At 35.5% G+C, this 144,179-nt stretch overlaps 9 protein-coding genes, 2 long non-coding RNA genes and 1 pseudogene across 22 annotated transcripts; 6 read left to right on the top strand and 6 right to left on the bottom strand.

Annotated features, from left to right (window-relative positions):
- Window positions 1–628: 628 nt before the first annotated feature.
- Window positions 629–38,546, bottom strand: LOC126700429 (uncharacterized). 4 transcript variants are annotated; one of them, XM_050398589.1, is made up of 7 exons: window positions 38,154–38,481; window positions 37,841–37,970; window positions 4,602–5,194; window positions 2,810–3,002; window positions 2,194–2,258; window positions 1,805–2,015; window positions 629–1,266 (listed from the first exon to the last, which is right to left on the bottom strand). In XM_050398589.1, the coding sequence occupies exons 2-7, from the start codon at window positions 37,940–37,942 to the stop codon at window positions 904–906; spliced, it is 1,527 nt and encodes a 508-aa protein (XP_050254546.1). In that variant the 5' UTR covers window positions 37,943–37,970; window positions 38,154–38,481; the 3' UTR covers window positions 629–903. The 4 variants fall into 4 exon arrangements, with proteins under 4 accessions (XP_050254546.1, XP_050254544.1, XP_050254543.1 ...); XM_050398587.1 differs by having other exon boundaries at window positions 37,841–38,481; XM_050398586.1 differs by lacking the exons at window positions 37,841–37,970; window positions 38,154–38,481 and adding an exon at window positions 7,629–8,364.
- A 13,421-nt stretch (window positions 38,547–51,967) lies between these two features.
- Window positions 51,968–53,361, top strand: LOC126700023 (heavy metal-associated isoprenylated plant protein 31). Of its 2 annotated transcripts, XM_050398005.1 has the most exons (3): window positions 51,968–52,250; window positions 52,378–52,456; window positions 52,853–53,361. In XM_050398005.1, exons 1-3 carry the CDS (start codon window positions 52,242–52,244, stop codon window positions 53,179–53,181), a joined length of 417 nt encoding a protein of 138 aa, XP_050253962.1. In that variant the 5' UTR covers window positions 51,968–52,241; the 3' UTR covers window positions 53,182–53,361. The 2 variants fall into 2 exon arrangements, with proteins under 2 accessions (XP_050253962.1, XP_050253961.1); XM_050398004.1 differs by lacking the exon at window positions 51,968–52,250 and having other exon boundaries at window positions 52,348–52,456.
- A 3,393-nt stretch (window positions 53,362–56,754) lies between these two features.
- Window positions 56,755–59,418, top strand: LOC126700755 (receptor-like protein EIX2). Its single transcript, XM_050398944.1, has one exon. The coding sequence runs from the start codon at window positions 56,755–56,757 to the stop codon at window positions 59,416–59,418; it is 2,664 nt and encodes an 887-aa protein (XP_050254901.1).
- Window positions 59,419–65,704: 6,286 nt separating this feature from the next.
- On the top strand, window positions 65,705–68,710 carry LOC126699926 (uncharacterized). Its single transcript, XR_007646929.1, has 3 exons — window positions 65,705–65,757; window positions 67,620–67,685; window positions 68,465–68,710. It is a non-coding gene; the product is annotated as an uncharacterized LOC126699926 (long non-coding RNA).
- An 8,153-nt stretch (window positions 68,711–76,863) lies between these two features.
- Window positions 76,864–77,649, bottom strand: LOC126699318 (actin-depolymerizing factor 7-like). Its single transcript, XM_050397066.1, has 2 exons — window positions 77,394–77,649; window positions 76,864–76,994 (listed from the first exon to the last, which is right to left on the bottom strand). Exons 1-2 carry the CDS (start codon window positions 77,635–77,637, stop codon window positions 76,864–76,866), a joined length of 375 nt encoding a protein of 124 aa, XP_050253023.1. The 5' UTR covers window positions 77,638–77,649.
- A 3,877-nt stretch (window positions 77,650–81,526) lies between these two features.
- Window positions 81,527–82,573, top strand: LOC126700756 (LRR receptor-like serine/threonine-protein kinase RGI5). The gene has a single exon (XM_050398945.1). It carries the CDS (start codon window positions 81,527–81,529, stop codon window positions 82,571–82,573), a length of 1,047 nt encoding a protein of 348 aa, XP_050254902.1.
- Window positions 82,574–83,581: 1,008 nt separating this feature from the next.
- On the top strand, window positions 83,582–86,409 carry LOC126700021 (uncharacterized). Its single transcript, XR_007646971.1, has 2 exons — window positions 83,582–83,886; window positions 86,087–86,409. It is a non-coding gene; the product is annotated as an uncharacterized LOC126700021 (long non-coding RNA).
- Window positions 86,410–87,327: 918 nt separating this feature from the next.
- LOC126700757 (uncharacterized) lies at window positions 87,328–89,963 on the bottom strand. Its single transcript, XM_050398946.1, has 9 exons — window positions 89,933–89,963; window positions 89,292–89,388; window positions 89,086–89,210; window positions 88,943–89,024; window positions 88,671–88,803; window positions 88,417–88,571; window positions 88,186–88,306; window positions 87,926–88,105; window positions 87,328–87,609 (listed from the first exon to the last, which is right to left on the bottom strand). The coding sequence occupies exons 1-9, from the start codon at window positions 89,961–89,963 to the stop codon at window positions 87,328–87,330; spliced, it is 1,206 nt and encodes a 401-aa protein (XP_050254903.1).
- A 3,264-nt stretch (window positions 89,964–93,227) lies between these two features.
- On the bottom strand, window positions 93,228–94,017 carry LOC126699238 (actin-depolymerizing factor 7-like; annotated as a pseudogene).
- A 4,591-nt stretch (window positions 94,018–98,608) lies between these two features.
- Window positions 98,609–99,779, top strand: LOC126699671 (heavy metal-associated isoprenylated plant protein 39). Of its 2 annotated transcripts, none has more exons than XM_050397626.1 (3): window positions 98,609–98,812; window positions 98,943–99,018; window positions 99,343–99,779. In XM_050397626.1, the coding sequence occupies exons 1-3, from the start codon at window positions 98,804–98,806 to the stop codon at window positions 99,558–99,560; spliced, it is 303 nt and encodes a 100-aa protein (XP_050253583.1). In that variant the 5' UTR covers window positions 98,609–98,803; the 3' UTR covers window positions 99,561–99,779. The 2 variants fall into 2 exon arrangements, with proteins under 2 accessions (XP_050253583.1, XP_050253582.1); XM_050397625.1 differs by having other exon boundaries at window positions 98,611–98,812; window positions 98,940–99,018.
- A 2,782-nt stretch (window positions 99,780–102,561) lies between these two features.
- On the bottom strand, window positions 102,562–112,314 carry LOC126698910 (pentatricopeptide repeat-containing protein At3g60050-like). Of its 7 annotated transcripts, XM_050396415.1 has the most exons (5): window positions 110,343–112,314; window positions 108,812–108,926; window positions 104,941–105,199; window positions 104,343–104,436; window positions 102,562–103,433 (listed from the first exon to the last, which is right to left on the bottom strand). In XM_050396415.1, exon 1 carries the CDS (start codon window positions 111,922–111,924, stop codon window positions 110,461–110,463), a length of 1,464 nt encoding a protein of 487 aa, XP_050252372.1. In that variant the 5' UTR covers window positions 111,925–112,314; the 3' UTR covers window positions 102,562–103,433; window positions 104,343–104,436; window positions 104,941–105,199; window positions 108,812–108,926; window positions 110,343–110,460. The 7 variants fall into 7 exon arrangements, with proteins under 7 accessions (XP_050252372.1, XP_050252378.1, XP_050252376.1 ...); XM_050396421.1 differs by lacking the exon at window positions 108,812–108,926 and having other exon boundaries at window positions 102,562–103,429; window positions 104,343–104,409; XM_050396419.1 differs by lacking the exon at window positions 108,812–108,926 and having other exon boundaries at window positions 104,343–104,409.
- A 13,045-nt stretch (window positions 112,315–125,359) lies between these two features.
- LOC126700150 (low-temperature-induced 65 kDa protein-like) lies at window positions 125,360–129,361 on the bottom strand. The gene is made up of 5 exons (XM_050398165.1): window positions 129,242–129,361; window positions 128,917–129,159; window positions 128,042–128,503; window positions 126,278–127,240; window positions 125,360–125,812 (listed from the first exon to the last, which is right to left on the bottom strand). The coding sequence occupies exons 1-5, from the start codon at window positions 129,318–129,320 to the stop codon at window positions 125,718–125,720; spliced, it is 1,842 nt and encodes a 613-aa protein (XP_050254122.1). The 5' UTR covers window positions 129,321–129,361; the 3' UTR covers window positions 125,360–125,717.
- Window positions 129,362–144,179: the final 14,818 nt, after the last annotated feature.

A 144,179-nucleotide genomic window follows, 5' to 3' on the forward strand; every position in this document is an offset into this window, starting at 1 on the left:
ACAAAAAGATTTAAGTAACTCTTATCAAATAATCAATTTGAGTAATATTTAACATATATACAAAGTGTTCATACGGTTTTTGAATAGTTATCTCTTACGACAAAAATAGAGAATCAGAATATTTCCTAATAGTCAAGTCTCAGTTTCCAAAAGTATCCTTGCCATGCCATTATGTTGTTAAGCATGAAAAGTCTGCAGAATCTTGCAGAATTCTCAGCACAGTTCACACAAGAAAAGAAAAAGAAAATAAATAGTGAATACAAGTTGAGAATGAAATCTATATTTAACTGTAAGTAAGTGAGAGTACTACTGTCTCAGCAAAATAAAAATAAAAATAAAAAGTGAGAGTACTACTGTGGTAATTATACAGAGATATTGAGCTCACGTAGCACATGTAATCAAGCTGAATTTAGCATGTGGAAATATTAAATAACAGAATTCTACATCTAGTGAATTAATTGAACTGATTGAATTTTACGCGTGAGTGTTTCCCTTAACAAAGCATGCAACTCAAAAGCTTAAACTAGTAAATGGAAATACCCAATAAATACACAAGCCTATAACCAAGCACGTACCCAATTGAAGCTATAAATGATAACCCATTTGCAGCTTACCGTTGCTAGGTCAATTTCTTCCTAACCTTGAAATCTTATATTCATAATACACTTTGAACCAAACAACACAATAAGACTGTTATCAAGATTATAAGAGGAGGTAAATTATGACTTTCCTCAGTAATCAAATAGTGATACATTTATTTTGTGGACCTTTTTTTTTTTTTTTTTTTTTTTTCTGTAAACACCATCCAAAATGGGACATATATGAGTAAATAATTGAGCTGTGACTTACTCCTAAATAAAATATACATTAATTTGTATACATAAGAATAGAAAAAGAAACCTTCTATATCTGCTTATTTTGATTTTCCCAAAAATTCTTCTCCCACAATTCCACTTGTTTTATTGAATTTTCCTTTCTCTGCAGAAATGCATGAAGAGATGGAGGATCATATGGATGAGGCATAGTGCATGGGCTAGTGTACGTGGGACCATTTTCCATGGATTCCATAAAAAATTTCTTCTGCACTCCTGCTGCTGGACAAGCCATTGTCTCTGCACAGAGTTCAACAGCTTTTCTGGGTCTAATGGGCTTGAATGTTAAGAGCTTAGCATACTCATTTAAAAGATGAAACATGTAATCATATACATATTCCATCTTCAAGTCTTCTTGAATGAATTCACTTGCTGCCTTCCCCATTCCTTGTGCCTGAGTAATCAAATAAAAATAAGGAAACAAGAAAAGGGAAAGGGAAATATGAAAATCAAAGTCAATTCAAAAATGTGTTTGAAATTTTAATTTTGTTAATGTATCCTTCATATGTCCCATGAATTTTGTGTACTTGAGGTATGAATAGAAAGATAGCAACAAAACAAGCATGGGTTTCGCTTTAAAGAAATTAAACATTGCAAAAAAACTGAAATGATCAGATAGTTTGACATATGAAAGCCTTTAAGCTTTTAAGTAGTTGCTTATTGGCTTCTTATAAGTTATATCAGGCCTGTTTAAGTTTCAAAACTCATTGTTTGAAATCATCCCCCTATGAATATTTTTGGCACTGACAATACTTATTTGGTCATCTACTTGTAGACACCAATGGTCCAATGTACATACACCAGACACCTAATCTAAACACTTTAAGAACCAACATTACACTTTTTACTTTTCAAAATTTTGATGAATAATGACAAAGTTGGATGCAATTACACCAATGACATCTTCTCAACAAGCCTAAGTATGATATTACCTTTTGCTTATGGCTGTTGCCCCAGTCAACTGCGAACTTAATAGATTTGCACTTGTCATCATTCCTTATAGGCCAGTAGTGGTGCACTGGCATCAAACCTCTTGTGAAGAAATCATAGTAGTGGGGCTTCACAAGTAAGCTAACAGAATCACAAGCAAGAATGTATTTTTCACTGACAGACCAGGCAGAGCCTTCAATATAAATCTTATACCTGTGTTTGTAGTGAAAGGAAGAAACCATATTACTAATTGATAATGCACAGTCAACAAAAAGAGATGAAAAAGTACACATGGAATTAGTAATAATAAAAAAAAATCATAAAAACTGAAAACTAAAGACAAGCATATCATGCAAAAAAAGCAGAAAGAGATTGAAATTTTTTGCCTCACCTATAATTGCATTGGCTAGCCAAGTCTGATTGTTTGTATCCTTCCTGTGATTCTCGGATCCAATTCTGCAAATGAACATCCATTATTGTACCAGTTGCTGTACATAACAAATTTGCTCATCTTCATATGCTCATGAAGCATCCATTACTTTATCAATCACCATTAAACTCCTATTAACATGTTACTGGCATGCGAGAAAAGATCTACTTTTCTCTATGTAAATAGAAAAAGAGGACCCTCATGTTCTTTAAAGCGTATACTTTTAGGTTTGGCTTACAAGTTTGGCTCCCACCTACACCAAAAAGTTGCTAGTGGACTCCATAGGCTTCATTGTGGGATACGCCTAAAGAAGAGACAGCTAGTTGCTTTCTATTCTTCAATATGTATTTCTTCTTTCCAATAAGAACTTCATTTTAATTATACATTGGAGTAGAAGGGACATATGGCCTAGTTATAGGAGTGGCTAGGGTAATTGTTTTTATTCATCAATGCAACCATATAGTTGAAATTAATTGGAGAACCTACGGTACAGCACATAAGAAATTGTATCTAAGTTTTATCTATTTAATGATATACAAATAAAATAAATTTGAAAGAAAGAAATTCAGAATGTTACCTGAGCATATACACGAGCATTCCAGTCTTGATTGTCAGAGACATTACATTTCATGAGTTCTTGCCTGATTAGAGCAACTGATGGATTACCCTTCCAGTAAGCATAAGGTTCCCTTGCCATCCATCTCATCCTCTTGTTGCCTTCTTTTAGATCATTCAACAAATGTTTCCAAGGCTTTATATTGATCTCAGCCCTACACAAGTACATGTCATGTTAGGACTTAGGAGGGAAGTTATAGAAAAGAGAAACTGTTTATTAAGAAACGATCCCTTCCTTGGATAGTTAAGAACATCAAATAGTTGTGCACAAGCATGCATGCAAACTCACACACACAACATATATGCATATATGTACCTATGGTTTTATTTTAAAAATGTCATTGAAAAAAAATGTGCTTTATGAGAAAGGAATAAAGTATCACCACTTGAATGTTCTTGATTCAATTTCTCTTTTGAACTTTTAGTATTTTAGTTATAATAAGATATCATCTTTCATATAAGATTATATGAATCTCAATGAGAAATTGTCATTCAATATTGAGAATTTTAAATACTTGAATGTTATACCCAAAAAAAAGAAAGTAAGTTAAACATATGTACTTGACACATTTTAAGTAAAGGAGGGGGCATTCAAACACTAGACGTCTTTGTGGGAAATATAAAAAATAGATCCTTAAAAGTTCAAATCTCTTATATATTTGAATTTAAAAGACCTTTTAATGTTTTTCTATTTTTTATTTTTATTAATTTTTGTAAAGCAGTTTATTTTTATTTTTTTTCAAAGTCATAACATCCCCAACCCAATAGATAGCTCCACTCCTGCTCAAATGGACTCTAGGGTGTATTCCAAGATTTGTTCATAATTAAGGAAGTGATGAAAAGCTTTATAGTTTAGAAAAATTATTAACTATTGTGGGAGTAAATTTTTTATTTTATATGGGATCTTACTATGTGAATTTATAGTAAAATCTATCATTCAAGCAACAAGATAAAGTATTTATCCCATAATATTAAATAAAGACATAGTTTTTCTCTAAACTAGTTTGAAGGAATCTCCTACAACCTCCTATGTAGAGTTTTATAAGACTATTCTCACACACACACACATATATATAGTTGAAAAACATTCATATATATTATTTAAATAATTCACATGACTCATTTAAAAATGTCATGTGATTAAAAACACACGTATATGATCCTTTTAACCGCCCAATAGTGCATTAAGAGCAAAATTTCTTGAAATAGGTTTAGAGATAATCATTTTTAAGTTGAGTAATAGCTCCTTAATAGTTTTAAGGGGTAAAAGGCAAGCATGACATAGATCGATTTATAATATTATAATAAGCAGTGATTTAAAAATACACGTATATGATCCCTTTAACCACCCAATAGTGCATTAGAGCAAAATTTCTCCATACAAGTTTAGAAGTAAACTTTTTTAAGTCGAGTAATAACTTCTTAATAGTTTGAGATGGTAAAATGCAAGTATGACATAAATCGATTTATAATATTATAATAAATAGTGGTTTAATTGTGCTAAACTAATTATTACTAAAATGAATAAAGTTACCGATATAACATTTTTACAATAAATTCTAAGTGGCAAGTAATAATAGTAATAGAATAAAACAAGAATAAAACGAGAAGTAGTAACAAATTACTACATAGAATTTATTGTAAAAGTGTTGTTATTTCACCAAAGCTATGGAGAAGAGTGAGCCGTTGGATTGCGAGTGAGTGAAACAAGCACAAAGTGGAGATTGTGAGTAAGAGAGTAAAAAAAGTCTTACCATCCCCAAAAGGACCAATCAGGGAAAACAATATCCAGTGTATCATCATCCCCACAGTACCGAAACAGAGGAGGTGGGCCCGTGGAATTGGGCCCTTGATAGTCCTTTGTTTTGATGACTGGCCAGTCAACGCAATCAAACATCAGCTCCAAGTCAGGAATTTTCCCAGGGTACCTCCGCAGTAACTGTAGGATCCCCCACAGCGTAAAAACGTCTCTAGTCTGAAACGCCCTCTGAAATCTCTCCACGTAAGCCTTGCCCTTCACTATCACCAGCCTGAAATTTGCTGTCGCTTTAGCCCTTTCCAACATGTCTCTGGTGATCCCAGTGTGGGCCCAGGGCCGTAGATCTTCGTGGATCCAACGGAAGTACTCGGGACACGTGGGTGGTGATGGACGGTCAGGATCTTCTTCTGTGTTGAACGTGGTTGGGTAGTTTGAAGGGCAGGTTCGTGTGAGGCTGTAAGCTGTACAGTTTAGTGGGATCGCAATTGGCTCTAAGGGCTTTTTAGGAATTTTGGGGATTCTTTGAGGGTATACGTGGGATGTTATAGTAGTTAGTTTTGATTTTGGTGCCGAATTGTCAGCTATACCCTGAGACACGTAGCACAACGCATAATAGTCAATAACACAAGAATAATTTAATTCTTACGCATGGTAAAAAAATACTTCTTTAATTTTCTCAAGAAAACCTATGGGTAAATAAAAATGAATTACCTCAATAAAATAATAAGATAGAATATAATCAATCATTATCTTATAGACTTCTTGAACTCATGCCTTAGTTTCACAATCCAAATGCAGTCGAATTTGACTTGGAGAAATGCGAAATTCGATAATAACTCCACATATTTTTGAATGTATTCATTGTTTTCAGAATTGTTTTTTTTTTTTTTTTTCTAACAATGAAGCTAATTGTCAAAATTTGCATATACTTCCTTTGGTTTGTTATTATGCAAAAGTTGAACTTATAAACTCTAACTAAACAGATACTAAAGTCTAAATATAAATATATAATCACTTAGATATTTCAAATGGCTTCGAAATAAGAAAAAAGTGCAGCAAAAAATAGTATATAAAAGAATTATGCGCTTGATTTTACTTTTCTTCAATGGTAAGTACATAATTTACACACTCATTCTTTAAATGTGTCATTAGAGGACTCTTTTAAAATAAATAATAAAAGTAAACTAAAAAAGGCAATTGCAAATGGGAAATGTAGGGGAAAATTACAATCAAGGCACAAAAAAGTGTTGGCAACTGGATTTGTAAAATATCAGAATTGCAAATTTTTTTGCAATTGTGCTCCAATATCATCCTGAATGTATGATGGCACTGTAGCACAATTGTAAAAATTATAATATATTTTAATTAATAAAATAGAAGAGAAAAGTGAGAGAGAGTTGTATTAAAATATATTATATTATTTTAGTGGGTAATATATATTATTTTAATGAATAAAATAGAAAAATTAAAATTAAAATGTTAAATATAGTGTAAAATAATATAGTATGATTGATAAAATAATTTTTTAAAATGATAAAATAAAATAGAATACAATTTTCTGAGCACTTGTTAAAATAGAGCCCGTGAGAGTAATAAAATAATTTTGGCTAACGACAATTATTTAAAATGAGAGTGAAAAGAGAAAGCTGTCCACAACTACCGGAAATCTAGTAAATTACCATATTTCTTCAAACAGTATTCAACCTAGGAATAATTTTACTACCGACAAAGACAACGCGCAATTTGTCAGTTGTCAGTTGTCACTGATCAAAAACGGCACAAGTTGTTTGATCGCTAAACCAACAGCTTCTAGACACGTTTTATGACTTCATTCACTTTGTTTGTACTTAACCCACCCAAAAGTTTTTTTTTTTTTTTTTTAAATACCCAAAAGCCAACTCAATATTTTTAATGGAGATGTTCAGCTCTTCAGGGTTCTCTTCTTCCCCCCGTACGTTGTGTAATTATGGAAATCATCAAAAAAAAAAAAAAAAAAAAAACAATACAATGTTAAAGAGATAATTTTTTTTTTCTACAAGCTATATATCACAATTTATTAATAAGATTTATATTTTTTTTCTACAACCTTTATCACAATCTATTAAAATGATAAGTTAGTATCACTTCTATCTATTTATATTATTACAATTTTTATCAATCATAATATATTAAAATGATAAGTTATGATTAAAATAATACAACTTTCACATATATCTATTACTACTATTTTGATATATTATTACTATTTTATGATGAATAATACGGTAATACCTCTCTCACATATATCTATTGCTCCTATTTTTATTTCACAACACTAAAACTACTCCGCACGAAATTATGAAAAAAATTTGATCCTCACTAGTTCTTCAAAACAAAATGATACTACTATACTAGAGGCACAACCTACAAAAGTTGACATCACTACAAGTTCATAATCATAGTCGGCTCAATAACAAGTAACTTTATTGCCATAACTATTACCACACTTTACCTACATGACAAGTTGAAATTGTCTATTCACATATACTCATTATTTTTGTTTGACCATTTGCAAGTTGCAACTCAACACTTCGGTGAATTGTGGCTACAATTGCGAAAATTATTGTGAGAGCAGACTTAATCGTCACTAATAGAGGTCCCACGTGGTGATGAGTGTCCCCCCTTAATGACTACTTCCTTTGTGGAAGTCTAAGACCGAGTGAGATTGAGTGGTTTAACAGCCGAACTTAACCGACACTCAACCCGCGAGTTTAGGCCTAAAAAATATATCTTGCTCCATAATAACACCCCGCCACGTGTAGTGTATGCATTTACAGACACCAAAGTGTCGTTTTATGAACTCTGAAAGTCGTCGTTTCCAGTGCGATTCGGCTCCATATGGTGGTGGAACCTCACCACCTCAAGTGCCGTTTAAATCGCGGAAGATAACGACGTGTCGTATAAAATTTCTTTCACGAATAAAGTAAAACACACCATCATTGATAGTAGTAGAGTATTATTATAATAAGACATTAATACTTACAGTGGTGTAGAGCACGCGCGTGAAGACAAACGCGCCGGCGATCAGGAAGAAGAGGAAGATGAAGAAAGCAGAGGATCGGGCAGGAGCCTTCGTAAATGGCCGCCAGATCATGTCTGCGAAGTGACGATAAAGCCCCGACCTTGGCAAGAAATAACACCACTCAAGCCTCTGATGCATATTGTGATTGTAATTGTACTCTCTCATGCTACGTTTCGAGTTTCAACTATACACTTTCTGACAACAACTTCACTCAAACTTTTGTTTTCTCAACTGGGTTTCTCAAACTTAGCTGATGGGAGATTTTGATATGATGGGTTTTTGTTAAGTGACATGATATGATCTACCCAACATTTCAGTTACTGTTGTTGTTGTGCTGGAAAAATGGACCTGATGTGTTGGGTTGTGTTGGTAAGTGCAATTGAATTTGTTTAGATCAGAGATAAAAGCTTTGGGTACACTGACAAAACAAGGGAAAGGGAAATGCAAAGAGAGAGATATTTTGGGTGCTCGAAAAAGTAAAGTATGGAAATGATGAAAGAAAGAGGTGGACGATGTGAGAAGTGAGAACTGAACTCACAGGAAGTGAGAGGGTTTATTTTATTTTAATAAGGAAACTTTTAGAGGTAGATAGAATCTCGTGAGCTAATGTGACTTTCTATCCCAAACTCTTTTCTTCATTCACTGGAACAGAGTATGAAAAAGGACAACAGAGTTTCACTAATTTTAGATCTAGGATGTGAGTGACAAAGAGGCAATAGGGCCATATGTGTAAGCCCCCACGTTTATACAGAACAGCATGTGAGGATACAAGGAATATCTAATTTAGTTAGAGAAATATAAAAAAGTTGCTACCAAGAGTTCCCCTTATGATTTAAAAGAAATTTCTAAAAATTGATTCTAATTAAGGTGTCAAAAAAAAAAAATTTAGATGTAATAAGGAAATGAAGAAGAATTCAATTTATAATTTAAGTCTATAAATCGAAAGAACAATATGATACTCAAAGCATTCACATGATCACATCTATTTTTGAACTTTGATGTAAAAAAAATCACTTCTTTATATTTTAGCTACCTAATATTAACACATCACTTTTCATTTTGGTATACATCCAATTAAAATATTTATCATAAATTTTTTTTTGGGGGGGGGGGGGGGGGTAGGGAATAGAGAAAAAGGAGAGAGGATTTGTTTGAATAAAAAAAGAGAACAAAGTTTTACAAAATATTCCATGTGATACTGTAGCATTTTGCAAAAGATAAAATATTTGAAGTGTGTAACAAAAACTGAACATGTAACAATTTTTAGGTGGAGTTTGGATAGCGTCTATGTTGCGCGTTTGCGTGTTTTTGATGTTTTTCTATGGGTCTCATATACTGTTCACGGAACTTACAAGTACTTTATTTAGAAAAACAATTTTAAAACTGAGTCTCACGATGTTATTCACACATTTAAAAATTATTTTACTACAGTGTTTTAGTTTTTAGTAATAATCAGTATCCGAACCGCCCTTTAGTATTTTTAAAAGCATTCTTCTTTTTGCTTTTTTTTGGAGTAAAGGATAAAAACTTTATTTGTTAGAAGAAAGTGTACAGATACAGAAGAATAACAAAGAGAGCATACATATTCACTTTTGTAAAGTTTGGACAACTTTTGCAATTAAAAGTCTTTTTTTTTTCTTTTTCTTTTTTTTTTGTTGAAGAACCAATTTTGTGAATAAAATTTGACTAAAATAGATTATATGAACTATGAAAAATGGGACATGAATGCTTTCAATTATGATGCTTTTCAATTTCAATTTGAGTAATTAAAAAAAAAAAAAGGTTTTGAAGGGTCAGATCCTAAAAACAACCTTGCATCATAAGTAAATTAAGAGAGATTATTACCTTCATGGAACGACTTGTTTGCTTGCCCTCCCTATAACAATAGGGCCCAGCCTCATGTGAAAGGAGGAGACCACCAAACTTTTAATCCACCGACTAATACTTTTTAGTATATTAAAGATCATATTTTATTTTACTAGGTGATAGGAAGAATCTTAGGAGGTGATGTATTAATAAGGGTGATATTTTCCGGTATCTTCCCCCACCTTTTTCACTGGCTCTCTCTTAAAAAATCATTTAAGATCCCTCTTGGTACGTGGCTAGTTTTTATTTAATTTTATTATTTAAGTTTTTATTTTTGTTATTAGGAGTTGGTAATCAAATAATGAATAGGATAAATTGTTAGCTTAATATTTGAATAAATCTTATCTATTTATTGTAGATAAAAATTAGGTTTCTTTTGAATTTAAATGTTAGCTTTATCTTGTAAAATCATCTAAATAAATGACTTGATGTTAATTTATAAAGAAAGTTGAAAAATATTATTGATGTGATTTTAAGTTTTAATAATATAACTTGGGTTGAAATAGATTCCAGTTAAATTAACGGGTAAAGTTTCTTTTTTTCTATAAAATAAAAGATCTGACATTCGAATTATGCCTGCATAAAAAACCAGTTGATATTTTGACTTAATGATAAAGCCATAAAAAGTAATAATAATCATAGACAGTACAGTGGACACCGGCACAAATTGATAACTAAGGTTGAAAGATAAGAACTATTAGACACTTCAAAATTGTGGTGACGTTCTATATTTTAACATTAATGGTGAATTTGGTCATGAAGAAGGATATATTCTTTAATAAATATGGCTGGAAAAGTGGTAAATCTAGTTAAATTCTACTCACTTGAATTTCAAGCTTTTATACCATAACATTTATGCCCCGTGTTGAAGTGGATGTCTTTTGTACGAAATTTCTTTTGCATACCTGCGCTCTTTATGTTAGGCATGGGGTAGTTGTAACAATCAAATTAAATTTGCAAAGAAATTAGTTGTACTAGGGAGAGATTTTCTCCACTTCTACTTGAAAGGTTCTCACTTCTCATTTAATTTTTCGATCAACTTTTTTCTCCATTATAGTATTGGACATTGAGTAATGGAAAATTCGGTGAAACTAGTAAAGAATACGGTAGAGAAATTCTTTATCATGATCTTTCAATTTATATTTACAGTGTGCTTTATATGACTTTTTCTTTTTTTTATTGACTTATTTTGTTTAAAAAATAATAACCTATAAAAAAAAAAGTTATCTCAACAGAAAACAAAAATTTTATATACAAAATTACAATTACACCTGAAGAAAAAAAAAGTAAAAACTTAAAAATTGTACACGTTACATAAACCGAACGTAGAAATAAACTTAAATTTAAGCTAAAATAAACATTTCCCAGGTCTAAAAGATAAAAGATCATCTCTGAAAAGCCTTTCCTCTATTGTTTTCTTTCCATCAAATTTTTCTCTTTTCTAGATATATAAAATTAGATTTTCTTTTGTTCAATTTGCATAATAATAGATGTAGTGACACAATCTATTTGTCCGCTTTGGGGATTTTCACCTCACCTCAAGCCAAGGGCTTGCCTTGTAGCCGATATTGGATTTTGGCTTGACACCCGCACGGCTTTGTCCTCTTAGCGAGTGTGGGCATGCTCATTGGGCAAGCTTATAAGGCATAGGGGGGGGAGGGGTGGGGGGTGCTTCTCTAAGCGATGTGGGACTCTTGCACAATGAGCATGCCCACACTCACTAAGAGGACAAAGCCGTGTGGGTGTCAAGCCAAAATCCAATATCGGCTACAAGGCAAGCCCTTAGCCTGAGGTGAGGTGAAAATCCCCAAAGCGGACAAATAGATTGTGTCACTACAATAGGAATTAAAGAAGTTAAACAAAAGGGGACTCTTTATGTTAATAAGAAATTTTCACAGAAGATTTTTCTTATAAGAGTTGAAATTCTCCATTTCCACTTAGGAGAAACAAAACAAAACCATGGACTATCCGAATTGGATTGATACACAATACTGGTAAATCTTATCAATCTCATCTTTATAAATATAGTATAATTGATGAACTAAACTTCTCTAAAAAAAAATGATCATGAACTAGAATTTCCAGCAATTTGAGAGGAGTTAGGTTACATGTATATGGTATTCCATTAGTAATAATTCTTTATTAATTAAGTAGTAATATTGCTAACCTTTTTTTTTTTTTTTTAAGAAAAATCCCCTCTGGGGTAGAGATCTTATTATTGCATCCGTAATAAATCGAGTTGACACACCTCAAAAACGTCTGGTGGAACAGACTCCATCCAAACCAAAAAAAGAACACTGGCAACTTGTCTAGCAAGCTTGTGAGCCACACAATTTCCTTCTCTATTAATATGCTGAATTGAAATAAAAGAAAAACAAGAAATTAAACTTTTGATGTTTAACAGAACATGTCCCATAGCCGAAAGGTCCATTGCTAACCTTTTCAGCTTATTTTTCTCTTCTTTATTTTATTTTTTGGGGAGTACGCTGTACTGTCTGTACAGTACCAGGCCCATGCTTAGTGCAACAGCACATATATGGGCGATGCACAAGGGCACGACAACCCCAAAGCAAGCTACTATGCTGGACTCTACCCTTTGAAATATATAATTTATTTATTTATTTATTGATTCGTTGAAATATATAAATTTAATATTGTATATATATCAGCCTGTATATATATCAGTCCACATGTCTAAATATGAAATATTAAACACATACTTAAATAAACCAATGTTAGTGCAAGTGCAACAACACATGTTCTGTGAGGTGCCTTTGTATTAAAAATCATTTAGGTCAATCTGTTTGTAAAGGTTATTATTTATGGCACTCTTACAATGATGAGAACAACTATTTATCTATAATTAGAGAAGCATTATATGAGGCATGGAAGCACGGTTTCAAGAAGATAATCTTTTTTCTAAGATCAAATCAAGGGGTGAAGCTAATTTAGACACATCGCCTAACTAACTTGGAGAACATTCTCGTCATAGATGATATTGCAACATTAAAGAAGATGATTTAAGCACATTCATATCCAATTTGATCCTCAACCGGTATTCCAAGAAGTTCAAGGACAACAAGTTTTACAAGTCTCTCCTAGATGTGATTTTATTTGGCGGTAACAAAAAAAAAAAAAAACAACACGTGTCCTATTAATAGGTGAGCAATTGTTAACAAACCATTTTAGGAAAATTTTGATATTCTTTTCATAAGAAATATAAAAAACTGTCAAATTTTTTTTTCTCATAAAAAGTTTTTTTTAAATATTTTCTAAATCATTACTCTTAGGACATTCGTTTACTTTTCTCTACAAATAAAAGGCAAATTTTCAAGCATTAGTCTCCTAAACCAGGTTTTCTTAAGAATGTAGAAATGCTCTAGCTCTAGAATTCACCTTTTGTGTTCTAAGAAAAGAACACCTTAAGACTATTGCAATAATCCAAGTTGAATGGAAGAAACCACTTGAGGGTTGGTTTAAACTTATTCTGATGGTTCATCACTTGGAAATCTAGGTCCTGCAAGGAGTGGAGGTCTTATTAGAAACACTTATGGAGATTGGATTAAGGGTTATCCTTGAAGAATTGGATGTACACCATTGTATCAGCTGAGTTTTGGGATCTTAGAGATGGTTTTTTTTTTTTTTTTTTTTTTTTTTTTTTTTTTTTTTTTTTTTTTTGAGGAAGTAGAGATGGGTTAATTTTGGGTTTACAACCGAATATCCAAAACTTAGAAGTAAAACTTAATGCTAGTCTAGTCTCTTTCATGCACATTAATGCAATAATTAACTTTAGATCATCCTCCATCTTTTGTACTACGTTTGAAGTTTTTAGATCATTACAATATTTTCATATTTTAAAGAGGCAAACTTTTTTTTTTTTTTTTTTGATAGGTAAAGAGGCAAACTTGAGTGTGAATGTGTGATGGAAGAAGAGAGCGTGACCAGTTATGATATTTAGGTTATTTTGTATATGTCTTTATGATATTTTTTAATGGGTATTCTTTTTTTAATATGGAAATTTATAATGGGTTTTCTAAGTGATTCTCTTTGTCCTCTTTAAATATGGTTTTGGGGACAAGTTTGAAAATAACATAAAAGTAGTAAAAGAGGATGGCCAACATGTATGGGCAGTATCCTCTCATTCGGCAATATATGGATTTGACAACCATTTTCTCAAAAAATAAAAATAAAAAAAGGATTTGACAACCCACCTACTCTTTGGATAAGAATGATATAGTGGTTCATCAAAAAAAAAAAAAAAAAAAAAAAAGAATGATATAGTGGGGGGAAGTTTAATTCATGTCTTCAGGAAAAAAATCATTTGGTCTTCCTTTTCAAAGAGTATAAACTTTCTGATTGTTGAAGAAGTGTATTCATACTCTGTTTGTTTAGCGGAAATACATTTTCAAATACAAAATAATTTTAGTAAAACATTATTAGGTGTTTGGTATGATATATAAAATATTTCCAGCACAAACTACTAAAATTAGTGCCTCAGTTATCAGAATCGTTAGAGCATTCCCATCAACTCTCTCATAAAAAATGTCATTTTAACACATCAAAAACTCACATTATCATTTTAGCACATCATTTTACAACATACCATTTTTCAAATGTTCTATACTTCAATTCTATACATTAAAATAATATTTACTATACATTAAAATAATATATTCCTCCTCCTTATCCCTATCACTATCATCATCATCATCACCAACGGCCACCACCGGCACAAACACCGACGGCCACCACCGGCAACAACACCAACGGCCACCAACGCTGCCTCAAAAAAAAAAAAAAAAAAAACACAACCAGAGCGACAATCAAATCAGGACAAACCCACCGGCACTATCATCATCATCATCACCAACGACCACCACTGACACTAACCCACATCCACCAACGGCACCTTAAAAAAAAATTAAAAAAAAAAAAAAAAAACACAACCAGGAAAAAAGAAATCCTAAATCAAACAAACCCACAGCTCAGGCGGCGAGGTCCGCTTCAGGCGGGAGACATCGGCAGCGAGATTAGATTCAGGCGAGATCGATTTCAGCGGCTTGAGGTGGCTTTAGGTGAGATCGGCTTCAGGCGGCTTGAGGATGAGAGATGAAGAGAATGAGAGTGAAGAGGGAGCTGTGGAGGACGACTATGGCTCCGGCGAGATCAGCGGCGAGATTGGCGGCTTTGGTGAGATCGGCAAGAGAGAAGAACAAAGATGCAGAGAGAAAAGAACGAAACGCAAATGAGAGTAGAGAGAGAGAAAGTCTGAGTGAATAATGAGAGAGAAAGGCTGAGGGAATAAACAAATAATAAAAAAAAATGGCATGGATGTCCGTACCGTCTCATATTTGAGACGGTACTGTAGCTGTGTGCCAAAATTTTTGGCATTTAGAACATCTCATGAGGCTCATGTTTTGGGGTTTGGTGTGCCAAGTACCAAATATTTGACATTTGGCACACCTGATGAGGGTGCTCTTAGTGCTGAAAGTCTAATGATCAAATCACTAGCGCTTAAGGTGGTTGTTTAAAGTAATCGCATTTAATCCTTAAAAAACTTTTTTTTTTTTTTTTTAAGAAATAATCCCTAAACAACTTAAAGCAATTAATTTTAGTCTCTAAAAACCTTGAAGTAATCGATTTTAATTCATAACAAACTTAAGGTTGTCACTTCTAGTCTTTATTGAATGATGACATACTAGTTTTTAGTTTGGTCACGATATACAAAGAACTAAAAATAATTGTTTTATACTTTAGGGTAGTGTTTGTTATACACACCCTGCTACATACTATTATAGTTCAATATAGTTCAAAAATGTGTGTAACAGTTTTTTTTTTTTTTTTTTTTTCGTAAACGTTTGGGCCCAAAATGGCTCAGATACTAAACCCGAGGAACTAATGGGATATTATTTGAGCCTTTCTTTATGTCTTGTGGAGGAGAGAGGGTTATTGGTGAGTTGGCAAGTCTGGTTTCTTTTTTACCTTGGGTCCCACGTGTTTGCATGAGTTGAGGCTTTTGTCTTATAATGAGTTGGGCTGCTCTTTGTTTCAAATAAAGCATTTTTACCAATAAAAGCTTCGGCTTTCAAAAAGTTTGTTTAGACTCCAGGACTTTGTGATTTAATTAAGCCCAAATAATTTAGCCTAAGACCCACTCTTTTTACTTGTAAAACGTGCTAATATGGAAAGAGCTGCCCAATAAAATTGGGCCAAAAGATAGGAGAAGAAGGTAAACTAAAAAATATATTTTCCAAAAACTTAGGTTGCATCATGCCAATTTTTATTTATTTAATTTTTATATAAATAGATCTTTTCTTAGAAACTAAGATTTTTTTTTTCTGCATAGAACTTAGGTTGCATGCCAATTTATTGATATAGGTTTTTATTATTTTATTATTTACGTTTCAAGTAAATAAATGAGGATTTAAATTTTGTACGTTTCTGTTTAAAACATAAGAAGATGCAAATCATCCTAAAAGTTGGTTAATATGAATAGGTATTATATACATAAAATTATATATATATATATATATATATATATATATTTGGGTTAGGTTCAAGTTACACCTGGTGTAATTTTAAGCAATGTTACATCACTCAATATTTCTAAGTTGAATGTGAATTTTGACAAATTCACCGTTAAATTACATTCTCTTCATATATTCTCTATGCTTACAAATTTTAAAGATAATTAAATATCAATAGCCATGTCATCAATCAATTATTTAAATTCAAGTTTTTGTAGTTTAAAATAATGCATAAAAGATAAGTTTATGAATCAAATGGTAAATTATATCCGATTGGCATGAAAATTAGCATATATGTTAAGAACATATAATTCAACGGTTGAATTTTCAAAATATGAATTCAATAACAAGTTATTAGGTGCCATAATATTGCTTAGAGTTACATTAAGTGTAACTTGAATCCATCTCTCTCTCTCTCTCTCTCTCTCTCTCTCTCTCTCTCTCTCTCTCTCTCTCTCTCTCTATATATATATATATATATATATATATATATATATATGAAACACTAAATGATGGCAAAGCAGGCCCGAAGGTTTGTGAGGGGACAATTTTTCGAGATTTATGTCAATGATGAAAGTTTTTTGAGATTGTGCTTTTCTTTAAAAAAATTATGCAGCTGAATTTCATATTTTATTTATACAATTAAGCGACACAGACCTTTTAATTGTTTGATCAATTAGCACAAACCCTTCTCCAGAATGTGTTGGAGTTAACCAAAACTTGGATGGGATCTTATGCTCAAACCCTATACAGTATTTTCACGCAAGAAAATCAATTCCTTCAAAAAATTAAAAGGAAAAAAAAAACCAACTAGTTAAACTGAAGAAAGCCAGAAATTATTGAAGCCCATTAAGCAAAATTATATTTACAACTTGTTAGTTTAGAGATATTTGGAAAAGTTCCATCCAACATAAAAGTACTGTGTGTCTTGACTCTTCAATCGCATTACACAGAAACTTTATTATAAAATGAATTCAAAACTAGGTGCAACAAACAAAGCAACAGAAAACATCAAAAAATAGATGATGATATTTGTTTTACATAGTAATGTGGTGTAGAGTGTCATTGTATGCAGCATGAAAACTTCCCCTCTAATAAAAAACCATTATTATAACTATGATCATTATGCTCCCCCAAGAAACATTTCTAATTATGACCATATTCCTTAACCCAAATTTCATAAAAAACAAGTATGATGATAACAGTTCTTAGCACCCATTTGTGTGTGACCATAGAAATTATTTGATCGAAGGTTGAGAACCATTAAGCTTGAACACCTATGTCCTATCCATGAAGGCATGCTTCCTTCAAACTTATTTTCAGCAACATCAATAATCACCAACCCTTCACAATTTTTCAAAAAAGATGGTAATTTTCTAGAGAACTTGTTGTATCGGTGCAAAGACCTAAGAAGAGTCAAGGATCCAATCAAAGCGGGAATGTTGCCAGTGAAATTGTTGTTTTCCAAATTCAAGACCACCAAACTATTCCACTTCATCCAACAATCGGGTATTTTTCCTGATAAAAGATTTTTGCCTAGATTTAGAAGTTCTATTTGTTTGGACTCATTCATCTTGTAACACAAAAGGTGAGAAATTGATCCAACAAATAAATTATTAGAAAGATCTAGCATGGTCACGTTAGAAGATATATAAGGTAACGGAACTTTGAAATGGTTTGATCTTAAATCAATTACTGAAAAAGTAGACAAAATCATTTGACTATTTGGGATCTCTCCATAGATTTGATTGTGGGAGAGATTTAGAAATTTGAAATTAGAAGACAAGTTCCAAAATGAAGACGGAACCATATCTGAAATCCCTGTGTTGGATATGTCCAAAACCCAAAGATGACTTTGTGAACAAAGCCAAGAGGGAAATTTTGGCCCTAAATTCCATGATAGCAAGCTTAAATCCTGAATCTGAAAAGGAAGAATCCAATTGTGACTTAAATCTAAAGTCAGTTGGTTTTCAAATGCATAAAATATGTACAATCTTGTTAAATTGGAAAAATGAACTTCAGACACAACACCATTTAACATATTTGATTCAATAAATAAATTTGTTAGTTTAGAAAGCTGTCCAAAATTTTGAGGGAAAGTTCCGTTAAATCAATTATATGAAAGATTCAAAAATCTCAATGATGTAAGATTTCTTATAGACTCTAGAATTGGACCCAAAATTGAATTATTCCGAAAAGAAAGTATCAATAGATTTTTAAATTGCCCAAATTCATTATTCAAATGACCAAAAATTTGAACATTACTCAATTTTAAGAACTCTAGGCTATACGAAAGACACCCTAATAAACTTTTCAGGATTTCAAATATCTCTTGACTCCAATGGTTGGATGACAATATGATTTCCCTTAAGTTATAGAAATTACCCAACGATCTTCGCAACTTTCCTCCAAGTTCATTGTATGATAGATCAATACTAATGATAGATGTTAAGTTTCCAACAGCATTAGAGATTGAACCCTGCAACTTATTGGAGCCAAGGTTGAGAGACTCAAGATGAATAAAGATAGACAACCAATAGGGAATTGAAGAGTTGAAATAGTTGCTAGATAGATCCAAATGTGTAAGAAAAGTCATGTTCTGGAGATCAACAGGGATTGGACCTTGAAAGTCATTGTCAGATAGATCAAGAGAAAGCATATTACGAAGACCAAAGATCCATGATGGAATTAAAGTGTTTTCAAAATGGTTGGATGAAAGATCAAGGGTGGTGAGAGATGAAAAGTTAACACTTGGTGTTAATGGAATGTATGGAAGTGCACAATCTGACAACTGCAACTCTAACAAGGAAGAAAGTTTGTTTATATCATGTAACCAATCAAAGGCTATGCGGAGATTTACATAACTCATATCAAGATGTTGTAGCAAAGGAAGACCAGAAAGCCCTTGAAGATTATTAACATATGAATCATTACCTTCAAGATTGAGATAATGCAAATTTGAGAGATTTCCAAGATGATAAGGTATCACTCCCCCATATCCCGCATTAGAGAGATTAAGAAATCTTAAACTCCCTATTGAACTGAGGAATCTGGGAATTTGAGTACCATTGAAATTGTTATATATAGCTCAGGTCCAAGTAATTCAAATGCTTCAAATATAAATCTTTGACCGCTCATAAGCTTCAACTTCAGCATCATATATGTCAACATCACCTGAATAATCATATGGAGGAGGAGGAAAGCTTCTGAGGGTCTGTTTGGATACTGCTTATTACTGAAAATTGAAAACTGAAGACACTATAGTAAAATAATTTTTAAATGTGTGAATAGTGCCGTGGGACCCAATTTTAAAATTGTTTTTGCTAAAAAAGGTACTTGCAAGTCCAATAAACAATACATGAGACCCATTTAAAAAAAGCACCCGTTGAGAAACGCACAAAACGCGCTTCCCAAACTCACACTAAGATGGAGTTCACGGACATGACTAGTAACGTCGTGGCAGACAACTCCCACCCATTGGCAACAATCCTCATCACCAGCCCAAGAGGCGAGTTGGTTTAATGGATCGTTAAGATGTTGCTTGAACTTGAGAAGGGCTTATTGCTCGCTTTCAATGCAATGAACCTCTGACTCTCCGCTGCATAAGAAGTTGGCATGAATACTTGCAATAATGAGCAAGCCAAAGAAAAGGAATGTATTCATGATAATGCTATCTGATTTTGTTTAAATAACAACAAGGATAGCTCAAGATAATGATACTAATTGCATGGTAATTTATAGGAGAGAGCAGAGTTTTTTTTTTTTTTGAAGCTTTCTTTCATATTTGGCAACCATTATAAATGGGTTTTGGATTTTGACTTTTGAGTTTGGACTTGATACAGTCGCAAAACAACCCATCCAAAGTTCAGAGCATCACTCTTCAGCAAAAGTCAGCCTCAGCAGCAAAACAACCCCTCTAATTTTTCAAAGTGAGTGGAGTTGGTGAGGTGAAAAAGAATTTGATGATGCATATTCAAGCTGAATTTTTCAACTAAAAACAAAATTGAAGCTGAATTTTGGGAAATCCAAGTATAAATTCAAAATTTTCTGTGGGTGCCACGATTTGGTATTGATTTAGCATTTAAGCAATGTTACACTACCTAAGAATCTTTTATGATTTAACATTTCAAAAATCTATTTATTAAATTACATAGTTTTTATGCTTTTAAAACTCATGTCAATTTCGTACTATTATGATGTTATTTATTATTTGATTTATAAACTTATTTTTTATACATAATTTAAAATGGTTTATTAACAAATGCTCTTAGGGCATTTGTTAATAAACTATTACAATATGTGAATCAATACTATTAAAAACTCTCTTTCAATAGTAATTTCTATCTTTTTGCCTCCTCTCTCTAGCTCTCTACCTTGATACTTGAATGTTGTTAACTGTCCGTTGACCAACCATTGGCTAACAATTAATTTTTCCCAAATGACATTTTCTTTTTTGCTCAAATTAATTACTTTCCAACTTAATTTTTTGTGTAAATTCCAAATTTGAGATCTATTTTCCAATTTGAGACTCTAAATTGCGAGAAATTATTAGGTCTACCAAGAGGATTGTTGAGGTGGTCCTCATGATCCTTCTAACCAATAAAACACTACCATTTATACAAATGTGACACCTAATGGTTTTTAATTTTTAATTTTTATGCTAATTAGGAATCTTACTCACATATTTGTATAAGTAGCATCATTTCATTGGTTTGGAGGACCACCTCAGCAATCCTCCTAGTGAATCTATTAATTCCTCCTAAATTGCCCCCAAAAAAAATTATTTTCCCATTTAGGGTTTATTTCCTTGAATGAAAGATTTTGTCCATACAAGTATTAAGAATTACTCAATTACAACAAACATTAATGACTCATTTTCAATATGGCAATGTAACACAGGAACATGAATTAATTTTTCTAAAATTGATTTTCATAAAACGATTTCCATCAAAGCAAAATAGAGTGCCAACTTCTCAAGCTGGGCAAAACTTCTCAATTTAGACCAAAAAAAAAAATTGTTTTCTATTACCTATTTTTCTTCCTCCCTTTCCCATTAATGTTTACACTTAATAGCATTTTTCTCAGTCTAGTTTTTTCAAGTGTCATTGAAATTCAATCATGTTAAGCAAAGCTGTTGGGAGCCGATAATCTTTGACAAACAAACAATATTTGTGCGAAGAATTCAATTTTCATTTACCGCACACCTTGAATTAATACCGTATACACTAGGTTTTCTTTGCTCATAGTGGGATCATTTTATGGTGGGGTACTGAAAGTTTAGTTACGTGAAGGAGTAGCTAGTATAGGACCATAGCCCGAGGTATCGACGTATTGTTGGTGTTTATTTACATCAGCTTTTTTGGTTTAAATTGATTTTATTTTGTTTAATTGATTTCTTTAATTTATAATTTAATAGTTACAATAGAAAAGAAAATGGTAGATTTGAACTCTAAATGTTGCATTAAAAGTACCCAGAGGTGCCAAAGAATTGGGTTACAAAGCTTTTGGCATGTAATCTCTTAAAAGAAGAAGGGCTCCACTAAATCCAATAGCAACTAATAAGTTTTTCTGAAAAATTAGGAGGATTTGGCAGCAAAATCATTAAACTAAATAATTGTATGAACAAAGTTTTTATTAAATAAAACAAACTAGGAAAGGATTTCTATTTTGAGTAATTTAAGTCCCTTGAATTCGATGACATATTCTAATTAACAGTCGGAAAATTATAGTGTACTTCTAGAGTACCATAAATGCGTATTCCCTCCTCTCACATGAATGGTGGGTCTCATTAATTAAATTCATGGTAGGACCCACCATTCATGTGAGAGGGAGGAGTATGCATTTAAGATACTCTAGGAGTATCTAATAATTTTCCTTAACAGTCAAGCAATGGCAAATCAACGGTCACATATGGAGAGAGAGAGAGACAGAGAGACAGAGAGAGGAGCTTACTTTAGGAGAGTTTTTATTGTGTGAAATTTATTTGTGATAGTTTGTTGAGTAGCAAACGTTTCAAGAAAACATTTTCATGAGCTCTTTAAAGGGGAAAATGTTTTTCACTATGTTGGACTTGTTTTCCATTACAAAAACCACTTCTTTTAATTTTGTTTTCTGAAGTACCAAACACTAGAAAACATTTTCTGGTGAAACAAACGTAAGGAAAAGAGAAAAACCAGTTTGTTTGGAAAATGAGTGTTGTTTCTCTAATTTAGTAGGATGAAATGCTTAGGTTAAATCTTCTTAATCCTAGAATTAGGAAGATTTACTTTGAAAGTCTATTAGGAAAAAAAAAATTGTCTTTGAGGTGTTCTCACACAGGTCAAAACTTTAAAATATAGAAACAAGTACCTATTTGAGAAATGTGAAATGAGTTTCAATAATATGTTGGTTGTACAACATACACAAAAAAGTGCCATTCAACAATCCAATGTTTGGGTGGGTGGTTGAGCTGTTATCCCTCAGAAGCAAATTAGTAAGCAATTTGCTCACCAACACTCGAACATAGTCTTCTACATCCAAAGTAAAATGTCAACCTTATCACTCATAACAAAAGCTTATTTTCTTCAATTGTTCCCTCAGTGTCTCTAAAAATAATTCCACTAGCAACACTACTTGCAAGTCAAATGCAATCAAAAGCAATTGTCGAATTTTTTTTAGTAGTAGAAAAATGTATGCTGAAGCCTAAAGGGTTATTTGACCGTTCTTGCAGTCCTCCTCAAGCTAGAAGCACAATGAACTGTGTCAAATCATAAAAGAATTGTGTGCATAAAATGAATATTGAGAGACCTCAAAACCATCAGAAATTTATCTAGGATGCTTGAGAATGATTTTTGAGATGCAGAGATCTGTAGGGAAATAAAACTAAAATTTGGTTAGATGCTTGGAATTGCCTACCTCTTAAGTCCTGAATTTCACTAACTCATATATTATGGTCCAATTCCAACATCATATTTGTGACTCTAGGCCTTTGAGAACAAAGAAATTTCTTACTATCAGTTTAATGAGACTTCTCTGGAGTCTGGATAAAGAGATCAAGAAAAACACCTTTGAATCTGCGAGGTGAGATATTATGATTAAAAAAATACCAATAGGTGAAGATTGATAGGCTATATTGTATTTTGTTACTTTTCAATGGCTTAAAACAAAAAGATTTAAGTAACTCTTATCAAATAATCAATTTGAGTAATATTTAACATATATACAACGTGTTCATACGGTTTTTGAATAGTTATCTCTTAAGACAAGAATAGAGAATCAGAATATTTCCCAATAGTCAAGTCTTGGTTTCCAAAAGTATCCTTACCATGCCCATTATGTTGCTAAGTATGAAAAGTCTGCAGAATCTTGCAGAATTCTCAGCACAGTTCACACAAGAAAAGAAGAAGAAAGTGAATAGTGAAAACAAGTTGAGAATGAAATCTATATCTGACTGTATGTAAGTGAGAGTACTACTGTCTCAGCAAAAATAAAGAAAAAAGTAAGGGTACTACCGTGGTAATTATACAAAGATATTGAGCTCAAGTAGCACATGTAATCAAGCTGAGTTTAGCATGTGGAAATACTAAATAACAGAATTCTGCATCTAGTTAATTAATTGAACTGGTTGAATTTTACGCACGAGTGTTTCCCTTAACAAAGCATGCAACTCAAAAGCTTAAAATAGTAAATCGAAATACCCAATAAATACATAAGCCTATAACCAAGTACGTACCCAATTGAAGCTATAAATGATAACCTATTTGCAGCTTACCATTGCTAGGTCAATTTTTTCCTAACCTTGAAATCTTATATTCATAATACACTTTAAACCAAACAACACAATAAAACTGTTATCAAGATCATAAGAGGAGGTAAATTATGACTATCCTCAGTAATCAAATAACGATACATTTATTTTGTGGACTTTTTTCCTTTTTTCCTGTAGACACCATCCAAAATGGGACATATATGAGTAAATAATTGAGCTATGACTTACTCCTAAATAAAATATACATTAATCTGTATACATAAGAATAGAAAAAAAAAAAAAAAAAAAAAAAAAAAAAAAAAAAAAAAAAAAAAAAAAAACCTTCTATATCTGCTTATTTTGATTTTCCCAAAAATTCTTCTCCCACAATTCCACTTGTTTTATTGAATTTTCCTTTCTCTGCAGAAATGCATGAAGAGATGGAGGATCATATGGCTGAGGCATAGTGCATGGGCTAGTGTACGTGGGACCATTTTCCATGGATTCCATAAAAAATTTCTTCTGCACTCCTTCTGCTGGACAAGCCATTGTCTCTGCACAGAGTTCAACAGCTTCTCTGGGTCTAATGGGTTTGAATGTTAAGCGCTTAGCATACTCATTTAAAAGATGAAACATGTAATCATATACATATTCCATCTTCAAGTCTTCTTGAATGAATTCACTTGCTGCCTTCCCCATTCCTTGTGCCTGAGTAATCAAATAAAAATAAGTAATCAAGAAAAGGGAAAGGGAAATCTGAAAATCAAAGTCAATTCAAAACTGTGCTTGAAATTTTAATTCTGGTAATGTATCCTTCATATGTCCCATGAATTTTGTGTACTTGAGGTTTGAATAGAAAGATAGCAACAAGACAAGCATGGGTTTTGCTCTAAAGAAATTAAACATTGCAAAAAAACTGAAATGATCAGATAGTATGACATATGAGACCCTTTAAGCTTTTAAGTAGTTGCTTATTGGCTTCTTATAAGTTATATCAGGCCTGTTTAAGTTCAAAACTCATTGTTTGAAATCATCCCCCTATGAAAATTTTTGGCACTGACAATACTTATTTGGTCATCTACTTGTGGAGACCAATGTACATACACCAAACACCTAATCTCAACACTTTAAGAACCAACATTACACTTTTTACTTTTCAAAATTTTGATGAATAATGACAAAGTTGGATACAATTACACCAATGACATCTTCTCAACAAGCCTAAGTATGATATTATTACCTTTTGCTTATGGTTGTTGCCCCAGTCAACTGCGAACTTAATAGATTTGCATTTGTCATCATTCCTTACAGGCCAGTAGTGGTGCACTGGCATCAAACCTCTTGTGAAGAAATCATAGTAGTGGGGCTTCACAAGTAAGCTAACAGAATCACAAGCAAGAATGTATTTTTCACTGACAGACCAGGCAGAGCCTTCGATATAAATCTTATACCTGCGTTTGTTGTGAAAGGAAGAAACCATATTACTAATTGATAATGCACATGGTCAACAAAAAGAGATGATAAAGTGAACATGGAATTAGTAAACAAAAAAAAAAAAAAAATCATAAAAACTGAAAACTAAAGACAAGCATGTCATGCAAAAAAAGCAGAAAGAGATTGAAACTTTTTGTCTCACCTATAATTGCAATGGCTAGCCAAGTCTGACTGTTTGTATCCTTCCTGTGATTCGCGGACCCAATCCTGCAAATGAACATCCACTATTGTACCAGTTGCGATACTTTTTTTACATGTGACATAACAAATTTGCTCATCTTCATATGCTCATGAAGCATCCATTCCTCTATCATTCACCATTAAATCCCTATTAACATGTTACTGGCATGCGAGAAAAGATCTACTTTTCTCTATGTAAATAGAAAAAGAGGACCCTCATCTTCTTTAAAGCGTATACTTTAAGGTTTGGCTTAAAAGTTTGGTTTCCACCTACACCATAAAGTTGCTAGTGGACTCCAAAAGCTTCACTGTGGGGTACGCCTAAAGAAGAGACAGCTTAATTGCTTTCTATTCTTCAGTATGTATTTCTTCTTTTCAATAAGAACTTCATTTTAATTATACATTGGAGTAGAAGGGACATATGGCCTAGTTATAAGAGTGGCTAGGATAATTGCTTTTGTTCATCAATGCAACCATATGGTTGAAATTAATTGGAGAACTTAAGGTACAGCACATAAGAAATTGTATCTAAATTTTATCTATTCAATGATATACAAATAAAAGAAATTCAGAATGTTACCAGAGCATATACACGAGCATTCCAGTCTTGATTGTCAGAGACATTACATTTCATGAGTTCTTGCCTGATTAGAGCAACCGATGGATTACCCTTCCAGTACGCATAAGGTTCCCTTGCCATCCATCCCATCCTCTTGTTGCCTTCTTTTAGATCATTCAACAAATGTTTCCAAGGCTTTATATTGATCTCAGCCCTACACAAGTACATGTCATGTTGGACTTAGGAGGGAAGTTATAGAAAAGAGAAATTGTTTATTAAGAAACAATCCCTTCCTTGGATAGTTAAGAACATCAAATAGTTGTGCACAAGCATGCACGCAAACTCACATACACAACATATATGCATATATGTACCTATGGTTTTATTTTTAAAATGTCATTGAAAAAAAATGTGCTTTATGAGAAAGGAATAAATTGAATGTTCTTGATTCAATTTCTCTTTTGAACTTTTAGTATTTTAGTTATAATAAGATATCATCTTTCATATAAGATTATATGAATCTCAATGAGAAATTTTCATTCAATATTGAGAATTTTAAATACTTGAATTTTATACCCAAAAAAAAAGAAAGTAAGTTAAATATGTGTACTTGACACATTTTAAGTAAAGGAGGGGGCATTCAAACATTAGACATCTTTGTGGGAAATATCAAAAAATGGATCCTTAAAAGTTCAAACCTCTTATATATTTAAACTTAAAAGACCTTTTAATATATTTTTTTTTCTTCTTTTGAGTATGAGCTCATAATTTTAAGGGGGCAAAGTCTAAAATTTTAGTTTTTTTTTTTTTTTATTAATTTTTGTAAAGCAGTTAATTTATTTATTTTTTTTCAAAGTCATAGCATCCCCAACCCAATAGATAGCTCCACTCCTGCTCAAGTGGACTCTAGGGTGTATTCCAAGGTTTGTTTATAATTAAGGAAGTGATGACAAGCTTTATAGTTTATAATAATTATTAAATATTGTGGGAGTAAATTTTTTTATTTTTTTATTTTATATGGGATCTTACTATGTGAGTTTATAGTAAAATCTATCATTCAAGCAAGAAGATAAAGTATTAATTCCATAATATTGAATAAAGACATAGTTTTTCTCTAAACTAGTTTGAAAAAATCTCCTACAACCTTCTATGTAGAGGTTTATAAGACTATTTACACACACACATATATGTATATATATTGTTGAAAATATTCACATATATTATTTAAATAATTCACATGACTTATTTAAAACTGTCATGTGATTAAAAATACACCTATATGATCCTTTTAAGTTTTAACCACCCAATAGTGCATTAGAGCAAAATTTCTTGAAATAGGGTTAGAGATAAACTTTTTTAAGTTGAGTAATCAAAATTTCTCCAAACAAGTTTAGAGGTAAACTTTTTTAAGTTGAGTAATAACTTCTTAATAGTTTGAGAAATTAAAGTGCAAGTATGACATGGATCAATTTATAATATTATAATAAATAGTGGTTTAATTGTGCTAAACTGATTATTACTAAAATGAATAAAGTTACCAATACAACATTTTTATAACAAATCCTAAATAACAAAAGTAATGAAATTAGACGAGAAGCATAAACAAATTCCTGTATAGAATTTGTTGTAAAATTGTTATTTCACCTAAGCTATGGAGAGGAGTGAGCCGTTGGATTGTGAGTGAGTGAAACAAGCACAAGTGGAGATTGTAAGTAAGAGAGTAAAAAAAGTCTTACCATCCCCAAAAGGACCAATCAGGGAAAACAATATCCAGTGTATCATCATCCCCACAGTACCGAAACAGCGGAGGTGGGCCCGTGGAATTGGGCCCTTGATAGTCCTTTGTTTTGATGACTGGCCAGTCAACGCAATCGAACATCAGCTCCAAGTCAGGAATTTTCCCAGGGTACCTCCGCAGTAACTGTAGGATCCCCCACAGCGTAAAAACGTCTCTTGTCTGAAACGCATTCTGAAATCTCTCCACGTAAGCCTTGCCCTTCACTATCACCAGCCTGAAATTCGCTGTCGCTTTAGCCCTTTCCAACATGTCCCTCGTGATCCCAGTGTGGGCCCAGGGCCGTAGATCTTCGTGGATCCAACGGAAGTAGTCCGGACACGTGGGTGGTGATGGACGGTCAGGATCTTCTTCTGGGTTGAACGTGGGTGGGTAGTTTGAAGGGCAGGTTCTTGTGAGGTTGTAAGCTGTACAGTCTAGTGGGATCGCAATTGGCTCTAAGGGCTTTTTAGGAATTTTGGGGATTCCCTGAGACACGTAGCACAATGCTTAATAGTCAATAACACAAGAATAATTTAATTCTTACGCATGGTAAAAAATACTTCTTTAACTTTCTCAAGAAAACCTAGGGGTAAAAAAAAAATCAATTACCTCAATAAAATAATAAGATAGAACATAATCAATCATTATCTTATTGACTTCTTGAACTTATGCCTTAGTTTCACAATCCAAATGCAGCCGAATTTGACTTGAGAAATGATAAATTCGATAATAACTCCACATATTTTGAATGTATTCATTGTTTTCAGAATTGTTTTAATTCTAACAAGAAAGCTAATTGTCTTTTCTTTTCTTTTTTTGGTCAGAAAGGGGTATTTATATCTTAGACGCAACAAGTCTATTACAAAATGTGTTAGCTTTGTCACTAGCTAACAGAAACTCCACCATAGGCGGTGGTTCTACAAAAACTACAAAAGAAAAATTACGTCTAACCCCTATTCTAGCTAAAGCATCTGCGCAATGATTTGCTTCGCAATAGATGTGCTCAAACCGTTTGTTGGGGATGACTTTCAGAAAGGTCCTGCAGTAAGTTAAAAGTGGCTCCATTAGCATATTGGAAGAATCACTATTCATTAGTTGAACAACACTCTTAGCATCCAATTCCACAATAAGGCTATTAAGATTGAGATCCTTGGCCAAAATAAGACCATCTCTTAAGGCCCACAGCTCTGCCATAAAGCTATTAGTGCATCCAAGACTTCTAGAAAAACCAACAACCCAATCTCCATTGTGATTCCTGATCAGTTCGCCTCCTCCAGCCTTACCAAGAGACCCCAATGCCGAACCATCAGTGTTGAGTTTAGCCCAACCCACTAGTGGTTTCCTCCAAGTCACATGGATAATGGACTTAGTGTTGGGGAAATAAACACCTTGGGGAGCTTCTTTGAGTAATTAATATAACATATAGAGACACACTTTAACCCAAAAGGCCTAAGCCCAATAGGTATGTGCTCAATTATGTTATATTAACCACTCATTCTTCTCATCTTTATTCAATGTGGGACTTCATTCACACATGTAACCCAACAATCTCCCCCTCACGAGTGAGTCTGCCTCTCTATGGGTTTCAAGACCTCTCTTTGGACCATGAACAAGTCCTACTTGCTCCCCCTTGCCTAATGGGCTTTTCACTTCATCAGCGTGTCATCCATGGGTCTCTCGTACGCCATCCATGGGAACCACGTGTCAGCCCCGCACGCACATCCATAGGAACCCCGTACGTCTATGTCCATGGGAACCTCGCACCACACCATTATTTAGCACCATTAACAATATTCCTTTGTTGGGCTTTTTCTTTTTTTCTTCTCCAGGATCTTTATGTGTTGGCCGTTTAGGCTTTCTCTGTCCCCGCTGGGTAGGGACCATGAACATCTCACCACTTTCGCCGCACACCACCATGGGCTCTGATACCACTTGTTGGGAGGATAAACACCTTGGGGAGCTTCCTTGAGTAATTAATATAACATATAGAGGCACACTTTAACCCAAAAGGTCTAGGCCCAATGGGTATGTGCTCAATTATGTTATATTAACCACTCATTCTTCTCATCTTTATTCAATGTGGGATTTCACTCACACGTGTAACCCAACACTTAGAGATAGAGATTTTAGCTCTCATTCCTATAGCAAAAAATTCAGCAACACTTTGTTTGCATTTCTCAACAACCTTAACATCAAGAATACCAATCCTAAACACACAAGCATTACGTTGCAACCAAAGGTGCCAGATTCCCATAGGAAATACAATACCCCATGGGATTCCCATACATTCAGAGACAATTTTTGTATTACAGTTAACTTCCAACCATTCCTTAATGGGTTTGTTGAATGATTCCCTGAGCATATGGGGGAAATTTAGCTTCAGCCAAAAATCTTGAGCAAACTCACATGAACGCAGCAAGTGATCAAGTGATTCAGTCTCTTTAAGGCACAGAGGGCATGTAGTATTGAGGTTTAAACCTCTTGAACCTAGTACTTCACCAGTGGGAAGGCTATTATGCATGCACAACCATAGGAAAAACTGAACCCGAGGTGGTGCAACAGTCTTCCAAACCCATGACATAGTTATAATATCCAGGTTCAAGGGGTTTAAGCCTCTTGCCAATAAATAAGCTGAAGAAAAAGAGAAATAACCATTTTTGGAGTAGGCCCACATGAGTGAGTCTTCAGCATTGGTGTCACATGAGAAAGGGGTTGCTTTCATGCTCTCCAGAATTTGATCAGGCAGTACAAAGGAGCTGTTTTGCAAATTCCAACCAGTGCCAATGTCAAAGCATTGGTGTAACATCACTTTGTCTTCATCTGTTGAAAGTGATCCTTCAATAAGACTTCGAAGGGTGCCATTTGGGAGCCAAAAGTTAACATGGAGGCCATTTTTCACTGCCCATCTTAGACCTTTGATATAAATAGCTCCTCCTTTCTTGCAAGCTGTCCAGATTCTTGAGCATGGGAGATTTCTGCCCTTCTCAGACAGCCTCTTAGGAGTGAGATATTTCTTAGCCAACATCTTTACCCAAGGGGCTTCATTTTCATTAGCTAATCTCCAGCATAATTTAGCCAAAATGGCTTGATTCCTGTACTGCATTTGGTATAGACCGAGATCACCTCTGTCCTTAGGGAGAGTAACAGTGTTCCAGTTTACCATGTGCATTCTTCTATTCTCAGCAGTTGAACCCCACAGAAAGTCTCTTAATAATTTGTCAATTGCTTCACACACATTAATCGGCAAGGCTTGGCATGGCATGTAATACTCTACTACAGGGATAGCTGCTAATTTGGCCAACACCATTTTCCCAACTTTGGACAGGAACTTGGTTTTCCAACCACTTAGTTTCTTTTGAACTTTGTCAATAACAAAGTTAAAAGCTTCTCCACTCCTACCTTTATAAATTAGAGGAAAGCCCAAGTAAAGACCCAAATTTTGAGTTGCATTTATCCCCAGTTTTCTGCAAATGGATCTTTTACATCTTCTAGAAACATTTGAAGAAAACAGAACACGAGATTTAGCCAAATTAACCTTCTATCCAACAAGCTTACAAAAAGTATCCAACACTTCTACAATTGCTTCACAATTCTTGGCATTGGCTTTAGTAAACAACATGAGGTCATCTGCAAAAAACACATGAGAAAACCATTCTTGGAAGCCTTAATTTTGTCCCATCTATTGTTTTCACACATGGAATTGATCTGGGCTCCCAGAAATTCTATGCACAAGAGGAAAATGTAAGGGGAGATGGGGTCTCCCTATCTAATTCCTTTTGAAGGTTGGAATGAGTCCAATTTATTGCCATTAAAGAGAATAGCAGTTGAAGTATTGGAGATGCAACTCATAATAAGATTGATGATGTTGGAAGGGAAGCCAAAATGATTCAGCACCATCCTAACAAAACTCCATTCCAAACGATCATAGGCCTTTTCCAGGTCAATTTTAACCACCATGTACCCATCATTTCCTTTCCTCTTCTTAAGTGAGTAGATCAACTCTTGGGCAATTATCACATTATCCGTACCCCTCCTGCCAGCCAAAAAAGCAGATTGCATTAGAGATATCAAGGAAGACAACAAAGGTTTTAGTCTCTGAACCAAGATTTTTGTCACAATCTTATACACAGTGTTACATAGACTAATAGGTCTATAGTGACTAACCAATTCTGGCCCACTAAGTTTTGGAATTAAAGCAATCAGAGTTTGATTTAGGTAGTCCGGAACTTGCTGGCAAGAGAAAATATTCTTGACCTCCTTTCTGACTGAATCTCCAACTAGCAACCAGAACCTTTGGAAAAATCCAGCGTGCAATCCATCTGTCCCAGGAGCTTTGAAAGGCTTCATGGTCTTTAGGGCACCCCAAATTTCCTCATCAGAAGGGCAATGTGCCATGAAGTTGGCTTCTTCCATAGAAAGGGTAGCACACTAATCATTGCCCCATTTAGGATTGATGGGGCTGTAGGATTGCTCTGTCTGATAAAGCTTCTTGAAGTAGGTGACAAAGATGTCTTTCACCTCCTCAATGTTGTGTACCCATTCACCATTTTCATTTAAAATGCTTGAAATTCTGTTCCTGCTTCTTCTTACTAGAGTGGACATATGGAAGTAGGCTGTGTTACGTTCACCATGGATGATCCAATCAGTTCTTGCCTTCATAGCCCACAGCTCTTCTTCAAGCTGGAGAATGAGATTGTAATCATCATTAAGCTTATTTTGAAGGTTGAGCAGGAAAGTATTAGGGCAATTAGAAAGGGCTTTTTGAATTCCAAGCAGCTTGGCCATGACAATCCTCTTCCTAATAAACACATTACTAAAGACTTCCTTGTTCCAGCATTGGGCTTTGGTGGTAAAAACAGATATGGCATCAAGTAGATTGACTTCTTGCCCATTCCAAGCTTCTCTGACTATCAAAGGGAACTCATAATGGCTGAGCCAAAAAGGTTGGAAACGGAAGGGTCTATTATTTCTCTCTCCCAAGGACGGGTTAAGATTCAGGAGAAGTGGGCAATGGTCAGAATTAGCTCTGGCAAGATGTGTAACATTAGCTTCTGCAAAATGAGCTTTCCATTCTGGATTTGCCCAGCACCTGTCCAGCCTACATTGTATTAAATCATCAATGCCCCTCTTGTTAGACCATGTGAACTTTGGCCCTGAAAACCCAAGGTCAATCATCTGACAAGCATCCATACATTCTTGAATTGCCCTGACTCTCCTTTGGCTAATAGTATTACTTCCTAATTTCTAATCCTCAGACAAAACTTCATTAAAATCACCCATAAGAGACCAAGGAAGATTATGAAGAGAAGCAAGCATTTTAAGATTATCCTAAAGCAAACATCTCTCAGCAAATCTAGGACTAGCATAAGTTGCACTAAGAATCCAGGTAAAGTTAAGAGATCTTACTCGAATAAGCGTGTGGATTTCTTGCTTAGTAGTAGCCAGCACATCAACCTGGACGAGATCTGAGCGCCAGAGCAACCAGATACCACCAGCAAAACCAATCGTGTCCGCAACCACAGCTCCATCAAACGGAAGAGTTTCAATAATCTCATCAGCTTTTGCTCCACTCATCCTTGTCTCTGTAATTACCATTATAAGAGGCCTATGCCAATCAACGAGGTCAATAATCGTTTTCCTGAACTGAGGCTTCATTGCTCCTCTACAATTCCAAATTAAGATATTCATGATTTTAAAGGGTGTGGTGGCAGAATCAAAGTGAGACAGTGAAGACTTATCCTCAGTGTCCCTCAATCTCCATGCTTCCATCATCTCCCTCCTCGACTCCATTCTGCCCCGAAATAGAGTCGTTGAGTGCTTGATGATCCCTAACATTTCCTGGGTGGCTTTGATAAGGATGGTTCCCAAAATCATTGGCTCCGAAAACTGTATCAATTTCACCTAGTGTAGATGCCCCATCATTAGGCACTCCACAGGCCTGTCTTGCAAAATTTTCCTCACCACAATCACTGGTTGTGTCAACTCCGCCTCTGCTTCCATTAGATATTTTTCTAAAGGCAGCCTCCCTAATGTTGGTTCTGATCTCTCTGAGTTGTTCATCAGAGGCAATGGTACCGTTGGTCGGTCTGAGAGGAACCTCCACCATGGATTTGGAGTTAGTGACCATGCCTCGTCGTGTAGTAGTGGTATACTCATGCTTGCGTCGAGCGCTTATAAGGCATGAGTGGGGCGCTTCTTTTACCAATGTGGGACTGCACCCAAAGTCTTCCCATACTCGTCCTTGAGAACAAAACCGTGCAATGGAGTGTAGTAGTGGTACATTCATGCTTGCACCAAACGCTTATAAGGCATGAGTGGGGCACTTCTCTTGCCGATGTGGGATTGCACCCAGAGTCTTCCCATGCTCGTCCTTGAGAACAAAACCGTGCAAACAAAACAGCTTGTGTGGAAAATTACCCCACAAAAAGGCGTTTTTGAAGGCAGTACCCATCAAGAGTATTGTCCGCTTTGGGGTGGGGTGGGATTGGCTTGGCCATGTCTTGGACCCGACACCCGCACGGTTTTGTTACCCCTTTGCAGGGCACGTCTCTACCACTACTACAATATGTAGTAGTGGTACACTCATGCTTGCGCAAGCGCTTATAACCGACACCCGCATGGTTTTGTTACCCCTTTGCAGGGCACGTCTCTACAACTACTACCATGTGTAGTAGTGGTACACTTATGCTTGCACCAAGCGCTTATAAGGCATGAGTGGAGTGCTTCTCTTGCCGATGTGGGACTGCACCCAGAATCTTCCCATACTCGTTCTTGAGAACAAAACCGTGCGCTTGTGCGGGAAATTACCCCACAATATTCAACCTAGGAATAATTTTACTACCGACAAAGACAACGCGCAATTTGTCGGTTGTCACTGATCAAAAACAGCATAAGCTGTTTGATCGCTAAACCAACAGCTTCTAGACACATTTTATGACTTCATTCACTTTGTTTGTACTTTATAGTTTATACACACAATTAGACTCACCTAAAAGTTTTTTTTTTTTTTTTTTTTTTTTAAATACCCAAAAGCCAACTCAATATTTTTAATGGAGATGTTCAGCTCTTCAGGGTTCTCTTCTTCCCCCGTATGTTGTGTTACTAAGGAAATTATCACCAAAATATATATATATATATATATATATATGTTAAAGAGATAATTTTTTTTCCTACAAGCTATATCATAATTTATTAATGAGATTTTTTTTTCTACAACATTTATCACAATTTATTAAAATGATAACTTAGTATCACTTCTATCTATTTATATTATTACAATTTTTTTTACAATTTTTATCAATCATAAGAGCATTCACAGCAGTGTAGCTATAATGCTATATTGCTAAAATTTAGCTCCACAAACACAAAAAAACCCCTGCAGCAGTGGAGCCATAGTTAAAAATTTTAGATGAATGGCTACAGTGCACATCTAAAAATAGATGTGCACTGTAGCTCAAAGCTAAAAAAAAAAATAGTTTTTTATTACATCTCTCTCTCTCTCCTCTTTGATTAAAATAGTCCTCTCTCTCTCTCTCTCTCTCTCTCTCTCCGACTTCTCTTCATTCTTCTTTCTTCCTCAAAAAAATTTTTTTCTCTCCAGCTCACCGGCCTCCCTCATCCCTCAGCTCACCGGTCTTTTTTTTTCTCTCTAGCTCTCAGCTCGCCGGTAAATTTTCCTTTCCTCTCTAGCTCTCGTCGGCCTCCGTCATCTCCCTCATCCCTCAGCTCATCGGCCAGCTCCCTCACCGCCGACCTGTTCCACCGACCCAGCTCGCCGACCCATGCCAAGCCCCATCGCCCAGTCTGCATCCCTCCGCCGGCCTCAACGTCACCGACCCAAGCCCCCAGCCGCCGATCCACGCCTCCGTCCAATCCTCTGATCAAACCCACGCCGCCCAGTCCTCCCCACTCCGCCGATCAACGCCTCCGCCCAGTCCTCCGATCAGACCCACGCCATTCTCTTTGCTGTGATTGAGTTTGTATGTTTGTTTGTTTTGTTTTTTTTTTTTTTTAATGTATTTTCATGTGGGAATGATGTTTGATTTTTGTTTTCTTCTATGGGTTTGATGGCTGTGGTGGTGGCGATGGTGGCTGTTGTGGCTATTGTTTGGTGGTACGGTGTTTGGTTTTTTTTTTTTTTTTTTTTTTTTGTGGGTTTGGTTGTGTCTGCTGGTGGTGGTGATAGTGGTGGTTGCGGGTGTGGCTGATGGTAGAGGTGGTTGTGCACGGTGCTGGGTTGTTTTTTTGGGTAGTGGATTATATTATTTTATTGTAGGTGGTATATTATTTTATTGTAGGGATATATTATTTTATTGTGATGTTTATATTATTTTATTGTGTTGATAGCTAAAATAGATCCACTGCTGTAGTATATGTATAGGTATAATAGATAAAGTAACTTTTGGTGGAGCTAAAAAGCTAAATTTTTAGCTCCACTGCTGTGGATGCTCTAATATATTAAAATGATAAAGTGTTTGGTTTACTTCCAGTAATTTTTTAACTGGAATCTTCTTTTATTTTAATAAGAAACTACCACATCACCTACTAACTAAATAAAATGTGGAGATTAAAACACACTACCACTTGCTATTATGTATTTAAAACAAAATGACACCTCCTGTTAAAAAAATATTGGAAGTAAGTTAAATCTAATGATAAAAATATTATGAGAGTATAATTAATCGTGACCAAAGTTGCGAAAATTATTATGGGAGTAAACTTAATCGTCCCTAAGAGTGGTCCTCACGTGGTGATGAGTGTCCCCCATTAATAACTACCTCCTTTACGGAAGTCTAAGGGTGTGTTTGGTTGAGGTGAAAACAGGGAGGATGGAAAATATGGTGGAAAATGCTGTTTTCCACTATTTGGTTGAGTTGAGGAAAGAGACAGAAAATAGGGAAGAAAGTTTTCTCTCTGGGCTCACTTTTTTTATCCTCCCAAATTGGGAGGAAAATGAGGAGGGAAAAGTGATGAGAAATGTATTTTACACAAATACCCCCACTTTATTACACTCACCTACCCCTCTCACTTTCCCAGTTCCCACTATTATATAACAACGACATAATAGTCAATTTATATAAACTACATTTTCTATCCGCCCATTTTTCTCTCCAACCAAACAAAAAAAATTTCCACCCTCCCACCTTTCCACCCCATCTATGAGGAAAAACCAAATCTTATTACACTCACCTACCCCTCTCACTTTTCTAGTTCCCACTATTATATAACAATGACATAATAATCAATTTATATAAATTATATTTTCTATTCGCTCCTTTTTCTCTACAACCAAACAAAAAAGTTTTCCACCCCTTCAACCAAACACATATGAGAAAAAACCAAATCTTTTCTATCCTCCCACTAATTTTTCATCCTTTTATTTTTTCACCCTTCCAACCAAACCAAACCAAATGAACCAAACAAAAAAATTTTCCACCCTCCCACCTTTCCACCCCATTTATGAGGAAAAACTAAATTTTATTACACTCACCTACCCCTCTCACTTTTCTAGTTCCCATTATTATATAACAAGGACATAATAATCAGTTTATATAAATTATATTTTCTATTCGCTCTTTTTTCTCTCCAACCAAACAAAAAAATTTTCCATCCCTTCAACCAAACACATATAAAAAAAAAAAACCAAATCTTTTCTATCTCCCACTAATTTTTCATCCTTCTATTTTTTCACTCTTCCAACAAAACCAAACCAAACGGACCTAAGACCGAGTGAGGTTGAATGGTTTAACAGCCAAACTTAACCGACACTCAAGCCGCGTGTTTAGGCCTAAAAAAACTATCTTGCTCCACAATAACTCCCGGCACGTGTAGTGTATGCATTTACAGACACCAACGTGTCGGTTTATGAACTCTGAAACTCGTCGTTTCCACGGCTCCATACGGTGGTGGAACCTCACCACCTCAAGTGCCGTTTCAATCGCGGAAGACAACGACGTGTCGTATAAAATTTCTTTCACGAATAAAGTAAAACACAACATCATTGATAGTAGTAGAGTATTATTATAATAATAAATTAATACTTACAGTGGTGTAGAGCACGCGCGTGAAGACAAACGCGCCGGCGATGAGGAAGATGAAGAAAGCAGAGGATCGGGCAGGAGCCTTCATAAATGGCCGCCAGATCATGTCTGCGAAGTGACGATAAAGCCCCGACCTTGACAAGAAATAACTCCACTCAAACCTCTGATGCATATTGTAATTGTCCTCTCTCATACTATATTTTGAGTTTCAATTATACATTTTCTGACAACAATTTCACTCAAACTTTTATTTTCTCAAATGGGTTTTGTTGGATTTATTTGCCATGTTTTGGGAAAGCCTAAGTTAAGTTTCTCACCTGGGTTTCTCAGACTTGGCTGATTGGAGCTTTTGATATGATGGGTTTTTGTTAAGTGACGTGATATGATCTACCCAACATTTCAGTTACTGTTGTTGTTCTGCAGGAAAAATGGAACTGATTGAAAAAAAACTGTGTTGTTGGGTTGTGTTTGGAAGTGTAACTGAATTTGTTTAGATCAGAGATAAAAGCTTTGGGTACACTTGGGAAATGCAAAGAGAGATATTTTGGGTACACGAAAAATTAAAGTATGGAAATGATGAAAGAAAGAGGTGGAAAATGTGAAAGTGAGAACTGAACTCACAGGAAGTGAGAGGGTTTATTTTATTTTAATGAAGAAACTTTTAGAGGTAGATAGAATCTCATGAACAAATGTGACTTTCTCTCCCAAACTCTTTTTTTCATTCACTGGAACAGAGTATAAAAAAGGACAACAGAGTTTCACTAATTTTAGATCTCTTTGACAGAGTATAAAAAAGGACAACAGAGTTTCACTAATTTTAGATCTCTTTTTTTCATTCACTGGAACAGAGTATTAAAAAGGACAATAGAGTTTCACTAATTTTGGCAGGTTTGTTAATGTTGGTTTAGTAATATTATTTATAATTTTTAGGAAGATTTTGTTAATGTGTATCCTAAAGACACATAATAATTAATTATTTTTGGAAAAGAATTTCTTAAGAATTGAAAAAGTATTGACAATTTTTTCAATTCCCGAGAAAATGTTTCTAAAAATAGATAGCTTAATGTGTGCTCTTAGGGAGAAATTATAGAGTCTTTTGGTAGACCACGTCATTTGTCCACCATTCTACTAAAAAACTTCCACTTATTTAAAATTGCTGAGTCAGTAATTAATTTCTGTTTAAAAAATTTTCTAACTAACAATTTTAAACAAGTGGAAGTTTTTTAGTAAAATGGTGGACCACATCACTTATCCACTTTGTGGACCTTATAATTTCTCGCTCTTAGGGCACACATTAGTCGGATCATTTTTAGAAATACGTGTGGATGAAAAAATATGTAAAAATACATATAATGTTATTTAAAAATTGAAAACTGTTTTTTAAATGCTTGTACCAAACGCCAGATTTAGGCCGTGAGTGACAGAGGGAATAGGGCCTAATGTGTAAGCCCACACTTTTTCAGCTTCTTCTTATATGTGACACTATTTATCAATTATGCTTCACAAATTTTTGGGTGCCTAGATTTAAGAATCCAGTTTTTTTTTTTTGAGAATGGATTTAAGAATCCAGTTGAAGTGGGCTAGTTTGATAGAAACGAATATACAGAACAGCATACGAGTGGATGTAGAACCAATTTTGTGAATAAAATTTGACTAAAATAGATGATATGAACTATGAAGAATGGGACATGAATGCTCTCAATTATGATGCTTTTCAATTTCAATTTGAGTAATAAAAAAAAAAAGGTTTTCAGATACTAAAAACGACCTTGCATCGTAAGTAAATTAAGAGAGATTATTACCTTCATGGAACGACTTGTCTGATTGCCCTCCCTATAACAATAGGGCCCAGCCTCATGTGAAAGGAGGAGACCACCAAAATTTTAATCCACCGACTAATACTTTTTAGTATATTAAACAAAATATTTTATTTTACTTGGTGACGGAAGAATTTCAGGAGGTGATGTATTGATGAGGTTGATATTTTCCGGCGTCTTCTCCCACCTTTTTCATTAGAGCATCCACAGCAGATGTGGCAAAAAAAATGCCATTTTACCACATTAAACACCTACTTTATTATTTTACCACATCATTTTACAACACCTCATTTATCAGATGTTTTATAATCCAATTCTATACATTAAAATAATATTTATTACCCATTAAAATAATATATATCATCATCAGCGACGGCACAACCACCTATCCAACCCAGTCACAGCCTCACCGAACTAGCCACGGCCACAGCTCCGCCGAATTAGCCAGAGCCACCACCCACTGCACATCCCAGGAAAACTGAAGCCCACCCACTACACAAACCAAAACCCACACACGACACAAATTGAAACGCACAAAAGCCACACAAACTGAAACGCAAGCCACCACACACGGCACAAACCGAAACGCACCTACTGCATAAACCGAAACCCAAGCCACCACAAACGACACAAACCGAAACCCACCCATCTGACAAACCGAAACCCAAATCAATCAATAACCAAACACAATAAGAAAGAGTGAGATCAGAAATCAAACTAATTAGCCTTCACGCTTCTGATTTCAACAGCCACCACAAGCTCACCAACTGCCACCACGGCACCACCACAATCTTAGCCGTTCACCACCATGGCAAACCCAACAAATCAAGCTAATTAGTCACCATCATCATACAACTGTGAACCCACAACCCAACAAATCAAGCTAAAGAGAGAGATCAGAAATCAAAAATCAAATCCGCTCCGTTCTGCGAATCCGACGCCGCCGCCGCCACCGCTGCCGATTTTGACGAAGTCGCGGCTGCCTTTCCTCCTCTCTTGGCCGCCGAAGCCTTCTTCTGCGTCGCCTTCTTCTTGCTCGCGTCCGATTGTGAGAAGAGGAAGAATGGGTTGGGATTCTTGGGAACTTGGGAGAGAGAGAGAGACAGATTCTGAGAAAGGAAGAGATAAAATCAAATAAAAAAAAGAGAGGAGAGAGAAAATTCGAATAAAATATTAATTTTTGGTTTACAACATTTGTCCGTACCGTTGCAAATTTGCAACGGTACGGACATAAGTGGTATAATTTTACCACGTTTACCATATCTGATGGGGTGCTGTTTTTTTGGTTTGGTGTGGGATATGTGCCAAATATTTAGCATTTGGCACATATCCCACATCTACTGTGGGTGCTCTTAGCTCTCTCTTTTTGGCTACCAACAAAAAGTCATTTAAGTGCCCTCTAGTTTTTATTTAATTTTATTTTATATAGTAAGATTTTTTTTTTTTTTGGTTATTAGGAGTTGTTAATCAAATAATGAATAGGATAAATTGTTAGCTTAGTATTTGACTAAATCTTATCTATTTATTGTAGATAAAGATTAGGTTTCTTTTGAATTTAAATGTTATTTTTTTTTTAAAGTTATCTATTTATATGACTTGATATTGATTAATAAAGGAAGTTGAAAAATATTATTAATGTGATTGCAAGTTTTATAATAATATAACTTCTTCTTTTTTAGAATGTTATAATAATATAACTTGAGTTGAAATAGATTCCAATTAAATTAACTGGTAAAATTTATTTTCTTGTATAGAATAAAAGATCTGACATTAAAATTATGCTTACATAAAAAACTAGTTGGTATTTGATCTAATAATAAAGCCATAAAGGATAATAATAATCATAGAGTGGATGGTAGATACCGGCATAGATTGATAACTTGGGTTGAAAGATAAAAACTATTAGACACTTTAACTTGGGTTGAAAGATAAAAACTATTAGACACTTCAAAATACAGTAAATAATTATTAGACACTTCAAAACTGTGGTGACGTTCTATATTTTAACATTAATGGTGATTTTTTTTTTTTTTTTCGAGAAACAAACACACACATTAAGGATATATTCTTTAATAAATATGGCTGGAAAAGTGGTAAGTCTAATTAAATTCTACTCACTTGAATTTTAAGCTTTTATACCATAACATTTATGCCCCGTGTTGAAGTGGATGTCTTTTGTACGAAATTTCTTTTGCATAGCTCTACATGATACATATATTAACAAAATAGGGCTGCCTCAGTCGCCCTCTGCTACCTGGGCTCTTTATGTTAGGCATGGGGTAGTTGTGACAATCAAATTAAATTTGCAAAGAAATTAGTTGTACTAGGGAGAGATTTTCTCCACTTCTACTTGAAAGGTTTTCACTTCTCATTTAATTTTTCGATCAGCTTTTTTCTCCATTATAGTATTGGACATTGAGTAATGGAAAATTCGGTGAAACTAGTAGAGAATACGGTTTATTACTAAACGCACCAAGAGAAATTCTTTATCATGATCTTTCAATTTATATTTACAGTGTGCTTTATATGACCTCTTTTTTTATTGACTTATTTTGTTTAAAAAATAATAACCTATAAAAAAAAAAAAAAGTTATCTCAACAAAAAACGAATATGTTATATACAAAATTACAATTACACCTGAAGAAAAAAAAAAAGTAAAAATTTAAAAATTGTACACGTTATATAAACCGAACGTAGAAATAAACTTAAATTTAAAGCTAAAAAAAAACATTTCCTAGATCTAAAAGATAAAAGATCATCTCTGAAAAGCCTCTCTTTTATTGTTTTCTTTCCATCAATTTTTTCTCTTTTCTAGATATATAAAATTAGATTTTCTTTTGTTCAATTTGCATAATAATAGGAATCAATGAAGTTAAACAAAAGGGGACTCTTCAATAAGAAATTTTCACAGATTCAGATTTTGTTGTTTGGTTACGGATAGACCAATTAATTATCTAAAGATTTTTCTTATAAGATTAAGTTGAAATTCTCCATTTCCACTTATTATAGGAAAAACAAAACAAAACCATGGACCATCCGAATTGGATTGATACACAATACTGGTAAATCTTATCAATCTCATCTTTATAAGTGTAGTATAATTGATGAACTAAACTTCTCTAAAAAAATTTTTTTTGATGATGAACTAGAATTTCCAGCAATTTGAGAGGAGTTAGGTTACATGTATATGGTATACCATTAGTAATAATTCCTTATTGATTAAGTAGTAATATCACTCTCAAAAAAAAAAAAAAAAAAAGTAGTAACATTGCCAACCTTTTCAGCTTATTTTTCTCTTCTTTATATTATTTTTGGGGGAGTACACTGTACTGTCTGTACAGTACCAGGCCCATGCCTAGTGCAACAACACATGGGCGATGCACATGGGCACGGGAGCCCCAAAGCAAGCTACTATGCTGGACTCTACCCTTTGAAATATATAAATTGGGGAATGTTAGAAAAAGACAAAAAAAGACAAAAAAATTTTGTTAGAAAAAGTTAAAAAAAAGACACCAAATAGTACCTACAGAACTGAAAATTTTGACATAGCCCATATAAATTTACAAATTGAAAAGGTGCCGTTAATACAACTCATATAAATTTAATATTGTATATCAGCCCACATGTCTAAATATGAAATATTAAACACGTACTTAAATAAACCAACAAGTTAGTGCAAGTGCAACAACACATGTTCTGTGAGATGCCTTTGTAATCAAAAATTGTTTAGGTCAGTTCGTTCGTAAAGGTTGTTATTTATGGCACTCTTACAATGATGAGAACAACCATTTATCCACAATCAAAAAAGCATTATATGAGGCATGGAAGCAAGGTTTCAAGGAGATAATTTTTTTTTCTAAGATCAAATCAAGGGGTGAAGCTAATTTAGACACATCGCCTAACTAAATTGGAGAATGTTCTCATCATAGATGATATTGCAACATTAAAGAAGATGATTAAGCACATTCATATCCAAGTTGCTCCTCAACTGATATTCCAAGAAGTTCAAGGACCAGCAAACATGGTGACAACAAGTTTTACAAGTCTCGCCTAGATGTGATTTTATTTGGCGGTAAAAAAAAAAAAAAATGTCCTATTAATGGGTGAGCAATTGTTAATAAACCATTTTAGAAAAGTTTTGACACTATTTTCATAAGAAATATAAAAAAACTATTAAAATTTTTTTTCTCATAAAAAGTTTTTTAAAAATATTTTCTAAATCAATCCTCTTAGAGCATTTGTTTACTTTTCCCTACAAATAAAAGGCAAATTTTCAAGCATTAGTCTCATAAACAAGGTTTTCTTAAGAATGTAGAAATGCTCTATCTCCAGAATTCACCTTTTGTGTTCTAAGAAAAGAACACTTAAAGACTATTGCAATAATCCAAGTTGAATGGGAGAAACCACATGAGGGTTGGTTTAAACTTATTCTAATGGTTCATCGCTTGGAAATCTAGGTCCCGCAAGGAGTGGAGGTCTTATTAGAAACACTTAGGGTGAGTTTGCAGGTTAGATAAAATTTTGTACTGTTTGAACAATCAACAATGACATTTATCTTTTGCCTACCCACTTTTTTAATTTTTATTTTGTAATCAAATTTATTCTTTTTTAATATTTATTTATTCTTTTTCTATTCATTCTCAACAATAATATTTTTCAACAAAAAGTGTTACATCCACAATATTTTTTGCAATACTTTCACAAGAATCATAACAAAATCTTATATGGAAAGTTGTTACTAGTTCTAATTTGAACCCACCACTGAAATTATATTTTTACTCACCAATATTACCTAATTACTTAAAATTTATTGTGAAAATATTGTGGTAATATTTTTAAATTGTGATTTCTAATTCTTTGCCTTTCTTTCATCCATACGCTTCCCTTTTTTTTTTCTCTTGCATTTTGTCCACCACACACGTATACCATTGTCCATTAGTACATCCTCTCCTTTTTCTTTTTCTTTACTTCCACTTTTCAAAAGCTCCCTCATTCTTTCTTCTTTCTTTTTTTCCTTTACTTCCACTTAATTCCAGAAGCTCTCCGGCTCTCTCATTTTCTTCTCTTTTTTTTTTTTTCTTTTTTTTTCCTACTTGATTCCATAAATTCTCTAGCTCTCTTTGTGATACTTGATTCCATAATCTTGCTTGCCTTTTTGGTGTCATTATCTTCAAAGTTCAAACACACACAGACACGCATGGAGAGAGGAGAAATCGTCTTTGCTCCACCACACTGTCATCGCTGCTCCTCCTCCTCACTGTGGAGTGCATGCAACCAAGGGTCATATCGGCTTTTTTTTTTTTTTCCTTGATCATTTATTGTTGTTCTAATTTTTTTTTTTTTCTGTTCTTGATCTACTGTTGTTGTTGTTTTGATTTTAGATTTGTTGTTTAAATTATATCAGTTTTATGAGAGCAAGAATTTTTCTGCTTTTATTGTTGTGGTTTGATTAATTTTAAGATTATGTTTTTGAGTTTATATTTTGATTATGCTTGAGATGGGAGGCGTGAAAGGAGTTTCGTGCAAAGGGAGAGCAGAGAGATGAGATGAGGGGCGTGAGGCTTCAGGCGTGAGAGAACTGGAATTTTTATGGGTATTTTCGTAATTCACTATCAGCCCAACGGTAACAGTTAAAATGCGCATGCGCGTTTTGATTTATGGACCTCCTGCGGTCCATAAATATTTCGCGTTTTGGGCTGAACCAAACGCAATTTTTCTTCAACTTTTTGTAATATGGGCGTTTTCAGCTCCTAAAAGTGCAAACAAACGCACACTTATGGAGATTGGATTAAGGGCTATTCTTGAAGAATAGGATGTACACCATTGTATCAGCTGAGTTTTGGGCTCTTAGAGATGGGTTTTTTTTTTTTTTTTGGTTGAGAAAGTGGAGATGGGTTAATTTTGGGTGTACAACTGAATATCCAAAACTTACAAGTAAAACTTAATGCCAGTCTAGTCTCTTTCATGCACATTAATGCAATAATTAACTTTAGATCATCCTCCATCTTTTGTACTACCTTTGAAGTTTTTAGATCATTACAATATTTTCATATTTTAAAGAGGCAATTTTTTTTTTTTTTTTTTTGGATAGGTAAAGAGGCAAACTTGAGTGTGAATGTGTGATGGAAGAAGAGAGGGTGACCAATTATGATATTAGGTTATTTTGTATATGTCTTTATGATATTTTTAATGGGTATTCTTTTTTTAATATGGAAATTTATAATGGGTGTTCTAAGTGATTCTCTATTTCTTTTTGTCCTCTTTAAATATGGTTTTGGGGACAAGGTTGAAAATAACATAAAAGTGGTAAAAGAGGATGGCCAACATGTATGGGCAGTTTCCTCTCATTCGGTAATGTATGGATTTGACAACCATTTTCTCAAAAATAAAAATAAAAAAAGGATTTGACAACCCACCTACTCTTTGGATAAGAATGATATAGTGGTTCATCAAAAAAAAAAAAAGAAGAAGAATGATATAGTGGGGAAAGTTTAATTCATTTCTTCAGCAAAAAAATCATTTGGTCTTCCTTTCCAAAGAGTATAAACTTTCTGATTGTTGAACAAGTGTATTTATACTCCATTTGTTTAGCTGTAAAACATTTTCAAATACAGAATAATTTTAGTAAAACATTATTTGGTGTTTGGTATGATATATAAAATATTTCAAGCACAAATTGCTAAAATTAGTGCCTCAATCATCATAATAGTTAGTGTTGAAAGTCCAATGATCAGATCACTAGCACTTAAGGTGGTTGTTTAAACTAATCACTTTTAATCCCTAAAAAACATTTTTTTTTGAAGAAATAATCCCTAAAAAACTTAAAGCAAGTAATTTTAGTCCCTAAAAAGCTTGAAAATCTTGAAGTAATCGATTTTAGTCCATAACAAACTTAAAGTGGTCACTTCTAGTTTTTATTGAATGATGACATACCAGTTTTTAATTTGGCCACGATATACAAAGGACTAAGGGTGTGCATGGGTCGGGTTGAGGAGATTTTTTGACCTAACCCACCATGGTGGGTCAAAAAAAAATTCAACCCAACCCAACCCATCACATAAGTCCAACCCAACCCACATGGATCGGAATGGGTCGGGTTGAACCCATGAGTTTGACAAATTTTTATTATTATTATTAAATTGAGTAAAAAAAAATATAAATATTAATATATTAAAAAAACTTAAAGATTAGTATTAATGTATCTCCTTAAAGGCTCAACGCTAATGACTAAACAACAATAATAATTTATTAGGATTTGTGTGAACTAATTGGCTTTTATATAAGATAGGAAGAATTGGTTATTTAAAAAAATTTATTAATTATATAATATATTTTTTATATATATTAAATTAGTATTAGTAGGAGGAATTGAGAAAATGTTGCTCTACAGCTGGTTTTTTTTTAATTATTAAATATATAATATATATTTAAATATATATATATATATATATATATATAAGTGCCCTACAATTGATTTTTTTTTAAAAAAAATTATTTAATATAAAATATATTTTAAATATAGTGGGTTGGGTTGGGTTTGGCGGGTTTGTAATTTTATGACCCAAACCCAACCCGACCCGTTAATTTTTTTTTTTTTATAACCCAACCCACCAAGACTTAAAAATCGACCGAACCCGGTGGGTCGGGTTGGGTTGGGTTGGGTTGGGTTGGGTTTGGCGGGTCAGTGAGTTTTCTGCACACCCCTACAAAGGACTAAAAATAATTGTTTTATACTTTAGTGTTGTGTTTGTTATACGCACCCTGCTACATACTATTATAGTTCAATATAGTTCAAAAATGTGTGTAACAGTTTTTTTTTTCTTTTCCGTAAACTTTTGGGCCCAAAATGGCCCAGATACTAAACCCGAGGAACTAATGGGATATTATTTGAGCCTTTCTTTATGACTTGCGGAGGAGAGAGAGTTATTGGTGAGTTGGCAAGTCTGGTTTCTCCTCTCTCGCTCCTCCGCTCTCTCATTTTCCAAACCCTTTGAAACAGGGAGAGCTCAGAGAACTAGAAAGCACGGACGCGGCTGGGAGGGTGGCGCAGCCGAGTCCGACGCGGCGCGACGCGAGACACGGTGTTCGACGCGGTTGACCGCGAGTCCAGCCGCGTCTGAGTTTTTTTTTTTTTTTTTTTTTTTTTTTCTCGGATTCGAGCCGAATCGACTGGATTCGCGCCGACGCGGCTCGATTCGCGCCGAATCGGCTTCGATTCGCGCAGAATCGAGCTGATTCGGCCAGAATCGGGCCGTATCGGCCATATCGGGTCGTATCGGCCGGCGATCGATACGGCCGAAACAGGCCGGAAACGGCCGAAATTGGCCTTAAAACTCGCCGGAGTAGCCGAAATTCTGACCTCAGATGTGTTTTTTGCCTTCTTCTTTCTTTGTTTTATGAATCAAGTATATTAATGTGTTTTTTAAGAATATTTTTATAGTAAAAATATATAGAAAATATAAATAAAAATATTTTTAATAATTTTTTAATCGCCGAGTCCCGCCGCACCCGCACCCTACTTTTTCAAAAATTACCGAGTCCTGCACCCGCCCCCGCACCCGCACCCGCACTCGAGTCCCGAAACGCACCCGTGCTTCATAGTCAGAGAACAAAAAAAGTCTGGTTTCTCTTTTACCTTGGGTCCCACGTGTTTGCATGAGTTGAGGCTTTTGTCTTATAATGAGTTGGGCTGCTCTTTGTTTCAAATAAAGCATTTTTACCTATAAAATCTTGGGCTTTCAAAAAGTTTGTTTGGACTCCATGACTTTGAGATTTAATTAAGCCCAAATAATTTAGCCGAAGACCCACTCTTGTTATTTGTAAAACGTGCTATTATGGAATGAGCTGCCCAATAAAATTGGGCCAAATGATATGAGAAAAAGGTAAACTAAAAAAATATATTTTTCAAAAATTTAGATCTATATGATACGTGTGTTTTAACAACAGTTTTCAGTTTTGAAAAATACGTGTAGGTAAAAAAATGTGTAATATTGTTTAAAAATTAAAAACATGTGTTTAAACACATATACTGAACAAGCCCTTAAATTGCATCATGCCAATTTTTATTTATTTAGTTTTTATATAGATAGATCTTTTATTAGAAACTTAGGTGGTTTTTTTTTTTTTTTTTGGCAACGAAACTTAGGTTGCATGCCAATTTATTGATATAGGTTTTATTTATTTATTATTATTTACATTTCAATTAAATAAATGAGGATTTAAATTTTGTACATTTTCCTTTGAAATATAAGAAGATGCAAATCAACCTAAAAGTTGGTTAATATGAGTAGGTCTTATATACATTAAATTATATATATATGAGTTGGGTTCAAGTTACACCTGGTATAACTTTAAAATATTTTTAAATTGAATGTGAATTTTGACAAATTCACTGTTAGATTACATTATCTTCGTATATTCTCCATACTTACAAATTTTAAAGATAATCAAAGATCAATAACCATGTCATCAATTAATTATTTAAATTCAAGTTTTTGTAGTTTAAAATAATGCATAAAAAATGAGTTTATAGATCGAATGGTAAATTTTATCCGATTGGCATGAAAATTTTCATACATATTAAGAACATATAGAATATGTAATTTAACGGTTGAATTTTCAAAATATAAATTCAATAACAAGTTATTGGGTGATGTAATATTGTTTAGAGTTACACAAAGTATAACTTGAACCCAACCCTAAGAGTACGTTTGGATTGGGCTGATTTCGTGCGTCTGCGTTTTTCCCTCTCTTTTTTTTCACGCGTTTTTAAGACTTGCGGTTACTGTTCATGTACTGTTCAATGAACAGTAGCCGCAAAGTTTGACTTTTTTAAATTTTTTCAGCCAATTAGTGCACATCAGGTACTGTTCATGGACCCACAAATTTCACTTTTCAACAACTTTTTCATTAAAAATGGGTCTCACGGTACTATTCACACATTTAAAAATTATTTTGTTACAGTGTTTTTCAGTTTTCAGTTTCAATTTTCAGTTTTCAACTGTATCCAAACGGACCCTAAATATAAATATAAATATATATATATATATATATATGAAACATTAAATGATGGCAAAGCAGCGCCGAAGGTTGGTGAGGGGATAATTTTTCGAAATTTATGTCAATGATGAAAGTTTTTTTTTTTTGATGGGATGATGAAAGTTTTTTAAGATTGTGATTTTCTTTAAAAAAATTATGCGGGCTGAATTTCATATTTTATTTATACAATTAAGCGACAAAGACCTTTTAATTGTTTGATCAATTAGCACAAAACCTTCTCCACAATGTGCTGGAGTCAACCAAAACTTGGATGGGATCTTATGCAAAAGCCCTGTACAGTATTTTCACGCAAGAAAATCAATTCCTTCAAAAAATTAAAAGGAAAGAAAAAAAAAAAATCAACTAGTTAAACTGAAGAAATCAAGAAATTATTGAAGCCCATTAAGCAAAATTATATTTACAACTTGTTAGTTTAGAGATATTTGGAAAAGTTCCATCCAACATAAAAGTACCGTGTGTCCTGACTCTTGAATCGCATTGCACAGAAACTTTATTATAAAATAAATTCAAAACTAGGCGCAGCAAACAAAGCAACAGAAAACATCAAAAAATAGATGATGATATTTGTTTTACACAGTAATGTGGTGTAGAGACAAGAGTGTCACTGTGTGCAGCATGAAAACTTTCCCTCTAATAAAAAACCATTATTATAACTATGATCATTATGCTCCCCCATGAAGCATTTCGAATTATGACCATATTCCTTAACCCAAATTTCATAAAAAAAACAAGTATGATGATAACAATTCTTAGCACCCATTTGTGTGTGGTCCCTTTTTGTCATTTTGTTCTCATTATTCGAGGCATTGAAATTGTTAAAATACGATCAAAATAGTCACAAATTTTCCTATATTAATCTTCAATTCAAATACCAATATGTTGACCTCTCTCAAGTTATTTTAAAAGGAATCGTTGACAGAAAAGTGTTGTTGTACTTGAACATACAAAGCTATCGATTGCCAGCTTATATCAACAACAAATATCTCTGTTCATCGAATTCTTTGCAGAAATAAAGCAGGTTCCAGTAAAGTTGATTCAGTTCTTTGTTCTTAAAATCCTTTACAATGCTAAAGCTGATACAGTTCTGTTTCGTTTAAACTGTAAGAGCATTAAGTATCAGCATCACAAGGACTACTCTCCATCGTAGCGCGTATGAGACATAATGCATTTCTCAATTTCTCATTGTCATACACTTCACTTCAACATGGTTTCGTAATTTTTTTTTCCCCATAAATTATTGTAGCAAGGAAGATAAAATATGTTGAAAAGTTGAAGAATCTGAAATAAAAATAAATAAAAATAAAAAGTTTATGTTTTCCTCTAACTGATAACATACATAATTTTAAAATTTTCGTACGGATATATTTTTGTAGAAGAATATTTTCTTTTCGTCCAATTTTTTTGTTAACTGATGTATCTCAATGTTTTGGTTTAAAATTTTTAAGGAGTTTATCTGTTTATGCATAACTTTTTAAATCCCCATGTACAACTCTACCCTAGGCCTAGGGTCCCCCAACTAGACAAAGATTAAATGTGGGGCAATAAGTGATTTGTTTTTAATATTAAAAAATAAAAATAAAAAACATTGGAATTGTGCATTTTTTTTCTCCATTCCTAAAGAAACCTAAAAAATTATTAGTTGATAGAAAACCAACTCATTTGCCACTAAGTAAATTAGTCATATAAAAAATTCATAATAACAAATTTTAAATAATAAAAAAGTTCATAATATAAAATGTAAACTAATTATTATATAATATGTAATTTTTGAATTAAAAAATGTCTATTTAAAGTTGTCACTTTAGGCCTAAGTATGTCACAATTGTACCTTTATCCATTTTCAACAAACAAAATCAGAAAATCAAGAAATTAATAAACCAATCCAAACTCACAACAATTAACACAATGTATGTGAATATATATGTGATAAATCAATCTCATAGCATATGAAACTAACCGGATAATGGATTACTTATCCAAGTGCATGATAACATTCTAAGGGAAGCCAACACTAAAACCTTTGGAAATTTGGTCATCAAATAAATAAACAAAAACCTTTGGAAATTAATTTTGACTTAGGGCATGCATAATGAGTACGAGGTCCTACATAAACAAATAGGTCATTATATTTATACCTTTGCCGGAGTGTCCTCCTTCATTATTCGACAAAGAGCGTGGCATAAGACATTGGGGGGCATTTTCTAATTAAAACGTTACAGAAAAGAGGACCAGGCTTTGGAGTGGGCAAAAATATGTCAAAAGTCACACTTTTCCATTCCACGCGTGAATGCTCTTTGCATTGTTTTCCATTTTCAAAACCCAAGGCTCTCTCCTCTCTCTTTATTAGCTATAGACAGTTTCAATAAGCACTTCAATTAAGCCAGAGTCTCAAGTTATAACCCGGCATAACATAAAGACTTCAGAGACTTCTCAGCTCTAATTGTTTCCTTCACTAAAAATAGAACAATCTTGAGATTCCTAACAAATTTTACATCACAGTTTCTTTGCATTCTGAAGCTAAGAAAACTATGTCTGCAGTGAGTCTCTCTCTCTCTCTCTCTCTCTCTCTCTCTCTCTCTCTCTCTCTCTCTCTCTCTCTCTCTCTCTCTCTCTCTCTCTCTCTCTCAATGTGGAAGTGACAATTTGGCAATGTTGGTTTTGCAGATGGTGGAGGTGAGAGTTCCGAACCTTGACTGTGAGGGATGTGCTACTAAGTTGAAGAAAGCTCTCTTCAAGCTCAAAGGTACCTTTATACCATTAATAGGAGTGTCAAAATAAATTAGTTAAGGTTGAGTTTTTTATTATAATCGACTAGTTTTTTTTAAGGTAGTCGAGCAACTTTCAATTAAAGGGATATTTATTTGTTAACTTTTATTACTTTTCAATATAACAGGCTCTATTTAATTTATTTTTAACGAGTGCAATTGAGCTCCCGCTAACATATTCCTTGAATAAAGTATTAAGGATACAATTTTTCATACAACCTTTTTAAGTTGACTAATTGGACCACCACTTTTATGGGTTTTATTACAAAGAGTGTTTTGAGGGCACAATTTAAGAAATAATAAGTGTTCAATTATAAGGCAAAGCTTTCAAAGTTAACTTTCATGTAATTTTAACTTTGATTCATGGCTCTCAGGAGTAGAAGATGTAGAAGTAGAAATGGAGACACAAAAGATTACAGTGAGAGGATATGCCTTGGAGGAAAAAAAGGTTCTTAAAGCAATCAAGAGAGCTGGAAAAGCAGTGGAGCCATGGCCATTCCCTGGATACTCTCATTTTGCCTCATTTTACAAATACCCAACTTACATTGTTAACCATTATTATGACACATACAAAAATGAAGCTACCACAGGCGTACACACTTTCTTCCAAACCCCTGCTGTTTATTCAGTCGCCGTCGCATCCGATGAAGCTATTGCTTCACTCTTTAGCGATGACAATGCGCATGCTTGTACAATCATGTGAACATGCTTCTCTTTTTTTTTTTCTTCTTTTTTTCTCTCCCTCCTTTTTTTGGTCTTATCTAATTGATGTTTTATTATTTTTTGAGAGATGGAGAGGTTTAATGCTGTCTTTTTGTTTGGCTCGAAGCTTGTCATTGTAATAGTATGTCATTTATATTATTTTTCATCTTATATTTGTGTTCTTGGATGGCCAAAGAAAACCGATCCTTTTCTTTTTGTCATGCTTTAATTTCCCTAGAATCCTACAAGAATTGAGAATATCAAACATGAATAGTACGAAAAATGTTATGTCCACAACATTTTCATAACACTTTTACAACAAATTTTAAATGGTAGGTTGTTATTGGCTGTTATAGGTGGGAAAAAAAATAATAATTTAAGTAGTAAATTCAAATTAAAATTAATAACAACTTACCACCTATAATTTGTTATGAAAGTATTATAAAAATATTATGAACGTAATACTTCTCAAAAGATATATGGTGTAATGGTGGGCATATGTATCACCTCTCTCATGGAGGAGTGGATGTATGCTCTATATATACATACATACATACATACATATATATATATATATATATAATATTCTTTTAGGAATAAATTAAGATTTGCAAGGCTTATATTATCTTTGGCTTGAGAAAAGTGAAAAGAAGAGAAGTGATGTGGGTAAAATTTTTAATCTTGGATTTATAATGAGGAGAGAAGTGAAGAGAAATAAAAGAAAATGAGCACTTTTTATACTTCAGATATAAGCATCATTTTTCTTATAACGTATGAGTCTCACGTATTTATTGGATTACACATTGTGAAAAAGAGGATGAACCGATGCATATATCTGATTGACCGGACAATTACTATAAACTATGAATCTAAAATACAATTATTTCCCCCAAAAACTTTATTGAATAGGTTTTAATTTGATACTCCCAATAATGGGGTTTAAATTTAAAATATAATTTCCACAAATATTTTATTGAAACAGAATAGGTACAAAATCTGAAAAGCATAGGCCGGGCCACCGGGGCTTATTAACTGCTTTAGAAAATCCTTGGGCAGTAACCAGTCAGCAAAAACTATAGTATGATAAAGCCCATTTAGCTATCCAGTGAGCTACATTATTATTGCGGCCAAAATGGCCCATTAGCATGTTTTTTTGAACTATTTAGCAACAGAGCACTGTTTCGGAACTATATAGCAATATACCACTTTTTCTGGTACTCGAGCTTGGTGAGCTCGAGTACCATGTTTTTTTAATCCACTGTCGCCCCATATTCAAGGAGTCCTATAGTGGCGTTTTTAAGCCCTATAGTGACGTTTTCGGGCCCTATAGCGGCTTTTTTAAGCCCCATACCAGGTTAAGGGGTCCTATAGTGACGTTTTTCGGGCCCTATAGCGGCGTTTTCCTGCAAAATTTTTTTATAAGTCCCCATAACAGGTTCAAGGGGCCCTATAGTGGCGTTTTTAAGCCCTATAGTGACGTTTTTGGGCCCTATAGCGGCGTTTTACTGCAAAATTTTTTTATAAGTCCCCATAACAGGTTCAAGGGGCCCTATAGTGGCGTTTTTAAGCCCTATAGTGACGTTTTTGGGCCCTATAGCGGCGTTTTTTTTTTAGAAGATTTTTGACCAGTAAAAAACATGGTACTCGAGCTCACCAAGCTCGAGTACCAGAAAAAGTGGTATATTGCTATATAGTTCTGAAACAGTGCTTTGTTACTAAATAGTTCAAAAAAACATGCTAATGGGCCATTTTGGCCTTATTATTGCAGTTTCTTTGAACCCAATAGAAAAACAAACCAAGGCCTTTCAAGTCTCATATCCTTCAAGACCCCGCAGCCTGTCCATGTTTGTTTTTAGTATTCTACAGAAGAGAATGATGACACTCAAGCAAGGATAATTGTTCCAGTTATTTATTTATTTATTTATTTTTATGGATATGCCATACCCACAACCACAACCACAACCACAACAAACATGTTTGCACTTTCATATTTTGCATATGGGCCCAACCAAATATCATAGCTCATTTCTTTTTCATTTCTTTTTTTTTTTTTTTGGACCTTCTGGGTGTGAAAATTTTGTGAAAAATGTTGAGGATTTTGGTGAAGAAGTGTTAAAGATTGAGATGGCCAAGTTATTAGTGAAGAAGTGCCAAAGCTTGAGGACTGAGGAGGTCAGTTGGATTCTGTTGGGAATTTCATTAAATTATTGAGGACTTTTTCGTCAATAAATTAGTTGAATGACATGTCTTTCTTCTTATATTTCCAATATGTATACTACTTACATTTTGCTCAAAAAAAAAAATATATATATATATATATATACACACAAGTATAAGTCAAAATTTTAGGTAAATAAAGTTACTTAGTGTGCTTTTAGCATTGACTTAAAAATCCAGCTTTTTTTTACTATTTAGCTTATTTTTGTTACTATTTATGGGTCTCATTGCACTTTTTGTTACTATTCATGGGTCCTATTATACTATTTCAGCTACATTTTAGCTTTATCTACAGTACTTTTAATAAAAAAATTTCAATTTCAGCTAAATAAGCTGTTACCAAACGGACTCTTTGTTTTAGAATGAATTTCAAGCCATGCTGGAAAAATTGTATTATCTTACCTAACTGAATTTAACCATGTATTTCATTGGCTAAAATAGGTTCAACAGAATTGTATTTAAGGACACAACTTTTTCCCAAACATTTTTCACAACTTGCTAACTAAGGTTGCAGTAAGCTAATATTAACAGTGATGGCTCTAGGAATTTTTCTTAGGGTATTCCTTAAGAAGCATAAATTATACAATCTAATAAAAAGAGAAATTCATATATTAATAATAACAACAATTAAAAAACACGTAAATACATAAAATTTACAATTATCTTCTACAAGTTTTCATATTTTGAAATTGTTGCATGATAATCTCATTATCAATGGTATAAGCTACATCTTTTTTAATGTATACAATCAAGCAATCATTCATCCACTAAATGTAGAACAAATTACGGAACAAAATTTAGTTTTATTGGCATAAAAAAAGAGGGTGTTCCCAATTTTTTTTTAAGGGTAGACAAATAAAAAAAATTTAATTATTATATATATATAAAAAAAATTTCAAGTCAGGTGGTCCTGGGACTACTTTGACCTTAAGGTGGCGCCGCCCCTGAATATTAAAACAAGGTCCTTGAATTGAATGGAAGATCACATTTGATTGGAAAAATCTAGATCTAGATAGTGACATGCATGAAACTGAAGAAAGAAGATGACAAAATGTAGGAATTTATTTCCACGGACCAAATTTTCAAAGACGCCGGCTGTGATATAATTTTATTTTGTTGACTAATTAGTGATTACTATAAATTTTTAAGAGAGAAAAAAGACTTAGAAGTAATAGAATTTGGACAATTCCATGCGCTGATCAAGGAAAATAATACTACGTAGTCAACAAGTGACAGATAAAAAATAATTAAAAAAAAAAAAAAAAAAAAAAATCTGTGTATGTGGCTCGGGCTCAACCTGCTAAGAACTTTCACTCTTGTCTTTGAACCCTTCTCTTCCCTTGTTATTGCTTTTATCATGGATAACTCTTCTGCAACTCGTGTGTTTTTCTTAATATGGTTCTTTGCAGCGACGTTCAGCTTCTGCAAAGTAAACTCAAATATCTCTTGCAATGAAAAAGAGAAACAAGCACTTCTGAACCTCAAACGAGGTCTCACTGATCCTTGGAACGCACTCTCATCCTGGTCTGACCAAGAAGATTGCTGTAAATGGGCAGGAGTTCACTGCGACAACAAAACTGCTCGAGTCACAAAGCTACAGCTCGGTAATCTCAACTTAAATGGTGAGATTAGTCCTTCATTGCTTGAATTGGAACATTTGAATTACCTGGACTTGAGCATTAGTAACTTTAACTGTAATCGTATTCCAAGTTTCCTTAGTTCAATGGGCAGTATGAGACATCTGAACCTTGCTTCCGCTGGATTTTGTGGACTGATTCCACACCAGCTTGGAAATCTTTCAGATCTTCGTTATCTGAATCTAGGATATAATTTTGGCCTTTATGTGCATAACCTTCATTGGATGTCTAGTCTCTCTTCCATGAAATACCTTGACATGTCCTCTGTCAACCTTTCTTCAGCACTAGATTGGCTTCAAATAATGAGTAGGCTCTCATCTCTTTCGGAGCTATACTTGCCAAATTGTCATCTTGATAGCCTCAATCCATCTCTTGGATTTGTCAATTTTACATCTCTTCTAGTCCTTGATCTTTCCGTAAATCTTTTCATTCATGAGATACCTAGTTGGTTTTCTAATATTAGTTCAACCCTCTTAGAGCTTGACTTGAGCAGCAATGCACTGAAGGGCGAGATACCGTGCGGTTTTTCGAATTTTCAAAACTTAAAACATCTTGTCTTGGGGGTAAATTATCTAACTGGAAAAATTCCAGAGTCATTTGGGCAACTTAAGCATCTAACAGTACTTGATCTCAATCTTAATTCTTTTACTGGTCCTATTCCTTCATCCCTTGGGAATTTATCTTATATGTGGAAGTTAATCCTTGAAGGTAATCGGTTGAATGGTACTCTCCCAAAAAGTCTTGGGCTTCTCTCAAATTTAAAGCACTTGTTTATCGGAAATAATTCCTTAACAGGCACAGTAGATGAAGTGTTTTTTACCAAACTCCCGAAATTAAAGTACCTAGACCTGTCTCGAACACCTTTGTTCTTCAATGTGAATTCCAATTGGGTTCCACCTTTTCAACTTATATATGCCCACATGAGCTCTTGCAAGGTAGGACCTAACTTTCCTGCATGGCTACAAACACAAAGATCTCTCAAGGTTTTATTAATGTCCATGTCAGGAATTTCGGACAAGGCTCCGAGTTGGTTTTGGAATTGGACTTCAAACATTGACTTCGTCAATCTCTCTGCCAATAACATAGAAGGCGACGTACCAAATTTTTTGGTGAATTCTACCGTCTTAGATCTTAGTTCTAATCACTTGAAAGGTCAGCTGCCTCGTTTGTCTGCAAATGTCAGAGTGCTTGATGTAGCTAACAACTTATTTTCTGGACCCATTTCCACTTTCCTGTGTCAAAAGACTAATAGAAAAAATAAGTTACAAGTTTTAGATGCATCAAACAATCTTTTGTCAGGAGAACTTTCTCATTGCTGGTGGTATTGGCAGTATTTGATCCATTTAAACTTGGGGAGCAATCATTTGTCAAGTAGAATTCCTAACTCGATGGGGTCTTTAGTTGCACTCAAAGCATTGCGATTACCCAACAATAGCATTTATGGGGATATTCCTTCATCATTACAAAAGTGCTCAAATTTGGGACTTCTTGATATGGGTGAAAATCATTTGTCAATGACCATACCACTTTGGATTGGAGAAATGAAAAGTCTTATTATTCTCCGTCTAAGATCTAATGGGTTGAAAGGGCATATACCTCTACAGACATGCCAACTTTCTTCTCTTAGAGTATTGGATCTTGCAAATAATAGCCTATCAGGACCCATACCAAAGTGTTTGAATTCTATCAATTCCATGGCAATGCCCCATGTTGAAAACTATGAAACTATGGAGTATTTGGAAAATGCAGGCATCTACTTCGAGAGTCTCATGTTAGTTCCCAAGGGGGAGGAATTAAGGTATGAAGAGAACCTTGAATTTGTTAGCATCATTGACCTTTCAAGTAATAACTTGTCAGGATCAATCCCTAATGAAATTTCAGTTCTTTCCCAATTGATTTTTTTGAACTTATCTCGAAACCATTTGACGGGGAAGATACCAGAAAAAATTGGGACCATGAAAGAGTTAGAGTCTATTGATCTCTCAAGAAATTATTTATCGGGTGAAATTCCTCCAAGCATGTCTAATTTGACATTTCTTAGTTACTTGGACTTGTCATACAACAACTTCTCAGGTAGAATTCCTTCAAGCACCCAACTTCAGAGCTTTGATGCACTTCGCTACACTGGAAATCCTGAACTTTGTGGTGCTCCTCTCAAAACAAACTGCAGAAAAGAGCAAGAATCTGATGGTGATACTCCTGTGGGCAAAGCTGGTGTGACTCCTGTGGGCAAAGCTGAAGATGACTCTGAAACATCATGGTTTTACAGTGGCTTGGGGGTTGGATTTGCTGTAGGTTTTTGGGGAGTTTGTGCTGCTCCTTTCTTCAAAAATACTTGGACTTCTTTCTGGTCTGTCAATGACATGAATGATCAGCCTATGTAACTATAGTGTTGAAGGTGAACTAAGTCTGCAAAAATTTTAAGAGGCTAACATTTTGGTAAGCTAAAGGCATTATCTTCTGTCAAGTATAAAATTGGAAACTATGTTGTCTAGGATATTTTTCTCTTGTTGAAGTTGTAGCTACTGTTGGAATAATGTGCATATGATGATACATTAAACTGTAAAGAAATGTGCTATCATGTAGAGGCTCTTCTAAGTATTTTGTTTAATACCCTTTGATGAGCATTCTAATGTGAAGAAAATTCTATATGTAGTAAGATTTTTATTAAGATTTTCTTACTAAAAAAAGTGGCAACTGGGTTTTTTGTGCTCCATGAATTACATAGAACACCGTGGTACCTATGCGCAAACACATTGCACCTATTATAGAAATGTTTGTTGCTTCATGGCTTCACCTCAGTGGACCTGTTTGGCATGGAGAAGCGGTTGGAAAAGTTGACAATTTTATGGCCTTTTTGGTACGTATTGTTAATATATTTAGATGGAAATATTTGAAGAGAAGGATCATGGTCCAATACCACATACCATATTAAATATTTACAACTTGAACATGTTCTTCTCCAGCAATCATCTTGCCAGGGAAATCCCAGATTCCTTTGGCCAATTTAGGCATCTTGCATATCATTCATTCTATATAATGACCATTCTTTCTATGCTTGAGTGTCTTGCAAACTTCTCAAACTTGAGGAGCACTACACTAGAGTGGTTGGAGCAACTCTCAGATTTGGATGAGTTAAACATTGTAAAAAGTTCCTTGGAGTCCTAAACTTCATGAATGGACGAAGATAATTGCAGACGTTCCTTGTCTTCAAACTCCATTGTCATCGAGGTAACTCCAAAGTTAATTCTGCATATTGGCTGTCTCAACATCACAGATTCAGTAATAAAAACAGGACCTCTGGAAGGCTCTATGGAGTTTTAAACTTCATGAAAGCCCGAAGATTCCCTGTGGGGAGTTGTTAAGGATATTGATGCAGGAAGCAAAGCAAAACCAAAATTATATCAAAATTTATTTACTTGAAATCTCATATTTCATTTTTAAAATTTAGAACTTTTTTGGGATTTCACTTTTGAATTTCAAATTTAATGTTGTTCAGGATTTTGTGGAATGAGATTATGGCTCGATGTACTCCTTGAAGCCTATTAAAAAGAGGCTCCAAGAATGGTTTGAAGCAGTGCACTTTGAATCAGAATTTTCTAATAAAAGATGTGAATCAGACTTTTCTGATTAGAGATGTTTCTCTAAGCTTGGTGGTGATTCAAGTACCCATAGGTGGTGAATAGGAATGGCAAAAAATCCCTGCCCCACTTGGCCCGTCCTACCTAGTGCAGGAATTCCCCACCCCGAACCCGAAGAGATGACAAGGCAGGGACGGGTTTTGCTCACCCTGCCCTGAATGTGTATATATGTTTTTTAATTCATATATATTTAAATTATTTATGTCTATAATTTAATATCTTTTGCACAAACCAATATATACCTTTTTCTTTTACAAACTCTATAACCATCCTTCAAAACGCTATGCGGCATTTGGTACGAGAGAATCCACGTTACTTTCGACATCCAGATTCTTAGGAATGTGATTTCTTACAATCTAGATGCCTAGAAATGTAACTATTCTTATGTTTAGTTTTATTGGGAATCTCTTAAGATTTCTAAGAATATGAGATGATAATATTTAGTTTATTTCCAAGAATCTTAAATGAATTATTTATTTTTTCCATTTTATCCTTAGATTTGAATGTGAACTACCAAGTCCTTTAAAAAAAAAAAAAAAATCTTCCTCAAATAAATAATGAAAAACAAAGTATAAACTATTAATAATTTATTAAGTAACACACACAACAGCAAAAGTGAATATTTGTTAGAGATATATATTAAACATATATTAGCCCAATATAATAGGCCCAAGCCCAGTCTTACTTGTACTAGTAGTCTAGGGTTTAGTCGCCTATATATACTCATGTTAAGGTTCATTGTAACACAGGTTATTGTACTACACTCTCAGATAATAAAGATGTAGCCCTTAAGAGATTCCTCCGTGGATGTAGGTCGTAAGGCTGAACCACGTAACACTCGTGTTCTCAGTGTTCCTCCTCTATGCTTCCTTTTCCGCATCTACTCTAGCATACACAACATGGTATAACACATCTCTATGCTAACATATTCAACAGCAATAATGGAGAGTCTTCTTCAAACCCTTTTTTTTTTTTTCACACATGAAACCTAAATAGAACTTTGTTAAAGAATATATCAACAAAGTTGTCTATCATGTTTATGTTATTTTGACAAGAAAAGATAAAGACAAAGAAAAAGATATTGATGATTTGTTTTATATTTTATCTTAATTGCTTAAATGATAAGGAAAAAGGGTTAAAATTGTCAATTTATAAAAAATATAATTTCCTTTAAACTTGGGAATCTGGATGCCTACCTGTTTTAAAGGAAATCCACATTCCTACTAAGAAGGGTTTAAAAGGGAAATCCAAATTTCCCTGGCATCTGATTCCTTGACGTGATTTGCAACTAGACATGAGAATCTTTAAACATTCCTTGGAATTCTAAAACATTATCCCGTACAAAACGCCACATTACTTTCTCTTCCTTTTAGCACTCTTGTAACTTCCTATTCCCTCTCTCTCTCTCTCTCTCATCTTTACCTTTTTAATGTCGAAGCCACCTCATTAGTAATGGTAAAATACATTCAGCCCACCCTGTCCTACTCCCGTCCTGAATAGGGGTTGAGGCACCCCCGATCCAACCCCGCCCTCTCCCATTGCCATCCATAATGGTAAAGCCTGGGGTTTCAGGCTTATTTTGCGGGGTGAAGCATAGGGATTTATCCTGTTCTTCTTTCTTTTCCCTTCATTCTATTTCCCAACCCATTCTGTCCACCATCAGATGCCTTTCCCATTTCCAAAGTTAAAGTAAACAACATCTCAAATTTGGAGGAAGTTTCTTGCTCTCTGTGTGGTTTAGCAGAAGAAAATAGTTTGCATTTGTTTTGTCAGTGTGACTCCACCAAGGTTGTGTGATTCAGGTTTGGTTGAGTTCTCAACATTGCTTCCCTGAATATGTACTCCAGTTTTGAGCTGGTCAAGTTGATAGTTAAGCCGCCTCCAGATATTTTGGGAGATCAAATTATGAAGGAGAACTTCACCTTGTTTGCTGCTACAGTTTCTGATCTGATATGGAAAGCAAGGCACAGAGCATGGTGTAATGGTGATTCTGTCTTAACTGTTGAGATGGTCTTCATGACTTTTAAGAGCTTTGACAGCTTTCTATCAACTTTGCAGGAATGGAACAGGGAGATAAAGCAAAAAGAGCAAGGCAAATGACAAAGACCTCTTGTTGATTATTTAAGTTCAACTGTGATGCTGCCATCAATCAACAAAAATACTAGCATTGGTGCTGCTTTAAGAAATTGGGAAGGCCAGGTGGTTAAAGCATGGTCAGTCATCAATTCTTTGTGCAAGACTGAGGTGGCTGAAACAAAGGCTGTCCTGTGAGCTATGTTAAAGCCAAGGATTTGGGGGTACAAAGCTGATTGTGTAAGGAGATTCTAAGATCTGAATTGGCTCTCGAACTGAGGTGAACAGTTGCCCAAGTCTTGGAATTGTGTGTGCTGATTGAAGATATTTTAGCAGTAAAAGAGCATTTTGATGTCTGTAATTTTGCTTGGTTTTCTGGACTGTAAATGGCATTGCTCATGCCTTAGCCAGATGTGCTTTTATGTTATGCCTTAAGGGAGGATGGCTATATGTAGTTCTTTTGTCTAATAAACCCCTCTTAGCAAAAAAAAATCTCTCAGTGAGATCTTGTAAGTTGTAAGATTGGTTGCCAGTTTCTTGCATAGTTACAAACACAAAAATCTCTTAAGTAGTTAGACATCTAAACGTTCGGAATTTCAGACAATATTAGACTGGTTCAGGAATATGGCTACGCACATTACATTACATTACGAAACTATATAGTACATTACTATATTTAAGCCTGGACTGCATTTCATTAATTAACCTCTCTGAGAAACAAATTAATGGTGATGCATCCAACACATTGCTAAACTCTGAAGTTGTAATTGAGCTCTAATTGCTTCAAAGGTCCACTACCATGATTATCTCCCAATGTTAGAATGTTGAATACTACTGCACAATTAATTTTCCACACCACTATCACCATTACAGTGCCATAACATGAATAAAGGGAGCCCTGGTAATTCCTTATTGCTGGATACATTGGCTATTCTAAACCATGTTTATTTTTGGGAACGATAAACTTTCAGGTGGAACTCCGAACTCATTGGCTTCTTTATATAAGCTTGAATCCTTGTGCTTGAACACAATAGCTTCTTCAGAAATATAACTTTTTCATTGCAAACTGCACACATTTTGGGCTCCTTGATCTAGGCCATAATAGATTTATAGGGATTGTACCAAGCTTGAGTAGGGAAATGAAAACTCTAGTAGCCTCTCAGCTTAAAATCCAACAATTGTTGGAAAAACTTACGGCAACTTGCTTTGGTTTTGGATCTTGCCCTTAATAGCCTGTCAAGACATATACCAAGGTGTTCAAATGGACTTGAGCTATAACCTCACGACTACATCTTATTATTCTCTAGCACTTTCCAGGAGTCTTATTATTCCGTATTTTTACGGAGTACAGACCTTTCAAGTAACAAATTTTCTGGATCAGTTTTACTGAGGTCTTACTGGATTCTGTTGCTTAAACTTGTCTAAAATTCATTTGATGGGAAAGGTACCAAAAAAATCCAAGGACATTACATTGTTGGAATCCCCTGATGTCTTAATAAGCAATCTTTGGGCAAAATTCTTCATGGCATATCTAATTTTCCTGTTCTTAGTTACTTGAACCTGCCATACAACAATTTGTCAAGAACAACTCGATTAGGCATCCAGCTTCTGAGTTTTTATGCGTTTAGCTACATTGGAAACCTGAACTTGATTGAGCTCTTCTTGCCAAAACTTGCACAAAGCATTTGGCAAGATGAAGATGACTGAAAATTTCTGGTTCTGAATAGGTATGAGAGTTGGATTTTCTGTTGGCTATTGGGGAGTTTGTGGAGTAATCTTCTTCAAAAGGACTTAAGAGGCATGCTTATTTCAGGTTTATCAATGGCATGAAAGATCCATGTGACTACAATGTTAATAGTGCACTGATTCCTTTAGAAGTTGAGTAAGCATAGATGTAAGTGATAGGCATCATCTTCTAGCGTATTATGGTTGCGTTTGGATAGATTATATTAGGCGACTTAGGGTCCGTTTAGTACCACAACTTAAACAACCGTTTTCAGTTTTTAAATAATATTACATGTATTTTCACACACTTTTTCACCCACATGTATTTCCAAAAAAGTTGAAAACTGTTGCTTAAGTGCATGTACCAAACACCCCCTTATTTTTCTATTTAGCTTATTTTTGCTACTATTCATGAGTCTCATTGCACTTTTTGATACTATTCATAGGTCTCACTGTACTATCTCAACTAACTTTTATCTTTATTTACAGTACTTTTAGTTTTATCTACAGTACTTTCAGCAAAAAGTTTTCAGTTTTAGCTAAATAAGCTGTTTCCAAACGGACCTTATGTCCTAGATGGTTTTTTGCTCATGTTGTAATTTGATTCATAGCTCACCTTTTAATTTCACTGTTGCCATATGAAATATGGTTCATTTTGAAATGCAGACTTCATTTAAATAAAATAATAAAAAAAAAGAGTAGGCACTGTGACGAGTTATTTCTCAAACATATCTGCATCATATAGTTTTTTACTACACCACACACATGACATGCTAAAAGCTTTTACTCTATTGGGGGATATACTAGTATTAAGAATAGAATTGTGTTGGTCGTCATGCAGCTCATAAGCACTTCAAATTCCTAACTTACATGCGCATGGCAATGCCATTGATCACTGCAGGTTGTTTATGCTTTAGAAGGTGGCTCTGGCTCATGCTTTCGAAGAGGCCACAAAGATTAGTTGGCAAAGTAATTCTAATAGGTATCATTACTGTAACACCCCATAATTTTGACACCAATTTAATTATTATGCGTAAATTATAAAGGAGACCTACAATTAAATGGATTAAATTGATTTGGGCCTAAGATATTAAAAATAAAATAAGTACTATGAGATATGAAGCCCAAGTGAGGTGGCATAAGTAAATATATGGGCCTTGAAAACCCTAGCCTTTTTCCTCTTAAATTACATGTGTATATACATAAGAAGTCCCTTTTTGTTTTCAGCCGCAACATACAAGTAAGCTGTTTCTTGTCTTCTCTACGGCTGTGTAGGAGAATCAGGTTCTAATTCTACTGAATTGTTGTGATTCAAGGGAGGTTGATTTCCTTTATTTTGCAACTAAGAGGTAAGTGGTGTTTACTAATTTTGGGGGTTTTCCCAAATATTGTTAGTTATTAAACTATTATATATATAAGAGATATATTGTTATTCTATACATATAAATGGATATTTAATAATTTCTTGATGTGCACATTAATTATTCGTTTTATGAAAAACTTGTGGAATAACCTAAATTTATTTAAATTTGTATGTGTGATATATCCATATATTTTCGAGAATTATGATTGGATTATTTTGTGAGCATCTTGAATGGATTATTTATGTGAGTATCCTGTATATGTTTTGAAAACCTATGGCAAATCGTGATTAGAAGCTCAGTATGGTATTTAGTTCTTAGCAATGGACAATCATGCTGCAGCTAGTCCTTAGCAAGGGACAGTCCCAAAAGGAGACAGTGCACATTTGACAGCTCCTTAGCAAGGGAGCATACTATTGAGGATCCAAAAGGAAGCTCCTTAGCAAGGGAATATACCTTTAGGTTCCAAAGGAGCCATCCTTAAGAAATGGGATGAAAGGAGGTTCCAGTCCCAAAAAAGGGGACAACACAACCCTGTCAACGGGGCGTAAACGTTGACCACGAGAAAAGTCTAGGAAATTGTTTATGTGATGGTATCAATATTGTAACACCCCATAATTTGATACCAATTAAATTATTATACGTTAAATTTTAATGGAGGCCTATAATTAAAATGGATTAAATAAATTTGGGCCTAAGGTATTAAAAAGAAGATAAATTCTATGGAATATGAAGCCCAAGTGAGGTGACAAAAGTACATATATGGGCCTTGAAAACCCTAGCCTTTTCCTCTTAGGTCACACGTGTTTTTCTGATGGGATTTCTTTTTGCTTCAGCCGACAATTGAATTTCTGCCTTTCTCCACTGTGGCGTTGGTGGGAGTCTTTAGGTATGATTTTCTCATACTCAAGATTTAAAAGTTTGTATGGTCAATAGCTTGCAATTGATTGGAACTAGACTATCATTATACTAATAGAAAAGGGTTTCCTATAATTGTATTATATTAGATAAAGACTTGGTCAATATGTCAGGCAGAGATACAGACTTGAAATTGAGCCAAATAGAGTAATAGGTGTGGACTTGGTCACCATGTTAAAGTGAAAAGAATGCTTATGTTATTGCATTTACACTAAGCCACAATTGTTGATTGGTTATTTTGCTTTCACATTAGTTCAACGTGTAATAGATTTTGGGTCCTTGGAGTGATTATTTCAATATTATAATAGCAATTGTTTACATAGCTGCACTGACCTAGTAGTTCTAAGTCCAACATTGAGGCTGAAAAACTAAGAATAATAAATAAATTTTGACAGTTTGCCATGCTACACATGCTACCTCAAGTATTGCCATGCTATTCCCTACTAAGCATGGTCCAAGCTTGATTGTTTACGTAGCTTTCACTTGGTTTATTTTATATATATATATATATATATATATATATATATATGTAATATTAAGGTCAGTATATGCCTAGCGGCATCAAGAGAGCATTCTAGCACTAGATTGATGGATTAAGGCAATCTCGTGTGGCCTTCAATGTTAAGTTGAATATATATAGTTATATATATAATGGTTAGAGTCAATGGACATCCAATGGCATCAAGAGGGAATGCTAAGCAACAAATTAAGATAATACGTGGCTTCCAATAGTAAATTTGATAGTTAAGTGAATGAATGGAGGATTTTGGATATATTAATATTGTTTAGGATAAAACCGTTTAAGTGTGAAAATAAATTTTGAAGTGGGAAATTGTGTATTGATGAACCTATTTTTGGTATTGCTAGGTTCTAATTCTACTGAATTGTTGTGATTCAAGGGAGGTTGATTTCCTTTATTTTTGCAACTAAGAGGTAAGTGGTGTTTACTAATTTTGGGGGTTTTCCCAAAACAGCGTTAATTATTAAACTATTTTATATGAAAGAATATGTTGATATTCTATATATAAATGAATATTTTACAAATGTTTGATGTGCATATTGGCTATTCGTTTTATGAAAAACTTGTGGGACAACCTAATTTTATTTAAACTTGTATGTGTGAATATGTCTCTATATTTTGAGAAGTATGAATGGATTATTTTGTGAGCATATTGAATTTGTTTTGAAAACCTATGGCAAGTCGTGATTAGAAGCTCAGTATGATATTTAGTCCTTAGCAAGGGACAATCATGCTGCAGCTAGTCCTTAGCAAGGGACGGTCCCAAAAGGGGACAGTGCACATTTGATAGCTCCTTAGCAAGGGAGCATACTATTGAGGATCCAAAAGGAAGCTCCTTAGCAAGGGAGTGTACTTTTAGGTTCCAAAGGAGCCATCCTTGAGAAATGGGATGAAAGGAGGTTCCAGTCCCAAAAAGGAGACAGCACAACCCTGTCAACGGGGCGTAAATGTTGACTACGAGAAAGGCCTAGGGAATTGTTTATGTGATGGTATCAATATATATATTATGATGGCTCACAATATAAAGATATTATTTTCTTTTACATGAAATAGTTGATGACAAAATATTGGTGAATTATAAGTTGTGAATCTGTTGAAAGAATTATTTATTTGAAAGGTTTGTTCTCACACCCCAATGTTAGTGAATTCCACTTATTGAGTTATCTCACCCCCCCTTTATTTCCCATTACAGATACATTAGGTGGATTATTGGAGTAGAGATTCTTGGGAGACAGAAGTTACAAATTAATTTTTGTGGAACTGAGGATTTTATTATTATTTTATGGCATTAAACTTTGTATTGGAGAATTATTTTGAGGATGTTTTGTATTTGGTGAATTAGAGCTCTGACTTTTGTAATCAGTTTCAAGGTTGCTAGTTTCTTTTATTTAATATTTTTATGGATTATTCAGATTAAATAGACTTTTATTGCCTATGATTTTGGGGCGTTACATTTGTGGTATCAGAGCTTAGGATATGATTCTGTAGACACATGAAAACTAGGTTATGATTTTATAGACACTTGAAACTAGGCTATGATCTTGATTTTTGTTAGAGCATTTGGATTTTGGGTTACGTTTGATGAGATATTTTAAATAATTTTAGTAGTGTACTTCTTATGTGTAGTAATAATAATTGTTGCACCGTCTATATTTCTTAATTCTTTGTTAACTAGGTATCATGCCACCCAAAAAGAAGAGAGTAGCTAATTCCAATAGTGAGGAACCTATTGTTAATTTGCGAAGGCCAACCAAAGCAAGGGTTGATACTGAGGCTGAAGTCACTCAAGACATGAGAAATAATGATCGTCCTAGGGTGACACGCACTGATCCTTTGGATGAAGCTGCTACCCGACTGTTGGACAGGTTGGCCCATGTTGCTAGTAGAGGCGTAGGTAGAGTAGAGGCAAGGGCTGGTTGCTCTTTTGAGACTTTTATGAAGCAGAATCCCCCTTCCTTTAATGGGAAGCCAGATCCTACAGAAGCTGAGAATTGGTTCTTGCAAATGGAGAAATTGTTAGAAGCCTTAGATTGCACTAACTCTCAGAAGGTGCGGATTGCAACTTTCAAGTTGATTGGAGAAGCTGAGCGTTGGTGGAGATCTACTAAAGCCATTTTGGAGGTAATGGACACTGAGAGAAATCCCATCACTTGGGAGAAATTTAAAGGGGTTTTCTATGATAACTACTTCCCTGAGGTGGTTCGAGAACGAAAAGAGAGGGAATTTGCTGATTTGGTGCAAGGAAGTATGACTATTAAGCAGTATGCTGCTAAATTCATCGAGTTATCTCGCTTTGGACCCCACTTAATCCTTACTGAGGCGAAGAAAGCAAGCAGATTTCAAAAGGGGTTGAATGAGAGACTTCGACACCATTTGATTGCAGCAGGGGTTGATAACTATGCAGAGTCAGTTAAGAGAGCTATGAGACTGGAGGAAGATTTCAAGAACAATGTTAGGAAGGAGAACCCACCTAGAAACACTGGACAGACAGGCTTTCGTCAAGGCAATGCTCAAGGTCATTGGAACAAGAAAGGATCTTTTGGGAAGTCTGGGAGTAATTCATCATCAAATAAGCCAAAAAATAAGAATCCACCCCAGAATGCTCAAGGTAGAAGTTTGAATGCTTGCCCTACATGTGGAAGGTTTCATGGAGACAAGCTGTGTTTCTTTGAAGGAAAGGCTTGTTATAACTGTGGAAAGACAGGACACTTAGCTAGAAGCTGTACTTCTCCTCAACAAAACTCTATGGCACAACCTGGGAAGAATGATCAGAGGAAGAAAGCACAAGGGAGAGTGTTTGTACTCACACCACAAGACGTTCAAGCTTCGGATACTGTGGTTATAGGTATCCTCCCTTTATTCTCAAACTTTGCTAAAACTCTATTTGATTCTGGATCTACACACTCTTTCATCTCCTCTAGATATGCTAAGTTATGTGATAAGAAACCTAGACTTATGGATTATGACTTGTCTGTGGCCACACCTATGGGTGATTCTTTGGTGTGTAATTTTATGCTTAAGACTTGTGTTATCCAAATTGAGGATAGGGAAATGTTAGTAGATTTGATTTTGATGGACATGTATGACTATGATGTAATTTTGGGCATGGACTGGCTGGTGGCTTATCATGCTAGTGTAGATTGTTTTAGAAAAGAAGTGGTGTTTCAGCCTCTAGGAGAACCTGAATTTCGGTTTAAGGGCTCGAGGATGCATGCTTTACCTAGGGTAATATCAGCCCTTCGAGCTAAGCGTCTTTTACGGAAAGGATGCCAAGGGTACCTAGCTCATGTGATGGACACTAGGAAAGATGTATTGAAGTTGGATGATATCCCTGTTGTAAGGGAGTTTCCTGATGTCTTTCCTAAAGACCTACCAGGGATACCTATAGATAGGGAGATTGAATTCTCTATTGATTTGCTCCCTGGAACTTCTCCTATTTCGAAAGCACCATATCGGATGGCACCAACTGAACTTAAGGAGCTCAAGGAACAGTTACAAGAACTTCTTGATAAGGGGTTCATCAGACCAAGTGCATCTCCATGGGGTGCACCAGTTTTATTTGTGAAGAAGAAGGATGGGACTATGAGGTTGTGTATTGACTGCCGTGAGTTGAACCGGGTTACTGTGAGAAACAAATACCCTCTCCCTCGTATTGATGACCTGTTTGATCAATTGCAAGGGGCACAAGTCTTCTCTAAGATTGACCTTCGTTCTGGGTATCACCAGTTGAAAATCAAGGGTGAAGACATACCCAAGACAGCTTTCAGGACTAGGTATGGGCACTATGAATTCTTGGTAATGCCTTTTGGATTGACCAATGCTCCTGCTGCGTTTATGGACTTGATGAATAGGGTGTTTCATGAGTACTTAGACTGCTTTGTTATTGTCTTTATTGATGACATTCTAATCTTCTCCAAGAGCATGGAAGAACAAAAAGAGCACTTGAGAATTGTTTTTCAAATTTTGAGGGAGAAGAAGTTGTATGCCAAGTTTAAGAAGTGTGAATTTTGGCTTGACCAAGTGGTGTTCCTAGGGCATGTGATATCTAAGGCAAGGATTTCTGTAGACCCTAGTAAAGTTGAAGCTGTGGTTGATTGGGCAAGACCGACGAATGTGAGTGAGATTATAAGCTTTTTGGGCCTTGCTGGTTATTATAGGAGGTTTGTGGAGGGATTTTCCCGTATTGCAGCCCCTTTGACTCACCTAACTCGTAAGAATGCCAAGTTTGTGTGGACAGAAGAATGTGAGAAGAGTTTTCAAGAACTTAAGCAAAGGTTGGTCACTGCACCAGTACTAACCATCCCTAGCAACATGGGAGGCTTTGTTATTTATAGTGATGCCTCAAGAAAAGGGCTTGGTTGTGTGTTGATGCAGCATGGTAAAGTCATAGCTTATGCATCCCGCCAATTAAAAAGTTATGAACAAAATTATCCCACTCATGATTTGGAGTTGGCTGCAGTGGTTTTTGCATTGAAGATTTGGAGACATTATTTGTATGGTGAAAGGTGTGAGATTTATACAGATCATAAAAGCTTGAAGTACTTCTTTACTCAGAAAGAATTGAATATGAGACAACGAAGGTGGCTTGAGTTGATTAAAGATTATGATTGCTCAATCAATTACCATCCAGGCAAGGCTAATGTGGTAGCTGATGCGCTTAGTCGGAAGTTTTCTGGTTTCTCAGCTGCCTTGTTAACTACTCAAAAGGAGATTATTAAGGACTTGGAGAGGTTGGGAATTGAAATTGTCATGGGTGATTCCCAAGTCTTTATGGCTAGTTTGACAATACAACCCACTTTGATTAAGAAGATTAAGAGTTCACAGGTTGACGATGCACAAATTGTAAAGATCATAGAAGAGGTACAAGAAGGGAAGAGACCAGAATTCAATGTGTCTAATGATGGTGTCTTGAGGTTTGGAAAAAGACTTTGTGTGCCAAATGATTTTGCAATAAAGAAGGAGATTATGGAAGAAGCCCATCGTACCCCGTACTCAGTGCATCCTGGTAGCACTAAAATGTATCGTGACATTCGAGAAACTTATTGGTGGAATAACATGAAGAGGGAGATAGCTCAGTTTGTGGAACAATGCTTGACTTGTCAACAAATTAAGGCAATACACCAGAAACCTTCAGGATTGCTGCAACCACTTCCCATTCCTGAGTGGAAGTGGGAGTGTATATGTATGGATTTTGTGACTGGCTTGCCAAGATCTCCTAAGGGACATGAGGCCATTTGGGTAATTGTGGATAGAATGACAAAGACAATACATTTTAGTCCTGTTAAGATGACTTACTCACTTGATCAGCTAGCACATATATATATTGATGAGATTGTGAGTCTTCACAGAGTTCCATCATCAATTGTGTCCGATCGAGACCCAAGATTCACCTCAAGGTTTTGGGAAATCCTACATAAAACTTTGGGTACTAATCTTAGCTTTAGTACTGCCTTCCATCCACAAACTGATGGATTATCAGAAAGGACTATTCGTACTCTGGAGGATATGTTAAGGGCTTGTGTATTGGATTTCAAAGGGAATTGGGAAAAATACTTGTCTTTAGTGGAATTTGCCTATAATAATAGCTACCACTCTAGTATTGAGATGGCTCCCTATGAGGCTTTGTATGGTAGAAAATGCAGGTCCCCATTGTGTTGGGAAGAGGTTGGTGAGAGGAAATTGTTGGGACCAGAAATCATTCAGATGACATCTGAGAAGATTGATTTCATTCGTAAAAGATTGCAAACAGCACAAAGTCGACAGAAGAGTTATTATGACCACTCAAGAAAGAAAGTAGAATTTGAAATTGGAGATATGGTATTTTTGAAAGTCTCCCCAATGAAGGGTGTGATGAGATTTGGGAAGAAGGGGAAGTTGAGTCCTAGATTCGTTGGTCCATTTAAGATCCTGAAACGTATTGGTAAAGTTGCCTATGAGTTAGCCTTACCGCCTACACTTGCAGGAGTGCATAATGTGTTTCATGTTTCCATGTTGAGAAAGTACATCCCAGATCCTTCACATGTCTTGAACTATGAGCCACTCAAGATCAAAGACAACTTGACTTATGAGGAAGTTCCAATCCAAATTCTTAACCGTAAGGACCATGTGCTACGCACCAAAACCATAACATTGGTTAAGGTTCTTTGGAAGAACCACACAGTGGAGGAGGCATCTTGGGAGCGAGAAGATGAGATGAAATCAAAATATCCAGAGTTGTTCGTTAACGAAGGTATGTACGATTTCGAGGACGAAATATTTTTTAGGGGGGAAGGATGTAACACCCCATAATTTGATACCAATTAAATTATTATACGTTAAATTTTAATGGAGGCCTATAATTAAAATGGATTAAATAAATTTGGGCCTAAGGTATTAAAAAGAAGATAAATTCTATGGAATATGAAGCCCAAGTGAGGTGACAAAAGTACATATATGGGCCTTGAAAACCCTAGCCTTTTCCTCTTAGGTCACACATGTTTTTCTGATGGGATTTCTTTTTGCTTCAGCCGACAATTGAATTTCTGCCTTTCTCCACTGTGGTGTTGGTGGGAGTCTTCAGGTATGATTTTCTCATGCTCAAGATTTAAAAGTTTGTATGGTCAATAGCTTGCAATTGATTGGAACTAGACTATCATTATACTAATAGAAAAGGGTTTCCTATAATTGTATTATATTAGATAAAGACTTGGTCAATATGTCAGGCAGAGATACAGACTTGAAATTGAGCCAAATAGAGTAATAGGTGTGGACTTGGTCACCATGTTAAAGTGAAAAGAATGCTTATGTTATTGCATTTACACTAAGCCACAATTGTTGACTGGTTATTTTGCTTTCACACTAGTTCAACGTGTAATAGATTTTGGGTCCTTGGAGTGATTATTTCAATATTATAATAGCAATTGTTTACATAGCTGCACTGACCTAGTAGTTCTAAGTCCAACATTGAGGCTGAAAAACTAAGAATAATAAATAAATTTTGACAGTTTGCCATGCTACACATGCTACCTCAAGTATTGCCATGCTATTCCCTACTAAGCATGGTCCAAGCTTGATTGTTTACGTAGCTTTCACTTGGTTTATTATATATATATATATATATATATATATATATATATATATATATATATACATATATATATATATGTAATATTAAGGTCAGTATATGCCTAGCGGCATCAAGAGAGCATTCTAGCACTAGATTGATGGATTAAAGCAATCTCGTGTGGCCTTCAATGTTAAGTTGAATATATATAGTTATATATATAATGGTTAGAGTCAATGGACATCCAATGGCATCAAGAGGGAATGCTAAGCAACAAATTAAGATAATACGTGGCTTCCAATAGTAAATTTGATAGTTAAGTGAATGAATGGAGGATTTTGGATATATTAATATTGTTTAGGATAAAACCGTTTAAGTGTGAAAATAAATTTTGATGTGGGAAATTGTGTATTGATGAACCTATTTTTGGTATTGCTAGGTTCTAATTCTACTGAATTGTTGTGATTCAAGGGAGGTTGATTTCCTTTATTTTTGCAACTAAGAGGTAAGTGGTGTTTACTAATTTTGGGGGTTTTCCCAAAACAGCGTTAATTATTAAACTATTTTATATGAAAGAATATGTTGATATTCTATATATAAATGAATATTTTACAAATGTTTAATGTGCATATTGGCTATTCGTTTTATGAAAAACTTGTGAGACAACCTAATTTTATTTAAACTTGTATGTGTGAATATGTCTCTATATTTTGAGAAGTATGAATGGATTATTTTGTGCGCATATTGAATTTGTTTTGAAAACCTATGGCAAGTCGTGATTAGAAGCTCAGTATGATATTTAGTCCTTAGCAAGGGACAATCATGCTGCAGCTAGTCCTTAGCAAGGGACGGTCCCAAAAGGGGACAGTGCACATTTGATAGCTCCTTAGCAAGGGAGCATACTATTGAGGATCCAAAAGGAAGCTCCTTAGCAAGGGAGTGTACTTTTAGGTTCCAAAGGAGCCATCCTTGAGAAATAGGATGAAAGGAGGTTCCAGTCCCAAAAAGGGGACAGCACAACCCTGTCAACGGGGCGTAAACATTGACCACGAGAAAGGCCTAGGGAATTGTTTATGTGATGGTATCAATATATATATTATGATGGCTCACAATATAAAGATATTATTTTCTTTTACATGAAATAGTTGATGACAAAATATTGGTGAATTATAAGTTGTGAATCTGTTGAAAAAATTATTTATTTGAAAGGTTTGTTCCCACACCCCAATGTTAGTGAATTCCACTTATTGAGTTATCTCACCCCCCTTTATTACCCATTACAAATACATTAGGTGGATTATTGGAGTAGAGATTCTTGGGAGACAGAAGTTACAAATTAATTTTTGTGGAACTGAGGATTTTATTATTATTTTATGGCATTAAACTTTGTATTGGAGAATTATTTTGAGGATGTTTTGTATTTGGTGAATTAGAGCTCTGACTTTTATAATCAGTTTCAAGGTTGCTAGTTTCTTTTATTTAATATTTTTATGGATTATTCAGATTAAATAGACTTTTATTGCCTATGATTTTGGGGCGTTACAAATATATATATTATGATAGCTCACAATATAAAGATATTATTTTCTTTTACATGAAATAGTTGATGACAAAATATTGATGAGTTACAAGTTGTGAATTTGTCGAAAGAATTATTTATTTGAAAGGTTTGTTCCCACATCCCAATGTTAGTGAATTCCACTTATTGAGTTATCTCACCCCCCCCCCCCCCTTTATTTTCCCATTACAGATACATTAGAGGGATTACTGGAGTAGAGATTCTTGGGAGACAGAAGTTATGATCTATTTTGTAGAACTGAGGATTTTATTATTATTTTATGGTATTAAACATTGTATTAGAGAATTATTTTGAGGATGTTTTGTATTTGGTGAATTAAAGCTCTGACTCTTGTGATGAGATTCAAGGTTGCTAGTTTCTTTTATTTAATATTTTTTATGGATTATTCAGATTAAATAGACTTTTAATGTTTATGATTTTGGGGAGTTACAATTACTTCCTGATTTTGTTTTATATTGTACATGGATAAATGCTAGGGATTCTGCCAATGACTGTTCGAACTAATTATGTATGTCAGTATGTAGTGGATGTCATTTCACTTTGCACCAAAAAGAATAGAACATAAGGTTTATTGTTGTTTAATTCTTTCTTGTTATAACTTATAAGCAAGCCTGCAAACAACTAGATTCACTCATCTATTCCTTAAAATGGGCGACTACAAATGGATACTTAGAATTAGATTTTTCTGATAAAAGACAGATGCAGTGCTTTTCCAAGTGCACTGTCCTCTACATTAAAACACACCGAGACAGAAAAGACGAGTTATGTGCTATCAAGTGACTTTGGAGTTTGGACAAATAACCTAATAAGTACTAATCATGACAGATAAATTCATGGTATGACATTAACTACAGGTTTAGTATAAAACACATACAACAAGAAAAAACAATTGACGAGGAACGGAAAAGCAATGCTCACATAATGTAATTGTTAGGAATGGCTAAACATCAAAGTGAAAAAATGACAACATTTACAGTGTTCGTCCTTTTACAATGTCAAGGCTCATTTCACTAGAATCTGTTGCTTGCAACTCAACTTGAATTCCATCCAGTTGACTCTTGAATCTATCCTCGGAGCTGGCATAGACCACCTTATCTCTCCCTTTGAAGAAAAGTGACCTGAAAACAAGAGAGTTAACTTTCACAAACACCATTGTGTATCAAATTGTTATTTTGGCCTTCAATATATGATCAATTGCCTCCAAAGAGGAGCAATGTTAGCCTGGAAGCCACATATTATTTGGCATCCATTTTCTAGTTCCATTGTGTCATTACTTAATTATCAGAATTTTGTGAGAATTTCCATTACTCCTAGAAGCAAAAATTTTCGTACTTTTTTTTCTCAAAAAAGCAGAAAATTTGTTTTTTGAATGTTAATCGAAAGATTTACTAATTACTATACATTTTGCTTTTTTTCTCTATTTCAATATGCCACTAGTATATACACTAAAGGACTAGTCTTTAAGCATTCATATAGACTGTTGGAGAAAATCTAAATTACCATGCACTGAAAAAAAAAAATTGCTTTTCTGGAAATTCTGATCAGTGGTGAAATCAAAATTAAAGATAGTAATGCGGCGCTCACTGGCAGGCTGAGATGCGGTGAAGTCCACATAGGCTTCATCTGGGATTCCAAGTTTCTCTACCACCGCTTCTTGATTCTCAATCTTGAAAATAATAAACCTGCAGTTACTCTTTGCTATATGCTCCAAGAACTTCTGTTTACATTCATCACTCACATCCATACAAGACACCACATTTGCCTAACCCAAAGATTTTATTTTGGAAGAAAAAAAACATGTACACATCACAAACATATTTACATATATAAATAAATTATTAAAGTTAATAGGATCTATTTGTTTCAGAAGAAAACAATATCAAGAAATAATGAATGGTGAGTTGATTTAAGTTAAGGGAACAAAAAAGGTAAAAGAAAACCAAAAATAGCATTAGTACAAGTAGTTAAAAAGGACACGTTAATTGATTCTATAAAGAAAAAGAAAAAAATCATCTTGACTAAGAAAGTAATAGAGGCTATAACTTCAAATAGAATATAATATAGGAAAAGAATACATGTGACCAATCCTAATTAATCTTGTTGAGAATCTACAATCGACCCCAAAAAATTTGAGACTAAAATTTTTGTTTTTATTGCATATTTGCAATTCATTTTCATATGCTGTCATAAATCATAAGTTTAGACAAAGCATATTGTCATTACTTTTTTTTTTTGAGAAACATCATATTGCTATAATGTTATGGCATAACAAACATGTGGACTTCGAGACATGACCAAAACGCACTTTGAAATGGCCCTCCTTTTCTGATTGTGGGGCAGAAAGTGTAAGAGATGATGGTAGTAGGCTAATAGCTACCTGCTGTGTATTTTGTCAAAATGCACTAGTCGAATCCCTCCCTACAAAGTATTACCATATTGTGGTGATTATTACTGTGGTCATGTGATTTTGTAGGCTGTTAATTTTGGGCATAAGTGATACTTAATTTGTTAGGGTCTATTCATAGCTCTCAATTGATAATAAAGTCTACTCTCACTAAAATATGAATTAATTTCATGAGTATGATCCTTGAATATGTTGTCAAAGGATACGTTTTACAATTTGTTTCTTCGTGAACAATAAGGACGTCTTACATTCCTCTTGTAGGACTCTTTCTCATTTACAGATTAACCTAAGAGTTCTCATGTGCCAGCTTAATTTAATTTAAGGGTCAAAATCCCTTAAATTATAGGGTTTAGCTTTTAACTTATAAAATTGTAAAGTTTACTTTGAAAAATTCATTAAATTATAGTGGGTTTTTTTTTTTAAATTTTTTTTATAGAGACTGTATTCAACCAATTTGGTGGCAAATTATAGGGTGCAATTAGTATATTATAAAGCTATAGCATTTAATTTGAAATTACCCAAAACTATGGAGAAATTTTTTTTTTTTTTTTTTTAAAAGAGTTTCAACCTATGTCGTCAACTCCTGATGATAGTTCTTTATCATCAGACCAAGACACCAGTCAATTTTTTATATAGGCGGGGATTGAACTCCAAATCTCTTATACAACTATTAGAGACTTTACTAATTGAACTAACTGAAACTCATCTATGGAGAATTTATCAGTTAAAAAAAGCCCCTTTCTCAACCAAAAAAAAAAAAGTTTATAAAAGCCCATTTAGCTCCGTAGTGGGCTACATTGTTGCAGTTTCTGTGAACCCAGCAGAAAAACAACCCTTTTCCGAGTTGAAGAAGAAACCAAGGCCTCAATTCTTGTGCTACGAGTCTATATGACTTCTGAATTTCATCCCAACCCATTGATTCAGTATTCAACACCACCTGTTTCCAACGCAATTTCACCCAAAACAGTCCTAAACTCCTCACTCTTCTAGACACTGCAGCACAACCCAAAGCTGACATATGTTGGATATGGCCCATACCCGCAACCACAACAAACATGTTTTTACTTCCATTTTGCATATGGGCCCAACCAAATATCATAGGTCAATTCTTTTTCTTTTTCTTTTTCTTTTTGGGCCTTCTGGGTGTGAGAATTTTGTGAAAAATGTTGAGGATTTTGGTGAAGAAATGTGAAAGATTGAGAATGGCCAATTTGCTAGTGAAGAATTGCAGAGTTGGATTCTGTAAAAGCAAATAAGTGCAAGACAATAATTGAATTTTCCAGCCTTACCGAAACAGTGTTGGCTGTGCTGCACATATATAATACGTGTTTGAGTTACAAATTACAATAAGATAAACTTACAGATAGGAGTTTAAACTACAAAAAAAAGTCTAGCTTGAACTACAAAAGAAGTCTATCTTTGGCAGCTGTTCTTATCACTAGTTTGATTGTTATCTGCACAACTCTTTTAAATTTTGGAATTCAAAGACTCCTCTTTATTACAACTAGCTTGGATTCGTATTTCAGATTTGTTGCCGATCTTATCCTTAACAGATTCTGTAGGGAATTTCTTCAAATGAATGAGGACTTGTCAATACATTAGTTGAATGACATGCCTTTCTCCTTATATTTCCAAAATAGTATATAAATGTATATGTCAAAAAACTTAGGTAGAGTATCTTAGTTTCATAATTGAATTCAAGCAATGCAGGAAAAGCTGTGTAGTCTTACCTAATTGAATTTAACCTAATATTTCATTGGTTAAAAAAAAAAAATGTTCAACACCTAAGAAATTATAATTAAGGACATTAAAACTTTTTCACAACTTACTAAGATTGCAAATTGTGAATAAAACATCACTTTTGCATGGAATTACAATTGACACTCACTTTATTATGTCTTAATCACAATGGACTATATTAGCTTAATTGTGAAAAATTGCCAACACGTGTCCTGCATAGAGCTCTCTAGCCATTGGCCATCGGACCATGTCATTACCGAGCTTCTAGCAGTTGAAACTATTTTACTTGGTTTAAAACAAGGCCCTTGAATTGAATGGAAGATAACATTTGATTGGAAAATTCTAGATCTTACTCAATGTTAAGATGGTTAATGACACGAAATGAAAAAAAAGAAGATTACAAAATATAGGAATTTTTTTGCACGGACCAAATTTTCAAAGATACCAATGATTCAACTTTTTTTTTTTTTTTTTTTAAAGAGGGACTATCAGATTTGATTGAATGAGTATTCTGATCAATCTGAATAATTTGAGGTTAAAATCTGAATAATTTGAGGTTACAAAGAGATTTATTTTATATACAACCAATAGAAGAGGGAAAACGCTAACTAACTTAACTAACAATCCTAACAAACTGTATAGTTGTACATTTAAGTGATCACGTGTTTATCATGTGCTAACTAAAACTAACAAAACTACAAGTAACTTTATAGAAAGAAAATAATTGCAAGCTAAGCTACAGTCGTTTTAGCAGATTAACTCTTTTCTGCAGACTCAGTTTCTCCACGAGCTTCCTCATTCTGCAGCTTTAATCTTTGACAGGGAGAAAATACTTAGAAGTAACAGAATTTGGACAATCCCAATTCCTTGGTGTGCTGATCAAAGGAAAATAATACTTACGTAGTCAACAAGTCACCAACAAAAAGGCAAAAAAGAAGTCAAAATGTCAAATTTTGAGTATGTAGCCAACTAGCCGTGCATGGAAGTTAGTGAAACCTATATTGTCATGAGTATGTGGTTCAACTTTAACCTGCTACGAATATTCAAAGTTGTCTTTGAACCCGTCTCTTCCCTTGTTATTGCTTTATCATGGATAACTCTTCTGCAAGTCATGTACTTTTCTTACTATGGTTCTTTGCAGCAACGTTCAGCTTCTGCAAAGGAAGCTCAAATATCTCTTGCAATGGAAAAGAGAAACAAGCACTGCTAATCTTCAAAAGAGGTCTCACAAATTCTGGGAACACACTCTCATCCTGGTCTGACCAAGAAGACTGTTGTAGGTGGGAAGGAGTTCTTTGTGACAACAAAACTGGTAGAGTTAGAGAGCTCGACCTTCGTAATCACAACTTACATGATGAGATCAGTCATTTGTTGCTTGAATTAGAATATTTGAATTACTTTTTTTTTTTTATCATTAGAATATTTGAATTACTTGGACTTGAGTTTTAGTAATTTTAATTGTACTCGTATTCCAAGTTTCCTTGGTTCAATGGCGGGTCTGAGACATCTCGCTCTTTCTGGATTCTGTGGACTGATTCCTCATCAGCTTGGAAATCTTTCAGGCCTTCACTATTTGGATGTTGGATCTAACTCTGGCCTTTATGTGGATAGTCTTCATTGGATGTCTAGTCTCTCTTCCATGAAATGCCTTGACATGTCCTCTGTCAACCTTTCTTCAGCACTAGATTGGCTTCAAATATTGAGTAGGCTTCCATCTCTTTCGGAGCTACACTTAAAATATTGTTATCTTGATAGCCTGAATCCATCTCTTGGATTTGTCAATTTTACGTCTCTTCTAGTCCTTGATCTTTCCTATAATCTTTTCAATCATGAGATTCCTAATTGGTTTTCTAATATCAGTGCAACCCTCTTAGAGCTTGATCTGACCAGCAATTCACTGAAGGGTGAGATACCACATGGCATTTCGAATTTTCAAAAGTTAGAACTTCTAGTCTTGGGGGAAAATCATCTAACTGGAAATATTCCGGAGTCAATTGGGCAACTTAAGCATCTAACAGTACTTGATCTCCAAATGAATTCTTTTAGTGGTCCTATTCCTTCATCCCTTGGGAATTTATCTTTCATGGGGGGATTAATCCTCTATGATAATCAGTTAAATGGAACTTTCCCAAAGAGTCTTGCACTACTCTCAAATTTAAATTTCTTAGCTATTGGAGACAATTTCTTAACCGGCAGTCTAGATGAAGTGTTTTTTACCAAATTTTCAAAATTAAAGGTGCTATCAACATCCTTGTTCTTCAATGTCAATTCCAATTGGGTTCCTCCTTTTCAACTTGAAATTGCTGACATGAGCTTTTGCAAGATTGGACCTAACTTTCCAGAATGGCTAAAAACACAAAGGTCTCTCGAGGGTTTACTAATGTCCATGTCAGGAATTTTGGGCAAGGCTCCGGGTTGGTTTTGGAATTGGACTTCAAATGTTGATTCCATCGATCTCTCTAGCAACCGCATAGAAGGTGATGTATCTGACATCTTGCTGAATTCTAGGATCTTAAATCTAAAATCTAAAATCTAATCACTTGAAAGGTCAGCTGCCACATTTGTCTGCAAATGTCAAAATGCTCAATATAGCTAACAACTCATTTTCTGGATCCATTTCCACTTTCCTATGCCACAAGGTGAATAGAAGGAATAAATTACAGGTTTTAGATGCATCAAACAATCTCTTATCAGGAAAACTTTCTCATTGTTGGAGGTATTCCCAATCTTTGATCCATTTAAATTTAGGGAGCAATAATTTATAAGGTAGAATTCCTTACTCGATGGTGTCTTTAGTTGGGCTCAAAGCATTGTGTTTACATAACAATAGCATCTATGGGGATATTCCCTCCTCATTACAAAAGTGCTCAAATTTGACACTCATTGACATAGGTGAGAATCATTTTCCAATGACCGTACCACTTTGGATTGGAAAAATGCCAAGTCTTCAAATTCTCCATCTAAGGTCGAGAGGGTTCAAAGGGCATATACCTCTACAAATATGCCAACTTTCATCTCTTAGAGTATTGGATTTTGCTGATAATAGCCTATCAGGACCTATACCAAAGTGTTTGAATTTGATTAGGGCCATGGCAATGCTGCCTGATTCTGCAAATGGTGTAAATTTGGAGTATTTTAATGATGTTAGCCCCTACTTAGTCAGTCTTATGTTGGTACCCAAAGGGAAGGTATTAGAATATGATGGGAACCTTAGATTTGTTAACATAATAGACCTTTCAAGTAACAACTTGTTTGGATCAATCCCTATTGAAATCTCATTTCTTTCTGAATTGCATTTTTTGAACTTGTCTCAAAACCATTTGATGGAAAACATACCAGAAAAAATTGGGACCATGAAAGAGTTAGAGTCTGTTGATCTCTCTCAAAATCATCTATCGGGTGAGATTCCTCCTAGCATGTCTAATTTAACATTTCTTAGTCACTTGGACTTGTCATACAACAACTTCTAAGGTAGAATTCCTTCAAGCACCCAGCTTCAGAGCTTTGATGCACTCAGCTACGCTGGAAATCCTAATATTTGTGGCACTCCTCTTAGAAAAAACTGCATGAAAGAGCAAAAATCTGATGGTGATAATCCTCTGGGAAAAGCTGAAGATGAGTCTGAAACATCATGGTTTTACATTGGATTAGGGGTTGGATTTGCACTAGGCTTTTGGGGAGTTTGTGTTGCTCTTTTCTTCAAAAAGACTTGGAGGCATGCTTATTTCTGGTTTGTCTATGACATGAAAGATCAGGCCTATGTGACTACAGTGCTGAAGGTGAACTGGATCTGCAAAAAGTTTAAGAAGCTGACATTTTGGTAGCAAAAGGCATCGATTCTTCAATCAAGTATAAAATTGGAAAGTATGTTGTCTAGAATATTTTGCTCTTGTTGATGTTGTAGCTGCAGTTGGAATGATGTGCATATGATGATATAGCAAACTATCAAGATATGTGTTAATATGTTGAGGGCCTTGAAGTAATTGTATTATCCTGTAATGATCATTGATGTGAAGAAAACACCATATGTAGTAAGAGTTTTATTAAGATTTTCTTACTAAATAAAGTAACAACTGGGTTGTCACACTGCATGAACTACGTAGGAGCACTCTGGTACATATGCACAAGTACACTGCACCTATTATAGACATGGATGATGCTTCATGGCTTCACCTAGTGGAAGGACCTATTTGGCATGGAGAAGTGGTTGGAAAACTTAACAATGTTATGCCTTTTTGGTACCATTTTCATATATTGATATGGAAATATTTGAAGCGAAGAATCATGGCCCAATACCAAGTACCATATTAAATATTTACAACTTGAACATGTTCTTGTCCAGCAATCAGCTTACTGGAATATATCAAATTCCTTTGGACAATTTAGGCATCTTGCATTTCTATGTTGCTTGGACACGGCTAAAATGTCCAAGTACCCGTACTCATGTCATACCCCTACCCATGTGGGTACCTGTGCAACTTAGGTGTTTAGTGTATTTTACTTTATACATCATTTATGGGTCATTGTACTTCTTTGCTATTTGTTATTGCCTTTAAATGAATTTTAGATATGTTTTCAAGCATTATATTGTTGTTGCTTAACTTTAAAACCTAAAATAAACATATTATGTCCAAAAATATTTATTAATTAAATAATTGCTGTACCTAAGATGTGTCGTACCCTAGTGTTTCAAGAAATTCTATTCCCTGTACCTGTTTGCATTTCTTTCTATATAATGACAATCCCTTCTATGTTCCCATCCCTAAGTATTTTGGAAACTTATCTGCCTTGGGACATTACATCTTGAATTGAACTAGCTGAATGGCACCACACCAGAGAGGTTGTGGCTACTCTTAGATTTGGAAAAGTTAAAACTTTGCAAAAAGTTCCTTGGGAGGGCAAAGTGTCCAAAGCGCGTTTTGCCAGTGTTTCAAAATTAAAAATATTTTAAATTTGTCTTCAAACTCTATTGTCAGGACCTCTGGAAGCCTTTATGGAGTTCTAAACTTCATGAACGGCTGAAGATATTCTTGTGGAGAGTTGATAAGGATGTTGATGCAGGGAGGGAGCAAAGCACAACCAACATTATTTCAGAATTTTTCATTTCAGATATTTCTTATTTCAAATTTCAGATTTCATTTTTCAATTATATCACTTTTGATTTTTGAATTTCAAATTTAATGTTGTGGATTTTGTGGAATGATTGTGGCTTGATTGTACTCCTTGAAACCTATTAAAAATAGGCTCCAAGAATGTGAAGCACTGCACCTTGAGAGTCTGTTTGGATACCGTTTATTTTTCTATGACTAAAAACTTATTGCTAAAAGTATTATAAATAAAAGTAAAAGTTAATTGAAATAGTATAGTAAACCCATGAATAGCATCAAAAATTACAATGGACTCATGAATAGTAACAAAAATAAATTAAATAGTAAAATAATTTATAATTTTCATTATTTTCCAAACAAACATGCTGAATAAGAATTTTTGGATTAAAATTGTTTCTATAGGCGTGGTGGTGATTCAAGCACATATAGGTAGTGAAGCCTAGGATTTCCAACTTATTCTAGGTGGTGAAGCCTAGGGATTTGTCCTGTCCTTCTTTAGTACAATTTCCCAACCCATTCTGTCCTGCTGCAATGCAAAAGTGATTTGACACATAGCTAACCTCCTATTCAATATTTCAATTGCTGTTTGTATTACAAAGATGCTGATGCCCAAATGGAGCCCACTTTTTCAATTTCTAGTCATGATTTACAGACAGTTGCAATATGAAACATGGTTCATTTTGAAATGCAAACTTTCATTCTAAAAAGATCTGAGAACAAAATGCTACTGAAAGAAACAGAGTAGGGACTATGACAAGTTATGTACACATCTGTATCATACAAGTTTTGTACCACGGCGCACACAGTAACATGCTAAAAGCTTTTACTCCACTGGGATAATTTACTATTACAAAGAATAGAATTGTGTAGGTGTTCACACAGCTCATACATACTTCAAATTCCAACTTACATACCCATGGCAATGATATTCATGATTGCAGGTAGCTCTGGTCCATGCTTTCGAAGAGGCCACAAAGATTAGTTGGCAGAGCAATTGTGACAAGTATCATTACCTCCTGATCTTGTTCTAAAATGTGCTTAAATAAAATGCTAAGGATTATGATTCCAGCCTAAGACTGTTCGAATTATTTATGTATGTAGTGGAAGCCATTTCAGTTTGCACCAAAAAGAATAGAACATAAGGTTTGTTGTTTAATTCTTTACTGTTAGATTTTTCTGATAAAAGTTGGATTCAGTGCTTTTCCAAATTCACTGTCCTCAACATTAAAACACACCAAGACAGAAAAGACAGAGTTATGTGCTATCAAGTGACTTCGGAGTTTGGACAAGCAGCCTAAGTACTAATCATGCCAGATAAATTCATAGTATGGCATCAGCTTTTAACTTTTAACTAATCGCGGACCCATGCGTTGCGCGTGATTATTTCTTTTTATGATCGTGTTATTATTTGAAATATTTTTGAATGTATTACTACTTAAGTTGCATTATATATGTATAAACAATATATTGTAGGATTCATGATGATAGAAGGTATTGTCTTGGAATTAGATGTGGAAAGGATACAACTATAGTTGGCCTTCTAGTCAGTGAAGAGCTGATCATCCGTCTTTCCAAGTTAGTAAAATTTAATTAATTTAAATTTAGATAGAAATAATTTTATAAATTTGAAGTTAGTGTCATGTTAGGTGAAAACTTTAGAAGACTGTAATTAAGTTGTTTCAAGTGTTTTTAAATAAATATTAATAATAAAAAAAGATCTATTCCTTTAAAGATAGAGATTAGTATTATAAATAGGATGAGGAAATTTTATTGTATTATGCTTTTTGGAAACATAATTTCTACCAAACTCAGTTGGTTAATTTGTACATTTCCAAGTCAATTAAGCATTTTTGCATGTTACATGTAATTCTTCATTTCCATATGGGTAAGGGCATTCATGATCCCAATGACTCACTCCATTTTTCTTGCATGCTTGGTTTTTTGGGATGCGAAATGAACCTTTTTCCTGCTTTTCCTTGCTTTTGGGTATTTTTTATTTTAACAACAATGGTGGCTGGTATTGATTTTATTAGTGGTTGTGCTTAATTGGAAACTAATTTGATTTTCCAAAAAACTTTTATTATGTAGCAAAGTCTTTTATTTGACTTTTTTGGGACAATATGAAGATATAATAGAACCTTGAAATAAGTTAATAAAGGCAAGAAAATATAAAAGTCCAATATCATTTGCATCTTTGAAGCTTCTTCTTTTTTGACGACTTGTGTTTTGTAGCTTTTCGACAATTGATTAGATCTCGAAGGAACATGTAATCGTCACTTGGTTCAGCATCTTCAACATTAGAGGTAGAACTCATTGATGGTATGGCACCATTATTGTGTTCATGTTTTGATCTTTTTTCATCATTATTTGTGCTTGTTAATGGTTTTGTATCAAGAACTTCAAATTTGTTTTTCTCAGAAGTTTGGACTGCGTTTTTCTTGACTTCATAATTCTCCAATGCTTCCTACACCAAAGAATGTTTTATTAAAGTACATGGTAGATATTTTTTTTTGAATGAATTTGCAAATAAATGTAGAAGTAGAAAGCTTACTGTTGTGATATCACCATTTGGTTTTTTTTTTGGGTGGGTTAGCTGGATCATTATTTGTGCCTGTGGATGGTTTTGTATCAAATACTTCAAATGTGTTTTTGTCAGAAGTCTAATCTGGAGTTTCCTTGATTTCATCATTTTGCAGTGGTTCCTAAAACACAATATGTGGTTTAAAACATAATATTTGGATTTGCAAATAGGCTTAAGTTTTTAATAGTTGACAGCTTACTGTTGTAATATGATCAAGTTTCATTGCCGTTTTGTCATTTGAAATGTTGTCAAACACCTTTTCAGTTGTATATAATTCCCATCCTTTCTTCCAATTATAGTCGTTAAGCTTTAGTTGGAACACAAATGTTTTTCCAATGAGCTTCTCTATTTCATTTGGTAGGGTGGAATTTGCATTCATCTGATAAAATATTAAATGTAATGTTGTATATTCTTTTCAAATTAAACGAAAGATTATATATGCTAATTGTATTGTCTTACAATTGCATATTTGTTTGATAGTTCTCTTGCTGTTGTGTGAAGGAATTTTTCAGCTTCCTTGTCAAACAAAATAAATACAGCACACTCTGTTCCATCATCAACGTTGAGTTGAATTTTATACCTGCATGTATAAATATATAATTTGTTTCATTTTTGTTTGATAAATATATATTTTTTTGTTTTAGGTTTACATATATTGAATGATTCTAAAATTGGTAATTTATATTTTACCTTGGAATTGGAAAATTAGAGTTACTTTTGCAATGGCTGCACCAAAAATCATTTTCAGATTTAACTTTTTTGTTGCACTTTGCACATCCGATATAGTACCATCCAAAGTTATTTTCAATATTTTCAATTGTTGCAAGGCATGTGAAGACATTTTCCTACAATAGAAAAGAAAAAAAGAAATGTATTTAGTGTTAAGCTTATTGAGAACTAAATATATTATTGGTCTAACATTATTGGGAAAAAATGTTGATTACCTGATCATTTGACGTCCATTCCAAGGATGTCATTTGCTTGATTGTTCTTCTATTTTGTGTGATTCTTTTTTCAACTGATATTTGTTGCTTGAATTGTAGAGGAATGCCTTCAATTTCAGTCTTTTCCACATTTCTTTGATGGTAGAAGATTTAAATCAAAACATAGCGAATAATTATTTGATATGAAGATTGTATTGTACTAAATAAAAGTATCAAGATTATTTTTAAAATAATATATTAGAATAAAAGTATGGTATGGAAAATCTAAATACCTATCAATCAATGTTGTCGTTTCAGGTATTTCTAAATTGATGTACACTTTTGTTGCACTTGTAGATGACAAATAGTGTTCCCCTGTATTTAATAAAAATGTTAATTATGTAAAAGAAAAGATATGTTTAAAAGAAGTTATTACCTCTAAATGTTTTCACAATAGTAGATGTCACTATTATGACAAAGGATCCTGGATTGTTGGTGTAAAAATTGTCCTCAATTTCATTTGATGTTGGTCCCCAGAGAGTAATTCTTATTTTGATTTCTCTACGGCAAACAAATATGTAAGTGATAAAGAGTTTGAAGTAGTATTATGCAATGAATCCATATGTACATGCTAAAGCTTACCCTGGATTCATGATATCTATATTTCTCATTGGGACAGTAGATCCTTGAACATGAACATTTCCTAGTGGTCTAACACCAACTATTTTTCCAATGATGTCTGCAATAAATAAAGTTGATTAAGTAATTGGAAACTTAGTTATTTGAAAATAAATTTGAGAGTTTTTAGGCTACCTGTCAATTGTTTGTTACTGTCAAAGCAATCCACAATTATTCTATAATCAACAAATTCAAATTTATGCTAAGAGATAGTAATTTCAGCCTCTTTTAGTTCCTCAATAACTGTTGTACGTAGAAAGTTTATTTTCTTGTCTGTACTTATAGGCCGATAGCTATCTTTTTCCTTGTAAGTATCTACTCGAAAATTGGACAATGAATACAATTGTCCTTCTCGTAGTTGTGCCTGAAACTTCTTAACATTGTTTTTTTGAATTGTCTCGTGTATTGTATCATCTTGGTACTTAAATAAGTAATTTGTTAGTCACAATTTTAGTTTTAAGGTGCGAGTCGAGTAAAGAAAATATGACAAAATAGATTCTGAATTCAAATCTAACATGTTCATCTTTAAGAACCATGTCCAAACTTATTAGTCCTAGATTTTTTCGGTTGACGGCTTCCCACATTCTTGAAAGACTGACTCTTACCTTCCAATATACCACTATTGAGAAAATTCATCTCAACATGAATGCCCCCCTCCCCAACCTTTCCAAATGAAAAAAAGAAAAAGGAATTTCAACTTTAGTAGCAAAATTTGGATCTACCAAACCTAGGTGCCTAAAATTTCCAAAAGTCTAACTTCAAATGAAAGCAACTCACAATCTTAATTCAAAATTTATTAATATTTATGTAAGGTGATAGATTTCATTTTTTTTTTTTTTTTTCCGCTGAAAAAATCAGGTCCAAAACTTGATTTAGTAAAATTCATCTCCAAAAAAAAAAAAAAAAAAAGGAAGAAAATAAGTAATCAAACTCCAAATCTTTTATTTCTTAATCTTTAATTTTAATTTTATAGCTTAAGGGCTTCTTTTTTTCTATTTGTTACTATTCCCTTACTTTATCTCAAGAGTACTTGAAGCACAATGTGAGTCAAGTCTTGAGCAAATATCCAGTGAGTTTCTAAAATTTTGTGATAAAACATCAATAAACTTGAAATTCATCATTACAAACAAATCTTATGGAATTGTTCAACACTAAAAATCTAACAAACTCCCCCTTGGCCACTTTGTGACAAAACATCCCAATACAGACTCATCTAGAGTAAAAAACTCTGAGAAGAATTGCTACTACTAAAGGGACTCAATTAAAAAAACAAAAATAATAATATAAAAAATATATTTTTAAAAAACTTGTAACAAATAACTTGTTGAAACCTTGAACAAACATATTAAAAATGCCTAGACAATTTAATGGGAATAAAGACACGAGCTGTAGAATCCAGCAGCTTTACATAAAGCTTTGATAGGGAACATACTTTTCATATGAATTTAGAAATATTCAAGAGAAACACAATCTTGCTATCAAATCAAATTCGTAGAGAGCATTAATAATTATTAGATAGCATATAGCCATGTGCTCTACTCCCTATAAAGCTGAGCAAGCTTAGATCTAAGTATGCAACCATGGTCAGAAAATATACGAATATTAATGCTCTAATTAGTTGCTTCTCAGTTTGGTACCAAACAGAGTCAGCTTGGTTCTTTGTGTCTATGGCATCCCTCTTTTCTTTGTCGTTTGTTCTTTAGATTAGTTGTTGCGAAATTCTGTAAGGGGGTTAAATCAAATATAGTGAAGTGAATAAATATCTAGTGAGTTTATACTTGAAACCAAGGCGCTAAACTTATTTCATATACACTGTTGATGCAAATTCATCATGGAAAACTAAGATAAATAAACCTCGGTGGCTCTAACTATAAAAATCAACCACCTACTTGACCAAATGTAGCATTGGAAAAAAATGTACAATCTCCAATTTTGTTATTAACTCTTTCAAGAGGATGCCCCATAGACAACCCATTCTCTAAATCACATTGAAAATATGCACATCATACATTGCAAAATCACAGCCAACATAGAAAACACAAATTTTCAAGGAGAAGTTCTATCAGTGAAATCTGCATCAATTTAATCATCTTTATCAGTTGCTTTTCCTAGTTGATCCATATAACACGTGTAGTACCAGAAGCAACCCAGCATCAAGTTAACTGGATTGGCTATAGATTGACAATTGTGGGAAAAGGCTTCCAGATAGCACGTCCACATAGGTTTGAAAGTTAAAATATAAAAAGAACTCAAAAAAAATTAATAGAAAAAACTTTCATTCACTTCACCATATTGGGCTTCCATGCTCAATTTTATCTATTTAATAAAATTTCTCCCTAATTCACCGTATACTTGTATCTAGTCTAAAATACAATAGAAACTCACATCCGGCCATACCCACTCTTAACAACCACTCAAACTCCACTATACCACTATCAAACTACTTCCCTCAGTCATGGAATATAAGCAATCGAGAGAGATGAAAACTCACCTTTAAATCTCCTTGGAATGGATGAGACGTGCCACCAACACTTTATACTTCACTACTTCAGAGTCTTACATTCTTCCAATAAGCCACAACAAATTAAAAAAATGAGACCTGAGATATTTCCAAATAAACCATGGTAAAATAAAATAGTTTTTTTAGCAGTAAAATTATAGTCCTATTGAAACGACATTCAAGCAATCTCACAAACACATCAATGGCATGCCAAGGATGCTCGTCTAATATAAACACAAACACAAACAAACGAAAAAAAAAAAAAAAAAAAAAAAAAAAAAAAAAAAAAAAAAAAAAAAGGCCTCATATTAATATAAACAGAGCATAAAAGTTTTGCACCAAAAAAAAAAGAATTGAGATGTAGAGATACCTCAACCAAAGCAAGGAGGTTCTGTCAGTATTTATAAACCATGTGGAAAGGAATAAAGGGAGGAAGGAAATCAGATAGACAGCCGTTATTGAGAAACGGTAGAGTGGGAAGGTGAGTAGCTTTCAAACTCTCTATTTTCTCACGCAATACCTGAAGGCTTCAACGCCTTTTTTTTTTTTTCCCCTCTCTTTAAGCTTCCCTCTATGTTACATATTTCAAACTCTCTCTACTCACGTTTCAATCTGGTGAAGGCTTCAACGTTTTTTTTTTTTTCTTCCTCCCTTTAAGCTTCCATCTACGTTACATATTTCAAACTCTCTCTCTCTCTCTCTCGGCTCACGTTTCTATCTGGTCACGCAAAAAATCCTGAACGCTTCCCCTTTTTTTTTTTCTTTTTTTCTTTTTTTCTTTCTTCCAAACGGGCTTGAACGTTTGATATTTTTAATTTCTTTTTCCTTTAAGCTGAACTTAAAAGGCTTTGGGTTGGGCTTGATAGTGGAACTAAATAAATAAAAGGTGGGTTGGATTAATTATACAAATTTATTATAGGGTGATAGTAGGAGTAAATAAATAAGTAGTGGGTTGCATTTATAGGGCTAGGGTTTATAGGGCTGAAAATTGTAAAAACCATTTAAAAATTGAAGGAAATTTTTTTTTTTTTTTAAGAAAATGACGTGGCAGCTGATGTGACGCAACATGAGAGCAGCATGTTGCGCAACAGCATTAAACGCTACACTTCAGCTTTTACTAATATATAGATATAGATTTCTATGTATAGTTTTTTAAAACTTCATTTTTTTCACACTTTTTCTTATTTTTTTAAAGGTACAAGTATATTTTAGCACATTTTCAATAAAAAAGCTTTCAGCAAAAAGCTAAATAAGTTATTCTTAAACAGACACTATTAGTATAAAATCCGTGCAACAAGAGAAAACTAATAATGATGTTGAGCGGAAAATCAATGCTCGCATAATGTAGTTTTTAGGAAGGGCTAAACATCCAAAGTAAAAAAAAAAAAAAATGACAATTTTTACGTTGTTCGTCCTTTTACAATGTCAAAGCTCATTTCACTAGGATCTGTTGCTTGCAACTCAACTTGAATTCCATCCGGTTGACTCTTGAATCTACCCTTGGAGCTGGCATAGACCGCCTTACTTCTCACTTTGAAGAAAGGTGATCTGAAAACAAGAGAGTTAACTTTCACAAACACCATTGTGTATCAAATTGTTATTTTGGCCTTCAATATATGATCAATTGCCTCCAAAGAGGAGCAGTATTAGCCTGGAAGCCATGCATATATTATTTGGCTTCTGTTTTCTAGTTCCATTGTGTCGCTACTCATTAGCACTTTGAGAGTATTTCCATTATTCCTAGAAACATAATTTTACTTGACTTTTTTTCTCAAAAAAGCAGAGAAACTGTTCTTTGAATGTTAATCGAAAGATTTACTAATTACTATACATTGTGCTTTTTTTTATCTCCATTTCAATATGCCACTATAAAATATACACTAAAGGACTAGTTTTTAAGCATTCATATATACTTGTTGGAGAAAATCTAAATTACCATGCAATGAAAAATAATTTGCCTTTCTGGAAACTCTGATCAGTGATGAAATCAAGATTGAAGACAGCATAGCGGCGCTCACTGGCAGGCTGAGATGTGGTGAAGTCCTCATAGGCTTCATCTGGGATTCCAAGTTTCTCTACCACCACTTCTTGATTCTCAATCTTGAAAATAATAAACCTGCAGTTCCTCTTTGCTATTAGCTCCATGAACTTCAGTTTACATTCATCACTCACAGCCATACAGGACACCACATTTGCCTAACCCAAAGATTTTGGAAGAAGGAAATAAAATGTACACATCATAAACACATTTACACATATACAATGAAGTATTAAAGTTAATAGGATCTATTTTTTTTCCGAAGAAAACAATATCAAGAAACAAATAGTGAGTAGATTTAAGTTAAGCGAACGGAAAAGGTAAAGGAAAACCAAAAATAACATTAATATAAGTAGTTAAAAAGGATACATTAATTGATTCTATAAAGAAAAAGAAAAAAAATCTTAATTAAAAAAGTGATAGAGGTTATGACTTCAAATAGAATATAATGTATGAAAGAATACATGTGACAAACCCTAACTAATCTTGTTGAGGATCCATATCCAACCCCAAAAAATTTGAGACTAAAAGTTTTGTTGTTATTGCATATTATGCTGTCATAAATCATAGTTTCAGACAAAGCATATTGTGATTACTTTTTTTTTTTTTTGAGAAAAATCATATTGTCATTTACCAGGTTGTTGTGGCATAACAAACATGTAGACTTACGAGACATGACCAAAAGGCACTTTGAAATGGCCCTCTTTTTCTGATTGTGGGGCAGAAAGTGCAAGAGATGATGGTAATAGGCTAATAGCTACCTGCTGTATGTATTGTCAAAATGTTCTCATCAAGGAACATAGATTGCATTCTTTCTCTTATGCTGTTTGTGTAAGAAGTGATGAATAAAATATCCAAGTCTAGAATATTTCCAAAAAATAAAACAACAGGAATCAGCAAGCAATGTTCATTTTGGAGTATTCAGGGTACATTTTCAATACTACATAGTGTGCCAGACATATTGGGACAGGTAGCACCTTCCTAGGACTCTTTTCTGATCTCAATCTGCTTTGCCTAATTTCTGAGAAGACCCTCTACATTGATGACAAGTAGAGATACTTAGGGGAAAAAAAAAACCTAATTGAATAGTATTAGATATTTGAAACCATTAAATTTTAAGTGACACAATATTAGAGGAAGAACTCAAATTTGGCATTCACATTTCCATCCACCATCATTATTAATGCCCCCAAACCAACTAATTATTCTTTTATTTCTTTAACGTTGCCTTACTTTTCTATTGTACCGTGCACTGCATGCCTCCCTATTCATAGGACAGTTGTTGTATAGGCCGCATTTATGGTTAGAAAATTATTTTATGGAATTTGATAGCTACAGTAGGAGAGGGAGAGAGAGATTTAAATTCTGAATGTTATGAACACATTAAGAGGTGACAACCAATTGAATTACAAGACTTTTGGCATGAATCCCCACTCTTACCATATGTGAAATTCACATATCGGTGAGTCCATGGAACCACTATTGTAATGATAATGGTCAAATTATTGACCAAATTTTACCATGTAAAAGGTCATGCTATGGTTCTCTTGTAGATGAACGGGATGGTGGTGCTATTCAAATCTTGCATTGCTTTAATTATTTGTACTACAATAACTTAAGAGTTAAGAGGAAGAAAGTCTTCCTTTACAACTTTTTGAATAAAGAGGATCTTGAATAAATCATCAAAAAGCCACCGTAGCCAATGGATGGGTTGGCCAACTTGACCACCAACTTTCGTTTGAAGCCATTGATAGTTCTAGATGATAAAGTCCAAAAATTCCAACTCAAATCGATAACTTTGATGTCATATTGTTATTCACGGGAACAAACAAATAAAATCAAATACTCCATAGTCCATAGTACAATTGACGTCTCCCCCGTCTTGGATGACTGCAAGCAATTGGCGTCCAGATTCCAGCAAATTCAGTTCAACCACTGCTACCGCCAGGCAAACTGGTGTGCTGATATGCTAGCTAGAATAGGTGCTGAGCAAGAGTCAGATTTCATTTTGTTTTCTAGTCCGCCTGTGGACTTGTTTAAGGCTTTGGAGGATGACTGTAATGGAGTATATTTCAACAGACTTTGTACTGAAGTTGCTTAGTTTTAATGATATCGTCGTTTAACCAAAAAAAAATAGTAAAATTGACATCGCTCGACTTTCATTCAATTGTAAGGGAAAAATTTTGATAGGTTGGAAAATTTGGAATGGGAGAAAGAAAAAAGGTTTACAGCTTTGATCCACCATACTAGCTATCGATAATGTTTCATTTGGTATGAATGTATAATTGTCATAAAAATATTTATGGCTTATTAACAACTTTTTATTATATACTCCAAAGAATTTCTATTATAGAGTTGTAAATCATATATTACAAAAATAAAAATAAAAACTTTAGAGGGACTTATTCTTGTTAGGGTTAGGGATTTCTCTACCAATCCATAAAAAGATTTTAAAAACTAAGATAAATTTGATCAGCTGGAGGTACCAGCACCTTGAGACCGAGTACCCAACCAACTCGGCCAACCTCCTGGGTTCGTAGTGTGCGTTTAGATTGGGCATTTTGCTCAATCCGTGCGTTTTGCGTTTTTTTAGTAGGTCCCAAGGGCACTGTTCATGAACTACTAAACTCAGCAAAACGCAGATTTCTAAGTAAATTTGGATCTCACAGCACTATTTACACTTTTAAAATTTATTTTGTTACAGCGTTTTCAGCAATAAGTTTTCAATTTTTAGTTTTCAGTAAATAAGCGGTATCCAAACGCACTGTTTGGATACCGCTTATTTATTGAAAATTGAAAACTTATTGCTAAAAGTACTGTAAATAAAGGTAAAAATTATTGAAATAATACAATGGGGCCATGAATAATACCAAAAAGTACAATAGACCCATGAATAATAGTAAAAATAAACTGAATAGTGAAATAATTTATAATTTTAATCCACATCCAAACGTAAACGTACTAACATATTTTACTATGCAATATGATTTTCTTCATCTTCTGTAACGTCCTTTCTTCCTTTTTGTTGAGGTAGCAAATACTCTTAACACCTAGGTGCTCAAAAAGACAAAAACCCAACCCATTTGACAAAACCGCACGATCTGATTGATTTTGGGTGGTTTCGCCTAATGGTCAATTAGATTGGAATCTAAAGTGTGAATTCCAATGTTCAAATGGTTGGGTGGTGTTTGGTAGGAATATTTAAACAATAGTTTTCAGTGTTTAAACACTCTTACACATATTTTCATAACACTTTTTAACTCGTACGTATTTCCATAACACTTAAATAACGATATTGAAAATCTCTAACCCAACGAGGATGTTTGAGTTGGTGGATTTGAAGCTAAATAATTTAACTTGACAAGTGATGCTATAAATACTATAAATTTTACTATATAACCAATCACAAGAAAGTAATTTAAAATTTAAACATTCATTTATTTACCAAAAAATAATCATTCATTTATTATATTGATTGAATGACAACAGTTATATTCTTGACTCATCCATTTTTATGCTTTTTTATAAGCTTTTTATAGTAAAAATTGTAGTAGCTCTAGTATTTTCCTTACTCTTGATATGCATCCTCCCAAACTCTCTCTCTCTCTCTCTCTCTCTCTCTCTCATCAAACCCGTTTTTATGTCATTGACATTGCTTATTTTCTTGTGACTACTGTAAAATTTGATCAAGTTTTTGTGCTCAAATTTGGTTGAGTTCTATTATGTTATCTTTCACCTTGATCAACCTCGCTCATATGTGCTCAAATCGAAGCATATAGGTGGTTCATTCATTATTTGAGATTGATATTGGTGGAGCAATTAGTCCATTCAATGATCATCGACACCTGATAAATACATGGGCTAATTTTTTATTGGCATATTAGTCGATATCAAGTGTTAATTATTGAACCCGATCCTGATCAGGCCAAGTAACAAGTTTACCTCAACTATAATCCAACCAACTTATGAGCACCACTACCTTTTTTTTTTTTTTAATAATACAATATAGAAATTCTACTCTATCATAATCTAAGTGTATATGTGTGTGAAACTCCTTCTTGGAAACTTGAACCTTGGTCCTTACTCTCCACACCCACAAACACTTATACTTGTGGAGTGATTATCACACTAAGGGCGTGCGGTGGTATGAGCACCACTACTAATACAGCTTGTTATGTAATACACCACCAAATTCAAACAAATAAGGAAAAAAATTAAGCATATAATAGTGACAAAAATTCACATGGATCAACAATCTAGGCACCTTTATGAAAGAGGAATATCAAATCCACTATAATCAAAACCTGATTGAATCCACTGTACTAACAAAACTCATTTCTCACTCTTGTGGGATGACTTTGGTTAAAAACACCAAATTTTTCTACTAGTCCTATTTCTTGATAAGCAACAAATAGACTTTTCATTCACACAATCAAAAAACCAAAAAGTAACCAAGATATATATATATATTTTTTTTTTGTACCAAGAAAAAACTAATAAAAAAAAGAACTAAATTCAAATAGAAATTGATGACAATTTAAAGCACATTCTTAGAAATTTGACCATACTACTAATGTAATCATGACATGTCTTTAACTATTCCAGCCGTGTGTGATCAACTTCTTGTTTAAAAATTAAAGAATAAAAAATAGAAAAAGAAAATCACCCATTAGTATTGATTTTTTTATTTAAAAAATACACCACCACCATGTGAATTGTGAAACATTTGTCATATATATGGCTACCAAAGCTTGTTCCATGCGGCCAGAAATTCTATTAAGAGGATCTATCTGGTGGATGTGACTCGCACACACAGCCTCTACTCAAACACGCAACCTCATTCTTCTCTCTCTGTTTTTTTCCAAAACCCCATAATTGGGCTAGGTACAACCTTCATTCTCTTCTCTTTGTGTCCACATTAACTTCCTTCCTCTCCAAATGGCTCAGGTACTGTGTTTTCTTTCTTTGTTATATGTATTTGATATGTATATAGACTATAATGGTAACCCTCTTTTAGTTTTCTCTAATTCCTTACTCTTTTTTTCTTCTTGAAAATTGGAATTTGCTGGCGCAGAAGGTGATCTTGAAGGTCTTGACCATGACCGATGACAAAACAAAGCAGAAAGCAATAGAAGCTGCAGCTGATATATATGGTATTTAATCTTTATGTCTATGTTTTCTCTTACAGTTTTCCACATACTAATAAAAAAAAGTTCTTGTGCAAAACCTTAAAAAAGTTTTTTGGTCACTTTTTTTAAAGACATAATATAATTCAATGGGTTTTTTTTACTCTTTTTTTATTTTTGAGAATAAGAATATCTGATTTCACAAGCTGGAAAAAGTAAAATATAAGTCTCGAATCTAATACTCTCATTTTAAATAGAAAAGAAAATAGTACGTACAGTATAATTACTGACATGTTTTTTTTTTTTTTTCTATGGCAATATTATATTGATTCCTTGTATTTTGATCAACAGGGATAGATTCAATTGCAGCAGATCTGAAGGAGCAGAAGTTAACAGTTGTAGGATCAATGGATGCAGTGGCAATTGTGAAGAAGTTGAAGAAAGTAGGGAAGGTGGACATAGTATCAGTTGGTCCAGCTAAAGAAGAAAAGAAGGAAGAAAAGAAAGAGGAGAAGAAAGAAGAGAAGAAAGAAGAGAAGAAGGAAGAAAAGAAAGAGGAGAAGAAATGAGTATGCCAATAATTTCAATCAATATTACCCTCAGGCTCTTGTTATTAATTTCAGTTTTTTAGTATATCAGAGAGGAATGTTTGTGATAAGCTTTAATTATGATTTTCCCATGAACAAATATATCTATTACAAAAGCTCATGGTACTTATTTACATCCATGTAGTTTATAGCAGGTTAGTCTTAGTCCTATGAAATAAAATGAGAAATGTTGGGGATTAATTTTGTTCGTAATATTTTTCATAACTTGTTAAAATGATAAATTTGTAACTAACAAAACATCACTTTTATATGATTTTGCTATGACTTTTGACATTACTTTTGTTACGCATCAATCAAGATAGTCTACGCAGACAATTATGAAAATGTTGTCCACCTAATGAAAATTCAAGTTTTTTTTTTTTTTTCTCATTTTTCAACATACTTTTTTGTGGGGTTTATTTTCTTTTATGGAGATTTTCTACTTTCTGGACCTTAGGCAACTAATGTAAATTGCTTTTGAGGTTGTGGGATCATCGCTAGTTTTGTCCTTGTTGGAGGCCAAGAAGAAGAATAAAGTGTAAAGAAAATTGTGATTCCACGAGTTTCCTCTTCTATTTGTTTGTGGGTCATTTTCTATCTTAATTTCAAGGATCCCAAAGTCTTAAATCTGTCAAGACATCCTTCACCGAAAGGCATTGAATTCATACAAAATTAGTTATTTACATTATTCTTTGAGAGTGACCACAAGATTACCATTGACATATGCACAATTTGAGAGCATAAGCTTAGTGGCCGCCACGAGTGACTTACGTGTCTTGATAACGTTTTTGATGTTGATTGGGAAATATATGAGTAGGATGAGCGCATGGTTTTGCTTTATTTGGTCACTGATTTCACTAATATGGCATGCATGAATTTCGCAGCATCAAATTAACATAGCAGCCATAACCAATGGGCAATGGCCCTGTCGGTTGGTAGAATCTTTATACTTGTCATGTAAGATGTAATTAAAGATTACTGCCCTTTGGAGAAGCTTTCGATAGTGCCTTTGTTGGCTCTGACTAATAACTGATGTAACGTTGTGGATAAATCTTTAGCAAGGGTATTTGATGCAAATCCACCAAGATAAATACCAAAAAGACAGAGAGTGACTATTAATTAAATCTGAGCCAAGAAGAAAGACACAAAGCTTATTAACTCACAGTACTCTGATTTAATTTTCTTATTTTGTTTTTTGTTAAAAGTGGAATAATTCTAGAGACTAAAAATTGTATGTAAGCAAAATTGACTAAAAGTAATTCTAATGACACCCAATTTTATAACTTAATGATTTGTGCGATTGTGAATAGTTAACATTCTCTGTTTGTTACTGACTTTTGCGACCTACCATTTTTTGTCAATCATTCGCAATCATACAAATTAGTAAGTTGTAAAATTGGGTGTAGAAATAGTTGTTTCCTTGGTATTGTTTATAAACTAAAAAACTAAACGAAAAAGCCTGTGTGACAAAAGGACGAATGTCCATTTACCTGCTTCTCTTAATAATCAAATTTCCGTGGGGATCACAGTTGTCAAGATAGCCCAGTCATTATAAAAACTATTGGATGCATAGCTCACAACTTAAAATTGAGTTTGGCGACAGAGGCCCCTACAATTATTCGTACTGGTACTTGCTAAGATTGGGTATCACGATTTTTTTTTTTTTGGTTAAATGTACGACGAATTCAAACATATAAAATCTTTATCTACTCTTCTCCTTTAAATTAATTAACAACGAATAATCTAACTAGCTTAACAGAAAATTGACCAGTTGGTCAAAGAGAAGACACAGAAAAATAACAACAATAAAACACACTCAGTTTTATAATCAATTTACTGCATTGTCAACTTATGATGAAAGCAACATCATTTTCACTTGAGTCCATCACTCACACAACTTATTATACACTGTTTACAACTTGATATATTAGTTTTTTTTTTTTTTTTCTTTTTTTGGGATAGAAAGACCGAATTCATATTAAATCAAACAACATAAATTGCATCATTTGCGAGATTTTGCGCCTAGTATATTCTAAGAAACAAAGGCTCTCCTAAATCCAGGTTATATAGTGCTCAACAATCAACATATTGACCATGTTAGTTAAATGGGAAATTAAAGTGTTCCTAATCGTACTAGAAAAACAAACATGTTTGTCATCATTTTGTCTCATCAGGCATCAGAGCATTCCTTTAATAAGAACAGTGGGCCAGTTAGACATCAATAAGAACAGTGGGCCACTTAGACAATGCCTAAACTGCCCCCACTGTTATGTTCGGCAGCTTAGCTGGGTGACTGGAACACCATTGTCTAAAGAGTAAAGACCCCTTTTCTGCACAGTCGAGTATTATCTCCTGCATATGCTCATCATGCTTATGCTAGCCAACAGTTCTATACCAGACAAAGCGTGCTGTTTTAGATTCCCAATCACATCAAAGCCAAATTTAAAAATCCAAAAGAGTATTAATGAATAACAATAATGTGACTCTAAAACATAGTACATGGTACATAGCCACTTTTGGGGAAAATTATCATTTGAAGTTAGAGCAACTGTTGACAAACCCTTCAAAAGAATATAATGGAGTTTGTCCCAAATTGCTTAGTAAAAGGCCTGCATCTAGAATTTCCCTTCTTCAAGAATCTATGTTGTTGTGATAGGGGTGCAACTTGGGGAAGGTCTTAAGTTCCTACCTAAAACATGGTACCTAGTACATACCCATTAAGGGTTTACCTAAACTATACACGTTTGGTTTGATCCATCTCCAAGAAAGTTAATTTTTTGAAAATTTTGATTTTGACCCATCCCTACATAATTTGAAGTTATACATCCGATAGCGGTAAGATTTACGGAAATGTCTCATGCATGTGAGAAAAGCCGTCGTGTATGACCATGGATAGTTTTTTATTTTTTTGATAGGTAAGAAAAATGTATATTCAAAAAACTGCTAGATGCAAATTAGCACCAGCATAACAAAAGAACAAAAAAGATGGAAAAGCAAAAACATAAAAAAATAAATAAATAAATAAAAATAAAAAGCATTAATTACAAAAAAGAAGAGAGCTAAGGAATAAAGGAAGAGAGTCACTAGATGTGAGTCCCCAAGCCCTAGCCTAATCAAAAAGGAAACCAAAAAAGAGAGCAAGTAGTTGGTCCTCGGATCTATCCAAATCCTCAAACGTCCGCCGATTGCGTTCCCTCCAAATACACCACATCAAACACAACAGAACTAGGTTCCAAATGTAAGATGAATGTTTCCCTAACCAATTCCACCAACTAAATAGAAAATCTAACACCGTATATGAGAGAACCCATGAAATCCCAAAAATTCTAAAGACAAAGCACCACAGCTGATAAGTATTTCCACAATGTAACAACAAATGATCTACTGTCTCACCACAACAATGACACATAATGCACTAGTCAACAAAATCAAAGCCCCTAAGCCGCAAGTTATCTCCCATGAGGATCCTATCCCATGCGGCTATCCAAACAAAGAAAGAAACACGCCGGGGTACCTTAACCTTCCAAATACCTTTCCATGGGAAAACAACGGAAGAAGAGCCATGTGACTGATGATAATATGAGCGAATATTAAAATCCCCATTTTTTGTCAACTTCCATCTCAAACGATCACCATCAGTCATTGAAGGTAAATTGAATGCCAAGAATCAAAAGAAATCATCCACCACATCTGCCTCCTAATCATTAGGACCTTGAATGAAATGACCATCCCAAGTTCTCCTATTCCCTGCTCCTTGACATATCAAAGATGATTCAACGGAGGCCTCTTTGTTTGCAACAAAATTGTACAATATTGGAAAAGCCAAATGGAGAGGAAGATCTCCACACCACCTGTCTGTCCATAACCATGGATAGTTAATTCAAAATTCTAGAAATCCATTTTGAACTACCAGAATTGTGAAATGCATGCATCTATAAGTTCATAATTCCTTACTAGGCTGCCATTAGCCATCTCCACAGCCAATACACCATAAAATTGAAAATTGTACTTCTATATTACCTATAAAAAGATTTTTCCCCTGAAGCATATCTCTATAGGGACAGGAAAGCTTTTGAGAGTCATATAAGAGAGAGGCTGTTCTTTGTTTTGTATTTTAATTTAGGCCTCACAATTAGGTTATTACTAGCCTAACGCTATTTCAGTCATAATGGATCTGGTTTTCAGAATGAAATGAACATGATTTATTTTGTAACTCTATTTGAGAGAGAGAGAGAGAGCTGGTGTAAATATTTTACAATATATTAGATTACTCAAATACAGATAACCTTCCATTGGATCATTAATTTTCCAAATGCACCATTGGATTACGTAATCTTTACATGTTCATCATTTTTAAAGATTAAAACTGTCTCATTTAGAAAATATTCAAAAATAATTTTTCTTGTAATATAAAAATCTACTAAATCTATAAATTTTAAATTGGATGGTAAATGATATTATTAAAAAAAAAAATGATGGTAAATGATATCCAATATTAATGTAAAATTCCATGCATGATGAGCACATGAAAAGCATTTAATCCAACTGTAGACTTGACAAAATATTAATTCTAAACAAATTTATTAAATGATTTAATATTACAAAGAGTCACATTAACTATAGCATTAACCCAACGCATGTATGTGTTTGTGTGTCTGATAGTCTACATATATATGTCTGTATCTCCAAACAATTTCAGCATATTTTTTGCAAGTAAATTCTAATCCACAGTTACTAATGTTCATGGGAGAAAATATTCCTGACCTTAAAACCATATTATTGCTGACTCAATGGCTCAAGTAGCTGCCTAGCCTTTTTTGCCTCGCAACTCCTATATGTGAGAAAGTGAGGTCAAACACTGCACAAGCCAACAATCATGTAAATTCCTTCCATTAGGTCATCATGTAAAGAAAAAAGAGAGCTCTGGATTGGAACTTAAAACATGCTAGTAACTCAGTGATAAGTAAATATTATACATCTAGACTTGAGTAAATATACTAAGTCTTCCATGCTTTTCCAGATGGGTATCTAGCTCTATAAGACAAAACTTATTACAATTAAGACAATAACAGGACATGGTCACAGTAATAGTGGATTTGTATGGACATAAGATATCAACCTCACAGATGCTTATGGGTAAGGGGACAACTAGCCCATATTGTCTGGCCGTTTGTTATACAACAACTACACCCAAAATTTTGGGGTGTCAGCCATTTTGTTATATTTGGATTAAAGATACTTCTCAAAAAACAGCAACAACATGCCATGAGAACTCAAGCTGGCAAATGACTGAAGCCATTTGTTATCTTTGGATTAAAGAAACTACTCAAATAACAGCAACAACATGCCATGAGAACTCAACCTGGTGAATTACTGGAGATAGTAGCGGTTCAATGATCATCTGGAATATTAGAAGTGGAAGAAATACACTTGGGCATCCTTGAGGTTACAGGGCAACAAAATGTCAGTAGACATGCATACGCAAAGCAATAGCCAAAGGGTATCTCCATCCCAAATTTTCAGCCACAAATTTTAAAATTCTACGGAGTCAGATGCCTAATTCAGGATTGCAGTTCACCAATGATGACTGGGTTGATGCCACTGGAAAATTCTGCATTGGCCTGAAATTATCCCAGCTGATTTCAGTGTTAGTGGTAGCACATCTCATGAAAGAAATAGAGACTCACTGCACCTAATAATCTCTTACTTCTATTTTGGTCACATAAACTAGAGAAATTAAACAAAGGTAATACAAAAACAACAGCTTTAGAGATTTCCAATGCCACAGATATATATATATATATATATATATATATATATCAATAATACAGGTTTAGTGTATCATACAATCCTCAGCCTTTAGTGGGAATGCTTTCTCTCTCTGACAAGATAAAGTTAGGAACTTTTACTGATCAACAACATGGTTTACGCTAGACATTTTTAGTACTTAGTAGTATCAATTTGTTGCATGAGTCCTGCAATTATTAGTATCATTTCCATTTGTTTCAAATGGAGAGGGATAATAATGGTAAAAATTTAGTCTTTTACAAATATAAAGGTGTACATTACATGTTGCCACATTGCCACATCATTTAAAAATAAATACCATCCTTAATGGGTGGAATGCAATTGTTAAATGACATGAAACATATACACCATCATGCATTGTCATCATCAGCAGTATTGACACCACATAACCTCCATCACTACCATATCATAACTTGGTTCTCCACTACCTGCTCTAACTCAGACTCTGATACCACTTAACTTCCATCACCACCTTATCATACCATGGTTCTCCACTACCAGCTCTAACTCAGACTCTGATACCACTTAACTTCCATCACCAACTTATCATACCATGGTTCTCCACTACCAACTCTAACTCAGACTCTGATACCACTTAACTTCCATCACTATCTTATCATACCATGGTTCTCCACTACCACCAATTCTAATTCAGATTCTGATCACAACTGCCTCTGAATTACTATATTACACACAAAACCATAACCATTGCCTCGCTTATGCTATGCCACTGATGCCCCCATTTCTACATTAGAACCACCATGACGCACAGCATGACCACTACTGGTGGGACCAATCTTTGACACCATACACCCCACACCTTCATAACCAACTCCACTTTAAATCCACTTATATATCACACTTTACCCCAACAACCAACAGCATCACCCTTATCATGCTGCAAAATCAAAACAACCTTCATTGTTTTTCTGTTTACCTCTACGTAAGCATCATTACCAAAAAAATCTTAGAGAGAAGAAGAAGCAAAGTCTCAATCTTGTAACTTGGGTCATCCAAGAAATTAAGGTTTGGATATCATCAGTAAAGAGCAGGTGTGTATACAAATCATTGCACACAAGGATTTAAGGTCCTGGAGAGGACATTAATTCATAGAAGTTTGAGGAACATAAGCTCCAATTTAACCGAACCATGAAGTTAAACAAATTCATGAAGTTACTTCATACAAACTAATTAAAGTTACAATCATTAGTAAGCAGGTAGATTCATCAAAACAAATCAAAGTATATCCAAATTACCAGCCAAGGCATCAACGGTGGGTAAATATCCCTTACAGATGACCAGCAAGAAAATGGTGTAATTTCTTCCTTTTGGGAGAACAAACAGGGGTATTTGAGTGGAAACTACCATCAGCAATTGATGCAGCCATAGAAGATTAATTTGTTACTACTTTGCAAATTCTTCTATTTACGACTTATTTTATGGGGCCCACATGTGAAGTCCAGCTGAAGTAAAAGTCTTGCAGTTTTAAAGGACTAGTTATATGTGTCATAAGCTAACATTTTTTAATTTGGGTTTTTATTTAACAAGTTATGGTCAATTATGTATTATGGGCAAGATCATAATTTCAACAATCCCTGTGAATTAAGGGTATTTAATAATTTGTTTGAGTCTAGAATTTGTTGAGATCCTAAGTATCTCAAGTTTTATTTTCTTCGAGTCCAAGTTAGTAATTTATTAGCTATTGCCTTATTAGGATTTTAATTTACTTGTCAAACTAGGATTCCTAACGCTACTAATACAAGAAAGAGTCCTTATATATTTTTGGTGATGTGGAACCTTGCCAAGGAAGAGCCCTTTGAACCCACCCCTAGTGAGTAAACCTCAAAAATAGAACCCCACCCACCATAATAGATGGAGTCCTTATATATATGTTCAATGTACTAGAAGAATAGATGGAGTTAATTATTCAAAATATTGTGTGTTTTGAGCATTGAGGCATGTTGGCCTTCGTGTGTTCTTTTCTCACTTTCTCCTCTCATTTCTTCTTCTCTTTCTTTTACTACCATTTGTGGATACTGTTCATACAACCCTTGAATGCCATCCATTACTCTCCTTATCTTCATCCTCACAATCCCAAGTCAAGCCCTTTCTCTTGCCTATCAAAATCATAAAAACCACATATTTTCTCTACTAAATAACCATTAAAAAAATTAAATAAAACCCTAGCCAATTTGAGCCTTAACCTTTTCTCTAGAACTCTAAACCCTTGATCTACAAATCCTCCTCAAGCCACCACAGATACATGTGGACAAATTCCCCATTTTGTCCTCAATCGAAAATTTTTGGGCTAGCTTTTCATCAATTTTAACTTTTGAATACATAATCAGCTTTAGAAGATATTTCACCATCACATAAGAATGAGGGGTGATGCACAACCATTAAGAAGTTTCAGCACTATACTATGTTTCTTGATGAATTCTTGAATAAGGATTATTGTTTAAGAGTTTAGGTTAGAAAAAGTATGAATGTTGACGGCTGTTTGGGGGCTGAAACAGGGGATAAACAGAAAATAACTTAAATAAAACACTAGGCAATCACACCTAGGTCTTCCTAAGCATCACACCTCAGAGAAGTTTGCATCACACAAACAAAGCTTAAAATAAGCTGCTGAATTTTATTAATCAAAATATTCTGAAATAACATAACTACAAAAGAGTCTTTATATAGAGACTATAGTTATCCTTTTCCTAGTAGGACTTGGACTCTACATAACCTATTCCTAGAATGAATAGGAATACTATTAATAATTAAATAAAAGACTTAATAATATGTAAACATAAAATAAGATTCATGGGCCTTTGGTACGGCCAAGGACAGCCCATTCCAGATTTCTGGAAATTACCAAATTGCCCTTATTCTAATAGAACTTAATTAAAACTGATCCAGCAGCTTCTCAACCTAAAAGACTCAATACTAATAACTAAAATGACCTATCAAAGGTGCAAAGAAGGTCCGACATCAAAACTAGACCACAATTCTTGAATCTTTGTATATTTAATCATCTTTTTCCTTGAGCTCTTCCTTGTCCTCATCAAGGGGAAAGCCAAAAGGTTCAAAAGATTTCCAACAATCCATGAAAAGTAAAGATCCTAAAGTATGCGTCTTAAAATATATTCAATATAGCTACAAAGTGACACAAGACAAAAGTGCATGAAGGTCAAAAGGAATGGCAATCTAATTACACCAACATAACAAAGAGTAACAGAACTATACTAAGCAAAATGAGCAAACAAGAACAGATGGTACTCAATTTTCCAGAATAATACTTATAACTTGGCACAAAAGGTGAAAAACAATAGTAATCACCTAGCTACCCACTAGACAACAAAAAGAAAACCAAATGGAACAAGACCCTTAGAAAAAAAAATGCAGAAATGGAAGCGGCATCAGGTGTCCAAGATTACCATTTAACAATATAACACCAACTTGCCTTCTGCTCTTCTCAAATGTCAATGGCCATGAAATTGACTGAATGATGAGAGGCCATTCAGAGCAATTTTTGCTAGCATTGAACAGTAACTAAAGTATGAAAACATAAGACGGAAGCATTAGTCAAATCAGCATAGCACCCACTTCAGTCAGATTTCCATGATTAGGTAACAACTGCTTCGCGTCAATACTTCTAAATGTTTCAGATACTTAACAATGATATGGAATTTCTTTAGATACTTCCATCACATCAGATGTTTCATAAATGTTTCAGAACTTTGAAAATACTTTAAGGAAAGTAATGGGATAAGCATCGGGTACACCATGATTGGTAGGATGTGACCCTTTTAGGCGATGAAAAGGATATAATTGTAAGGAGAAAAAAAATGTATGAAGGGTTTACAACATATGATTAGGCATGCAAAACTAGGGATGTTGCATGCTTAGAATATCACTTGCACAACAATAGTAAATCAAATTAAAAATTTAACAAAAGATTTACACACACATATATATAAGCTATGTTTTTCTTTTTATTGCTAAGCTACACTTGTGACAAGTCAATCTTGAACTCAGATTTTTATGGGGAGAGGAAGTGCTACTTGAGCTAGAGCTCATTGGCATAAACTACATACTGTTTGTCACTAAATACTTGCTTAACATTTTCATAATAGAAGATGAATATAGTTCTCATTAAGGCATTTTCACTGTTTCACAAGATGTATTAGTTGAGCTGCAGAAATGTTGTTTAACTATTTGAGCAAGTCAATTAAAATCCATACTACAAACATAGGTATTTGAGCTAGAAACTTTCAGGTGGAAGGATTTGTTTTTTCATAACAGAGTACCTCTCTTTTTTTTTTACAAGTAGTAGTAGAGACCTGAATTTTAACAACTGACTAGTAATAAATATTTTACCTAATAGACTCTGCATGCTTCAGACAAGTAGGTTGTTTCTAATTTTCCTTTTAATTGTTAGATTTAATGTTTCTTGTATTTTATGCAGAGAGATAGCTAAGTGGACATAGGTAGAGAAATATAAAGTTATCACTTCTTAAGAGTTACTTCATTATTGGGATTCAAGCGCAAATCTTCCATCAATATCAGCTCTATTATTCAACTCCTCCCTAGAAAATGTTCATTATTTCATGCAATAATGATCAAACCTTAAACCGTAGCTATGATAAAAGGATGAATGTTTATCTACAGCTCTTATTGACTCCTGATAATACCAGAAAAAATGTAAGTGATAAGGAAGAGTAATAACTGAAAATACATCTACAGTATGTATAGAACTTGAAGGAACTGCTGATTTTCAAAGACAATGAAGCATAAGAAGTGAATGACTATTTCAACTCAATATTGATCCAATCAATCACATGAAAAAAAAAAATCTCACAAATTAAGAAAGCATGGACCTACTCGCTCTTTTTTATATATCAATCACTAAGCATGGAAAAGATAATCAAAACAATATTAGGGGAAAAAAAGTTGTGCAAACTTTACTCTTTTTGCTTCTATGGCTGAAATTGCCAACAGGTACATGGTGTCTAACTGAGCTGGATGAATAAGTTATGTTGCTATGAGGTTACATGAATAATCTCCAGATACATAGTTTGCCACTTTAGCATCTCCTGTATTTCTTGATCTTTGAGAGAAGATGGACATATTGTCCCTTGTCCACCATATGTCTTATTACTTCATGAGCTTCAGAAAGCTTTCCAGCATTTCGCAAATTACTCACTAGGGTACTGTACACAAGGAAATTTGGATTACAACCTCTAGATTCCATTTCCTTAAGCATTGAGCGCGCCTCTTCAAATTTCCCAGCCATACAAAAACCACGAATCATGGAATTGTATGTGAATACATTTGGAAGCTGTCCCTTGATTATCATCTCATCAAACATTTCCTGAGCTTTCTCTAGCTCCCCGGCCACAATATATCCTGTGATCATTACAGTGTAAGAAACCACATCTGGCATACACCCATTCTTTGTCATTTCATTAAAAAAATATCTGCAGGCATCCAAATTTCCAGCCCTGCTAAGTCCATCTATCAACGTGGTGAAGTGAAGAACACTAGGATCAAAACCTACTTCCTTCATGTGATTCAAAAGATTAAGAGCTGCAAGTGGCTTGTCACCTTTACCCAGGACATGAAGAAGAATATTATATGTATGAAAGTCTGGAGAAAAACCACTCCTACCCATTTCATCAAGCAGTCTATGAAACTGATCCAACTTCCCCAACCTATACTTTGCACACATGACAACATTATACGTTAGAATATCCGGAGAATGACCCTCAACTATCATCTGCTGATATACCCACTCAATCAACTTGTACTGGTTAACTGAAAGAAGGGAATGTAGAATCGCATTGTATGAATGTTTGAATGGCCTAAAGTTAAACGTCTTTGATTTAATGAACCTCTCCACAACCTTCCTAGCCAATCCCGCCCCACCACAAGTACATATAAGTATATTAAACGTACGAGCTGTAGTTGGGAACCCATTCTCAATCATCTCATCAACTAGCCTCCACATTGCCTTAAACTCCTCACAATCCGCAAATATCTTCATTATTAAATGGTAAGAGTTTGCCGTGTGCCTATAATTCTCCTGCTGGCCAGACCACACGAAAAACTTATACCCCAATTTCGCACACCGCATTTTATTCGCATAATTTACATTCCTCAATATTCCCAACAGAACTTCCCTCACAAGCAGCCCCGAAACCCTTATACACAACTCGTGTAGAGCCAATTTGGTATCGAACCCTGGCCCATCTTGCTCAAGAATATCAAGGACCCTACTAGCATCACTCTTTACATTATCAAAAAAACTCCGCCTAACCGAAAAATGTCCCCGGATGGAACTCCCATCCTCACTGGTATTGGGTTTTTCATCCAAAATGGGATCAGAATCCGAATATTTCCACATTGCTTTCAAGGATTCCTCAATGCATCCAAACCCATTATCAACCTTATCCCCATCAAAACCCCGGTCGCACAATTTCCTCGAAACGACCAAAAAACATGACAACTTGTGAACTAGTCTTGGACCAAACAGGAATATAGAGTTCATGAAAGTTGAAAGTAGCTAACAAATCCAAGAAACCCAGTAACAGGAAAAGAATTCTTAGCATATAGAGCTCCAAAAAATGAGCGATAGCCATTAAAATGAAAAGACCCAGATACGCAAATGGGGTTGAATCGAATAATAAGAAATGTTCATCGAGTGAAGCTCTTCCTTGTGAAGTATATGAGTTTGATTCGTTGAAAAAAAAAAGTACAGGATTGAAGTTTGTGGCGGAGGACTTACTTGGAATTAAGCTACAGTCACTTCGAGCTGGTTCTAAGTCCCACCTGAGTTCTGAGGTTTTTGCTGGGTATAAGAGAGAGAGAGAGGAAATGAAACACTACTTTGGGGGAGAAAGCAAAATTGCCCTTCGTGGCACGGGGAATGTGGAGGAGATTTTGGTATTTCAGCAAAATTACACCGTTTTAGGACCCTGATTTTACTTTTAACCGCAGTGTTAATTATGCACACACGCCTTACCTACGTGAATTTGAACTGAAATTGTGAGTTGAATGTGCAATTTTTAATTATAGTTTTACCCTCAAAAACAGCTAATTACACTCATTTTAAGAAATGTTATGTTATTACTGCGCACCATTGACGCGATAATCATTCTACAATGATAAATGCTTGTTAGGTGTAAAAAGTAAAGATTAGAGTTCAAGTTTTCAAGATGTGCAATTTTTAATTATAGTTTTACCCTCAAAAACAGCTAATTACACTCATTTTAAGAAATGTTATGTTATTATTGCGCACCATTGACGCGATAATCATTCTACAATGATAAATGCTTCTTAGGTGTAGGGAGTAAAAGTTAGAGTTTAAGTTTTCAAGAGGAAACTTTACACACATATACAATTAGATTATGCTAGATTAGAATTTCTATCTTGTATAAAAAAAAATAAAAAAAAATGTTGTGTTCACCATATTTTCATAACAAATCTTACTTAGCATGTTGATACTTATTGTTACTATGAGCAAAAAATTAATTTCAGAAATGAGTTCTGTAAGGGCGGTTTTTGGGGCCCAGACCCAGCAAGTAAGTGGTTCTGGCCCAAAAGTCTCCAGACAATGAATTTGTAGAGAGTGGGTTACAAAGTTAGGACTAGACGAAGTGAACGTCAGTTAGATGTACGCCATGCAACATGTTGAACGTGAGAATATTCCATTTACATTTAATGGGATATCGGTCCAAGGAGACGTATAAGTGCACCTCTTGCTCTGTTTTACAGACTACAGAGTTCTTTCACCTTTCTCTCTCTCTTTTTTCTTAATTCTCCGATCCCCTCTTCATGGAGATCTCCTTCTCTTATATAGCCTTCTTGAATTGATAAGGACCTTACACTTGTTAGCCATCTGGACCTTCACTTGAGTGTCTGTCCCGTCGGACATCTCCCTTATCCTTCTGTGAGTTGCACTGGCCAATGTAACATTGTTCGCCTGTCTTCTCCACATTAATGCGGCTGAAAATGTAGCTTTCTTGCATTTAATGCGGCAGTTATGGCTTCTCCTTGATGTCTTACATTTTCCTTTTTCCTGCTGTGTGAGGCTCACCCTCCTACCCACGTTCGCCTAGATGGGGTCTTCACTGTGGAAGGGACGCACATTGGGCCCATATTTGCGTGTCCGAGGAGGCATTCCTCCTCGGGCGTCTTCTAGAACGAACCAGGCTCAACAGGGTTGGGCCAGAAGTCATTTGGGCCCCTATTCCTCGTTGGGTCATGGTTAGGCTTCGTGTGGGTCCCCAGGCCCACTGTTGGTTTTGGGAATTTCACCCCTACAATAGCCCCTCAAAATTCCGGCTCCTTCTTTCTTGTCCGAGGAGGAAGGGCGGGATTTTGACATTCATAGGATTATCTATTGTGGGTCCCTGCTTCACTTGCGCGGAGGTATGCTTCTCACACGCCTCATTAATAACGGGGGTGGTTGATGACCCATGCGACGCTAATTATTGCTTTTAGCGGTTTTATATATTTTGATCCGACGATTGGACGCTAGATCAACGGTTGGGATCATTTCCGTTTCCCTAGGCGGGAGTATGTCTGTCCGGCTTCTCCTGGATACATAAGATCTTCAAAAGGCATTTCCTTCTCATTTTTGGACAAGCACTCAAGCACTCAGAGCACTCTCGCACTCTCCCTTTTAAAGCGTTCAAGCCTTCGCAGTCGTCCCCTTGAAGATTTCCTGTAAATTCCTCACCCGTAAGTGTACATTCCTTTTCCATTGCCTTTTTCCGGCATTACTCCTTAAATAAATCATCTTCGCGTCACCTAGGATTAGGGGGATGGGTAAACTTGACAAATTGGTAAATTCCCCGGCCGGTATGGAGGGCTTCAGAGCCAAATACCGTATTCCGCCGGAGGTAGGTCTAGAGTATTGTTCTCTGGAGGAGGTCATAATCAAGAGGAGAACGGGGCAGGTCGCCATTCCAGTGATAGCCTTTGTGGAAGGAGGAATGACCATCCCTATGGGAAGGATAACTAGGGATTATTTGTGTGGTCATAGGTTGGCCTTTCACCAATGCGTCACGAATATGTTCCGGATCCTGGGGTGCATAGAGGTCCTGAACAATCAGATGAACCTCGGCCTTACATGGCATAACGTGGTTCATTTATATGAACTGCACAGCCTTGGCGACTCATATTACTTGAAGTCCAGGTCCGATGAGGTGAGGTTGATATCCTGCCTTCCCAAGTCCAACAAAGGCTTGAAAGACGACCTTTTGATCGTCTCTGGACGGTGGCACGACGGTCTTCACTACCCAGTCAAGGCAGGAGAACCAGGTGGGGCACCATAGAGTTAGATCCCTTGGAAAGGATCTTAGTTTTGATCTTTCCCCCTTTTTCTTTTATTGTTTCAATTCTACTTTACTTGTTTGCCTCCTCGGACTAACATAACCCTCTCTTTGGACCTTGCAGACAAGAAGCATACGACTCCTCGGCTTAGTTTGGTCAATGTCCAGGCACTCAATTTCCTTCTAAGGTCTGAGATTTACATGAGTGCAGACGGGCAATTGTGAGTTACGCCTCTGATTTTGGACTACGTGCCCCTTACTCGTGCTCTAGTGGAGCCCGGCCAAGCAATCAGGGCAGGTAGTTCGCGATTGGCACGGATCAACGTCTCCAGACCAGGCTTTCTTGCTTCGAGAGATTTACCTCCCGTCCAGCTGCCTGCTCAACGTGCCTTTCCCGCAGTAGTTATCTCAGCGGAAGAAGCCGGTTCCTCGCACTCGTCTTTGGAGGATCAAATAGACCAGTTTCACTTCGCCAAGGAGGGAGAGGTGTCGGCCAGGATAGTAGAGCTCTCAGATTCTGATTCAGATCTAAACCGCGCCTCGGCAGCCCCTGACCTTGGTTTAGTAACCGCACAAGTTGGTACCAGCCAAGAGCTTGAAGAAGAAGGAATGGACCTGAGACAAAGGTCTGGCCTCAGGGGCCTCCTTGCCAGTAGGAACAAAGGGCAGTCCTCCAAGGATGCTCCGAAGGAGAAGCCGACCTCCAAGGCTCCTCCTCCTCCTCCTCCCACATCGGATGCGGCACTGCAGCCTATGCCCAATTTAAGGTGGAAAAGGCCTGTGGGGGAGTTGGAGGAGGGTGAGGTTGGCCAAGAAAAAGCCAAACCCCAGAAGAAGGGCAAAGAGACCAAGGAGCCCAAAGAGAAGAGGACCAAGTCCATTGATAGCCGAGACGAGGCGGCTATTCAAAGGGAACAGCGAATATGGTCGCCGCGGCTCGAACTGGATGGCGCTCCAATTTCTTGGGATGCAACCCTGTGGGAATCCCAACGTCGGGAGGCGTCATTCTTGGCTGAGGCCCTGCAGCAGCCTTTTCTTTTGCCTCACGACATGAAGGGGCTACGGGATACTCGGCAGCCCGAGCTCTTCATGTCACTGAAGAAGGACATGGCCATGGTGAGTGAGAACTTCTCCTATCTCTTTCTCTTGTTACATATCTATTTATGCATCATTCTCTTTAATTAAGCCTTTGCTTTTCTGGCACAGGTTACTCAGCAAATCTTCGTTGCTGAGGAATGGGCCAAAAAGGCACGTGAGGACCTTCACAACGAGGCCCAGTCCCGCTGTGCTGTCGAGAGGATTGCAGGCGACCTCAAGAAGGAAAATGATGGTCTGCGCAACGAAGTAAAAGAGGCAAAGAAGCGCCATGCAAGCACGGAAGCCGGCCTTAAAAACGCTACTAAGCAGGTTGAGGATTTACGCCTACAGCTCCGTTAATCCGAGGAAAATCTCGCGACAGAGAAGCAGGCGGTTTCAGATCTTAAGTCCGAGCTTGCGAAGGTCGAGGGGGAGGCCCGTCTGGCCAGGAAGGCGGCCGAGAAAGCAGTGGCAGCCTCTTATGATCGCGGGGTCAAGGACACTGAGGTCAGGCTGGCCGAGGAGGTGGCTACTGTATGCAGGGAATACATCACCCTGTCTTGGGGTGTGGCCTTGGACCGGGCGGCAGTCCCAGCGGATTCCGATCTTAGGAAAACTGAGAATATCTTTTTTCCTGAGGACGTTCGTGAGATCCCTGACGAGGTCGCAACTGAAGAGCCTCTCCCAACAAAGGCTTTGGCCTCGGACTCCGCTATGCCTGAAGCTGAGGATGCGCAGCCGGCCGTGAAGGACAAGTTGCCCGAGGACAGTCTTTCAATCAGGGAGGTTGTTGCACAGGCTAAGGAGACTGTTCCGGGGCCACAACCAGCAGACGACCAGCCCGGGCCTACTTAGGGATCAGATTTAGGAAAGTAGTGTAGGATCTTACTTGTTAGACCTTTTTATATTTTGTTCTGTTTAATGGTTGTAAAATGATCGCTTTTGGGGATTTTAATAAAAGGTGTCGTTTCCTTTTATTCTTGTTGTTTTACTTTCTCTTCTGTTTTTTTATCATAAATGGATGTCTATTTTGCCATTAACCGCTGAAAACCAAGCATGAGTGAATGAATGTGTAAAGAATGATAGTAAATAATCTAGACAAAATTGCTGCGAGGCTAATTTCCCCCAAGTCTGTGGTCCGAGGAGCCAGGCAGAACTTGGGTTTTGTCTAGCGCTTAGTGAGAATTGTTGCGAGGTTAATTTCCCCAAAGTCGGTGGTCCGAGGAGCCATGCAGGACTTGGGTTCTGCTTAACACTTAGTGAGAATTGTTGCAAGGTTAATTTCCCCCAAGTTTGTGGTCCGAGGAGCCATGCAGGACTTGGGTTCTGTTTAATATTTAACACTTGTTGAGAATTGTTGCGAGATTTATTTCCCCCAAGTCTGTGGTCCGAGGAGCCATGCAGGACTTGGGTTCTGTTTAACACTTATTGAGAATTGTTGCGAGGTTAATTTTCCCCAAGTCTGTGGTCCGAGGAGCCATGCAGGACTTGGGTTCTGTTTAACACTTATTGAGAATCGCTTCGTGGTTAATTTCCCCCAAGTTTGTGGTCCGAGGAGCCATGCAGGACTTGGGTTTTGTTTAACACTTATTGAGAATCGCTTCGTGGTTAATTTCCCCCAAGTCTGTGGTCCGAAGAGCCATGCAGGACTTGGGTTCTGTTTAACACTTAGTGAGAATTGTTGCGAGGTTAATTTCCCCCAAGTCTGTGGTCCGAGGAGCCATGCAGGACTTGGGTTCTGTTTAACACTTATTAAGAATCGCTTCGTGGTTAATTTCCTCCAAGTCCGTGGTCCGAGGAGCCATGCAGGACTTGGATTCTGTTTAACACTTAGTGAGAATTGTTGCGAGGTTAATTTCCTCCAAGTCTGTGGTCCGAGGAGCCATGCAGGACTTGGGTTCTGTTTAACACTTAGTGAGAATTGTTGCGAGGTTAATTTCCCCCAAGTCTGTGGTCCGAGGAGCCAGACAGGACTTGGGTTCTGTTTAACACTTATTGAGAATCGCTTCGTGGTTAATTTCCCCCAGGTCTGTGGTCCGAGGAGCCATGCAGGGCTTGGGTTTTGTTTAACACTTAGTGAGAATTGTTGCGAGGTTAATTCCCCCCAAGTCTGTGGTCCGAGGAGCCATGCAGGACTTGGGTTCTGTTTAACACTTAGTGAGAATTGTTGCGTGGTTAATTTCCCCCAAGTCTGTGGTCCGAGGAGCCAAGCAGGACTTGGGTTCTGTTTAACACTTATTGAGAATCGCTTTGTGGTTAATTTCCCCCAAGTCTGTAGTCCGAGGAGCTAGGCAGGACTTGGGTTCTGTTTAACGCTTAACCCGAGTAGCTGCATAGTAATATGGCATCAAGAATGGTGTCTTTCATTAATAACAGTACCTTTTCAGGTTATTTACATTCCATGGGCGTGGTACTACATGTTCATCCAAATCTTCCAAAAAGTATGCCCTTATACCGGCTACGGAAGTGATACGGTATGGGCCTTCCCAGTTTGGTCCAAGCTTTCCCCATGCAGGGTTCCTCGCAGTGCCCAGGACTTTCCTCAGCACTAGATCCCCGGGCGCCAATGGCCTTGACTTTACCTTGACGTCGTAGCCTTGTTTGAGCTTTTGCTGATAGTATGCTAGGTGAACCATTGCCCTTTCCCTTTTTTCTTCGAGGAGATCCAAGCTTTTTTCCAGAAAGTTGTTATTAGCAATGGGGTTGAAGGCAGTAGTCCTCTGTATTGGGAAGTTTATCTTCAGCGGGATGACAGCCTCGGCTCTGTAGGTTAATGAAAAGGGGGTTTCTCCCGTGGACCTGCGAGGCGTGGTGCGGTATGTCCACAAGACGTGGGCTAACTCTTCAACCCACCTCCCTTTCGCGTCGTCCAACCTCTTTTTCAGTCCATTCACTATGGTTTTGTTGATGGCTTCCGCCTGTCCATTACCCTGTGGGTAGGCCAGTGTGGAGTATCGATTGATAATTCCCAGCTCATTACAGTATTCCCTAAAGGCTTTGCTGTCAAACTGGAGGCCGTTGTCCGAGATCAGGGTGTGCGGGGTCCCGAACCTAGTGATAATATTTTTCCAAACAAATTTCTTGACATCGACGTCCCTGATATTTGCCAGCGCCTCAGCTTCGACCCACTTTGTGAAGTAATCGGTGCCGACGAGAAGAAATTTCTTGTTCCCAGCCGCTTTGAGGAACGACCCTAGTATGTCTAGGCCCCATTGTGCGAATGGCCAAGGGCTGGACAACGGGTTAAGTTCTCCGCCTGGCTGATGTATGTTCGGGGCGAGCCTTTGGCATTAGTCGCACTTCTTCACATATTCCAGAGCCTCTTTATGCATGCTCGGCCACCAGTAACCCAACGTCATGGCCCTGTGGGAGAGGGACCTACCCCCCGTATGGCTTCCACAAATCCCTTCATGTAACTCCTCCAGGATGAGTTCTGTAGCCCCTGGGTGCACACACAGCAAGTATGGCCCCGAGAACGAGCGTCTGTAAAGTTTGGAGTCCTCGGACAGCCAGAATCGAGAAGCTTTCCTCCTGATTTTGTCAGCCTCAACCTTATCGTCCGGTAAGGTGTCGTGCTTTAAGAACAGCACCAGAGGGTCCATCCAGCTAGGTCCTGCCCCGACGTTGTGTACTCGAATTTCGTTGGCCTTCTCTGTTGTTGGGCGGCAGAGATCTTCAACTAAAATAACCCGCGGAAGGGGCTGAGCCGAGGAGGTGGCCAGCGTTGCGAGGGAATTAGCATGGGTGTTCCTACTCCTGGGTATATGCGTTAAGCGGAAGTGGTAGAAATGGGTCTGCAGGTGTTTAGCCCGAGTGAGGTACCCTTGCATTCTTTCATCTTTCGCCTCCAATTCCCCGTTCACTTGTCCCACGATGAGTTTCAAATCCGAGAATATACTTACACACTTTCCACCCAATTTCCGTGTCATTGACATCCCCTCCAACAGCGTCTCATACTCGGCTTCGTTATTCGTGGCAGAGAATCCGAGCCTTAACGACTTTTCTATGGTTATCCCTTCAGGAGAGATTAGAACGAGCCCCACCCCTGAGCCCCTTTGGTTCGCTGCACCGTCGATGTGTGCTTTCCACCAATTATGTTCATGCTGAGAGACTGTGCTGATTAGTTTCTCATTAGCACTTGGTGATCCCGACATCTCCATTCCTTCTAGGGTGGGCTTCGCAAATTCAGCTATTAGATCAGCGAGGACCTGACTTTTTATGGCGGTGCGAGGCATGTATCTAATGTCGAAGGCACCCAGGATTGTTCCCCACTTAGCAATTCTACCTGTATAGTCGGCACTGCGGAGGATGGATTTCAGCGGAAGTTGAGTTAGCACAACTACTGTATGTACCTGAAAATAGTGGGGGAGCTTCCACGTGGCTTGTACAACGGCTAAGATAGCTTTTTCAAGGGGGAGATACCGGGTCTCTGCCTCCTGCAGCGATTTGCTCACGTAATACACGGGTCGCTACGTGCCGTTGTCTTCTCGGATTAGCACTAAACTCACCGCATGAGAGGCTACTGCGATGTATACGAACAACACCTCGTCGACATCGGGACTGAACATGATCGATGGTCGGGGGAGGTATTCCTTGAGCTGTTGGAAAGCTAAAGTGCACTCCTCAGTCCACTTGAAGCCCTTCCATTTGTGCAATAGGAGGAAGAAAGGTCTGCATCTGTCTGCTGAGCGGGAGATGAAACGGTTTAAGGCAGCTATCATGCCGGTAAGCTTCTGGACCTCTTTGGGATTCCGAGGGGGCTACAGGCTATGAATGGCTCTTATTTGGTCAGGGTTGACTTCTATTCCTCTGTGGGTCACCATATAGCCTAAGAACTTTCCTGATCCCACCCCAAATGAACATTTGGACGCGTTCAGTCGTAGCTTGTACTTTCTCAGAATTTGAAAGACTTCACCGAGGTCTCTGATGTGGTCAGCCACCAATTTGCTCTTTACTACCATGTCATCTATATACACTTCAATGGTCTTACCCATCTGCTGTTCAAACATCCTAGTCATCATCCTCTGATAGGTCGACCCGGCATTCTTCAAGCCGAAGGGCATCACCTTATAATGATAGTTTCCAACTGGAGTGACAAAAGCGGTTTTTTCTTGGTCTTCGGTAGCCAGGGATATCTGATGGTATCCCTGGAAAGCGTCCAAAAAACTCATTCGAGGGTGTCCGACAGTCGCATCTACCAATCGGTCTATCCGTGGCATTAGGAAAGGATCCTTCGGGCAGGCCTTGTTTAAGTCTGTGAAGTCTACACAGACCCGCCATTTTCCGCTCTTCTTCTTCACCACGACTGTGTTGGCTAACCATTCGGGGTAGAATACTTCCTTGATAGCCCCAGCTTTCTTCAATTTTGCAACCTCTTCTCTCACAGCGTCTGCATGTTCTTTTGACGGCCGCCAAGGAGGCTGCTTCTTCGGTGTTATAGCCGGGTTAACATGAAGGTGATGGCATATAAGATCTGAGTAAACTCCAGGGGCCTCATAGGGATCCCAGGCGAATACGTCCTCATTCCGTCGAAGAAAATCAACTAGCGTTGACTTCTCTTCTGGTGGCAATTCCGAGCCGATCTGAAAAAACCTCTCAGGGTCTGATCCGACGAGCACTTTCTCCAGCTCCTCACAGCTCACCTCCCTGGCCGGTCCTTCACTACCCGCAGTTGGGACCGAGGTCATTGATTGCTATAAGCCGTTCTTGGCTGAAGTGGAAGGTTCACTATTTGGTCGTCGTGAGATTGCCGACACCATGCATTGTCTAGCCATTCCTTGGTTCCCTATTATTTCTTTGACTTGACCTCCTGACGGATACTTCACTTTTTGGTGCAAGGTTGATGGCACAGCCCCTAGTGCATGAAGCCATGGCCGGGCCACAATAGCTATGTAGGGGGAGTATGCATCTACGACAATGAAGTTCGCATCTACGACAATGAAGTTCACTTCTACCACGTCTGAGTCTGTTTGCACAGGCAGCCTAATCATGCCTTTCGGGATGACGATTTTTCCTTCAAAGCTGACCAGGGGGGAATCATATGGCGACAGGTCTTCCTGCTTCAAGTTCAGCCCCTTATACAAATCAGGGTACATTACCTCCACGGCGCTACCTTGATCAACTAACACCCTTTTTCACGTCATAACCTCCTATTCTGAGCGTGACGACTAGGGCATCGTCGTGGGGTTGAATAGTTCCTTGCTTGTCTTCCTCCGTGAACCCGATTAATGGCGTGGCACTCACTCTGGCTCTCTTGGATTCCCTTTCGTTTGGCTCCGTCGAGAACCTGCCCACTGACATTACTCTGAAAGGGCTGGAACCGGTCCTCCCAGGTGCGGCAAGAATGACATTTATTGTGTCAATGGGTGGCCTCAATGTGCCTTGTCTGGTTTCCTTTTGTACTTGTCAATTCTGTCCATGAGTTGGCGCACGCTGGTGACTGACTTCCCAGTGAGGGACTTTTTTAAGCCATGTTCTGTCGGCAAGCCCTTTTTGAACGTACTGATGGCGACGTCATCGTAATTCCCTTCTATCTCGTTATACATTTCCCAGTACCTATCTGAGTAGGCCTTTAGTGTCTCTCCTTCCCACATGGACAAGGATAGGAAGGAGTCGAGGGGCCGAGGGACTCTAGTGCTGGTGATGAAATGGGAACCAAAAGCCTACGTCAGCTATTTAAAGGAATCTATGGAATTCGGCTGGAGGGCATCAAACCATCTCATCACCATGGGTCCCAAGCTGGATGGAAACACCTTACACATTAACGCCTCATCCCTGGAGTGGACGGCCATCCTCTAATTGAATTGGCTTACATGCTCTACTGGGTCGGTTTGACCATTGTATATGGCAAACGTTGGTTGATGGAACTGCCGAGGAAGCACTGCCCTCTCTATTCTACGCGTGAACGGCGACTGAGAGATGCAATCCAGGGCCTTGCTCATGGCATCGTTGGCCAGGCCTTGGTAAGATGGGCTTTTGTGGCTACGTTTGCGAGGCCTTTCTTCCTCGTAGGAAAGGGTCTCACTCGGAGGGGTTCTTGATCTTCGCCGGTATTCGTTATCCTCATCACTGCTAGTGCCCGAGTCGGGTGAAGGACGTTTCTGCTGCGCTCGGCGCAGCTTCTTCTTTAGATCATCAATCTCTTGTTGTAGAGCTTTTCAATCGTTTTGCTTATGGGATGCATGATCCTTCCCTTTTGAGCGGCTTCTACTCGTGTGAGAGGTGTTCATACTGCCTTCTCGTTGATTATCTTGGTCCTTCCCTCGTTCGAGATTTAAAAAGTTGTCCTGTCGTTGAGATTCTGCACGTCCAGTTTGGTGCGAACTTGATCCTTCCATCTCTTACTGTTTCACTTGTCAAGGCACAAGTTCTCCCCACAGACAGTGCCAATTGTAGGGGCGGTTTTTGGGGCCCAGGCCCAGCAAGTAAGTGGTTCTGGCCCAAAAGTCCCCAGACAATGAATTTGTAGAGAATGGGTTACAGAGCTAGGACTAGATGAAGTGAACGTCAGTTAGATGTAAGCCATGCAACATGTTGAACGTGAGAATATTCCATTTACGTTTAATGGGATATCGGTCCGAGGAGACATATAAGTGCACCTCTTGCTTTGTTTTACAGACTACAGAGTTCTTTCACCTTTCTCTCTCTATTTTTTCTTAATTCTCTGATCCCCTCTTCATGGGGATCTCCTTCTCTTATATAGCCTCCTTGAATTGATAAGGACCTTACACTTGTTAGCCATTTGGACCTTCACTTGAATGCCTGTTCCATCAGACATCTCCCTTATCCTTCTGTGAGTTGTACTGGCCAATGTAACACTGTTCGCCTGTCTTCTCCACATTAATGCGGCTGAAAAGGTAGCTTTCTTGCATTTAATGCGGCAGTTGTGGCTTCTCCCTAATGTCTTACATTTTCCTCTTTCCTGCTGCGTGAGGCTCACCCTCCTACCCCACGTTCGCCTGGATAGGTTCTTCACTGTGGAGGGGACGCACATTGGGTCCATATTTGCGTGTCTGAGGAGGCATTCCTCCTCGAGCGTCTTCTAGAACGAACCAAGCTCAACAGGGTTGGGCCAGAAGTCATTTGGGCCCCTATTCCCCGTTGGGTCATGGTTAGGCTTCGTGTGGGTCCCCAGGCCCACTGTTGGTTTTGGGAATTTCACCCCTACAAGTTCAATTTAGAACAAGTAACAACTTACTACTTAAAATTTATTGTGAAAATGTTGTGAACATACTTCTCTTTATTTTTGAAAATAAAAAATTACACTCAAATCCAATTTCACAATATAATATACTTGACATTTTGGGTGTAAATTTGTGAATAGTGCACAATAGCTTTACTTTTTAACCATTAGTACTAAACCCAAGTGTCATGAATCCAATTATAAATTAACACAGAAGCATGTTATAAATTAATCAAAGGTTTCTCAAAAAAAAAAAAAAACAAAAAACAAAAATTAATCCAAGCAGCACTTATTTTTCTCCAACAATTGGCATCATTTCACTTTATACATTTAGTATCATTTTATTCTTTAATTATCAATTGTTAATTTTTTTCCATCAATTTTTAAACTAATTAAGTTAATTTTAATCTTAATTAAGCTAATTTCTTAATATAAAATTAACTTGATGTTGAAATTTGAGGAACAAAATTGACACAATTAATAATTATGGGGCCTTAATTTTGGCCTTAATTTTAAAAACAAAACACCTTGATCTTGAAAGTTGAAAAATGAATTGACACAATTGAATGTATAGGGACAAAATTGAAACTATTGACAAATATACCAATATTAGAGTTTGACCTAAAATTAAAATTACGAATTTCGTTTAGTACCTTTTTTTTTTGTGTGTGAATAATTTCTAATTATGTGATAATGATAAATGATTTTGGTACTAAATTATAGCTTATCATAATATGCATATTTATGAGAATTTTATCAAATATTGGAGTATAATTATTTTCTTTGTTCATAATGAATAATAATCTTAAATTTTTGGGACTAAAACATAGTTGTTGTTGTTGTTGAAATAATTATGTTATATATTAAGTATATAAATTCCTCTTCTACAGTTTGAAGGCCCCTCAATTGAGTTATAGATTTTCACAATGTGAGAGAAAATATGCATATATATGATAATACCTTATAGTTGTTTTTCCAGAAAAAAAAAGACTACTACTAAACTTCATAACTTATAATTTCAAAGATTAATAATTGTGAATATATAATAATAGCAAAAATAGAATTCAAACACTATAAATTTGGTCAATTGTCATTTTATAACACTAAGTTTAAATATTGTCACTTAGTCCATTAACTTCGACAACATAATCATTTTTGTCATTTCCTCCATTGTCATTAAATAAACCCCATTAAGTCTCTTAAAACAGCGTTGTTCTGTGTTGTAATATTCAAAAATAGGTTAACCCGAATCTCCCTTCCAATTCCAAGTCCTCTCCAAATCAAAGATCAGTAATTTATTGATTATTATTACTTAACTTACATTTGGGCAATGAAAGTGTGGTCAAAGCTCCTTAAAAATATCATAGTCAAACAATAAAACTCTTAAGTCTCATCAAAGCTCTAATAATCACGAATACAAATCCTACAGGAGATTTGTATTCAATAATCACAAGAGATCATATTTGAACAGTATGTGAAGATACATTATTGGCTGAAAGGGAAATATGATCAACGAAATTTGCTAAACTCAACAAACACATGCACAACACACTCACTGAAATCCACATCTCAATCCGAATTCAGGAGTATTACATAATGCATACACAATTTTACAGAATCCAAATCCATTCATACATAAACTATAGCTGCTACAACTGCATTGTCCATAAACTTATTAATATTCCATGCACATACCAAACCATACACTTGATTGAAAAACAGACTTAAAAGATCCAATTCTTCTCATCAGTTGCTCGACTCTTGAAGTCTTCTTCCCTCTGCCGCATGGCTATTGTATCCTACATTTCCACTAGCAGAATTGGAAATACGCTCACCACCACCTGTAAACATAAGAGGAAATCAAATTATCAAATTAACCAGTTCCAACTCTACTCGGTGTGTTTATCAACCCACACATTGCTTCAATACCCAAGAAGACTAATGTGATTTTTAGAAACACAATTCAAACACACTGATCTTTCTCTCACAATCTTTTTCTACGTCAATCTCTCAAAACCAATTGTCAACAGCTTTATTTGGGTCCACAAACATGTAATTAAGATATTACCGAATTATCAAGTTCAAAAGGAAGTATATGACTAAACTTCACCACTAGAAAATGGAGGGCATTGATTCTTCTGTTAGTGTATATATATCGTCCAGACAAATCACTCATTTCATTCATGTTTTAAATGTGGCCCTAAGTTAAAATATGTACATAGTGTATGAAATTATAGACGTTGCGCATATAAAAAGTGTACAAAATGAGCAAGAAACACGAGAAAAAAAATGTCTCATATAATTACCATGCGACTGTTGAGGAGCTTGAGATTGAGGATCTCCACTTAAGCCAAACCATGTACCGACAGCACCTCTGAGCCTGTCCACCACACTTCCTTGTGCCTGGTTATCCACAAAACTCTCTTGCATACTTTCCCAACAATTCTCATCCCTCTTTGTCTCCAACCGCCGTGCCACCTCCTCTGACTCTGACACCTTCCCCATAATAGGCCGCTTCTCCGCCTTCTCTGGCTCTTCATTCCGCTTATGCAAAGCATCTGAAATCACTCCAGAAAGCGCCCTATCCTCATCACCAGGCCTCAACTTCTCCATAAAATAGTCCTTCACTGACACTCCTTTGTCCTGCCCTTCAACCACAGTGGTACTCTCTGATTCAACGACATTCCCAGTAGTACTGTCAGTGCCATCACCATGCACTTTTGACACTACATTACTACCTGCTTCAGCCACCTTCTCATACAATGGGGTCAGTTTCTCTTTCTCAGTAACTGTTGCAGCAATTTTCTTTCCATATTCCACTGGTGAAGCTGATTCTGAAGATGACTTAGTATAATCTCCACTCTCATGAACTTCACTACTCATATTGTTGTCTTTCTCGCTGTATCCAAGCTTAGAAGCAACAACATTCTTTGCTGAGACTGCTTTTTCCGCAATGGCAGAGTTAGCAGAAGAGATTTTCTCAGTGTAACTACTCTGGTTTGAGGGTTTCTCGCATATGTAGTCCTCTAGTTTGTTGGGGTCAAAGCTTTCTGGGAGTTGAGGAGTGTTTCTGATGGATTGGGATTCTGGGGGAACTGGTTCAGGAGAGAACTGGTCATGGCTTCCAGTAGGCAAATTGGTGAACTGATTATGAGTTGCAGTGGTTAAGTTATGGTGTGTTCCAGCAGATTCTGGCTTCGGTTCATCATAGACTTTCATTTTGTCAAATGACTGAAGTAATGGGGTGATTCCTGCAGCTTCCTCAGCACCTGGTGCAATTGGCATATAATAATTTATTCAGTTAAGAACTTTAATCAAGTTCCCCTAAGCAAAAGCAAATAAATTAACTACTGGAAACACCCCTACACCTGTGATCTAAGGCACACCATGACCAATGTCTTTAACAGAGATAGGCACCATCCCATAGAAAACCAAATGACAAATTATTGGTCTCTCAGTTATTAAAAATTCAAAAGAGGGGCAAGGCAGTATATATGATCACTAGGAAAAGAATATTGAGTGCGTTTGGATTGCACTGAAAGTTGCTGAATTTGTGGCTGCGTTTTCCAGTTTTTTTTTTTTTTTTTTTTTTCTCTCAGCCGCACTATTTGACCAAGTCCACTGTGAACAGTGTATTCGTGCACTGTTCACGGACCCACAAATTCCACTTTTTATCAACTTTTTTATTAAAAATGGGTCCCACGATATTATTTACACATTTAAAAATTATTTTGCTACAGTGTTTTCAGTTTCAGTTTTCAGTTTCAGCAAAAATAAGCTCAATCCAAACGGACCCATTGTAGTCAAATTTTACAACATTATTGCCTTTGAAGTCCAATTTCATATCAAATTAATAATATACACCCCATTCTTATTACACTAACTTAAATGTTCCTATATTTTTTTTAATTGGATTAAGTTAAAATTTGCCTACTCATAATACGGCACAATGTTATATAAGAGATGAGATTTTAGTGCTAATCATTAAGAAAGAGACAGTTTAAAATAAAGAACAATTTCTTGAAAATTTATTATTGCAACTAGTATTGCAGTATAGAAAATGGACTGACCTATGCCCGTAGGATCAGTGGCTTTAGTCTGATAATTTGAAGGAGTATAACCTTTAAGTCTGTCCTTAGGCGAATGAGGGTCCTCAACCAAGCCCATTGGTCTTTCCAAATTGACCCTACGCTGTCCCATCCTTCCTTCTTGGCCAAGAACAAAGGTTTTGGTTGGGTCAGCACTGACTTTGGTCCCATTAACTCCAGGAGCAACGGGTGTATTCAGTGGTGCGAGTGGTTCTTCTCCCATGACTGATGTCTTTCCAAAGTTGACCCTAGATTGCCCTGTATTTTCCTCATGCCCAGGCACAGCAGGGACCATAATTGTCTCAGTGACTTTGGTCACGCATCTCTCTTTTGGGGCTATAGGGTCCTCTCTCATGGCTGTTGATCTCTCAAGGTTGATCCCAGAGTGCCCTATATTCTCAACTTGGCTAGGAATAGCGCTCCTAACAGGAGCAGACTCAAATGCTGCACATATTCACAATAATTCTACGTTGATTCAATAAAATAATGAGGTAAAAACACACACACACATTTGACATATAGCCTATTCCTAAAGCTATTCTCACATTTTTGTGAACTACGAAATATTCTTTTCTTTTTTCTTTTTTTTAAATGGACATACAATAATCTTAGTCTAAATCATTTAAACTTCCAACTAAAAAATTCCCATTTGTTCACACTTGCATGAATGCATGTGTACTAACTACTAAATCCAAACTCCTAGTATACTCCTATAGTCCAATTTTCCAATCAAATCCAGTAATTTCAAAGATTAGCAATAAACAATAGAAAAATTATATGGACCAATGGTTTAATTCCCGTTCTTATTTTGGTAGTTTAATGCATATATATGATTAATTAAATAAAGTAAAACATACTTATTGCACCATGATGAACTTCTGGATCTTCAAACAATTCTTCATCCTCATCATCTTCCTCATAAAGATCATGATCATCAGGAATATGACGCTCATCACGATGATAATCATAATCATGATCGTGGTCATGGTCATGGTTGTGACCATGACCAGTGAGCGTTTCCTTGATCTTCTTGGCCTTTGCCTTCACCTTCCTCAACACTGACTTCTTCTCATGGTGATGCTCATCTTCACCTTCCGCCACTTCAACAAAAAATTCACAAACACATTAACACAAAAATAAAACAGAGAACACAAAAATTACAAAACTAAACAAAGTACATACGAGGAGGCAGGGCAACATTGTGGGGGTCATGCTCGTAAGTACCATGGCCATGAGGGTGTGATAGTACTTGTGAATCCATAACTGAAAAATTAACTGGTTTTTTGGTCGTTATGCTTATGCTTACTGTGAAATAAACAGATTGTGGAAATGAAGAGACAAATGAAGGAGGTTTATAGGGAGAGCCAAAGGGACAATGCTTTGCCACCTTTGCATGGCTATGTGCCTGTGCCGTTTATTAGTTAAGACACGTGTAGAATCACCGGCACGCCTCTGTTGGTGACACGTCGTACGTACCTATCCACTTCTACAGGTGGCAATGCTGTTTTTTTAGTGGATGATCTTATCGAAAGAGCATGGGGAAACTGTCAAACTGATTTGTGAATTTGTGATTAGAGCATCTCCAGGTGCATGGCCATCCGGGGATATTAGCTATAATATAGAGAACTTGTGCACTGGATGCTCCAACGGATTCGGCAAAGTCAGTTTTTTTTTTGGGCTCATGAACAGTTCGATGGATTACTGTTCATTCTTCAAATCCTTATTTTCTATTATAATAATTAGGTGTTGAATAAAAAAATGTTGGAAGATGTGCGGTTGTTAAAAAAAGAATAAATAATGAATGAAAAAATAATATTTAAATGAGATAGAGAGTTTGTTGGAAAATGAATTTGAAAAGTGGGTAGGCAAAAACTAAATGTCACTGTTCATTAGCCAAACAGTATAAAAATTTGGCTAATCTGCTGGAGATGCTCTTAAATTGGTAGCTCTTACTCGACAATCATTAGTGAACTGTGTAATTAAGTGAGTACGTTTTAGGGTGCGGAGAGGAACATGCGTCTACCAATTATAAACCAATCCAGTCTACGCCCAGTAACGTTTTAACTAAATTTTGTCTATAATATATCGAGATAATGTATTATGATTTGAGTTGTTATTGGGTACTCCAGGAGTATACCCACTCCCTCTCACATAGAAATTGGTTCTACCCACCATCAGGTCCACTTTTACGTGAGAAAGAGAAAATATACTCCCGAATTATTCAATAATTTTTCTATGATTTACTTTAGAAATAGTAGAATAATATGGAGTAATTAATATTATTAAGAATGATTTGGAATAATCGTACTAGAGTGAATTAGGAGTTGCAGTTTGGAGTCTTTGGACACTTTGATATGTGCCGATTGGTGTTTAGGAAGAATGATTTGTTTAGCCACAAATCAACTAAGAAAGATGACTCTCCTAGATGACTTTTTGACAACTTGTTAAAGTAGTTAACAGTAAGTGATGAACAATACTTTCACACAAACCCATTACATGACAAATAATTTCTACATGTAATCTCTAGAATGCAATAGCCTTGCCACCTTGCTAATTATCCTTATAAGCAGTGTGGATATGAAGCTCTCAAAACTGTACTTTATTTTACCCATAAATATAGAGCAATGGATATATATAAATATATATATATCATAAAATAAGAGGAAAATATAACACAAATATTTTTTGCTGCATGTAATGGTGAGAATATAAAATGATAAATTACAAAGTTGGTTCCTATCATTTAAATTAAAAAAAAAACTTGGGTTGGAATGATGAAAAAGTTGGGTAACATATACAATATTTGTATTTTTATTTTTTTTTAAGCATATGTTTAGTAGTGATGATAAATCGTAAAAATAAAATGGAAGATAGTGAATTTTTATCATGAATTTATTATTTAAAGTAAGAAAGAAAAAGAAGAAGAAGAAGAAGAAGTAAAGACTATTTAATACTTTCCTTGTTATTAGTATTTTCTCTCTAGTTTGGGAGGAGAAAAAATGGTGGGAGTTGATGAAAATGTAATTAGATGGTGGAGTATTAACAATTATTGTCAATCATATTAAATGTTATTCAACATGTGCTTTGTTATGTAACTTAACACTCTGTTTGTTATGAAGTAAAATATTTTACACATTTTACCATGTTTGGTCAAGTATAAAATATTTTATAGTCAAATTGTAAAATTAAGCCTCCAGGCATAAAATGTTTTACGCTTGAATCAAGTGTAAAACATTTCACACTTGTCTCTCACAATAACTCTCCCTCTCACTCTCAAGTTCTCTTTTCCCAATCACTATCAAGTTCTCTCTCCCACAAACTAGAGCTACGAAGCCACCGAGGAGCTCATCGCTCTCAGGTTCATCGGCTCTCTCACCATTCTCTCTTGCCCATCTTATATAGACAAAGAAAGTCACGAGGAGGCTTCTTGGTGGAGAGGTGTGATGCCATTGGTGGTCAAGGTAGCTTTTTGGCATGATTTGGGTAGCTACAATCAAAGGAAGTGCTGCGGTGGAGAGCTAGGTTTATGCGGGTTGGTTTTGAAATGGGTTTTGTAACTTTTGTTTGTCTAAAATGGAGACCTGATGACGGTGTTTGGGTTTTTGGATTGTTTTGTCGGTTTAAAATATTTTCATTTTCAAGTGTTTGATGTAACCTAAACATTTGAAAATGCAAACATAAACCAACCATATTTACATGCATTTAAAAATATTTTACTCCGAAATAAATAGAGTATCAACAACTGGATTGCCTTCCTTTACCTATTCAAGGGTGTGTGGTGTCAAACCCAATCCCTGAATTCATGGTTTAGGAAAACTCTTATAATACCCTTAAATGGGTCTTATTTACCAATGTCATATTCCAACCAAGATATATATGAGAATTCAATATACACTTACTTTGTCAAAGTTTCTTCTCATCTATTTGGAATTTTGGATATAACTTTGATCATTGGATCACAATCATCACATCCGACTAGCCTTATTGGTTGGTCTTAGGTATAGTTAGTGAGTTTCGATTTGTCCATGTTCACCCATAAGTTTTTAATTTTTTATTTGATAGAGTCCACCAACAAATCAATATATTACTAAAAGCTGAAGCGTGGCATTTATAGCTGCTGAGCTCCTGTTGCGCCACCTCACCACCACGTCATTCGCCACGTAATTAATATTTATTCCTATTTTTTTTACAAATATATATATATATATATATATTATTGACTTTACATATTCATCTTTGTCGGTTTTAACATCTATATATAATTAATATTTATTCCTATTTTTTTTACAAATATATATATATATATATATATATATATAAATAGATTATTGACTTTACATATTCATCTTTGTCGATTTTAACATCTATATATATTTCTTTTTTATTTCCAATTTTTCTATAATTTTTTTTTTTTACATTCACTTATTTTTTTTAAATATTTACATTTTCTTCAACCTTTCTTCTTCCCTTACCTTTTCATCTCCCCACTACCCTCTACTTTAATATTGCTATTCATCCTTCTCTTCATCTTCCTTTATTTGTCTTTTCTTATCCCTTCCCTCTTACTATAAATTTGTCACTATTTTCCATTCTTTGCATAGTTTTCTCTCACAAAAAGGTTCTCTCTCTCTCTCTCTCTCTCTCTCTCTCTCTCTCTCTCTCAATGTTTTGGTGGATTTTATTTTTATTGTATCTCTGCTTTAGGTTGATAAAATTTTGTATTTTTAAGAACTCTAATTTATGTTGATACGATTTAGTTTTGTGTTTTAAGTTATTATTATTATTATTATTTTGCTCTTTGATTGTTAAATTTTATCCGATTACATTATAAAAAATTAAAGATAGTAGATAAAAATAAAATAGTATTCCATTACATAGCATAATTTGGATAATTTAGTGTTTATTGTTATATCTTTTAATTTTTCTTATTTTTTTCTTCTCTTCCATTTTACTCAATATTGAAATTCAACCACATCCTCCTTATCATTAAATTATTTATATTTTCTCTCTCTTTTTGTTTTAAAAAATAAAAGATGTAATATTTTACTTAAATTCAAATAAAAGAAAATTGTGCTCATCAAATTGTACTCATTTTTTTTTTAACATTTACACTTTCTTCAACCTTTCTCATTCTCTTTACCTTTTCATCTCCCCAAAAATTCTACCTTGATATCACTCTTCCTCTTTCCTTTTATCTTCCTTTATTTTGTTTTTTTATATTATCATCCTCTTAATATAAATGTATCATTCACTCTTCTATTCTTTACATAATTTTATCTCACAGAAAAGTGGTTATTTCCCACTCTTTCTCCCTCAATTTTTTGGTAGATTTTTATTTTTATTTTTCTTGCATCTCTATTTTAGCCTGATAAAGTTTTGTATTCTTTAGAGCTCTATTTTGGTTTATGGGATTTAGCTTTGTGTTTTAAGTTTTTTTATTTATTTTTTATGTCTTTGATTGTTAAATATTATCATATTAATTATAAATAATTAAAAATAGTATATAAGAATGTACTATTATTATATTACATAGAATTATTTGGATAAGTTAGTGTTTATTGTTATGTATTTTTTTTTATTTTTTTTCTCATATCATTTTATTTAACATTTAAATTCAACCACATCCCCCATATATATCATTAAATTATTTATATTTCCACTCCTTTTTTATTTTTAAAAATTTTAAATATAATATTTTGCCTAAATTAAATAAATAAAATTGTCCACATTAAGTGGAGTAATGATAGGGAAACACTCATTCTCACACCCAATGCATCAAAGGAAGAATGAAATACAAAACAAATCAAGTTAGAAACACTAAATAAATAAAAAAAATTAATAATGCATATTTAATGTCATAGAATCATCATCAAATTTTGGAAAACGATAGGTTGCCAGTGGAGAGAGAGAGAGAGAGAGAGAGAGAGAGATGGTATAGAAAAAAAAAAAACCAATACAAAGTAATAAAGAGTAGATAAAGAAAAAAAAAAAACCAAACGTCAATTAGTAATCGTTGATTGGAAAACAAAGAGGTTGTTAGGAGAAGTAAAAAATAAAATAGAGATTACCGTGTGGAGAACATTAAAAATTTTACAGTGTAGTAACATAAACTGTTTAATTCACTTAAAAAATTAAATCAACAATCAATAATTAAATACAATCATAGTACTAAATTTAAATTTAAAACTAATCAAATTCTAACTATGGAAACCATATTAATCATAACTAAAAAAGAGATGTTCTCTGATAGTAGTAGAAATTGAATAAGAAATAAAGTTAGAAAATTTAAAAATCCATTTTTTGACATTTCATTTAACCTTATTTATAATATATATATATATATATATATATATAATTTTCATGCACTATTACTTTCGAAAATCTAATGAACAATGCTACCTCTCATTTATCGTCTTTGTTATGCAAATCATCAGTTAGTAAATCTATATATATAATAATAGGTGAAGCAGAGAGAAACTCAAATTGCAATTCCAAATTAGAACTCTAATTTTGTGCCATGTGTCTACATCCATGTGGCCATCAGTTCATAATTATCCTTCCAATTGTTCAATTAGAATCTGAAATTGAAGTTGAATTTTGCTCCATGTGGCTAAATGTATGTGGGACCATTCTCATTAAAACCACTTCTATGTATCGGGTCAAGTGAATTTCTGTGCTAATTAAGTTTTTTCTTGATTTTGTGTGGCCCTTTTTTTTTTCTTTTTCTTTTTCTGCAGAATAACACGTTAGGTTAACCTCTCCTATCTTGAATTCTACATTTTACGTTTAAAGGCTGTGCTTTTTTTTTTTATTTTTTTGGCCGAATAAAACCTTCTTAATAGTGTCAATTAAGTTTTTTAGTACAAAAAACGAGGAGCTGATTGTTTTAATTTTTGCACAGGAATTTATACCACTTAGAAAACCGAGGGGCCTAATTCGTTAAAACTTGAAAACCAAGAAAGAAGTGGCAAACAAAAAGATCAGTTCTCTTTATATAATTACATATTGCTTATAATCTGCCATGGACGAACAAAATAGAGGGTGGCCAAGTACTAGAGATTCTATACAACAGTCTAAACTGTGAGATCAATTATGGTCTCTCAAGATTCCACCAACGCTAAGGACATTTTTATGGCGAGCAAATACTGATTCACTCCCCACGAAGATAGCACTATTGCGACAAGGTATTTTATAGGATCATTTCTGTAATAATTGTAATGAAGTTCCACAAGAAACTCTTCATGTTTAATGGCATTGTCCATGTTCAAAGGGGGTTTCGTCCATTCCATATATGTCTAGAACTACTCCAACGTTCATACATGATGAAAATTTATATTGGTCATATTTTAGTAATTTTACACGATGCCAGATGTTACACCAAGAATTTTGATGGGTGTAGACATGTAGTTTTGCTTTGTCCCATGTAAGTCCATGGCTCACTTACTAGCTCAATTAATATGCTCACCATGTGGACTCTTTTCAAGTGTGGATGGAATAGCTTCAACCATATTGCTTGATTAAGCTTCAACCATATTCCTATGTAATGAAAGTTATTGCTATTTTCACTCCCAAAAAAAAAAAAAAAAAAAAAAAAGAGACCAAAAGAGAGAGAGATTTGAGGGTTACCACTTATCACCCTTTTGCCTCTGTCAAATTGCTGAAACAGCTTTTGGTAAATTTTTTTATTTTTACTTTTTAAATTTGGGCATTATATATGATTTTCATTTGAGTAATTGGTAGAAGATATTGTTTCTTTTTTTTGGGGTTAATTTTGTAAGACCTATTACTTTTAATGTGTTTACATTTCTTTTTCTTTTTTACTTTTACAACGACAAGTTTTTAGCTCGCAGTTGTTGATTTATGATTGTTGAGTACTCCTACAATCAATGCACTAAATTCTATGATAAAAGAATTATTTGGATTTATCATTTTCTACTCCCATGTGTTGATAATATATGTTTAATGTATTGCTACAGCCTTTCCAAGCAATTTCCATACTTATTAAGGAGTTGTGACGTGGGAGATTTCAAGAAATGTAATGAAGCATCTTACTCAATACATCTATGATCAATTATTCAAATAATCAAGCCGTTTTTATTGCTATTGGATGCAATTTGCAATATCGCATCTATGATTCTTATTAGGTGGTATTTCTCATCTATTAGATCCAAATAAACTTAACTTTAAAATTTAGTTTTTGCTTTTGTTTATATTTTGTTATTTTTGTTTATAATTTTGTATCCTCTGTTTTAGTGAAGTATGTTGTAGAAAAGATATTTGTGATCCTTAGCTGATTTAAGGGTTGAGTCTGAATTCGATAAGTATGGGGCCATCCAAAAAGAAATTGCCACATCAGTTTTTTACTTAAAACTCAATAGATTCAACCACACATAATAACATCTTATTAAACTTACAGTTAAGTTGGATTTTCAAATTGGTATTAGAATTAATTGAGTGTAGTTGTGCCTATTCCTTAATACATGTAATATTATGAAGTTTCATGTTGGGGTTGGAGAGGTAAAACTTCATTTTTACACCGCAATCTTATAAAATTTAATCTCTTAAGGCTTCAGCCCCAATGCTATTTTGACTTATCGAGGCCCCTTGGCAATTGGGAAAAATGATTTTTTTTTTTTTTAAGAGCAACCTTAAAATATATATATATATATATATATTTGTTTTTATTACATATTTCTTTTATAGTCTTAACAATATGGATTTAAATATTATTAATGGGGCATTGCCACTAAGGGATTCCTCTTAGATCAACATCAACTGTTGTAAAAATATGTCATTTTAACACATCAAAAACCTACTTTATCTTTTTTATGTATTATCAAAAACAAAAAGGCACATAATTTGGCTCTTTCTGATGATAGTTAGAGTTTATTCTCTAATGAAAATTTGAAATTAATGTGTATATTTGATAAAAAATTTATATATTTAATTGTGATTATTCATAAATGTAACTGTGCATTGTAGTAAGAAACTTAACGTAACCAATATTATGAAAATTGAAAGGAAAAATCATTTTAGTACCTTCAAATGTCTTGATTGAACTAATGTTCTATATGTTTAATAACCCAAGCTAACATCAATAGCATCATTACAATTAACAATACCCGTGCGTAAGCACGGGGTTACATACTAGTATATGATAATGGTAAGAAGCGTTACAAATGAGATCACTAAAAAAAAATATAAAATTAATTAGCCACTATCATTATGGAGTAGTAGTCTATAATTTTACGCATCCAAAAAAGTGGAATATATAGAGTTTTTTTTAAAGGTATGTGTAAAGATTCACTATGTGTGTGTGTAAAGGTAAAAAAAAAAAAGGGTATATTTAAGGTTTTTGTTAACTTAAAAACTAATGAAAATCAAATGGTTAATAACTAAAATTATAGTATTAATAAAATATTTAATGAGACCATCCTAAAAAAATTACCGCGCGCAACGCGCGGGTATGCGACTAGTTTTAATATAATTAGGATGTACTAAGTTTTAATATATTCCAGCTTCCTTCTTTTTTTACTTAAGAGTTTTATGGTATAATGATATTTCTCAATTCTCTCTCTAAGGAGAATGTTGGTATGAATTTTTCTTTAGGGTATGTTTAGATTGAGGAGGGAGAGAGAGAGAGAGTGGAGAGGAATAGAATATAATTGATTGAAAATGGAATAATTTTGGACCAACTCTACTTTACTCCCCAATCCCCTCTACTCTCCCTCAATCTAAACAAACCATTAATTATTTACTACAAATTTGAATGGAATTGACTTGTTTATTGGTGCACTAGGACCATTGAAATGCGGACACTTGTCGAATACTAGTAATGCGTCCATGTTTCAATGGATTCAATACACCTGCACATTAGACCCAATCATGATCCAAATTTAACTAAAAAAATAAAATAGTTTTTTTAGAAATTCCCCCCCAAAACAAAATTGGTGATGACTGATGAGGGTGTGTTTTTTTATAATAAAAACTCTATACAAAAAAGAAAGTTTTCAATTTCTGGTACGGAAAATTACAACGCCCACTTGTGCGCACCCAAAGCGCAACTTAGCGGTTGAGGAAGAGGTATTAGATATGGAGAGAGAAAGACTGAAGCGCTCGGAAGAAGAGGAAGATGCCTTAGCTCGCAGCACAAAAAAGTTTAAGGAAAGCCATAGCTTTCAAGAGACGAATGAGAGAGGAAAGGGGATAAAAACAGGGAGTTACAAGGATAAGCTGGTGGGTGCAATGCCTGGTGCATTTGCACAAGCGTTTGGTCTCAAAAGCGCAATGCAAGAGGATTTGGAGTCTGACATTGAAGAGGAAAGCGACCAGGACGGTAGCCTTAGAATTGGTTTTACCAGAGAAGAGAAGGTTCAAATGAGAGCACCTTGGCAAAAAGCTCTCATCATCAAAACATTTGGGAGGAGAATGGCGTTTTCATTCCTCGTTGAGAGAGTGAGAAAGATGTGGAATCCGTGTGGAGGTATGGATTGCATAGACTTGGGGTATGATTATTTCCTAGTGAAATTCGAGTTAGATGAAGATGTAGATTCTATCCTCATGGGGGGTCCTTGGTTCATTGGTCAACAGTTTATTGCTATTAGACAATGGGAACCGGAGTTTAAGGCTTCCACAGCAACTCTGTCTTCTGTAGCAGTTTGGATTAGGCTACCAGAGTTGCCCATTGAATATTATGAGCCTAATGCACTCCTTAAGATCGGAAAAGCTCTTGGGCCGGTCCTGAGGATTGACTCTCATACAGCTAATGGGGAAAGGGGCAGGTTTGCTAGATTGTGTATCCAAGTCAACTTGGATAAACCATTAGTCAGGAAACTTTTTCTTGGTAAGCTTGAGCAGTGTGTGCTCTATGAAGGGATAAACACCCTCTGTTTCTCGTGTGGAAGGATTGGCCACAAGGTTGAATCTTGTCCGTACACCATAAGAGAGCAGCCCAAGGAGAAGAGTACGGGTAGAAGTGGTGAAGAAACAGGGGAGCAAGGTGATGTCCAAGCTGGCATGCAAAGTGCTCAAGAAGCAGAGGGGTTGAAGAATAAGGAAGATGTGCAGCAGGGATATGGTGAATGGATGGTTGTTAACAGAAGGAAAGGGAACAATAGAGCTAGACCAGTGCAACGGGTCCAGACAGTGAGTCAGACGGCGGATGTGCAGTTGACGCAAGCTTCCATAGCCACCACTGCCGAGCCTAGTGCAGCAAGCATGAGTAGAAGGGATGGGAAAAGGAAATCCCTTCACACGCAACCTGTCGTGTCACAGAGAGAGATGGCTACGTCCAATCATAGTCAGCTAAAAAGTGGCAAGGGAGCAAAAAATAAGGGAGTTAACTCCAAAACTAACCTGAAGGCAACGAAGTCAGTTGGTTTACAACCAAAAGAAGTGGGCCAGAGCAGCAAAAGTGGGCTTTTTGTGTTTGGGTCTAATATAGAGCAAGCCCCTTTTCGTTTTTCTGGCTCTTTAAACCCAAAGGTGACCCATTTAGAGAGTAGCAGTCCTACGGGAAAGGAGTTTACAGCTACTGAACATTACAGTAGAGGTGATGGAAGGCAAGGAGAAGTGGGGGATTCTCTACAAAGGGAAGATTATACCGGTGAGCGACTCAACCATTCGGTGGATAAGGCAAGACCCAACAGAGGTGTGGGGCTGGTTCGAAACAGAGTTGATGGTGGCATGGAAGAACATTTTTCCTCTAACGGAGAGAAGCAAGCAGCTGGGTTACTTGCCTCTGAAGGACGAGGCATGGATTACAACGCCGAACCCATGGTGGAGGTTTTTGATGGATCGGCCTCCAGTACCAAGCATTCCGGTGACAAACTCAGGGCCATCAGCAACAAGATCCGTAATGCAGAACTCGGAAAAATATCTATCGGAAGCAGAAGCGATGTTGACGGAGGCAGTGATTTCAGAAACGAAGAAATTGATCAACTTCCCGGTGGAATGCTTGTTGATGGGCAGCCTTCACAGGGTGAAAATGATCCAGTTTGCCGAGCCCAGATTCAGCGGAACGGTTGTAGTCAAGGCAACACAAGGGGACTTGGGAATAATCATGCACTCAGTGACTCTAATCAAGGGGATTTGGGAGTCGAGGGAGGAGATGTTGGAGGCATGGAGATTGAGAAACACTGATGTTTCTTCTTCTCTGGCTCACAAGGATGATATCTCTACTCATTCTAAAATGATGAACATTCTGATTTGGAACTGTAGGGGTGCTATGAAACCTCAATTCAGGAAGACGGTCATGGATTTGGCGGAATGGCATGCTCCAATCCTTATGGTGATCACTGAAACCAGGATGAGTGGTGCTAGAGCAGATGAGATCATTGAATCTCTTCCTTTTGATGGGCATGCAGTGGCTGACACCATTGGATTTGCTGGAGGAATATGGTTGCTGTGGCGCTCAGACTTGGTGATTGTGGATGTTCTGGCAGCAACAGAGCAAGAGATCCACGCTTTGATACGGGTAAGGTCTCAAACTCTATGCTGGTTAATTAGTGCAATTTATGCCAGTCCTCGTTTTGAGGAAAGATGCATTGTTTGGAATAATCTTAGGATGTTAGCTAACATGCATGATTTACGTTGGGCACTTATGGGGGACTTTAATGAAGTTTTGTCTGAGGATGAGAAATATGGGGGTAATCCAATCTGCCAAAGAAGGGTTAGAGCCATTAAGGAATGTATGGATGATTGTAGGATGATGGACCTGGGGTTTTCAGGACCTAAATATACTTGGACCTAAATGTATGGACTTGGAAGGAATTATATCCGGAAGCTAATGTCACCCATTTAGCCAGGATAAACTCAGATCACTGTCCTCTTCTGCTTAGTTTGAATCCTTTTTTAGGGTCCACTGCTGACAGACCTTTTAGATTTCAGTCAATTTGGCTGAGCCACAGTGACTTCCCAACGGTTGTGAGGGATGCTTGGGCTGGTAAAGAAGAGAAATTAGCTGAGGCAATCTCTAGCTTCTCGACCAAAGCTCAAAAGTGGAACAGAGAAGTGTTTGGGAATGTTTTTGCTAGGAAGAAGAAAATTTTGGCCAGGTTATTAGGTACCCAAAAAGCCTTAGCTACCTGTCCAAATGGTTTTTTGATTAATCTACAAGATCGTTTGACTGAAGAATATAACTCTATCAGCCAGCTTGAAGAGGAGTTGTGGGCTTTGAAATCCAGAACTAATTGGATTATTTTGGGGGAGAGGAATACTTCGTATTTTCATGTTTCCACGCTCCGCAGAAGAAGCAAGAATAGAATTACAAGCATTCAAAATAATGAGGGCGAATGGTGTCACAATATTGAGGAAGTGAAGGAAATTTTTAATACAAGTTTTAAGAAGCTGTATACATCCGAACAAGTGTTTTGTCCTATTGCCCCCCAATGGAGATCGGATTGGTGTGCCAAGCTCAGCCATGAAGATGCTGTTAGTATGGAGAATGTTCCATCGGATGGGGAAATTTGGAATGCTCTCAAAACTATGAAGCCATACAAAGCTCCTGGTGTTGACGGACTGCATGCGGGTTTTTTCCAGAGGTTCTGGTTAGTGGTGGGGGAATCGGTTAAAAAGGAAATAAAAGAAGTGTTTAGGAAGCAAAAAGTTCCAGAGTATCTTAATCAGACTTTAATTGTTCTGATTCCTAAACAATCTGGTCCAGAAACTGTTAATCAATATAGGCCCATAAGCCTTTGCAACACAATATACAAGGTTATTACAAAAATTATTGTTTTGAGGATTCGTCACTTGCTACCATCCTTGATCTCTCCAATGCAGTCAGCTTTTATTGAAGGCAGAAGGGGTTCAGATAACGTCATAATTGCCTAAGAATTAATTTACTCGCTTAGGAAGAGGAAGGGGAGGACAGGGTTCATGGTTGTGAAGATTGATCTTGAAAAGGCCTATGATCGCCTTGAGTGGTCGTTCATTAAAATGGTGCTTGAACATTTTGGCTTTCCTGAGAATATGGTAAGGCTGATTTTGAGTTGTGTCTCCTCCACTACCACAGCGCTATTGTTCAATGGTAGCAAACTTGAGTCTTTCCAACCTTCTAGAGGATTAAGACAGGGAGATCCCATATCTCCCTATCTTTTTCTGTTATGTATGGAGTTTCTTGGAGCACAAATCACTGGTATGTGCGAGGATAGAAGGTGGGATAAAGTAAGGGCTTCTAGAAGTGGTCCGAGCTTTTCTCACGTTTTCTTTGCTGATGACTTGCTGCTGTTTGCCAAAGCAGACTACAAAAACTGCGAAGCTATCATTGAAGTCCTTGACAATTTCTGCAACTTGGCTGGGCAGAAAGTTAACTATACCAAATCTAAGGTTCTTTTTTCTCCTAATGTGACTAGAAGAAGGGCGAGAGGCATTTGTAGGAGATTGGGTATTGCCGCAACCACCAACCTTGGTAATTACCTTGGTTTTCCCATTATTAACCAAGGAAGAGTGGGGAACGCCTTTAATTTTGTGGTTAACAAGATCCAAAGCAAGCTGGATGGTTGGAGATCTAAACTATTATCAAGGGCTGGTAAGCTGGTTCTTATTAAATCATCTTCGGCTCCTGTGGCAGAATATTATATGCAATGCCATATGCTGCCTGTTAAAGTTTGCAACCAAATCGATAAGCTTCAAAGAGATTTTATTTGGGGTTCAACTGAGGAAAAAAGGAGGCTGCATCTGGTTAGGTGGGAGACTGTGACTCTTCCCAAAGACCTTGGAGGGCTAGGGCTGCATAATATGAGGGATAGGAATTGTGCTTTGTTAGCAAAGCTTTGCTGGAGATTAGCTTCTGAGCAGGAAGCTCCTTGGGCGAAGATGCTGGTGGCAAAATACCTCTCGCCCAGCAGATTAGGTGATGATGGTAATAAGCTTCCTTGCTCCTCTATTTGGGCAGCTTGCAAGAAGGGTGGACCAGTCTACGTCAAGGGGCTAAAATGGTCAGTGAGGAATGGGGAGAAAGTAAAGGTGTGGAATGATTTTTGGCTGCCTATTGGTCCTTTGAAAAATATAATTGAAGGGCCTTTAAACCGGCATGACAATCTCGTTACGCTGAGGCAATGTTTTAATCAAAACCATGAATGGCAAGCTCAATGTCTTTCATTTGATCTACCGGAACACATTCTCAGTGTCATCAAAGCTACTCCGCTGTCTTGCAGCCCGGAGATGGAGGATTCACTTCATTGGGCCTTTTCCAAAAATGGTTATTTCTCTTTGAAATCTGCATACTTGTTGGCAAGGGATTTAAATCCTTTGAACCTTGATACTATCACGGTGGATTGGGTGTGGAAAGCTGTAACTTATCCTAAGGTTCAGTTTTTTCTATGGCTGTGTCTTCAAAATAGCGTGCCTACCGGGGAAGTTTTGGGTTCAAGGGGTTTAAGTCTTGACCCCACCTGCAAAATCTGTCTTCAAAGCATGGAAACTATGGATCATCTCTTGAGGGGCTGTTGGTTTGCTCGTGACTTTTGGCAACAAATTCAATTCCCGGTTTGTCTAAGGGATACTTTTAGTTTACCGGTTAATAGATGGCTTGAAGTCAACTGCAAGGCAGAAATCAATCACAGTAGAATGGGCATTCCTTGGAAGATTGTGTTCCCCATGGGAGTGTGGCAGCTATGGTTGCATAGAAACACTTTTCTTTTCAAAACTGGCAAGGTGAACCGGTCTTGTTACAATAAGAGTGTTAAGGATAGTGTAGAGTTTTTCTCTATAGGGCTGAATGCTAAATTGCCTAAAGTCAAATCTGTTGTGGCCGTGGGATGGGAGAAGCCTCCAGCGGGTTGGGTGAAACTTAATTCTGATGGGTCAGCCATTAGCAGCCTAGGACGTGCTGGTGGGGGAGGAGTGATTAGAGACCATGAGGGGAAATGGTTGAAAGGTTATGCTAGGTCCCTTGGTAGCACCAATAGCTGTGTGGCTGAACTATGGGCTGTGAGGGATGGTCTTTTACTTGCTAAGGAAATGGGGCTGCATAACATCATTGAAGAGCTGGATGCATTAAGTGTTGTATTACTCTTAAACAATAATACCAACAACTTGACTTTGGAACCTTTACTTAATGATTGCAGGAACCTTGTGAAGGAGTTCCCCAACATGCAGATAAAGCACATATATAGGGAGG

The sequence above is a fragment of the Quercus robur genome, chromosome 9 (genome assembly GCF_932294415.1).
Source record: "Quercus robur chromosome 9, dhQueRobu3.1, whole genome shotgun sequence".
NCBI classification, from domain to species: Eukaryota; Viridiplantae; Streptophyta; class Magnoliopsida; order Fagales; family Fagaceae; genus Quercus; species Quercus robur.

Excerpts from the sequence above, each read along its gene's own strand:
- LOC126699318 (XM_050397066.1), bottom strand. The coding sequence starts at position 77,637 with ATGGATGTGAGTGATGAATGTAAACAGAAGTTCTTGGAGCATATAGCA. Across the intron at positions 76,995-77,393 it reads TTTTTTTTTTTCAGTGCATG|GGAGAGATAAGGTGGTCTAT; the intron begins GTAATTTAGATT and ends TTTTCTTCAAAG.
- LOC126700756 (XM_050398945.1), top strand. The coding sequence starts at position 81,527 with ATGGCGGGTCTGAGACATCTCGCTCTTTCTGGATTCTGTGGACTGATT.
- LOC126700755 (XM_050398944.1), top strand. The coding sequence starts at position 56,755 with ATGGATAACTCTTCTGCAACTCGTGTGTTTTTCTTAATATGGTTCTTT.
- LOC126700429 (XM_050398586.1), bottom strand. The coding sequence starts at position 7,832 with ATGAGAGAGTACAATTACAATCACAATATGCATCAGAGGCTTGAGTGG. Across the intron at positions 2,259-2,809 it reads ATGCTCGTGTATATGCTCAG|AATTGGATCCGAGAATCACA; the intron begins GTAACATTCTGA and ends GTTCATTTGCAG. Across the intron at positions 2,016-2,193 it reads GCTAGCCAATGCAATTATAG|GTATAAGATTTATATTGAAG; the intron begins GTGAGGCAAAAA and ends CTACAAACACAG.
- LOC126698910 (XM_050396418.1), bottom strand. The coding sequence starts at position 111,924 with ATGAACTCTATATTCCTGTTTGGTCCAAGACTAGTTCACAAGTTGTCA.
- LOC126700023 (XM_050398004.1), top strand. The coding sequence starts at position 52,363 with ATGTTGGTTTTGCAGATGGTGGAGGTGAGAGTTCCGAACCTTGACTGT. Across the intron at positions 52,457-52,852 it reads AGCTCTCTTCAAGCTCAAAG|GAGTAGAAGATGTAGAAGTA; the intron begins GTACCTTTATAC and ends CATGGCTCTCAG.
- LOC126699671 (XM_050397625.1), top strand. Across the intron at positions 99,019-99,342 it reads AGCTGCAGCTGATATATATG|GGATAGATTCAATTGCAGCA; the intron begins GTATTTAATCTT and ends TTTGATCAACAG.
- LOC126700757 (XM_050398946.1), bottom strand. The coding sequence starts at position 89,963 with ATGAATTTTCTCAATAGTGGTATATTGGAAG. Across the intron at positions 89,025-89,085 it reads TATTGTGAAAACATTTAGAG|GGGAACACTATTTGTCATCT; the intron begins GTAATAACTTCT and ends TATTAAATACAG. Across the intron at positions 88,804-88,942 it reads ACGACAACATTGATTGATAG|AAATGTGGAAAAGACTGAAA; the intron begins GTATTTAGATTT and ends CTACCATCAAAG.
- LOC126700150 (XM_050398165.1), bottom strand. The coding sequence starts at position 129,320 with ATGGATTCACAAGTACTATCACACCCTCATGGCCATGGTACTTACGAG. Across the intron at positions 128,504-128,916 it reads AGTTCATCATGGTGCAATAA|CATTTGAGTCTGCTCCTGTT; the intron begins GTATGTTTTACT and ends GAATATGTGCAG. Across the intron at positions 125,813-126,277 it reads AGCTCCTCAACAGTCGCATG|GTGGTGGTGAGCGTATTTCC; the intron begins GTAATTATATGA and ends TTATGTTTACAG.